The following is a 132,412-nucleotide window of genomic DNA, read 5'->3' as shown; positions in this document are numbered from 1 at the left end:
ACCATCACAGATGGCAAACTGCATGTTCCCACAGGGAGTCCTCCTGTGACCCCTGTAACTACTAGCGCATGCCACCATCACTTCTTTGTTGTTTTTTACACCTGTAAAAAAATTTAGCATCTTAACTGTTTTTTAAGTCTATGGTTCAGGGTGTTAAATACATTCACATTGCAATGAGACAGCTCTCCAGAACTTCTTCATCTCGCAAAACTGAAACACGATACCCATTAAACAACAGCTTCCTTTCCCCACCCCTTCCTCAATTCCGAGGCCACCACTCTGTTTCTCAGGGTCTGACTATGTTAGTTGCCTCACATAAGGGAAATCAGACAGTATTTGTCCTTTTGTGACTGGATTATTTCACTCAACACCCTCCAGTTTCATCCATGTTGTAGCATGTGACAGGATTTTCTTCCTGTTTAAGGTTGAATAATATTCCATTGTACCTATACCACATCTTTATCTGTTCATCGATTAGTGAGTATTTAGGTTGTTTCCACCTCTTAGCTATTGTGAATATACTGCTGTGAACATGGGTGTGCAAATATCTCCCAAGACCCTGCTTTCAGTTCTTTGGGATAAGTATCCAGAGGTGGCGTTGCTGGACCACGTGGTCTAGCATCACTTTTTTACCTGGGCTATTGCAGTGGCCTCCTTGCTGCTCTGTCTCCCTGCTTTCACTCTCGTCCCCACCCCCAGGTTCATTGTTTTTTTCATGAGTGTTAAAATTATTTTTTAAATATTTAAAACAGATCATGTCATTTTTCTGTTTCGACTTCTCTAATAGAGACTTCCAGTTTCTTCTTGGGAGGTACAGGACTAGAGAGTCACTCCCGCCCTTACAGCAATAAGTAAAACTAAACCTCAAGTTCATGACTTTTCTCAAATTCATCAGGGAGCTGAAGTCTTAAGGCAACCAACTAACCAAATCTGAGGAGAGACGGGTGTCTTCTGGCAGAAACAAGATGCAAGCACTTGCTTACCTGGGGCAGATAACAGCTGCCACGAAGAATCGCACACTTTTTATCTTATAATGTCTTATTATTAATTTGACTGCGCCGGGTCTTAGTTGCGGCACACAGGATCTTCGTTGCAGCATGTGGGATCATTTAGTTGCAGCATGCATGCGGCATCTAGTTCCCCGACCAGAGATCGAACCCAGGACCCCTGCAGTGGGAGCGCGGAGTCTTACCCACTGGACCACCAGGGAAGTCCCCTTTCATCCTTTATAATTTCTGTGTTTCAGAAATACCTCAATTAGAGAATGTTGCATTCAGAAAAATAATTTTACAGATAAAGTTTAATCCTTTAATTTCCAGAGCTTTTCTTTTATTCATTCATTCTTGTGGAACTCTTCTAAAATGTGCTATACTTTCCCCTGCTTTATTAAATAGAATATATCAATTGTTTAGGCGGACCACTGTGTACCTCAGGTGCTAGGAGACCATCTGTCCACCACGAGGGGCTCTTGAATTCACTTAAAGAGATGCTGCTCTAGCTGTTCTTCTCTTCTTTCGGGAGAGCTCCTCAAGGCTGTCTTTCCAGTGGCACAATGCCTACTGGAAAAGCTACTCTTTGGAAAGAATAAAGCCGAAGTTTAATTGGCCTAGCTCTCAGATGGAAGGTACCAGTAGGCTGAGTAGGAATGGACAGGAACCCATCGAGGTCTCTGGTCGGTCTTGTACCCATATGATTGTATCACCTGCCCTTCCAAGGCTTTGAGAGCATATATGAGGTGCTATGCACCCACTAAACTCCAGAGAGTGTGCCCGCCCATCTAGGTCTGGTTATGAGGCTCTCCTGGAGTTCTGCGTGATGCTGCCCCGTGAGCTCTTACTTGACAGAGAGCTCTTTGCTGAGGAGCTTTGGGTCTCTAGGCGTCTGTGGACGGGCTCCAGTGGATTCAGTTTGAAGTTACGGACAGAAGTTTGCGTGTGCTCGTGCCTGGCCTTTCTGGAAAGAAGATCCAACAGTTTCATCAGATTCTCAGAAGGAATGAGATGGGCTGAGATGTTACCCCTCTTACTCCGAAGAAAAGGAAGTGATGAAGTGAGGTAATTAGTCTTCTGGACAGGCTCAGTCTGAGATGAGCATCTGGTATAAACAAGCCAATAGAATAAATTGCCAGGGTTATTACCTCTGTAGAATGAGCCCCTGAGGCACCCAAGTATGTACATCACACTCAAGCTACAGTGCTCTCTGTGCCAGGTCCTGCACCTGGCTTTCCTTCACTTATGTATCATAGACATCATTCTATTTTTGCTTATAGAACTATTCTAATATTTAAAAAATAACCACATAAGATTCCATTGTATGGCTATACCACAATTGATTATCTGGCACCCCACCAATAGATATTTAGATTTGTTACTCTAGTTATTCTGGGTCATAAACTGCTGCCCTGCATATCTTTGTACATATAATTTTGCATAACGTACAGCTGTGCCTTTTTGCTCATTCCCTTCCAGTGCAGGATATTATGCTTATCTTTTTTTTTTTTTAATAAACGTATTTATTTTTGGCTGAGTTGGGTCTTTGTTGCTGTGCGTGGGCTTCTCATTGCGGTGGCTTCTCTTGTTGCGGAGCATGGGCTCTAGGCACGCGGGCTTCAGTAGCTGTGGCTCGAGGGCTCAGTAGTTGTGGCGCACGGGCTTAGTTGCTCCGTGGCATGTGGGATCTTCCCGGACAAGGGCTCGAACCCACGTCCCCTGCATTGGCAGGCAGATTCTTAACCGCTGCGCCACCAGGGAAGCCCCTATGATTATCTTTTGAACATTTTCCTGAATGATAGGTGAAGGCTGTGTCTTTTACTTTTGCTATTTATTTATTCCCTTAAAGGTTTTCATATATTTATGGATTATCTGTACTTGTTTCTCCATGAAATGTATGTTAACATTTGCCGCAATAAATGCAGTCTCTCTATAGTGTTAAGTGTTATAAGTGCAAAGCCCAGAGTGTGAGGGGAATGGCCCCCATTCACCAATGGATGTGTCATTCGATCCTGCTCTAGAACAAATCATCCATGTCTCTGCTTTCTCTTTTCGATTATTTTTTGCAGGATCTGTTAAGGACAGCTGGAAATCTGATAGAAAAGTTAACCGCCAAAAGAGTAACAATGCACTGATGCACTAAGTAAAGATTTATTAATATCCAAAGTGATATTACAGGATATAATAGGAACGGAGCAGATTAGAAGGTAAACAATTCCATAACATGACCCCAACTGGAGCTGACTATGAACCTTCTTAAGGAAATGCTCATAGCAGTCGTCATATTACTGGTTTTTTAAAGGTAATGCCTTGTTGTAACCATAGATCTCATTAGTATCTATAGAAAAATAATTTTATGTCCTATAATGAAAACTTATAAAACTTCAAAAGGGTTGTGATTTTTAAATGCAAACTTTGAAGTTTTATTCCTCGAGTAATCTCCCTGCAGGTTTTTGGAAGTTGGTCTGTTTCTTTTAATGCAGACTTGCTTCTTCAAGAGTATGTTAAGACTTTGGTTCCCTATGAGGAAGAGGCCTGAGCTCTGTGCCGACGGCGATGCTTGGTAAATCCTGTGCTTTTCTGTCAATCTCAGTGTGGCTTTGATAAAATCGTGGTTTCAATTCAGTAAGTATTTGTTTTATTACCTGCACAGCTCAAAGCTAGATGTTTCACCTGTTCAGATTTTAGAGTTTGCCAGGAGCCTCTTAGCATGTGAAATAAACGTCAGAATAAATTAGATTGTAGATAGGGGCAGCAGGTAGGGGGAGTGGGGGAAGTGCCACGGAGGAGGAAGAAAATAGGTGAAGGAATGTTTCAGGCAGAAGGACCAGCTCACAGCTGAGAAAGAGCATAAGGCGTGGTGAAGGGACCGAGAGAAGTTAGGTGTGGATGAAATATCTAGTCTGGGGTTCATGTGAGAAGAGAGGTAAGGCTGGCGAGGGAAGAAAAGTCAGGTCGTGCAGGGGCTTTACTCTGTGCTAAGGGATGTAGACTTCATTTTCCAGCAAAGGGTAGAACGTTGGAGGGTTTGGTCAGAGGTGTAAGGTGATGAAGTACACTGTTAAGGGTGAGAGGGAGAGAGAGAAGCCTGAAGGCTGGCAGACCGTTCCAGGTGCCCAGCCAAGGCACAAATGCAGCTTGAACTAAAGTGGAGGGACTGGGACTGGAGAAAGTTCTATTACTATGAGGATTTTCAGAAGGAAGACTCTCCTGTAGTTGTGAACAGGTTGACTAGGAGGAAGGGTAAATCAAGCGTGAGGCAGTGTCCTGAGCATTGAAGAGCTGACAGAGTGCTTACAGAGAACACTGAAGGAGGATCTGACATGGGCTGGATCTGACATGCTGAAGTGGCCATGTGACATCCATGTGCAGATACTTGGTAGATAGCTGGGATCTAAAGATTAGGAGAGGGGTCTGAGATGGAGAGGCAGACGTGGGAACTTCAGCACGAAGACGGTAGTTGCAACTATAGAGATAGGTGAGATGGTCCAGGGAGCACGAGTCAAGTGAGACAAGAGGGACTGGAGGGGGCCCTGGAGAAGACAAGTCCTGAGAGGAGGGGAACCCATGAGCACGGTCAGGAAAACTAAAGGACCATGATGAGGGAAGCCAAAAAAAATCATTTCAGGAATGAGGGAGGTGTCAACTGGACCAAATAAGACACAAACCAAATAAGATGAGTCCATTAGATTTAGCAAAAATATATAAACGATAGCTTCACAGATGTATGGGGATGTGAGGCAGATTATAGAAGGATGAAGAGGGAGAGGAGTGTGAGAGAATGGAGACAGTGAGCACAGACAAATCTGGAAAGTTTGGCTCTAAAGGAGATAAAACAGAAAGAGCAAGAGGACAGCAGTGGTAGTTGAGAGTGGACTGTTGTGTTTTTTCAGAAGAACTTAAGGTATGTTTAAAGGCTGCTGGGAAGGAGGCAGTAGAGAGGCAAGACCTGAACACATGGGATGAGAGATGCTGGATGACATCATGGGAGGAGGAGATGATGGATGACATCATCACGGGAGGAGGAGATGGTGGGTGACATCATGGGAGGAGGAGGTGATGGGTGACATCATCGTGGGAGGAGGAGATGGTGGGTGACATCATGGGGGAGGAGATGATGGGTGACATCATCATGGGAGGAGGAGATAATGGAATGATGGTCCTGAGAAGGTGGGTGAGAGGGAATTCAGAGACAGGTAGAGGGATTCGAAGAAGAGGGGGGACACCTTACCCCTTTTCTATTGTAAGTAGAAGGAAAGAGGTAAGGACATGGTTTATTGGCAGGTAAGTTCATTTGTTTAGTCCTGAAGTTCAGTAATTTCTCAAACGTTAATTCCCACTGTCTCTGTGACTTGGAGAAAGAATCATGAACACATGAGTAAGGAGGGAACTGATGGGATTCAAGACTGGAAGGGAAGAGAAAGTGAAAAAGCTTGAGGGAGACTAGGAGAGAGAGAGAGCTGACCAGAAAACAAAGGATTACTAGGGTAGTAGGACCTTGATTTTATAATGGCACCAATCTGAGTCATTTTATTACTTTTTCTCTAGTTGCCCTTGGTGATCAAGATTTAAAAATGGGGAAAGCAAATGGTTATGTTGATTCAGGATTGGGGTTTGTCAGGTCATGACAATGGTGGAAGACATGACAAGGGAGTGGAGAATAATAATCAAGAATATCACCAATAGAAAAAACCCTGATAACGCAATTTGAAAATAAGCAAAGAACTTGAGTAGGCACTTTTTTCCCAATGAAAACATGTAAATGGTTAACAGCCATGTGAAAAGTTGCTCAATATCACTAATCGTCTGGGAAATGTGATTCAAAACCACAGTGAGATACCACCTCACACCTGTTAGGATGGCCATCATCAAAGAAACCAAAAGACAGCAAGTGTGGGTGCGGGTGTGGAGAGAAGGCCACCCTTGTACACTGTTGGTGGGGATGAAAATTGGTGCAGCCGCTGCGGGAAACAGTATGGAGATTCCTCAAAAAATTAAAAATGGAACTACTGTAGATCCAGCAATTTCACTTCTGGGTGTTTATCCAAAGGAAAAAAGAACACTAACTTGAAAAGATATCTGCACCCCTATGTTCATTGCAGCATTGTTTACACTAGCCAAGATACAGAAGCAACCTAAGTGTCCATCAATGGATGTGTGGATAAAGAAGACATTATATATATTATACATTATATATATATACACACACACAGTATATTGATAGTATGTATATATGTACATACCATCAATCACATCTTCTTTACCCATACATACACACACACACACACACACACACACACAGGCACAATGGAATATTATTCAGTCAAAGAAAAAGAAGGGAATCCTGCCATTTGCAACAACATGGATGGACCTTGAGGGCATTACACTAAGTGAAATAAGTCAGAGAAACAAAAACACTGTGATCTCACTTGTATGTAGAATCTAAAAACAAAAAAAGTGAATTCATAGATAGAACAGATTGGTAGCTGCCAGAAGGTGGGGGTGGGGTTGGAGTAGACAAAATAGATGAAAGGGAAACAAAAGGTACAAACTTGCAGTCATGAAATAAGTCAGGGAGATGTAATGGATAGCATGGCAACTATAGTTCATATACTATATTTTATATTTAGAAGTTGCAAAGAGAGAAGATCTTAAAGTTCTCATCACAAGAAAAAATATTGGTAACTGTGAGGTGATGGATGTTAACTAGACTTACTGTGGCGATCATTTCACAATAGATACAAACATCGAATCATGATGTTTTATATCTGAAACTAATATACATTTCTATGTTAATCGTATCTCAATAAAAATCTGGTTCCGGCCCTCCTCTCCAGCCATCAGCTCTGGTCAAGTGACCTTCCCTGCTCCTGTATCCTATACTTACGTCTCTCTTTCCCATCTGAGTCTGTTATGATCTTATCACTTCTTCGAGGTTTGTCTCAAAGAACACCTTCTCTGTGGAGCCCTCCCTGATTGCCCAACTTTGCCCTGTTCTCACCCACCTCTGAATCCCCATAGCACTGCTTGCACCTCGCCCCTCCAGCCACAAGCACTTATGAAGCACTTGTTTCTGTGCCAGGCAAGGATGCACAGACATGGCCTTGAGGAGCTTGTGTCTGGAAGGGAGAGAGACACTTCAACAGGTGAATTGTATGACAACCTGATAACTGATGCGTCAGAACTGAAACGCTCTCTCACTGAACCCCTGATAGCACTCTTGGGTAAATGGCAAATTCAGTCTGGTCCTGAGTTAACTTGGGTATCTCCCACACCTCCTCCCGCCAGTGGACTGCAGCTGACTGCTTTCTCCGGGCATGTGTTTTACTCCATCTGACCCATGGCAGCAATTCACGCAGTGCCTGGCACACAGACATTTTTTGCATTCAAATGAGTTCCAGTTGGAATAGAAGGGACGGAAAGTCCTGTTCATCTCCAGTGCACATCCCGCTAGCATCCCCAGTGGCCTAGGAGACCCAGGTTCACCTCGTTCTGCAAGCAGTAGAAACGGTAGGGCTTGACCATTTCTAGGGGTACTGGATAGCCTCAACCACATCTACATCCCTGTCTGGATGTGAAAAGCTTCCCTCACAATATCACACTCTATACTAGAAACGATTTTCCCCAAGCCCCAATGCCTTCAAGGCCTTCAAAACAGGAACAAGTTGCAAAAAACAAAACACAGGAAACAAGGAACAAAACTAGATAATCACGTCAGAGACAGGACATAAAATATTTAAATTCCACAGTATTGGCATGAAGTAAAATCAGAATAAAAATAAAAACAAAACAGTCAAACGCAGGGGAGCAAAGAATAGAATTGTGGCTATTTGTGGATGTGGGGAGTGGGAAATGGAAGTTGCTAGTGAAACGTATAAAATGTCAGTTATGCAAGATGAATGCATTCTGGAGATCAACATTGTGCCGATAGATAATAATACTGCATCAGACACTTTAAAATCAGTTACGAGTGTAGATCTTATACAGAGTCTTTTTACTGTAATTAATATTACCAAGTGATAGACCAAGAAATCCACAAATGAAATGGAAGATGTCCAAAAAAGGAGGATTCTGGTCATTACATTCCAGGCAGCATGAAAGCCAGAGTCTGTGATGAGAATCTCACAGCAGTGGGCACACCGTGACTACGTATATGCAAACATGCACACACCGTGGAGCTGACAAGTGCACAGGACTTAGTATTGGGAGACGTGGGTTCCAGTTCTGCTCTTCCTTCTTGTTTGTCCTTGAGCAAGTGATTTGACCTCTCTGGGACTTAGATGCCTGGTATATAAAGGTTGAGACTAAGTGAGATCTCAGCTTTGAATTCTAGAATTCTATGATTATATTAAAGGGAAATAGTTTTTCCCTAATCCTAAATGGATGTGATGCTAGCTTCCTCCCATGACTATACAGCACCATTAGTAGGAATGGTGTTCTACTCCATAATTATAAGAGGACTCTCTATTGTCTTAATCCTGACTGAAGATCTGAGAATACTGGCATTGACAAGCTTGGAGAAGTGCCAGGATTTTTATTTGAAAGTGGCTACAGTAAAGAATCTAGTAACACTCAATAAAACAAGTTTTTTTTGTTAGAAAGCAGCTCTAGCAAATAACAGATGCTAACTTATTTTTCATCTTTAAATAAATGTACACAGTACTTAAAATCCAAGGAGATGCACGAATTTTCCCCGTGTAATTAATGAAACCGCTCCCTTTTACTCTCAAAAATGTCCGAGTTTGGATGCTAAATTACAAGGTCACCCTACTGTTAGGAGATTCCTTTCTGCTTTGCTTAATTCCAAATCCACTTCAAAGATATTCTTCATCTGGTTCTCAAATGTTTCTTCAGATGGGCCTTATGAAAATCAATTGCAACCAGAAGAGTAGATTTTCCTCTTTCTCTCTTTCTAATTTCCTAGCTGCGGCCTTAGTTAAGAGCTGTGTTTGCCAAGGTGATCCAGAATGCTGATGTGATTTCTGCTCTGACAGGTAAAGAGTTCAGAAGTCGTTATTCCCCTCCTATGACAAGAAAAAGCTGGACATGTGGCAAATCAAAGACTTTCCTTGCACCCATCTGAGACATGCAGCCACAGGGCAAACCGTCCGCCCCAAATCTGGAGAGTTGGTCACAACCAGAAAGATCCTTGGGGCAGAAGCTACGGGATGCCAAGGTGGCGGGAATATTTAAACCAGCCCTCAGGACCCTCTTTGCCCTCTCTCCCCACCCTGCTTCCTGGAGAATGTCCCTTCCGTTCTCCAGAAGGTTCCAGAACACACGGCACAATATATCTTTATGTGTTTTTATTAATCCCAGGGACTCAGGATAGGCATGAAACTTATTAGAGCGAATTTAAAGCATTGCAAAATTTTACTGCAACTTTGAAGAGATTCCTGAAGGTTTTTTTTTTTTTTTTACTTGAAAATTTAATAAAATAACCCCTTGGTCATGAATCTTTCCCCAGGGAAGTTGATGGGGAATTGTGTTCACACCTGCGGTGACGTGTACTCCAGACTCGATTCAATTATAAATCTCTGTGACCTCAACTCACCTACAGATGGCACTGAAAGGCATGAAAACGGTTCAAATCTACTCTAATTACGGTGACGTATACAATTCTACAAAATCAACGAACAATTCCTGAAGCTGCCACACAGCAAAATGGCGAGGAGTTGCATGAAAACCGAAATCCTACTTCATTCAATCAACAGGGAAATGTTTTTATTGTCTCTAATTTTCATTTATTTTAAAATCAACTTATAATCATTCTGAATGGACCTCTCTCAGAGAATATTCAACTAAACTCACCATCCCTTTTGCTGTTGGCAGTTTTAGGGAGGGGTGCACTCTCTCAGGAGAACACAGAGGGATGCATTCTGTCTTCCTAACTGAGGACCCACTATCCTGCGAGAGAACATCTTAGCGCGGCGAAAGGCTGTTCCTTCCCAGCACCACGAAGACTCCAGCCCGCTCCTGTTAAAGCCCCGGCCAGGGTCATTCTGTGTCTGTTTTTGCTGGAGGTGATCTTGGAGGCAGCCCCTCCTCCCGGTGCTTTGTCCCGGGAAAAGCTGCCTCTCCTCGGCCTGTCTGGGGCCTGTTTCCCACCCTCTCAAAGTCCCGAGACTCTCATGCTAGGAGACCCTTAAATCTGTGAAAAGCAACACAGTGCAGAGCATTCACGGTACAGACCCTGAAAGGAACGCACGGATTCCCAGCTTTTATTAGACAGGTAACAGCAGCTCCAGTGCTGTCTTTGTAACGTCCTAGAGTTGGAGGAGAAAACAGCAAAATCTTCAGAATCATAAAACCTGTGTTGCCATAAAATAAACGTCTGTCCATCTTAGATCATCGTTAAGACCCAGGCTCTATTCTTCCTCTAGAGCCTGGGTGTCAAAGGTGTTTTCCTTCGTGTAACAGGGGCCGGTCTTGTCTCCCGGCTGACCTTGTCCCACTTCAGCCATGCACCCAATGTGACGGTTGTTCTGATCCGTTCCTGTCGTGAAAGGAAGACGTGTCCGAAGGACTTCAGGTAACTGCCCAGAGCGTGCTGGCAGGAGGAAGCACCTGGCTCCTTGGGCCAGAGCTTCTGGGGCCTTCTGCCCGCCACCCTGTCGCGGCTCACCTGTTGGTCCTGGGTCTCCTCTTTAGCCAAATCCCCTCTGTTTGTTTAGAGCCCGGTGGGCAGGTGCCCAGCCCAGGCCAGAGCGGCTGTGGGATCAGGCCTCTGACTCTGTTCCTAACTCCTGGTTTCTGCTCCAGACTCATCCCTGGGTGAGGCAGCTTCGCGTTCTGTTCATTTCTCTCGCCAGGAAAAGCGTTCTGGACCAGGGGGAGACCGCCTCTGTTTCATCTCCTGAGTGTCACCGGGTTAGATGCAGCCCAGGGAACATGGTGTGGGCTCAGGGCATGGGGAGGCTCCGGCTGGGCCTTTGCAGCCGGATCCCAGGTGAGGGCCCCGCACAGGAGCCATGGTGCCTGGCGGGGCACACATGCTTCCCGGGAAGAGGGGGGCAGTTCCCAGCAATCACAGGGCCGACTGAGCCTCAGGGTTTTGCCCGAATCCTTGTGCTGTGCTGTATTAGCATGCAGGCTGAAATCTCTCTTCAGGAGAAAATAACCCACGCCTCTCTGCTCTGTGTTTTGCATTTCACTGTTGGGTTTTGTTTGTTTGTTTGGTAGCTGGTTAGTTATAATATTCCCAGGGGAAAAGACATCAGCTATTACGATGGGGTAAACTACCAGCTGTCGCATCACACCTCAGGTGCCATCCTTTAAGGTGGACAGTCAGTGACTTGGTGTCAGGAAAATGATTAAGCCCCAAAGCTCAGGGAAATTTCTGTGTGAAAAAACAAACGGAAAAAGCTAGAATCAATTATAACCTGGATAAATTGTTAACAGGCCCTTTAAGTTCTCTCTTAACTAAATCTTAGTGAAATCTGAAAAACAAAAGCAAAAACTAATCTTAACTGGAAGGTAACTTCTTTTTTATTTTTTAAATTGAAGTACAGCTGATTTACAATGTTCCAGGGTGTACAACAAAGTGACTCAGTTATATATACATATTCTTTTTCAGATTCTTTTCCATTATGGAAGATGACTTCTTAACCCAAGGACATACCTCTTAATCTAAGGTATGACAGACAGAAATAATCACTTCAGGGGCCTATCTTAACATCCCTTTGTGGTCAGAAGAGGGCAAAGAGTGTCAATCAAATTGATAAGTGAAGTGGAGTTTTTTCCATCTATTCTGCATGCGAAGCACATAGGAAATTAGGGTGGGGAATAAACTTTGGTCGTTTATATTCTAGGCAAACTGCTACTTCGGTTATTTGCAGGTGAAAGGTGCCAGTTATCTCAGCTGTGTTTGCTATGACACATTTTGAAAAAACATTAAGGTTTAAAACCAATATCTGTTAATTAACCATTTGAGGTTTTTTTCCCTTGAGACGTTTTAGACCATAATCGACCCCATTTTTCCTCTTTTACTATTTATTCTTAATAAAGGTATAACTTTGTGAATAACAATTTGATATTAATATAAGCATGGACTTACTAAACAAGGAAACTTTATGTAAGTGTTGGGTTCAATGACACAATATTAACATATACCTTTATGGTTTTTAGAACTGACACTTGGAATTGAGAGCTGCTATCTTATAAAGCTTAAGTTATTTTGTAACTTATAAAAGCAGCTATATTATTACACTTTTTCATCAGTTTGTATTTCTGATATGATCTCTTTCATGCTCATTATTAGTGGACTGAAGTTTTGAAAATCAGGCCTTTATCTTATAAAAAAAGATTCTAGGCTGAGGTTATAAATGAAACCAAGTTATTGCAGTTTTATTACTCAAGTCATTTGGTATTAAAAGGACTTATGGGAGGGATGGGGGAAATGTGCTTCCATTTCATTTATCTTTTCAGTTTTGAATTCGGATTTAAGGTAACGTACAGCCGACGGACGAAAGAGAAGTAACCAGAACCACCACTGGTTCATTCATGTGACAGAACACTAGGTGGCGCTGTCTTCCGCAGGAATTGGCTAGAATTGACCAAGCGTCTCTTTAAACCCATTTGTCAGGGATATGTGTGTTACTTTGTGTTTTCCAGAAGTCAGATAAAAATACTCCCTTCACTTTCTGTTCTTAATGAAGTGTTAACTTTATGAATAAGCACCTACACTTGTAACAAACTGGACTTCTTGAATAACGCAACTCTGAGTAAATGACAGGTTGGTGACTATGGCTTCCGGGTACCAAGACTCAAGGAACTTGTTTACCTTTCAGTTGTTGTTGCTAATAAACTTTAGAACAGTTTTAGATTTACAGAAACATGTCAAAGCTAGTACACCTTGCATCCAGTTCCTCAGTATTAACATCTCGTAACACTTGTCACAGCCGATGAACTGATGTTGATAACTTACTATTAACTCAAGTCCAGGTTTTATCCCGATTTCCTCAGTTTTTCCCTAATGTCCTTTTTCTGTACCAAGATCCCATGCAGGTGACCGCAGGACACGTGGCTGTCCTGTCTCCTCTAGTTGATCTTGATGACCTTGACGGTTCTGAGGCTACTGGCTGCGAATATTTTAAGATGCCCCTCGGTTTGCACGTGTCTGATGCTTTTCTGGTGATCGAGCCGGGTTATGGATTTGGTGGCGGAAGACCACAGAGGTGCCGGGCTGTTTCATCACCTGGTGTCACGCAGTTGATATGACCAATCACTGTGCATGTTGACCTTGGTCACCCGGCTGAAGGGGTGCTTGTCGGGTTTCCCCACCATCAAGGTACCTTTTCCCTCCCTTTCTATGCTGTTTCCTTGGAAGCAAGTCACTTTGCATAGTGAGCACTTAAGGGGTGTGTGTGATGCTTCACCTCTTGGAAGGCCAAGTATCTACGTTAATTGTCTGGAAATCTTCTGCATGGGAAAAATGTCTCTTCTCCTCCATTGATTTACGGAATTATTTATTGATACCAGTGTAGACTCGTGACTACTTATTTTACCCTCTGGTTTATAGCCCAGTACTACTTTATTTATTTTGTTACTCAATTTGTTCCAGCTTTGGCCCTTGGGAGATCTTTCAGTTGGCTTCTGTGTCCCTTTGACATATCCCCATCAGTGTGGTTTTTTTCTTTTAAGCAACTTTTAAACTTTTAAATAGATTCTGTTCAGTCTACAAATAGGATTTAGCTCCGTTATTCTGTGAGCATGTCTCTTTTCCATTATTGGAGTAATATGTTAATAATGAAAATTGAAAGATACATGAAAGTAGAAAGGAAAAAGCCCAATTCAATCTTTGTTATTCATGTGTTCCCTTAAAGTGTTTCTTTTCTCATTTTTATTATTTTGCATACTATTTTTTTGCGGTACGCGGGCCTCTCACTGTTGTGGCCTCTCCCGTTGCAGAGCACAGGCTCCGGACGCGCAGGCCCAGCGGCCATGGCTCACGGACCCAGCCGCTCCGCGGCATGTGGGATCTTCCCGGACCGGGGCACGAACCCGTGTCCCCTGCATCAACCACTGCGCCACCAGGGAAGCCCGCATACTTTTTGACATTTCCTCCTTAAAAAACGGCTCTACTCATTCTTTGTAAATACTTTCGTATTCTGATTATTTCTGCTTAACAATACATCATGGATATTTTTCTATCTTATTACGTACGTATCACTTTAAAAGTCCTCCATCGTTTGATTAACCTTGCCTTTAGCGTTGAATTGGCTCATAAATATCTTCAGTGCATAATTCTGGATGCAGAGCAGGCCTTTAACACATAGGGACTGAATAAGTTATCTATTGAAATGATCTGTTTCAATATTTTGCAATTATATATAGCGATGAAATGAGGACACTTGAGCCTATAAGGTCTTTAAGCACTTTTACATTATTCACATATTTAAGAATTCTAGAAGTTGAGCTAGGTCCGGTAAGACCAGCAATATTTTTGAAGCCCTTGATTCACAATTAGATTTTACAAAATTGGGCAAATTGTATGACGCTAACCCAGGGAAAGAAAGGGGAAGATATTGTCCAGACTATGCAAATAAGGCAGGGGTCATTGGTTGAGAATCTAAAAAAAATGAACCGATTATTAAGAAATAAAGCTTTTCGTAGCAATGACGTCTGATTCAGAGCCTGGGTGTCACCCTTCTCAGCATGAATTCTCACTGCTTTACTGAGAAATCAGGCAACCGACTTAATTCCACTTAATTCAAGAAAGGACGGGAGGCAGGGACTCCTCATCCTGAGTGGTACTCGTCACCTAAACCTCTCAAGAGCTCTCATAAGTGGGCAGAACAGTGAGAATTCATATTTTTCCCTAAGATCTCTGCCTGATTACACTACACTGCTATCCAAAATGTTCATTAAAAAGTTAACACAGGTACCTGAAAACACCAGAAGCTAGACTCCTACATTTGAAAGGAGGTTGTACATTAAAAGAATGAAAAGAAATCTCTTTCTGTCACTCTTTGTTTCAAAATTATTTTCCTCTCAAAGGAGAGCATCCAGCTGTTGTTTTGCATTACATGGTGTAATAAACATGGGAGTTTCATTATGGGGATTCACATTCAGATGTTAAGCCTCATGTACCTTGTCGATGGGGCCGTGTGTCTGGCGGGGAATCCTCACCCCTGATTCTCCTGTGAGGAGCCTGTGGGGTTTCCCCTTCTTCCTGCTTCAGTTTTGTCCTCCTGGAGAGGGAACCCTATTTTCTCATCCACAGCTCTTGTCCCAGAAATTTGTATATGTGTGAATTCACTCCTCAAAGGGCTTCTTTGGCACACTACTGACTAACAAGGAGAAAAATATTTATCCTGATGTGATTCTTTTTTTAATATAAATTTATTTATTTTTGGCTGCGTTGGGTCTTCGTTGCTGCGCGTGGGCTTTCTCTAGTTGTGGTGAGCGGGGGATACTCTTCAGTGCGGTGCGTGGGCTTCTCATTGCAGTGGCTTCTCTTGTTGCGGAGCACAGGCTCTAGGCGTGCGGGCTTCAGTAGTTGTGGCACGCAGGCTCAGTAGTTCTGGCTCCCGGGCTCTAGAGCGCAGGCTCAGTAGTTGTGACGCACGGGCTCAGTTGCTCTGCAGCATGTGGGATCTTCCCGGACCAGGGCTCGAACCTGAGTCCCCTGCATTGGCAGGCGGATTCTTAACCACTGCACCACAGGGAAGCTCCTGATTTGATTCTTTGGAGTTGAGAGTTTTCTTCTGATTTTTAAGTTTTTCACACTCTCTTTTTCTTTATTTCCTACTACAGGCCCGAGCAGCCCTTTGGAGTGTGGCTGGGACATTTTCAAAGCTGTTGACAGATGGGGAGCTGCTCTTCAGAGAGGTAAGTGACAGCGTAAATGACTGCGGGGTTGGGGGATGTTCTGGTGAGAGGGGTGGGGGGATGTTCTGGTGATCGGGGTTGGGGGATGTTCTAGTGGGCGGGGTGGGGTGATGTTCCAGTGAGTGGGGTGGGGGGATGCTCTGGTGAGCGGGGTGGGGGGATATTCTTTCTGGTGAGCGGGGTAGGGGGATGATCTGGTGAGTGGGGTGGGGGGATGTTCTGGTGAGTGGGGTGGGGGGATGTTCTGGTGAGCGGGGTGGGGGGAATGTTCTGGTGAGCGGGGTGGGGGGATGTTCCGGTGAGTGGGGTGGGGGGATGCTCTGGTGAGCGGGGTGGGGGGATATTCTTTCTGGTGAGCGGGGTGGGGGGATGTTCTGGTGAGCGGGGTGGGGGGAATGTTCTGGTGAGCGGGGTGGGGGGATGTTCTGGTCCGGGTGTCCTCAAAATGAAGTACATTCCAACGAGTCCAGCACCCAGCGTGGTGCCCGGCACAGGGCAGGTAATCGATAACTAGCGGTTGATTGAATACGTGAATGAGCAGCTGGTATTTTATTGGTATACGTTTCCCGTAGTGGAGATTAATTCATCCTATTTCCCATCCACGAGTTCTGGCTTCTTTAGGAAACGGAACTCATTTTAAATGATGACATCAACAACAAAATACTACAGTTTCTGAGGACTGTGGCAAAAAATAATAGGAAAGTGTTCTGTCTCCCAAAATAGCTATGTTTCAAAATAGAAAAAACAGCTTGGCATACTTACACGTCCCTTGGAGTAAAGATGCAGTGGAAGATGACGGCTTCCCACGATAACTGCTACCTGTGTGTGCGTGTGCACGTGACCGTGGACAGAAACCCACGTGCTCCTTGCGTTTTCCCATCACAAGAAGCAAAGATGCCCCGAGGTTATCACCTTGGCTGCAGGGCCCACTCTGTCCAGTTTGCTCCTCCCTCTGCGGCTGTTGGGCCCTGGGTGGGCTCAACGGGCACTCCCTCACCTGGGCTGTTCCTCTCCTGTCCTCTCCTGCCCTCTCCCGCCCTCTCCTGCCCTCTCCCGCCCTCTCCTGCCAAGCCCCACACACCGCGTCTTGGTAAACTTGGCTCACAGCGTGGTCTGTCTGTGCAGTGATTCTGGTGACAGCCTTTCCTGCTGACCCCAGCACACAGTCCACTGCGGACTGGGATGTGCTCACCTCCATGGCCCCGTGCTCCCGGCAGGGTAGGACTGGGGGAGCCAAGGCTCTGAGAGGCTTGGGCGTCCTGGGTTAGGTTGGATGGGCGGTGCCAGCCGCCAGGCCAGGCTGTGCGGGGTCCTCGGCCCCTTGGCAGCTGCAGGAAGGGCCCGCGTGGTGAGCCAGCTTTGACGTGTCCCAGGGAAGCCTGGGTTCATAACCTGCCTCCGCACTGGGTGCAGCTGGGTGTCATCTGTTCTCCTTTCTAGCTCATGTTCTCTATTTCCCAAGACTGAGTGTTATGGCTGGTTTGTGTCCCCCGAAATTTCATATGGTGAAGTCCTAACCCTCAGTAACTCAGTGTGTTTGGAGATGGGGTCTTTACAGAGGTAATGAAGTTAAAATGAGTCTGTGAGGGTGGGTCCTCATCTGATGTGACTGTTGTCCTTATAAGGAGAGGTGATTAGGACACAGATGTGCACGGAGGGAAGCCGAAGTGAGGACACAGGGAGAAGGCGGCCGTCTGCCAGCCCAGGAGAGAGGCCTCAGGAGGAGCCCACCCTGCCGGCACCTTGATCTTAGACTCCCAGCCTCCAGAACTCTGAGAGGTGAATGATTGTTGTTTAAGCTGCCCGTGTGTGGTGCTTGTTACAGCAGCCCTGGCAAACTAACCACTGGCTTTGATAGAGGTCCCAGAAGATTCCGGGCCAGGGCAGGAGCGTCCCCAGAGGTGACCAGGGCACAGCTTCCGGTGTCAGCAGGTGACCAGCGCAGGCAGCTCTGGGTGATGCTGTCTCCTCCCAGGGTACCAGGAGGACCTCCTGAGGCCATGAGAAAAGCTCTGAGCAGCCTCTCCTTGGCTTGCAGATGCCGTGTTCCTGGGTGTCTTCACGTGGCCCTCCCTCTGTGTGTGCTCTGTTTCCTCCCACGATGGTCTGGTATTAGGGCCCTACCCGGGACACCATCTAAGCTTAACTGAATACATCTGCAATGACCCTGTTTCCAAACAAGGTCCCATTCTGAGGTCCTGGAGGTTGCGACTTCAACATACCATTCTGGGATGACGCAAGTCAACCCATAACCGTTGCCAACCCCCAAATCTAATTCCCTAGTTTAGTTTCTCAGGGTTATAATTTGAATATTTAAATCAATATCACAGATGGGAGAGGTTGCTAAAAATTAGAAAAAACCCACCCAATCTAGAGAAACCCAATCTCTGGGTGCCGGGCAAGGGCCAGGGGGGTGGTCTGCGTCCACAGTGCCCCCAGAGCAGCCCTGGGGAGTCTGGGAGCTTAGCCTTTCTCCACTTTCCTGCCGTAACAGCCTCCTCGTGGGCTTTCCTGTCCATCCATCCCTCACACTGCTGGCCGACTGGACTTTATCACGTCTTTATTTCACGAACACACTGACTTCACTGTGTGCCTGACTCATAATGAGATGTTACTGCATTCATTTCTTGTAGCAACCACAGGAAGTGAGTTCTGATCTTACACCTATTTGGCAGCTGAGCTCAGTGAGCAGAGCTGGGCCAGGAGGGAGGCGGTGTGGCCCCGCCGGCCACGGGCACCGGCCACGGGCACCGGCCGCAGGCATCAGCTCGGAGCTGGGCCCCGCCCCCGCCCCCAGGCTGTCAAATGCATAGTGCAGCCAGCATGGCTTACCTGGGCCTCCACCTTCTCTCCTCATGGGGCCTCATCCCCGTTGACTGCGCCACCCGCCCCCCCACCGCCTGCAGAGCGAAGGTGGCCCAGGGCCAGGCGTATCAGCTGCCGTTCTCGGGCCCCTCCCCAGACCTCCAGCCCAGAACCGGAAGCTCAGCGGGGGATGAGAAGGCAGGGATTTGTGATAAGGAGGTGATTCGGAGACACTCTCAAGTTTGAAATTCGTGCCCAAGCTCCACCCATCTGGGGGGCTCTGTCCTTGAAGCCCCCCGACGTCCCTGCCCCACCTCCCCCTTCGCTGCAGCCTTTCTCTGAAACTCCCTGCGGCCTCTTCTTCCGCTACCGGCGCTCGGCCCCTCTTCAGAGCCAGTCCCGAATGTCACTTCTTTATGAAGGCTTTTGCTTTATCTCCATGCCTGTTCTTGTAACCAGCCCTGTGGTCTCTCCTCAGAAGGACCTTCTTCACCTTCTGTACCTACTTTTTTCTTTATGATAGTTTTCTTGCACCTGCACTTGTCCCCTTAAAGCCAGCCATCTGAGACTGTGTTCAGGACTGTGTTCAACAAAGCACTGTGTTGAATGACTACTATTAACACATGGAAACCTTCTTTAAAACTAAGTACATGGACAAAAAAGAGATTAGGAGTGATGATTCACTTTGGGAAAAAAATGTCTTACAAAGAAGGATTCAAAAGATAATCCTTTAACAGGGCAATTGTTTGAAAATGATTTCTCTCTCCCATCAAAACATCTGGGCTCTGGCTCCCACCGACAGTCTGAAGGCTTCCGTGTCTGATGTGTTCCCAGTTCTGTCACATGTACCCGCCTGCCCACATCAGAGAGACTCTCTCAGGGCACTTAGATTTGGGAGTCTGCCATCTAGTGCTCAGAGTTGAATGGAACGCTCCCGCGTGGTCTGACTTTCGTGAAAGCGCATCTCTTTTTGTTCATGGTCCTTTGCCAGCTACTTCACTCTTTATTTCAGCAACCACAGCTCACTGGCGGCTCTGTGGGCAACTAAAACCACCAGACGCCTCTCCTCACTTGAACTGCGAAGTCTCAGACTGCCCTGACGTGCGTCTGATCAGAGAGTATGTTAATGACTCTGTTGTTTCAAACAGATGCATAAATACTTTGCATCCTGGAACATGGCTGCATCAAATGAGTTTTGAGTAACCACAACCCCCACGTCGTCTATTTGAACTGGACTCACCACTGACGCTGAAAGGTCTTGAAAGGTCTTGCCTGCCCTCCAAGCCCTCTGGCCCGTCCCCTTCGCCACAAAAGCCCCAAATATTCCAAACCACGTTTTTAAAGAACTCATTTGGTGGTAAAACCTGATCCAGAGCTATTTATAGGCTATATTCATCCCACTTCCTATGAGTTCAGGCATTTTTCCCTGCAGAAATATTTTATTTGATTAATGGTTTCTTCTCTAGTGTTCACTGAGGGTTTGCCACCAAATAGTCATTGTATTAACCTCTTAAATAAAAACAAAAACAAAAAACAAACCTTAAATCAAAAACACATCTGACCCTGAGGGTAGCAGATGAGGGCTTAAGGACTTGTCTGAGCCCCAGCATAAGCGTAATTTAAAAAAATTCACAGATTGTTTTCTTGCTTTGTGGCACGGTATTGACTTTTGCTGCTGTAAATAGAGCCACCTTTGGTTCTAGAAGTTCTGTATTAACATCGCACATTGGCCAATCCAGATTGTATCTGACAAATCTCTCCAACGGCCTAGAGATGGAAGCCCCCAAGACTGCCCCCATCATTTCCAGATTTAAGGGAATATTCACTCTCACTCGGTGACCATCTTGGGAGCCTTGGGACATTTGGGGCACTGGCTCCTACTCAAAGAATTTAGATTCTTTAGAACACAGGAAATTAAATCGGAAGGCTTGCCTCCTACACATTTACCATATTAGAACTTTCTGGGATACAATTTTATCAGTTTAATACAGCTTCATGATATGAAATGGAGCACAAATGTTATCAAAGCATTTTATTCAAAAGCGTACTCTCTGTAAGTTGTCTTTTTAAAAAGTGTGAATGGTGAGTTAAATTATTGCGTGACTTTCCTCCCCAAATTAAAATTTTTAGAAGGAATTTCCTCACATCTGTGTGGACTCCAGTGGGGCATTTTTAAAGTAATTCCTTTGCCCACTTAGATTATCCAACTGAGTCAGGATTATTCCACGGTAAAGGTATTTCACTTGTTTTATTTTGCAAGAAAACATGAAGAGAAGCCAATCTATTCCTTTTGTGGCCCTGAATGCCTCTGATTTCTCAGCCATGCAATAGTGACAGTACCATTCAGAACTTCAGGAGTGATTGTGTGAGTTCAAGGTAACTTTTTTAAGAGCCAAAGCACAGAAGAGAACAAGGAGAGAATGGTGGGTGTATGGGTATCTTTGTGTATTTGTAGTCATCATTCCCATCAGGAAGAATGGCCAGGTGTCCTCAGTTCATCAGGTAGTCAAAGTGTAGAGATAGAGAACCGAAGTCTCATTCAACCAGCAGAAATAGAAATGAAGATACAGAGAGGAAAGGTGGGTGGTGTGAGCTCATCTGAGAGATGCTCTGGGCAGAGAACACAGGAAGCTTGGATGTGGAACATGGCAGTTAAAATCATAAGGGTAGGGGGCTGAGCAATTGTTTTAATTCAGTGAAGCCTGTCAGATGCTGGTGTTTTGCTACTGAGTACCTTTCAGCAGCTACTGCCCAGGATGTAGTTTGTTTGGGCAAAGGGAAAGCCTTCACCACAGGCAAAATGAGAAATGAGCTTATACTTGTGTTTCAGTGCCCTTGATCTATCCCACTGTGTAAGCAAGTAAATATGGCTCCTCCTTTAACTGACCCCCTTCTACACTCTTGGGACAGGAGTCAAGGCGTCTGTGGTGTACGTAGAGTGTCCCCTAAAAGAAGGCCTGGACATGCTTTCCCAGTGGGATTCTGACAGCACCTCGGGAGGCCTTCTTGGAGGGGCTACAGAAGTACCAAGTGTCCCCTCCTCCTCGGGACACGTGTCAGGCCTCCGAGCTTTACTTTAGGTTCTGTGAGCTTCCCGTACCTAAGGAAGGAAAAAGGCACATTTCCTCCTCCTTCTTCCTCCTTTTTGACTACATCGTCCTCAGGGAAACCGAACTATCTGGGGAAATAGAAGGTTCTTTTGAGCAGATCACTTTGCAATATGGGTCAAAGCTGGGGGGTGGCTCTCAAGCCTGGGCATCCATTATACTAACCTTAAATTCACTGGGAAGCTTTTCAAGTACACTGACACATCCCCTCCCCGCTCCCCCAGGGCAGAACAACAGAGTCAGTGTCTAGGGGTGGGGGGAGGGTTCCGGTTTTCAAGTTCTCAGTGACCTGGGACGTGAAGATGTAAGCCAGCCTGCACGCCTCTGCACACCGAGATTAAACAAACACCTACCCAGCCCCTGATTCTGCCTGCCAGGAACCCTAACGGTGCGTGCTGTCCACCGAGCACCCTGTGTATGGGCACAGGCTGAGAGTAAGCCAGGAGGCCCGAGGTGACGGAGGAGATGCTGGAAGCAAAGGAGCACAGACTTGACCGAGGGGGACAGTGGAAAGTAAAATGGCCAAAGGAAGCAGAATTGTGAGGAGAAAAACACGGTGAAGGTGAATTTAGTAATTTCTTAGAGACTTCTTTTTGCTTTAGGGATTCCTTACACTTTCTCTCCACGCTGGGTCACGTGTGTGATTCTGAACTAAAGCGTGAACAGGTGGGTGTTTGTAGAAGATGCGCCATTGGCGAATCAGGTGACCAGCTATGCCGGCATTAGATGATAATAGTTCACCTGTGTGGAGATGGCTCTTGTGAGTTGAGAATTTTAGACTGTTTTAGAAAGGACCGTTTTTTTGTTTTTTTAAAAAAAGATCACACGGGAAAAGAAGTTAAAATTTAGGGAAAGCAAAATATTCCATCCCTTTCCCCAGGCACCCAACACCTAGGCAACACAAAGTGAAATTGTAACGGTGCTTGCTGAGCCTGTTTGAAAACAAATCCTGTTGGGCCCCCATAAAGGGATAAACAGCTGTCCAGCCCAGCAACTCCTCCGTTCTCCAATCTGAAAACACTCAAAAGATGGAGGTAGAACTTGTACACAATTTTTTAAAGGATGTGTCCAATGGAATCACCTCTCATCCCACCCCCACCACCTGGTACTCATTTTTATATTGATGACAGTAGGAGATGTTAAACACCAGGGAAAAGCTTCACGTTACTGGGCCGGGTGTATTAAAATAAAATCAAAAATTGAAATATTAGGTATATACACAACAGCATAAGTGAAATGTGATGTGATATAGCATTTTCCAGTCAAAGCTTTTACAGTAGAAAAATTGAATAAACAAAACCTCTCGTCTCTCTCGCTCCAGTGGCTCAGTTGAGCCCCCTGACTCATTTATTTCCCATCGTATCTTCATATAAATAGTCTCACACAGACCTTACACAGTTTAGAAAAGATTGCTGAATCACAAAAACAGCCCCCAAATATGGCATTGTTACTTTCTAGAGTATGACTAAAATGAATACTTGATCATTAAAACAATATTCAAAATCACTTGAAGCAATAAAGAAAATTCTGATGTTTTGTAAGGCCCTAGAAGTTTCTGCAGAGATCGGAATCTTACTGTTCTTCCAAACTACATTGTCCAAAAAAGTCTGGATACAGGAGATTGTGGAGTTGAAAAGCTGAACCGTTGAAAAGTACTCCTTCTTCTGGCAGAGCAGTTTCTAAAGCTCCTTTCCAGGGTGGTCTGGGCAAACCCCGGCTGCTGCGGGGGGCGGTCCATGTCGCTTAACACGGCTGCCCTGTCTGTTTGCAGGTGACACTTTCAAGGAAAGAGACCCCCTTTTCCCAGCTGGGGTTCTGAGCGGCCTCCACCAAAGGAAACTGAACAGTCTCAGATTGCGGGAGGTGGGAGATCACTGAAATCTGGGAACCACACTGAAGCTTCTGACTTCACCTGCAAAGTCTAACAGGTTGGATTAGTAAATTTTTTTTTTTTAAACAAAGAAGCTAAAGCATAGAGAAAATACAAAGAAGCGTCGTGAAAGGCATATGGTTATTTTACTTTCATAAATGAGTTTAGCTGTGCTCCTGTCTGGGATTTACTGAAATGGCCTCTGAACCTCTGAGTCACACACCCCCTTGTAAACACGAGGCCGATATGGGTGCACTTTTGGTGGGACAGGTGTTGTCTTCTCAGAAGCCCGTGTCCAGGGGTTGGTCTAGCCAGGCCAGACTGCCCACGGGGAGCAGGCCAGGCCACGCACTGGTGGGCAGTGGCCCTTGCGAGCAGAATCCTTTCCCATGGGGGGTGTTCTTCCTGAGTGTTAGCCTTGTGTGTGGGAAGCAGGGGTGGCCGGTGACCCCAGCCCAGGAAATAACTAGTGAGCAGGGATTGTTACGTTTTCCTTCCTAAGGAGGCAGCCGTCCCGTGAGTGGCCTGAGTCCCTTGCGCCCTAAGGCTGCTGCTGGTACTGGCCCTCCGTGGCTGTGTAGAAGTCGTCCAGGACGCTCTGCAGGTAGTCGAACGTGGGCCTCTCCTCAGCCTTTTCTTTCCAGCACATTTTCATGATGTCGTAGAGCTCGTCTGGGCAGTTCTCCATGCGGGGCATCCTGTAGCCCTGCGACAGGGCGGTCATCACGTCGGCGTTAGTTCTCCCTGAGGCCGAGAAACCACAGGTACCATTTAGAAGCCTGACCCAGGCTCACGCGCTGCAGTGGTACCCACCTCCTGCATCTGTGGTTGAAGCAAAGCTTCGGAGGCTGCCATGGGCTGAACTGTGTTCCCACCATACCCTCCCCTGCAAACTCCTATGTTGCACTCCTAGCCTCCAGGACCTCAGAATGTGACTGCATTTAGAGCTAAGGCCTTTAAAGGGGCGATCAAGTCAAAATGAACCCTTTAGGGTGGTCCCTAACTGCCTCTGACTGGTGTCCTTGTAAGAAGAGGAGATTAGGAAAGGTCGGGGGAGACACGTGGAGAAGACGGCCGTCTCAAGCCAAGGACAAGCCTCAAGAGAAAGCAAGCCTGCCGACACCTTGATCTTGGACTTGCGGCCTCCAGAACCAGGAGAAAATAAATTTCTGTCGTTTGAGCCACTCAGTTTGTGGTATTTTGTGCTGGCAGCTCTGAAAACTGGTACAGAGGCTAAGGACATTTCTGTAAGCGACGAAATAAATGTTAGTACGAAGGCGATCAAGGTACCATTCAGTTGCCAAAGTGAAAACAGGCAACCGTGGTAAATGGAAGACAAAGTGAGTTCTAATGACAAAAGGACACTGGACTTGACAGACCTCGTGAATGAACAGCCCAGTCCTAACACTTCATCTCACTTTCTTTTGTAGTATTTTCTTCCCAGCTTCTACCTGTAATACCAAAAAGATCATTTTCCCGTACAGTATCTCCTACCGATACTTTTTCAAAATTAGCTTTTCATCGTAAGTGTACTTAAAGAAGTCAGGATCCTTAAGTCAGCAGGACCAATTGTTTAATCCCCACTCCTCAAATGGTCCCGGCCTTCAGTACTGTAAGAGGCAGAGTCCGCCAGGCTGTGGGAAAGAGCACATCTCAACAGCCGGCGAGGGAAGCAGGCTGCCCGCTCTTCCTACGGGGCTCTGCAAGAGAGCTGACCACGGAGGATGGCTTTTACTGTGGTCACATGTCTCAGGGCAGTTCAGATGCTGAACTGTCCATCTTTGATACTGAGAATCGCTTTAAGGCAAAAAAGGTCATTTTAATAACATTTTCCTCCAGTGCTAAAGTGGGATATCGAGACATGCTCATTTGGCAGTTCTAGCAGGACTTATCCACAGCTGGGTGTTTGGCCTATTTTGTGGCTACCTCATTCTGTAGGGACATGGGCTCCTCTAGTGAGGAGCTGTACCTCTTGTGGAATATTTTCACGCGTAGAATACATATAATATCTGGCACACGGGGAGCTCCATTCACCCCAACCATTCCCTTTCCATAGTTATCTCCTTTCCATAGCCATAGATTTTACCACTAGTGGTCACTGGAAAGATCCTAAAAGATAACTAGACAGTTTAGGGGAAACGTCTTTGACTTGATTGGAAACAGACCCTTCTTTTGAATTTATTCTCAAATCCGTGTTTTTCAAATTGTACGTCACCACCCATTTGGGATCACTAAATTGATTTTGGGGGAGCTACCAGTATTTAAAACTATAGATTACCAATATAACAGAGTGAAATAGAAAAGATCAGAGTGCACTGTACATGGCAAAAGTCAGTGTGGTGTTGTGAAACTTTTGTTTTATATATGGAACGGGTTTCTGTCTGTTTCTTACTGTGGGTCATAATCAGTGACCTCTGAACTCCTTTGCCCTTAACTAACCTTTCTTCTTCTAAGGACACAGTGACTGAAGGGCCCTGCCTGGATTTAAACCCCTGAAAAGAGACACGATTATTTCTGTCTTGGAAGAGCCCTTGTTTTTGAAATGGGAAGATCCAAGCCAACCTTATAACTGTTAAGATCTCTTGAAAGTTGTTTACACGGTGAATTAATTTTGCTCAAGGCTACTTCTGCAACATCATCTTCAAATATTTGCGTAACGGGAATGTTCTAACTGGAACACTTCATTTGCTTCTCATTGCTTGAAGCCAAGGGGCTGATTTGCATCGCTTTCTTTAATTGGGCTCCTGGTCTCCATACATTATGTGGCTTCAGCATTGCTCTGGCTTCTGTAACTAGCCAAGCTCACTTGGATAAATTTCTGAAGAAATATCCGTGTTTACTTCTACATGGGCGTTGGGGAAAGTTCTGGGGTCCTGGCAGGAGGATTAATATCCAGGATAAAGGAAACATCAGCTGGACCTGCAAGGCTGGGTAGGAATACCTCTTTCACCTCCTTCCTGGAGAAGCCCCAGTTGCATAAAAGGTCAGAACGTGCCCACAGAAGATAAATAAACCTTTCTAGGGCCCACGCTGCTGCACTGCAGATTTTTTTCTTCCTTGTTCTTATATGTTCTCCTAACTCCGAAGAACTCTCTCAATGATGCAGAGGAAGGCCAGGCACGCTGGGGAATCTGACTTGATAAGAGGAATAAAAAGAAGGAAATCTGAAGTCTGTCTTTTTATGTACAAGTAAATCTACCAACAAAATACGGCTATCAATGGACAAGTCTGTTGGAAGAAAGAAAGAGAGGAGAGAGACCTTGACCGAACCCTAAGATTAAACCCGGTGCTGGTCTGTTGTGAGGTTGAAGAAAGCAAACACCCACTGGCTGGTGATCTTTAAAGGTAAGCAACTTCATATTCCATCCTCCCTCCTTTCGACAAGCGTGTAGTGAGTACCTCCTACGGGTCATGAGCTGGCACTAAGCTCTGAGAGGTACAAAGATGACTAAGGCAGAGTCCTGTCCTCAAATGGCACACAGCCCAGTGGGGAAGCCAGCTCAGGAGACGGAGCTGGGGGGTGGGCAGGAGGTGACATCTGGAGTCGGTAGGAATTGGCAGAGACTACAAGTTGGTGAGGGAGCAAGGGAGGGAGAAGAACGCAGTAGAGCAGAGATGAGAAAAGGGACGGGGGTTAGCGACAGGAGACAGAAGCCTGGGCGCTCCAGGAACCAGGACAATCTTTAACGACAGAGCGAGCCTGTATGTGTGAGCAAAGGAAGTACAGCCGGCCCGGGACCGCAGGCTCCCGCCCAGTGGCAAATTGTTTTTTTCTGAGCGTTGCTTGTGATGGAGCGTTGGCAGCACGGTGAGTTTCCTGATTCTGGTTCACATACAGCTTAACATGCTACAGATACACCTGGCAAGAAGCAGCCAGAAAAGACACAATGCTTCCGAAAGCTTCGTCTTTTTCAAACCTCCTTTCTCTTTATAAGAGCGAAGCAAAACAAACCCCCAACCACAAAGATCCCCTCTAGTTTCTTTAGAAAATTGCTACACAAATATGACTACAGTGTTGCTTTTAAGATAGTGACGGATCTTTTTGCCCCACCTCCCTTTTTCCCTTTAATTCATCCCCAAACAAAAAGAGAACACGAAAGAGAAGAACGGCGTCTCTGATGTAATCGGGAGACACCTGTCAGCCAGAGGCAGAAGTGGTCTGAGCCCAGAGGAGGAACGTGACCCGAGCGCCCGCCAGAGAGGAGTCAGCAGTGGATGTCTGGTCACCACGTCTTGGGACGGGGCACTCTCGGGCTGAGGTCGGTGCTGCAGGCAGGCCTGGACCTGGAACCCGCCTCGCAGGTGCCCAGGATAACGCCGGAGGGATGGAAGGAGAGAAGCTCCAGGCCCAGTGGACGGGGTGCAGGGGTCGCGGAGGACACTGGGAGCAAGGAGAGTGAGGTGCACCTGGCCCGGGCCACAGCCGGGCTGCACCTGAGTGAAATGAACCCGGCACAAAAGGACACATACAGTACGATTCCACTTACAGGAGCGCCGAGAGCAGTGCAATTCCTAGAGACGGAAGGTAGAACAGAGGTGACCAGGGGCTGGGGGGGCAGGCGGAATGGGGACTTAGTGTCTGATGACCCTAAGGACCACAGTATCAGTTTGGGAAGATGAAAAAGTTCTGGAAATGAATAGTGGTGATGGTCGCACAGCACTGTGAATGTACTTAATGCCACTAAACCATACACTTAACAATGGTTACGATGGTAAATGTTATTCTGTGTTTCTTTTACCACAATAAGAAAACCCACAACAACAGCAAAGAAAGACGCTGACGTCCGCTCCCCAGGGCACCTCCGGAACGCTGATGGCCAGGCGGTGCTCCCACCGGCAGGGCCTGGAAGATCCTCTTCAGAAGGAACTAAATAGTGCCAGAGAACAGACCTGAAGATACTGCCGGGTGAGGATGCTGGCAGTGAGCCCGGTGGTCCAGAGGCCCTTGTTCCCACAAGACGTCTCACCGAAGCAAGGGGGAGAAGGTAAGCCTCAGAGGAGGACAGAGGACAGGATGACAGGGACAGAAGCATAGACAGGGGGCTCTGACGATCACCCCAGGAGGTCTACTGTCCTACCAGTGAGTGATTTGGAAAGAGGCAAGGAGCGAATTTTCAAAGCAGCAATATACGAAAACTTCCCAAAATCTACGGCTACAAGTTTCCAAATCAAAAGAATAAAACAGGTACCGAGCATGACATAAAAATGACAGAAGTGTCACACCAAGGTACATGGCCATAAATCTCAGGGACAAAGAAGGATCTCGAATGCTTCCATAGAGGAAACGGGATCCTAGGGAGGAGATAGGTACAGAAGCCATCAGCCTTCAGGGCAGCCACTCGGAAAGCTGAGGTCAGTGGAAGACGTTGCTTAAAATTCTAGGTGAGGACGTTTGGTGAACTAGCATTCGTAATATAAACAAATTTGGTAACTGGACTTATTTAGCTGTTTAAGTATATTTAGGGCACGAGTCTCTCCAGAAGAAGTCCTATTTGGAGCGGAGTCTATCTTCTAGGTATGAACTAGAAGAATATTATCTTTGATGCCTCCAATTTTCACGAGACAATCTCCAAAGTCGAGCATGCAACAATCGTGATCTATTTACTCACTCTATGTCCCCACCCATGAGGAGAGAGAGCGCTTCACGGCAAGAGCTTTCGGTCTAGGGGCTGCACATTTAAATTCATAGCTAGGGGCTACACATTTAAAAACATAACAGTAAAATGCGGTTGAAATGGACTAACAGTAAACGAAGACAAAGGAGTTTTGAGATTTGCCCCAAATACAACGACTAGGTGCAAAGCCCTTTCCTAAAAAGCAGGTGACAGAAAAGCCCTTTTCTGCATTACATCCCATGTGCACAGAAGTTCGTGGTGCCAGCTGTGCCAGTTCAGAGCGTCTATTCAACAAGTAGGACTGCAAATGGGAAACGACACTCTCGTGCTCCACTAGCACTTACTTCGTATTTGACGACCAGAGTTTTGATGAGTTTATTAACAGCATTGTACATTTTATTCTCACACTCCCAGGGTCTGTTTTCTGTGGCTGCTATCCGTTTGGGCATCCAGTCACTCTGTGTACTTGGTACAGCTCTAGTTATATACGCCTTGATATTCCTGGGATGTCTCTGACGGATGCACCAGAAGTTGAGAACAGTGGCTGCCTTGGGAGCAGGGGTTGCGTGGCTGCAGACAGACGCACCTGTCACCTTACACCTCTTTGTACCTCTTGGACTTAGAACCGTGTGACCATATTCTTATTTAATAATAACTAAAATGGAGGAAAATCTTGCCTTAGGAAATAACAGTCTGCGTATAATATTTAGAACTATGAACAGCAAATGTTAGGATAAATAGCCAAGATTCCTGAAAGCCAGTGCGTCTCAGGAGCCGACAAGAGTGAGGCCCCGGGGGCAAGTTTCCATCAGAAGCCTTTTGCACTACCTGATTTTTTAAATATATTTTTTAGACAAGAAGTAAAATATTTAATAAAAACATACTTGTAAAAAGTTAGCCGCTTCAGGAATTTATCAAGAAAACAATAATGTAACCTGTTATTTCATTACTCAAGGATAGTAACATTTTGATATACTACACCTTTTAGTCTTCTGTTTTCCTCTGTTCATTTTAGAGGAGACTTTCTTATTTCTTTTCTGTTTTTATTCCCCTTTTCTTTCTCTTAGCGCCTTTTTATTTTGCAAAGCTAGGCATATAGCTTCTAAACCACAAAAAAAAGAGACATATCCAGCACTTTTCCGGGTAAAGAAAGTATTCTCCGATAAGTTGTCAGTGGGCCTGTCGTAAGCAGTTTTATAACAGTGATGGAACTGGCATGTACTGTCTATGTTCACCAGTTTCCATGCTCTCTATGGATCGAGTCCTCTGATAATTAAGTAAGTAGGACTGTCCGCTCTGTTCACATGTCCTAATGCTAGAGGCTCTCATAACACACAACGCTTGTGACTGGGAAACCTCATCAACCCAGAACTCCCGAAAGGATGACATATCCCTGGTCCTATCAGAGGACAAGAGACTGCAGAATAGACCAATTGATGCTCTCTGGTTGGTCCTATCAGGTTTGTGTGTGTGTGTGTGTGTGTGTGTGTGTGTTTGTGTGATCCTCACTGCTTTTCTCCTGGTTATTTTATAATTTTTATGGTTTTTCACCCCAAGCATTTTCTAATCGTGGGCATTGAGCACAGCAGGTCAGACTGAGAAGGCCGGGATTCCGCAGCGGCTCTGCCAGGAGCTCGTGATGCAGTTCTGGGCAAGAGTCCCCTTCTCAGAGCCTCAGGGCCTCGTCTAGCACCTCATTATGGAGCATGCAGTACATACCACACACCATGTGTGAGGCTGTATGTTTATCTGATCAGATGTCATATATATATATATATATATAAAATCTTTCTCTATAGGTTATAGATTATAGATATATAATGTCAGATATCCGGGCTGATCAGGAAATACTGTCCCCATTTTGCAGGGGTGCTATTCACGAACTTCAGTGTCTAGAACAGAGCGGCCGTCAGAATATGAAATGCGGGCACCAGAGGGGTTTCACGGTACAGTCAGCCCACTGCGCAGGCACCACTGAAGGCCTTCCCCTCCGGCTGGCCCCCCGGGCCCCAGCTTCTCTACGGCTCAACCCCGAAGGGCAGTGAGGGTGACGAGGAGTGCAAAGACCCTGCGACTGCTCTGTCCCAAAGCTTCCGGTCTCCTGGAGTCGGGGCCGAAGCCCCTGCGTGGCCCCTGAGGCTCGCATCCGCTCCCGCCCAGCTCCGTGCCTCCAGCCCCTGATCGGGACCCCGTGGGCCACCCAGGCCCTTCTGTCAAGTCCCCGAGTTCCCTGCTGCTGCCGGGATCACTGTTTAGAACCTGCAGCCCTGCCCCATCCCCCGATCCCTACACCACCGTGCCCCCTCCATGGCGCCCCTCCCATCCTACGCACTGGCCCTATTACCAGTGATTATTATTAGTGATTGTTATCGGTCTCTCCCTCCTCAAGTATTAGCTCTCAAGGGCAAACGCTGGGACTGCTCCATCCGGGCACCTCGTGAGTGCCTGGGCTCCCTCAGATATTTTTTGAACGAGGGAATGACTTAAACATTAAAGATTTAATTTAAAATTGGCCGTATCCATTAATTTTGTTAAAAGCCAAACATTAACAAGAATGTGACAGCTTGGGGAAAAATCCCTCTTCTTGCACATTCCAGCATGGATCCTGGAAAAAGGGAGAGCTGGGAGAATCTGGCTCCGAGGAGGTTAGGAATCCGGAAATACTGAACGATGTCCCCACGTCCAGTAAGTCAAAGATCTGAAGAATCTTTCACTCCCACACAGAGGTGGTTATTTCCTGATGAGGCAGAGACTCCGAAGTCCCTTGTGTGAACTTCTGTTTCAAAACTGACCGAGAAAGAATTGTAAAAGCCTTATCTTGGGAGGGGCACCTGTGTCTAATCCTCTAATGCATCCTTGTGATGGTGCCAGGCACGTTCTAGGCAGCAAGGGGTGGAATTGATTAGCGAAGCAAAAGAATATGCACTCAATCAGGCAAGATGGCAGAGAAGTTTCTAAGCATATCTTAGGACACCTTCCAGTAACGACAGTCAAAATAAAGTTCTAGCACCGTGGGCTTACTTTACTTTTGGATATAAGTTTATCTTTTTATGACTCGTGCCACTTGGCTTTTTTCTCATATATACCAAGTGAATGGAAATAGGTAAGTAACTGATACCTGGGTAGGGAATTTTCCCATAGGTGACGATTTCGTACAGGAGAATTCCAAAGGACCACACGTCAGACTTAATAGTGAAACATCCAAAGTTGATTGCTTCCGGAGCTGTCCACTTAATGGGGAACTTAGCACCTAGAGCAGAAGACACAGGTGTTTTACTTGGGTCTCTGAGCTGAAACAAAAGAGTCATGGGCGTGTGACCCTCACACTTTCCTTTGCGGGGAAAATGTTAATGAATTATTTTGAACAGGTTAACACATACACACAGTAGAAAATAGAGATGGTACAAAATGTCATACTAAGAATGTTTGCCTCCCTCTGTTTCCCTCGCGGGCATTCCCCTCTTAAGAAGCAAAGTTTCTTAGCGAAACTTAGCGAAATCACAACTAGCACACTTGAAACATGAGAACATGACACCGAATGGAAAGGCATCTATTCTTAGCCTGTACACCTGTCCCAACACATCAGCCTTCTAGAGCGTGTATCCTTCGTGTTCACATTTTCTCTAATGACCCAGAGCATGTTTAGACGGAATATATGTATCTCGATGTGTATATTCTTGTGGATAAATCTCTTGAAGCCTGTACCAACGGGGATTTTAGATGCTACTCCAAGCTTTCGTTTGACGGGACCAAACATTACTACTCTTCTAGGAATTGCGTAGGTTGATGATCTGCCCAGAGTGAGACGACGATGAAACTAGGTTTCTCACGAGAAGCTGGTGAGGCTCAGGTCGACTTAGCCGCCGGGTCACATTGGGAGGCAAGCCTGGCCCCGGGGAGCTCGCAGGGTCACCTCAAGGGAAGCAGGGGACTCGGGCACTTCTGCACCCTGGAAAGGCAAGGGCTTTCCACCAACTACTATAGAATTTTAAAAATACATTTGCCTTCACTATGTCTTTGCTTTAGACTTTTCTGTGACGTCCAGACCTAGTGCACAGGGCAGGGCCAGGAAGGGCGGGGCTGTGGTTGGGGCGGGGCCTATGCGTGGGGCGTGGCTGGGTGGAGCCTGGGGTCCAGCAGGGCTTGCGGGGGCTTGACTCCCGGTTCTGCTGTTTCCAGCCAGGTATGACCCCGGCAAGACACTTACTGTTTCTGCACTTTCTTGGCACTTCCATCCATGAAATGAGTAAACAGCAGAACCTCCCCTGTTGCCGTCAGGGTTAAGTGGGTGGGTCTGCATGCTTGGCACAGAGGAAATACCAGTGAGGGTAAATATCCTTACTTTTGCCCTGAGGTGACCTACTGTTTCGTTCTAGGACCCGAGCTCTCTGCATTAGGCCACGTGTTTCTCGTGAGAATGGTTATTTCTGTGAGACCCTAGGCCTGTCAAATTCTACAAAACCGATGTAATAAATTCTGACTCATGCACTTTGAGGCCACATCTCCTGGGTTGGAGTCCTGGCTCTGAGTCCTGGCTCTAGCACTTACTATGGGTCCTCAGAAACTTCTGAACCTCTCCTTTTTTCTCATCTATAAGGTGGAAACAATAATACTACTTATCACATAGGGTTATTGCAAAGATAAATGAGATGATGTATGGAAAGCACTTAGAATAGCGCTTTTAGCTACTTCTCCTCAGACTATTTTCCTTGACCTGCCACTTTGCTGAAGATAATTAAGGCCAAGGATAAATTATAATCCACCTAAGAGAATGCAAACTCGAGGCAGGAGAACTACCGTAAGTATGACGAATGCAGGAGATGCTAGACAAATCGAATCAATCAAGTTTCAATTTGTTTGTCACCTCTATAAATTCTGTGGGTACCTTCCAGAAATAACACACATGTAGTTCAAATAATCCTTGTTTAACAATTCTTAGGAATGTCAAGAAAGTGCCTGGCTCTTTCAGAAGAGAGAAAGCACTGCAAAAAAACCCACTCAACTTTCACGAGTGAGACCATCAGAATCCTCAGATCATAAGCAACAGAGAAGAATCTGCAACAGGAAAGGTCAGTGCAGCCCCAGACAGGGCTGGGCCCAGAATGACAGGCCAGGAGCTCGAAGATTTACTCTGTGCGTTTTTCGGTTTACATATATAATATGGAAGGTGGGAAAATAAAGGAGTGTATTGTTGTAGTGTTATATTTACTTCTGTGTGTGTGATAATTTCCATGGTTTAATTTGTAGTTAAAAGGCCAGAATATAGAGTATAGACTTATTGTTACAAATATTTTCTCGATAGTTAAGGAAAGTATACTTCACTGTTCTGGTGAAAAGCTCTAACAAGTAACATGAACAAAGAATCATGATCCTGTCAAATCTCATTTTGTTTTGCCTTGCTTAATCGAAATACAAACGACAGCATTTGTAAATTTTATACAAGTACCTTGCAGAACTAATCAAGAGAGTAATTTTTCAAAACAATTATTAGAATAAACCGCAAACAGCAGCTATGGTACATTTTGAATATTGTACCGAGTGAATTCTTTTTCTAATGATGCCTATTGTAATTACTTTGTTAAAAACAGGCAAAAACGGGCTTCCCTGGTGGCGCAGTGGTTGGGAGTCCGCCTGCCGATGCAGGGGAGGCCGGTTCGTGCCCCGGTCCAATTACCAAACACCTAAGGGTCGTTCCAGGAACGTACCTTCCCTGGCTGTGTACTCGTTATCCTCAATCACTCGAGCAAGGCCAAAATCTGCGATTTTGCACATGAGGGCCTCGGAGACCAGGACGTTAGCGGCTCGTAGGTCCCTGTGGATGTAGTTCTTCCTCTCAATGTACGCCATTCCCTCCGCGATCTGGAAACAGAAGAAGGCTCTCCTTTAGATGTTCCATTTAGGCCCATATAGGGACATATGGAGGAAAACCAGAAAACTTCTGAGTTCCTGAAATCCTTTCATGTACGATATTCCGATCATTCAAAAATTTCAAACAGTGGGTAAATTAAAATCGCCATTTTGAGTCCTTTCTAAAATAGCTGCCCCCAAACCTCCAACGATGGTAATCACTCTCAACATGGTTATTTAAATAGCTATATGTCTCATCCTTTTTTAAATGCGTGGAGACTTTTTTTCAGATCCTACTAAACTCCTGCATGTAGATACACAGATGTTTGTATCCCAGTTTTTCAAACGAGGAAAGAGAGCCAGGGAAGTGCCGTACCAACACAAATACATTATTGCGGTGTCAAGAACAGGCTGTCCCCGGTCAGCAGCATCCTTGCTGTCGGGTCAGTCGACTGCCCACAGGACCCGGGCTCTAAGCTCTCTCTGCACAGTCCCTCCAGGAAGAGCAGAGTCACCCGGACATAAAGCTGCCAGCAGGAGAGAAGCAGGGATAAAATGATAAAACAGGGGAGGTGAAACTGCTACCCCTCGCTTGCTAGGAAATCGGGTTTTTAAGGAATCAAATTAGGATTATTAAGGAAAACATTACCAAATTATAAAGATAAGAATCAAGGGGGAAGGAGGAAAGGTAGGAAGGAAGGAAGGAAAGAAGGGAAGGAGGGAGGGAGGGAGGAACCAAGTAGCTGTGTCTGGTGAGCAGTTAGAGGGAAAGCTAATTAGGACTGCGTCACGCAGGAATGAATGTATTCTGCGGATTCTACCCTGAATTCCAGGTGGCTCAGCGTGGAGGACCTGAGTACCCCCACACCCCATCCTCAACAGCATCCTCCTGGCTCAGTCAAACGCCACTGTTTCAGCCAGGCCCTGTAGCTCAGCAAAAGCTTTTTAGCTCCTTGCTATGGGGGGTGCTTCTCCTGACCTCCGCCTGGAACGCCTTGCTTCCCCTCTCGGCCAATCACTAGGCTTCCTTCTGGCCAGAGGGCCTTCCCTGAACTCCTCTCGGATAATTTCACTCTACACCCACCATCAATGGTCAATTTGTACAAAAACCATTTGCACCTACTGACCACAGCTTTGCCATTATTTTGAAGCTGGTTAAGGTGCTTACTGCTGTCCTGCCATCCAGACAGCAAACACCACCAGGGAGAAGCCACCTTACATCTTTTCTGTTCTCACGTGTATCTACTGGAAGCTTCAGCCATGTCACTCCTCTCCTCTCAGAGCCGAAGAAAGTTCTTTGGTAAGCGTGCTGGGTTTTTAATATTACCAGGATGCTACGCTGTTTGCTCTCTGCCACAGGAATTTGCCAGCTGCTAGTTCTGTGGCCAGAAAATCTGCCATATAATAATCAGAATACAGCAGCTCAGTCCCAAAGTCCTGGCAGCCCAGGGGCTCGCCTGTGACTCGCCCCAAAGAGTCTTGAACAGGTAACATCATAAATCTGAAAGCATGGAAGAGGTCTGAGCATCTTCTTTAGTAGAAACGACAATGTGACAACGTACACCTTGACTATGACCAAGAATAACGTGTGTGGCACGCAGGCTGGGCTGGTAGGGTGGAGAAGACCCAGGCCACGTGACACCTGCTGAGTGGACTCGGGGTCCAGCCCCTGCCTGGATGGCTGGGCCAGCCTCACACAGCATCCCTCGAAAGGAATACCTTAATCCTTTGTGCAAGACCACCCAGGTCACTCCCTGCATAAAACTAGCCTCCAGATAACGTCTGAACCCCTTAGCGCTGCTTCCAAGGCCCTGGGTGACTGGTCCATTATCCTCCACCTTCCACCACTGCCTCCCTCCAGGGTCCTGGCTCCTGCAGCCCCTGTCGCAGGGCAGTTCATCCCGCAGGTCTCAGGGGAGACGGCCCTTCCGCTGAGAGGTCTTCCCTGACCCTCCTTCTCCTCCAGTGTGTGTGGTCCCAGGGCCCCCTGCTTACCTGGGCATTGCAGGAATGTAAACCCCTTAGGGCACGCTCCTGTTCTTGAGCCCTCATGTAACATCCCAATGATTCTAGACAAATGGGCCAGGAACCGGGAAGAGCCGAAGCTGGCTGCAATCCCAACACGTCCACGTGTCGCAACTACTGAGCCCACGAGCCGCAACTACTGAAGCCCGTGCGCCTAGAGCCCGTGCTCCGCAACAAGAGAAGCCACCACAATGGGAAGCCCGCGCACCGCAACGAAGACCCAGTGCAGCCACAAATAAATAAATAAATTAATTAATTAAAAATAAATAAATAAATAAAAGTGTCCTGGGAACTTGTGGGTAAGGCTTTTATCACACTCACCCGAGTTCTGCATTTACACAAACCCGAATGCATTTTTGAACGTGATTCTCTGAGACAATAACAGACTTGCGGCAAGCCCAGCTTAGCTTGGCTTTCTTTTCCACGTCACAGTGCTTTGAGGGGCTCGTATGCCAAACAATAATAACAGCGTTCACCAAGAGCAAGTTTCTAAACAACAGTGCTTGCCAAGTGGAATAAACAATAGATATGAGAGCAAAACAAAAGCTTTCGGAGAGGGCTGGTTTTGAGGTCACAAAAGACTACAATTCTCTTCTTACATAAAAAGTATTATTTCCCTGGTCTATATGCATTTTTCTTTCTTGGTTTCTTTCTTTCTTTTTAAAACCTTAATCTTTTTTTTTTTTTGGTTGTTGTATTTACTTTGGCTAAAGTAAATCCAACTCTGTTTCTCTATTTCGCAACAGCAGGAAGAAATCATAGGCCACTTCGGCTAACGGGATCTAGGATCAACTTCGCTTGCACGAATACGTTCTTGCTTCTCCAGGCCACTTAGTCTAACCGCTGTCAGCACTGCAGAAAGAGCTGTTGCATAAATGCATCCCCCCAGGCTTAGCCATCCTCGGGCACCCGGGGAGAGGGGAGCGCTCACCTCCTACTTTCTTTTTAACTAAATTATGGTTGACTTACAATGTTTCAGGTGTAGAGCAAAGTGATTCAGTTATACATAGGTATATATGTATTCTTTTTCAGGTTCTTTTCCATCACAGGTTATTACAAGATACTGAGTATAGCTCCTTGTGCTCTACAGTCGGTCCTTGTTCTTTGTCTACTTTATATATAGTAGTGTGTATCCGTTAATCCCATTAGCTCAGAAAGGCTGATCTGAGGGCTCCCCTGGTGGCGCAGTGGTTGAGAATCTGCCTGCCGATGCAGGGGATGCGGGTTCGAGCCCTGGTCTGGGAGGATCCCACATACCGCGGAGCAACTAGGCCCGTGAGCCACAACTACCAAGCCTGCGCGTCTGGAGCCTGTGCTCCGCAACAAGAGAGGTCGCGACAGTGAGAGGCCCGCGTACCGCGATAGAGAGTGGCCCCCGCTCACCGCAACTAGAGAAAGCCCTCGCACAGAAACGAAGACCCAACACAGCAAAAATAAAAATAAAATAAAAAAAGAAAGGCTGATCTGTGAAGGAGTTATGTGGAGTCGCTCCAGTGTGGTGAGGACACAGTCTGTTTCGGGAGATTGCTTTGTGCCCACAGATATTTCACTTAGATGATGATGGTAACAGGTAGGTGGCTGATTGATAGGTAGGTAGGTAGATATATAGATGGATAGTTAGACATTAATAACCACTACTTCTCCCACCACTAATGGAGCACTTTTTACGTACCAGATACTGTTCTACATCCATTACACCCAATTCACGTTTCATCTGAATAACAACTCCATCGGGTAAGTTTTATTTCCATTGTACGCATGCAAATGAAGCTTAGAGAGGTACAAGAACCTGATGCAAGCCAGGAGGGAAGGAGAGAGCCAGGACTGACACCCAGGAGTGTCTGACCACCAGGTCACATTCCAGAATGTTCCATCGGCAAGAGAGCTCATAACTAGATGCTTCTGGAACTCAGATTTTTCATCGAGAGAATATTAGTTTACTGAGAAGAGAAAAAAATGCTTTTGAAGTTTCCTCCTGGAATTCATTGTTGTTAAACCCAAATTTCACCTCTCAGAAAAGCTACCACAAACCTTCCCCAGGCAGAGCTCAGGATATCCATCTCAGGAAGGACATACAAGCTTGGTTTGGATTGTCTTTGTCTAGAACAGGGTTTCTCAACCTTTTTCCATTATCATCTCCTAAGGAGAAAGTTTTAATTAAATAAAAATTTTTAAATTAAATACAAAGAAATAGGATTTTGTCAGGTAGGCCTGAGCTCTGGAGGGCCACAAACTATCGTAATATCTAAGATTTTCCCATCTGCCAAGAACCAATTTTCACTCCCTTGGGGGCAACTTGCCCCATTTTGATTTCTTGGTCTAGAAGAAGCTAAACTGAGCAAAGAAGGTGTAAAGCCCATTTTGCCCTATGACTCAAAAGAGAGAAATAAGATGGATGATGATCTATTCTGGGCTTGAATGAGGTTAAGGCTCTGTCAGAATGAAAATAACCAGGCTAAAATTAAGCAGGACAATATTCTTTCATTCAAATAGCCCTATATATATTGCAAGAAAAAAGCAATAAATATCTTTCCCTTTGGAAATTTGATGGGGCTAAAAGGAAATTACTTTCCTAGGGTCACACCACAGGTTAGGGCAATGGTTTGGAAGTGACTTCAATTTCCCTTCTGTGTATTTAGCCATTAAATGAAGTTTAAACCCTTACACCAGTGTTTCTTAACTCTGGCTGTGTACCGGGCACCTTATCTTAACCCGGGTCTCATCCTAAATCACCTAAACATGGATCTCTAGGAATGAGGCCTCCCTAGGTGGCTGTGACCTGCAGTCTGGGTGGAGAATGGCCCTTGTCCCTCATCACCTTCCGGGAGCTTGATTCTGACCCTGATTTATTCGATCAGAACCCGGATTTTAACAAGCTCTCTGGGTGATCTGTATGCACACCGAACTTGGAGAAGAACTGTGGTAGATCCAATGCTTTTCAACTTCAGCTATTTTAGGATTTAAAGTTCTAGACAGATTGGAATGAAATCTCGGTCTCAACACCACGAGTAGATGGACTGTTGTCCTCCTAACGCTGGGGAAAGGAATTCCCCAACAACTCAGCTGAAGAAAAAGAAGGAGCAAAGATGGGCAGAGCCAGCAGGAAAAAGCCCAGGTGGGGAGAGGCGGGTGCCATGCTGAAGCTGGGGAGGTGATGGGCCAGATAACGGGGATGCGGGCTAGTCCTCGTACATCAGCAGCTCAGAACGTGTGTCCTGAGCTTTTGTTTTTCTTGTAACTAAGGGAGAAGGACTCCAACCTTACAGCTCAGAGGCAGGGAATCCGGAAGCGCTTTCTCCACATCGTGGTTCTGGGGCCGGGCCGCTGCTTAGGGGGCTTAGGAAACTGGATTGAATCTTTCAGCTTTAAATAATCTGAGGGGATTCTCTACCTCTTGGGCCACGCCAGCATCATGCCAGCATCAGGCTCAGTGATGCACAAACACGAGAAAACCTTGACTTTCTAAACCACCTGCCAGCACTAAAGAAGAACTAAAAATGTCTCGTCTCCATGTGCTAATTTCCAACTCTGTATTAGAGAGTCTGTGTGTGAAGCTACTGGGCATTTGAAGTAGAAAAGCAGCCCTATTACCTAAAATGAGAATAATCATACAAGGAGATAACTTTAGTGAAGTGTCTGTACTCCTGGTTTAAAGCTACCTGATTTAGGGTTACATGTGCTTGTCGTTTCTTGAGCTCTTCAGCCCAAATAGCGTGGCGGGCGTACATTTCCTAGTTCCTCTTTTTGTACCTTCAGTGGAAACATATGGTGACATATTCTCTGTTTGATGTTTCTACGTGCATGTGTGTGTGTGCATGTGTGCGTGTACACGCATGCACTGCTGTCCTGGGAGGACAGACAGGAACTACTAGGTAAGTGAGTGACCCACTGGGATCCCAACCTGAGCCAGTAACACAGCAGCTTCTGGTGAAATCCCAGGCATCTAGTACCCAGTGAAAGTTCTAGGCACAGAGGATATATTAAAAATGATGCTTCCTGGGCTTCCCCGGTGGCGCAGTGGTTGAGAACCTGCCTGCCAATGCAGGGGACACGGGTTCGAGCCCTGGTCCGGGAAGATCCCACATGCCGCGGAGCAACTAAGCCTGTGCGCCGCAACTACTAAGCCTGCACTCTAGAGCCCGTGAGCCACAACTACTGAGCCCACGAGCCACAACTACTGAGCCCATGTGCCACAATTACTGAAGCCCGCATGCCTAGAGCCCGTGCTCCACAACAAGAGAAGCCACCACAATCAGAAGCCCGCACACCGCAACCAAGAGTAGCCCCTGCTGGCCGCAACTAGAGAAAGCCTGCACGCAGCAACGAAGACCCAACACAGCCAAAAATAAATAAATATATATATTTTTTTAAATGATGCTTTCTGAGTTAGAGGCCAACCTCATCTTGTCAGGTGCGAAATAAGCCACCCCCCAGCCTCATGGCCATCCTCCAGGGAGGTCTTTCAAATGTGCTGTGAGAAGGAAAGGCATGACCATCGGGCGCCCACCAATCAGCTTCCCAGCCGGGGACCTGAAGGGCTGGAAACACACGTGTGACCACTCTGACCCCAAATACTGGGGATTCTGCCTCTCCCACTGCTGGGGTGAAGGCGACGCGCCAACCTTCCCACGGACGCACCCTCAGGGGCCCACAGGCACTGCCTCCTCCAAGGGGAAGAGACCCAGCCTCACCGGTTGGTGGGTGCACGGCATCTGTCCCCGGCATCTGAGACTCCCAGCTGGTGGGGCACCTCGGAGGATCACCACGGACACTCCCTCTCTGTGGCAGCGTTGCCAGTGTGTGTCTATTGTTCAGTACGTCAGTATCCACACACGTGACTTTACACCCACCCACATGCATGCACACCACGCAGATGCATACAAACTTCTGGGAAGTTTTCAGAGCCCAGCATTCATAAAGCATTATCCTTCTGCTTCCTCTGCCTATCATTTTCTACCCAACCCCCCAACACGCACACTTACATACGCACACACTTATGATGGGCAGGGTGGAGACAGAACGCAAAATGCTTTGCAGATGGCTATTTCCTGGGGTATGAGGTCAGAAACGTTAAAGCAGAACAAAGTTTCCAGAAGCATCTGAGGTGAGCATACTCCTTTAAATTCCCTCTCCAATATCGACGTTTAAGTAGAAAGTCTGTGTTCCTGTTCCCCAGGTGAGGACTTGGGAGCGGCCTCCACAGACATCTACGCGCACCCCTGCCGCACTGCCCTGAGGAAGGCAACCCAGGACCCTCCTCTCTGGTCATCAAATACGTTTACTGAGAAGGGAGTTGCCAGGGACCATCTGGGGCTCGCAGGATGGCGATGCTTGGGGCAGGAAATACCTAACACCAACGCCCGTTGGGTATATACAAGACAGACTTCTTTTATGTGGAATACGATGCTGGAGAAGAAATCTCAGTCAAGTTTTACAGACCAAGGCGGACTCAAATAATCCTCCTTGCAAGTGACTTTCCCTGCTAGCAATGGCCACAGAGGTCACGCATCTTTTTCTGTTTTTCCCAGAAGCCCAATTAAAGCTGTGAGCCCGGCATTCCACCCAGCCTGCCCCAGCCTCCAGCAGGCTCCCTCCATCCGGGGCTGAGGCTATGAGCAACAAGCCTGTTCCCACGCACGCGCTCAGTGCACGGACCCCACAGGTGTCACCAAGGACCACGAAGGATGCTCTGGACACACCACGGAGTGTTTGCATGGATGACCTTGCCATGTGAATCTTGCTTTAGCGTTCTGTGTTCACCTGAATTCCTACCGCTGTTCTGAGAAACGGGCAAGTAACAGGCTATCTTGCTTAGTGAGTGATTTTTAAAATTTTAATGAGAAGAACCCACATGTGAGTCAGACGACGGAGGGAATAAAGGCATAAAGGAACCTAATTGAGGGACTCGATGTGATCTCTCAAGCAAAGCTAAAATCTGCCCCAGGAAATTCCAGCCTGAATGAGAAACTGGAACCGAAAACCCAATCTGTCTTAGAATTGGCCAGCTGGAAAACATTCGTCACTTAGACAAGCAGTGAGAGAGATTGAACAAGAAACCTGCCAGAAAGCAGGAAAGACTAAATTTTGTTTTTCTTGTGGTTCTACGTGTTCCATTAGGCATTGTTTGCCTCACTCTCTAGATACGTATTTCCTTCCTACACTTGGGGAAAGTAGAATTCAAATAATTAATTACTTTCAAAAGCCTTAGGAAGCTTACAAAATAATAATAATGCTAATATTAATAAGTTGGAACCAAACAAATGGGTTAAACCTACAGTGTCTCTGATGGGGTCTCAAGCCTCTCTGAAAGGTCCTCTCTATCACCCCTGGGGTCAATCCCAAACTGACCGAAAAAGACCATTTAATTACAACACAAAAATAAAATGTAAAAAAAACCAGGGAGTTTAAAGTAAGAACACACCTCCTCGGTATTCCAAATACGATAGCATTTGTTTTGTAGTACTTGGTAGTTTCTATAGATGTACTTTTCTATCTATTAATATTCATTGATCCTCCATACTGGATCCCTACACTCTTTAATCCATAATTTGGATAGAGGAAGGGGTGGCATAGAGCTCATTCCTTGCTATGTTTGGAGGTCAAATTTCCTAGTATGTTTTAGCTTTATTGGGTTATTAAAATATTCTTCTTTATTCCTCTTTTCAAAGCAAAACTTCTAAGAAATAATGGAGTTTATTGCTTTGATGATGATGGTGGTGGTGATGGTGATAGTGACGATGACGATGATGATGACAGCCCCCACGTATTGGCTGCCTACCCTGCCCAGGCATCTTGCCAGGCAATTATAAGCCCTAAAACAAGCCTATGAAAGTAGCCAATATTCATAGTAAAGATGAGAAAGCTGAGTCTTGGAGAAGTAAAAACTTTTCCTAGATAGACTTGGATTTGAATCAAATCTGGCTGGTCCCACCTCCTGTGCTCTTAACTATTTATCTATACTAGCTTCTCCCTTTAAAAAGAGCTACAAACATGGGCTTCCCTAGTGGCGCAGTGGTTGAGAGTCCGCCTGCCGATGCGGGGGACGCGGGTTCGTGCCCCGGTCCGGGAGGATCCCACATGCTGCGGAGCGGCTGGGCCCGTGAGCCATGGCCGCTGGACCTACGCGTCCAGAACCTGTGCTCCGCAACGGGAGAGGCCACAGCAGTGAGAAGCCCGCATACCGCAAAATAAATAAATAAAAAAAAAGAGCTACAAACAGTAGAATGTTTGCAAGCTGACATCAGGAAAAAGGAGAGAAAGGAGAAATAATAACTAGATCATTTAAAAAGTGGCCATGTTAAAGCCTGCAATCTGTAATACCTTCATAGCTGAAAGATGAGGGCAGAGCTTGACACGTACAAACTTAGGGCTGGTGAGGTTTTTGTGACGGATCAAAATTCAATCAATCCAAAAGCATGCAAGGACCCACAGAGCCTCGGGGAGACATGATTTCTACATAGAAAACTGCACTGAATAATCATATTTAAACCAGTAAGTTTCCATGAAAGAGGTTTACCTTCATTAGCGGCAAAGGAAGAACCATTTGTCAACAAATTCTCATAGACTTTCTCTTGCAAAAACTTATTGGACCAGTTCACATCCATTAGGATGGCTGTTATAGAAACAAACAAACAAACAAAGCAAAAAACCAGAAAATAAACAGTGTTGTTGAGGAAGTGGAGAAATTAGCACCCTCGTGCACTGCTGGTGGGAATGTAAACTGGTGCAGCCACTGTGGAGACCAGAATGAGTGATTCTCAAAAAATTCAACATCGGATTACCATGTGACCCATCAATTCCACCCCTGGGTGCATACCGCAGACAACCAAAAGTACACACGTGTACACTCTCTAACAGATATTTGCACACCCCTGTTCATACGAGCATTCTTCACAAAAGCAGAAAGTGGAAAGAACTCAAGTGTCCATCAATGGATGAATAAAAAAAACAAAATGTGGTCTCTGCAAGCAATGGAATATTATTCAGCCATAAAAAGGAATGGAATTCTAACATAGGCTACAACATCGATGAACTTTAAGGACAATATGCTAAGAGAAATAAACCAGTCGCAAAAGGGCAAATACTGTATGACTGCACTCACACGAGGTACTTGGAGTATCAGATTCACAGAGACAGACAGTAGAAGGGTGGTTGCCAAGGGCTGGTGGGAGGGAGGATGGGGACCTAACGGGTACACAGTGTCAGTTCTGCAAGATGAAAAGGGTTCTGGAGATGCTGGTGGTGATGACCGCACAACATGAATGTCCTTCATGCCACCGAACCGTGCACTAAAAAATGGATGCAATGTATGTTATGTGTATTTCATCACCATTGAAAAATAAAACTGGGCGCTTCCAGTTGTAGGATAGCAGGAGCAGAGGTGGTAAAGGATGCTGGCCACAGGGAGAGCGGGCGACGCCCATCACCCGCCCCTGCGCGGCGTGCTGACGACCAAGGAAACGCTTCGGGCACCCTGCGTGGGGACGCCCAGGCACACCTGGGGGACCAAACCACACTAGGCAGTGGTCAAGGCCTCCTCCCGCATCACTTCCACCCCGGGCCACTCCTCAGTCCACCCTCAAATAAACCCGGCCTTGACGTGAACACACAAGTAGGGATTAGAAGGAAGTAGACCAATGATGGCTCAGAAGACAGTTGGACAGTTGTGACTGTGGATCAGAGACTTACGATGAGTCATCTTGGATTTTATATAAAACGGGGGCAAGTTTGTTCTCAACATCTCAAGTTTTCCACTCTGCAAAGTGGCGATAAGAATAGCATCAACCTGGTAGAGTCCAGATGAGACTGAAAAGGAGAATGCAAGGCTGCTCAGTGCATGATGGAGATGAACGATCACTATGACTAATATTAATACCGCTACTATTCATAACAAGACGACCCACACCCAGACCTGGTTCATCATGGTGAACTGACAGAAGGGCTGCTCTCTTAGAGCCGAGGGGCTGTAGGTGGGAGGCTGCCCACAGGTGTCCGAATGCAGCCTCAGGCACACTGCTTCCCCTCTGCTGAGTGGCTGCCGCCACCCTTAGGAGAAGCTGGATCCAGACTCTGCATCCGCTGACGGGGCTCCCTGATACCAGCTGCCTGAGGCTGTACAGGGATGCCCGCCACCAGTCAGGGAGGGGACTCCCCACTCTGTAGCCCCAGGACAGGGCAGTCAAGAACCTACACTAAGATTAGAAATCCCCTTTGCTTATTCTCCCCTCTTCGGCATCAATTTCACTGCTACTACTGTCATCTAGATGACCTACCCCTGGATATCCCTGGTGGTCCAGCGGCTAAGACTAAGTGCTCCTGATGAAGGGGTCCCAGGTATGATCCCTGGTCAGGGAACTAGACCCCGCATGCATGCTGCAACTAAGAGTTCGTATGCTGCAACTAAAGATCTGTGTGCCGCAACAAAGACCCAGTGCAGCCAAACATATAAATAAATAAATATTTAGATGACCTACCCCTGATCTGCAGCTAACGAACCATGCTTATCACCCTGGAAGGAGAAGAAGGAAGCAGAACGTTCTCAACTTCTGCCAGGGATGGAGAAACAAGAGGAAAGCCATTGGCACTTCTGTCCAGTCTTTTGCAGGAGAGAGGATGTGTGATGGCCGGATCAGTGCTGCCTCTGAGGAGGAATGTGGCCTGACTGGGTATGCCCCACACACCTCCAGCTGAGGAACAAGTCACTGGGCACACACGTGCAATTCTGCTCAGTGAAAACAAGCTGTGACTGTCAAGTGACTCAGAAGCATTCCTACTCTGACCTTTTATCTGGCTACTGGGGCCTAAGGACATACATGCAGAAAGTAAAGTTTTGTCCACAGAAATGTTTTGTATTGTTACTTACATTAGTGAAAAAGTAGAGATTCTCCAAATGTTCATCTACCAGGGAATGGTAAGGAAATCACGATACAGTCACAGGAATAGAATATTATATTGTAATAGGTACATACATGTTTATGGAGAGTTTTCGATAAAATGAAAAGCTGTAATATTCAGTTCAATACGTACAAAACAGCACATACGGTACAAACCTAACGTGTAATGAAAAGAATAATTAGAAGGGATGGATAATGACGAACTAATAACAAAAAATGGGTAAAAAGCTTAAAGAAACAGTTCCCAGAAAAATAAACTGCAAACAAAGAAGGAATATAGGAAAAGATGCATGACCTCATCTATATTAAATAAACACAAATTACAACAAGGAAATATGAAGTTTGACCGATCAGACTGTATTAGAGAGTTAAGACTTATGTCTTAGGGGTTCCCCTGGTGACGCAGTGGTTAAGAATCCACCTGCCAGTGCGGGGGAGATGGGTTCAAGCCCTGTTCCAAGAAGATCCCACATGCCGTGGAGCACCGAAGCCCGTGCGCCACAACTACTGAGCCTGCTCTCCAGAGCCCACAAGCTACAACTACTGAGCCTGCGAGCCACAACTACTGAAGCCCATGAGCCACAACTACTGAGTCTGCGCTCTAGAGTCCGTGAGCCACAAACACTGAAGCCCGCGAGCCACAACTACTGAAGCCTGTGAGCCACAACCACTGAAGCCCATGAGCCACAACTACTGAGCCTGCACTCTAGAGCCCACAAGCCACAAGTACTGAAGCCCGTGAGCCACAACTACTGAAGCCTGTGAGCCACAACCACTGAAGCCCGTGAGCCACAACTACTGAGTCTGCACTCTAGAGCCCGTGAACCACAACTATTGAAGCCCACGAGCCACAACTACTGAGCCTGCGCTCTAGAGCCCACAAGCCACAAGTACTGAAGCCCGTGAGCCACAACTACTGAAGCCTGCGTGCCACAACTACTGAGCCTGTGCTCTAGAGCCCACGAGCCACAAGTACTGAAGGCCGCAAGCCACAGCTACTGAAGACTGCAGGCCACAACTATTGAAGCCCATATGCCACAACTACTGAGCCTGTGCTTTAGAGCCCACGAGCCACAACTACTGAAGCCGCGCGCCTAGAGCCCGTGCTCCGCAGCAAGAGAAGCCACCGCAGTAAGAAGCCCACGCACCGCAACGAAGAGTAGCCCCGCTCACCGCAACTAGAGAAAGCCCGTGCGCAGCAACGAAGACCCAACACGGCCAAAACTAAATAAATAAAATTAAAAAAAAAAAAAGAGGTCTTAGAGCAGCTCTCTGGCTGCTGTGTGACAGACGGGCTCTGGAAGAAGCAGAGCTGAAGCCCAAGGCTAGTTCGGCAGCTACAAGGTCATTCGTCTTGAGACAGTGTTCGACTTGGGTCAGAGTGACAGCGGGGAAGGACTTGGGGCCTCTCAGCTCGCGCCGCGCTTCCAAGCCCAGGCACCGCAGTGAAGTCCCTGGCCCACTGGGACATGTCCAGCTGGGTGTCCCACACTTCAATCCCCACAGCAAAACCGACCCCCGCGGCCCCCAATCCCGGCGTCCACGGGGCCAGGCGCTCGGCTGCCCATCCAGACACCGGGCGTCGCCTTCGCTTTCCGCTCCTGCACACCTGAGATGGGCGGGGCTCCGTCCGGCCCACCCCCCGCCCGGGACCCCGGGCTCCAGCCGCGGTCCCTCCTCTAAACTGCTGTGCCTGGGGCAACGCAGGGCGTCCGGATCTCTTCGCATCGCCTTCCTGCTTAGACGTTCACGGGCCCCCATCGCTCCCAGGATGAGAAGCAAGCTGCCCGCCTTCGCAGCTGGGCTCCCACAGCCGCCTCCTGGGCAACGCGGGGCAGCCTCCGGGTGGGGGGGTCAGTTCTCTCCGGACTCAGCCTCTTCAGGTTTCAGGCTCCCAGGCCAAAGTGCTCTTTGGTTGGGGACACGGGGGTGGGGAGGAGGCCGGGGTGCTGAGAAATCTAGCTCTGCTGGAAAAGCTTCAGGATGGTTCCTGCCCACGACACGGTGTTGCCTTTAAAGATGAGCTTGGTTGGAGCACAGACACGCCCCCGCCCCCTCCTTCCACCTTTCCCGGTCTCAGGTTTACGAAACACAGCGGACCAAACCAAAGCCAGCAACCAAAGAGTATCTTCGGAGCAGAGCACCCTGTGGTTTCTACAGCGAGCACGGGGTCGGGGGTCGGGGGTCGGGGGATCGGTCAGAGGCCAGCGGGGAGGCCCAAGTGCACGTTACGGTAGATGCAAACAGCACCCACGGACTCCTCAAAGGTAAAGTATAACTCCCGAGAGGCCATCTGCTGAGTATCATCAGTTTTCGCTTTTCTCCAATACGGACATCTCTTCGGTCACCTACCAAGCACTTCGCTGCCCCTCCCACAGAACCCAGGGCTTGGCAGTGCTTCCGCTTTTCCTTAACGTCCGCGTCTAGCTCTCAGGGCCCCACTCTCCGTCACCCCTCTCCTGCGCCCTTAGCGCCAAGTTCCCTGAGCCACAGGCGCCTCCCCACATCCGCCCCTGCCCGGCCTGGCAGGGCTGGCCCTGTCTCCGAGGCTCACCGCCCAGGAGGCCTGCCCTCCTGCCGCCCCCGCCCCGCTTGGCTTCCACCCTGCGCCTCGGGCTCCGAAGGCAGCCGGCAGCGCGGCTCGCTTCGCCCCGGCCATGTCCGCAGCGCGCTGCCCGCTGCCTCCCCGCTACTTCTCCTCCTGCACCAAGCCAGAAGCTCCCTGAGTCAGGCATGCGCCTTGCTCATCCCGTCCCTGGCACACGCCTGGCTGTGCGCAGCACGCGTTGTGGTGAAAAGGGAGGGGGGGCGGCGGTACCGAGAGGGTGAGGGGAGCACGGAGAGTGCGAGCCAGGCGCTGAAGACAAAGAGCAACTGAATTGACTCTGCATCCCCCACCCCGGTGCGTTCACGTCCACGTTTAAAAACGAGCAGCTGGTGGGGCTGGGCTTCCCTGGTGGCGCAGTGGTTGAGAGTCCGCCTGCCAATGCAGGGGACGTGGGTTCGTGCCCCGGTCCGGGAAGATCCCACATGCAGTAGAACGGCTGGGCCCGTGAGCCATGGCCGCTGAGCCTGCGCATCCGGAGCCTGTGCTCCACAACGGGAGTAGGCCACAACAGTGAGAGGCCCGCGAACCGCAAAAAAAAAAAAGAGCATCTGGTAATGAGCCCTGCCCGCTCCTAAACGACTTTGGTTCTAGCCTTGCAGGCTTCCAAGATGAGTATTTGAAGAGGAAATTATTTTGTGACTTATAGTCATGCTGACCAGAAATCGCCGCGCCTGGATAAAATCATTCCCAGATAAGAGGCGGGGCTGGCACGTAGACCAGAAGTTCCATCACCTCCCCCTGGACATGAGCTGAAAGCTTCCTATTGGTGCTAGAAAGGTTTCCAGTCAAAATTAAAGCAAGAATAACTTCTTCTGCCTTTTCTGCTATGTTAAACAACCAGTCGTGGTTCCTCTATTTAAATATGCCAGACACCCCAACTGCCTAACAGAAAAAAAAAACTGTTCCTGTTTTACGCTATTTTATTTTATTTTTACATTAATTACTTAATTTTTGGCTGCGTTGTGTCTTCATTGCTGCGTGTGAGCTTTCTCTAGTTGTGGCGAGCGGGGGCTACTCTTCCTTGCAGTGCACAGGCTTCTCATCGTGGTGGCTTCTCTTGTTGTGGAGCATGGGCTCTAGGCTTGCGGGCTTCAGTAGTTGTAGCTCAAGGGCTCTAGAGCACAGGCTCAGTAGTTGTGGCGCACAGGCTCAGTAGCTGTGGCTCGTGGGCTCTAGAGCGCAGGCTCAGTAGTTGTGGCGCACGGGCTTAGTTGCTCCGCGGCATGTAGGATCTTCCTGGACCAGGGCTCGAACCCATGTCCCCTGCATTGGCAAGCGGATTCTTAACCGCTGCGCCACCAGGGAAGCCCTTTATGCTATTTTAAAACGACAGTTCCTATTCTTCCAACTTTTTCAGAAGGCAGCTGCATATGATCAGTTTTGCAATGCTGACAGTAACTCCACTTTCATTTGTCCATCTTGTAAGTTTTCATGGCTGAAGTTTAAGTCTTAGACATAAAATTCATTATTCAGAAAAGATAATAGAGGATTTACATGCCTGTCACCCGGGTACTACATTCGTATGATGCATTCATATTCTTTTATTTAGAGCAATGTCAAAATCTTATATCAGCATCCTCTGAACATACTCAGAAGCATTCATTTTAACTTTTAGGTGATAATTGACACAGATATTTTAAGTAGGAGGAGATTTTCTTAGTCGTAGAACATCAGAGCCGAGGCAACAGGGAAGTTGAGTGGTAACCCCCTATCACAGAGGAGGACCCCAGGGCCAAAGGGATGATTCTCCCCAGGCTGGAGCAAGTTTTCCAACTCTCAGCTCAATGCTTTCTCCACCATTAACATCATCAATAGCTCCATTCACAAAATGACTCTGATACTTCTCATATTGTGTAGAAAGAGAGAACCACCGTGTCTATAAGACAGTTTACACTGGGAATGGCTTCCAAGCAGTGGTTCCTCAATGATACGCAGAGAGGGACCACCGTGTCCCGATGGCCGTGTGACCCCTCAGCAGGGTGCACCCGGCTCAGGCGATTTTGTGGAATCAACTGTCTCTGCAGTGCTGGCCGCTTCCCCTGGAGGAGGGTCTTGTGGTTGAAAGAAGAGCTGAGTACGTGGCCTCCCTAGAGTCACGTATGAGAATTCCCGTGTAGAGAGGGGCGATCAAGTATGAGGTGGAGAGGGGACCCAGCCTCCCGGATGAGACGCAAACCAAGTCTGTCACCTGAGTTTCCACATGCCACTGAACCTGATCCAGCGCTTTGATGTGATTCTTCCTCCAGCTTAGCCAGATTAAATGTGATGACACTATTAATTAGAGGTTAATACCAATAAAGGTTTTGAAAATAACGTAGTTGCTTCATTATGACATTGTTTGTGGGTGGGTGGAGGTATGGAGGGGAGCCTTGAGCTGGCCAACGAGATCCTAACTTATCTCTTAGATTCTTTACAAACAGACAGAATGAGGAGACCCACTCATTGGCGAGTACTCCAGAAACTTCCCCAGGACAGCCCCCTCCAGACACTTCAGACCCCATTTACCGCCAACAGACTGGTGGGTTCCAACTTAGAGTTATTACAAGGGATCCCCAGGCTATATGCCGTTTTCTTCGTCAGTGGATACCGTAATGAGGGCGGACCCAGAAGCTCTGATGTCAAAGGCCTTTGTACTAAACTGGCCGAGAATCACATGATGGTAGACTGAGGTATCCTACCTGCCTTGCTTTCCCAATTTCCAACTTAAATGTGGCTTAAACTTTAACACTAAGGGGCAAACTGTATCTTGAGCGTGACCACTTTGTGATAGAAAAATCTACATCTTGGTAATAGAGATTTTTGGGGAAAAAAATGCTAAAGACGTTATTAATTCTGATAATCAAAATCCATAAAAGGGGAAAATGCATATCAGCATAGTGTCAGGTGCAAAATCATCATAGGGGCAACTCTGCTCACGGAATGACAGTGGGGTGCAGAGGAAAGAAGCAGTTATTTACAGTCAGAGGAACCAGGATGGAGCCCAGCAATTCTACCCACTTTTCTGTAACCTTGGGCAAGTCCAAGGTAAAATGTATTAAAATGTATCCTCATCTGTAAAATGTATTAAATAACAACATAAATGCTTTCAAGGTTGTTGGGCTCAAATTTAATGATGGAAGCAGAAGTGTTTTATTATCTAGAAAGAGTTAAAGAAATGTTACTTGCTGCCATGATTATAACAACAACTTTGATTCTCCCGTTTTTATTACGGTTTTACTCACACCTAATTGTTCATTTCGTTTTTGGTACTTTTTATACGTCAGGGATGTTGCCTCCAGAGACCAAGAAATGCTTTGATTCCCTGGCCTGAATTACAACATCATTAATCTGACTTCCATATTGCAACTGCGAATTTCCCACTTTTCTTCCTCTGCGTTTGACAAGTCTACGATTCCATTTCTGCCTCTGCTGAAGGGAATTCCCACAGATTTCACCCCCTCCTCTTTCCAGGTTCATTTTTCTTTTCTCACATGAGGCAAGGGCTGGAAGGGAATTAGGCAAAGTCTCTCTGCTCTGAAGTTATCAAACTTGCTTTGCAAAGGGGTCATTTTCCTACTTGAGCGCAAAAAGGCCAAGATGGCTTCATTTAATACAGGAAGGAAGGCACTGGATAGGGCTGATGTAGTTGGGATTTCTTAATCTCCATTAAGTGGAGAGGAAGGTGGGTGTGGCCTGACACATGGCTTGGGGAGTGTGGATTATACTGGGGCTCCGAAGAGCCTTTCAGAACTCATCCTGAGACAGGAAGTGATGAAATCTGCTCTCACGTGAACGATCACGTGCCCTCACCTCCTTCCTGTCTCGATGGGCCCTCAGGGAGAATAGGGAGGGGAAAGGAGCATGGGGAAATAGGTGGTGGCCAGAGGGAAGAAGAGGCCAGAGGAGAGTCTGGGAAAAGTCCCAGCGCTGCCCCTCACATACTCCTCCCCCCTCCCATCTCCCCCATTTCCTTATTCTTCTGGAGCTGGGAGTCAGTCAACTGGTTTATTTCTACTCTCAGTCTCCCATTGGGAAAACCTGCTGCATTGAACTACAGTTTCTTGTGAACACTCAGTTTCCCAAATCTCTGATGCTACCGACAATGCAAATGGAAAAAGGAAAGTGTAAACGTATTTTACACTTTGTTAGAGTTCAAACACCACATGGACTCAGCAATTCTTCTGCTTTACCCTACTTCCACTCTAAATAGTCAAGTGGAGAAAAGGGGTAGGAAAGGCTGGATTATTAGGTATCTGGGTGTCCTGTGTCACCTTCTTATTTATTTTTTTGCCACACCACGCACGTGGAATCTTAGTTCCCCCACCAGGGATCGAACCCACGCTCCCTGCATTGGAAGCACGGAGACTTAACCACTGGACCGCCAGGGAAGTCCCTGTCCTGTATCACCTTGGGCCAGCTTTATTCACGTTTACTATTCTTGAGGTATTCACTATGGGAAAGCTACAATGTTAATTACCGGCACAGGACGGAGAGGAAAAGGAGAAAAAATTCAGAGATGACTTTCTTTGTATAGAGATCATTTCAGAAAGGCACATGAAGACGGAGGAGTGTTGGTTACTGCCAGTCATAAAGGGAACAGGTAGTATCCCAGTGGGATGGGGCAGCGGGCATGGTGAACGGGCAGCAGATGTGTGTGGTATATGATCTCAGACTGAGACCGGGCGCACAGGTCCCGCCCTCGTTGCCAAGGTGCAGGACCCTCCAATATTATAATAAGAAAAGCCACAAGCAGATGAAACAGATGATAATTAAGGGGCAGCAGGTCTCACGCGCTCCCCCTTGAGGGAAGGGCTGGGGAAGAGTCTGGGCAAGGTTTGCACCGTGAACAAAGACGGACTCGAAAGGACACGGATTCTGTTGTACAGACCGTGAGTTTCGTGCTGACCCCACCTGCCAGGGCCTTTCTGAGTGCAGCTGCCTCTCCATGGACACTCAACACTCCTGCACTTAAAACTAGATGTTGTACCCGGCAGTCACCCGGCCCTTCCTGGAACCTACAACCTGAAAGTCACGGTCAGTGCCAGGCTCTGTGATGACTGACTTCGCGAGTTACAAAGGTTTAAAAAGCAACTTTCCCCCCCACCTCGTTTCTGTTAGAAAAAGTTAACCTTTGTAGTAATAGAAGTAATTTAAAAGTTAAAGACTAGAGACGGAGGCCTTGACTTGGACCTTAAAACCTCCAAAGATGTCAAGGTTTTATGAGATAAGCGATACAAAATCAAATACAAAATGCTCACATGACAAGATGAAGTCCTACTCAGGTGTAGCACATGCCCCGACATGCTGATTTTCACCCTACAGAACGGTAGGCACAGATCAGACCCTTAGGACTGGGGCGGGGATGACCACTCAGGCCTCCAGGCCACGGGCCCCGCTCCTGCACACCCCTGTCAGCCCCTTTCCCTTTCTGGGGAGCCTTTACCACACCCTCTCAACGCCCGCATCCAACAGGGCGAGCGGAGGGCCTCGTTCATCGGTGCCAAGAGTGACCCAAGCTTTGACTTTAACCCTCAGCACATCCCCTTGAAGCAGCAACGAGCGTGCCCCTCGGACAAGCGAATACACTAACGCAAGGAGGCGAAGGTCTTCCTGACAGTGGCTACCAGGTGGCCGAGCCTCGGCACCAGCTCCAGTCCAGGACGCTGGGCTCCGGCTCTGCCCCTGATACTCTGCCACACAGCATGTGTTCTGGGTCTTCCTCAAAGTGCTTTACCCGTGGACTAACTCATTCCTTCAAACTCATCTCCCCAAGAAGGCCTTATCAGTTTCCCAAGTTTTAAAAGAGGGTCTGAGGAAGAAATGGGCACAAGAAATGTATACCATAACGACCCCCCTTTCCCAGAACTTCTAGAAAAACCTCTCATATGCTCCTTTGGGCTTTATGGTACGTGGTGTTCCCAGCATGAACCACCCATGACCAATACCAAGAGACAAGCAAATCGCTGAACATGACTGACGGACACAACGAAACCCTGCAAAGTCAGTAGCTGGCAACATGCAAATGTGCATTTCCTTGCGACGCCAGGCACAGGGCTGGGTTTCTGGGTAACTTCCCTCTCCTCTTAAATACACTTCAGAAAACATCATGTGATTCTAAACTAAACAAATCTGCAACTTTTAGGCTAGTACTAGAAATGCTATAAATGAGTATTTCTCAGAATCCTAAAGACACACCCAACAAGAAGGAGTGAAAGGGGGTAGAGAGGGAAGGAAGACAGTTCCTCTGTTGTCAGGAACACTGAGGACTTAAAAGCGTCAGTACTTTAGATCAGTAACTTAAACACCACAGATGCAGCACTTGGAAGGTGCTGTGCTTCCACCCTGTGGAGTTCTTCTCCAAAATGCCCGCAAAGCGATCAGCTCAGTCGTGCTGTTCGTATCTCTCGTGCAGAAATGAATACAAGTATAAAGAGGTGGACCTGGGTCGGAGACAAGGGCCTCCAAGTCAACACTCGACACGTGCGCACACACATTCCAAGAGAAACACCCATCGCCGCCTCCAAAGACACATCCTTTGGGCGATCTTTTTGTTATCACCGCTACTGGGAAACACGACGCAAAGGCCTTCTCCCTGGAAGTCCAATTCCATCCCGAGTCTGAAATAGGGAGGTTTTGCAAACTTACAGCATGCCGGCTTTTTCATACTTCACCTGAGCAGAAAAGTCGATCAGCTTTGGAAGCAGTACTTTGCCCCCTTCGTCGCTCTTCAGGAAATCCAGCAAACTGCCTGTTGGTAGAGGAAGGTCGTTAGTGTAGTTCAAACACACAAGAAAAAAATCCAAACAAAATTCAAAAGATCATTCCTACCGGCAGGGCAGGGTGGGGCGAGGGGATCACGCAAAACGACTGCTTTGTAAATCTGTGTGGTCACAGGCGCCTTTTCCTGACGTGGGTCAAACCCAGTCCCCTTTAACCTGTCTCCTTTGACCTGATGTGAAATGTACCTGAGCTCCAGGTAAGAAAAGGTGACGGTGGACGCTGCTTTCTTGCTACTGAGCACTTCGTACCTGCCAGCATGCTACACATCCTGCAGCACCTGACCTCCAGAGCTTCCCTGGGACAGAAACCAGGCGGCCTGCCTGTGTCCACAGCAGCCACTCAGCTGGCCTACTGCCCTCCGTGTCCAGCACGGATCTCAGCCATGCCCCAGGTGCCCAATGAGTATTTGATGAACCAACTGCGCTTTGGAGGAAAGAGACCTTACTTAAAGGGGCGCGTCTCCTTTAAGTCTCCTGCTTCCTGGGGCTTTATCTCTAAAACACGACCTCCTTCTTCTGGAACTTATAGTGCCAACCTGAGGGTAGGCTTGGGCAAGTTCTGTACCTCATCTGAGTCCCTGTCAAGAGGGTAGGTCCCAGGAGCTCCATCAAAGTCCGTGGGAGGACAGGTTTAAAGCACATGCCAGGGGGCTGGCAGGTAGCAAGCGCTCAATTAATCCACAACGAACACTGCTATATTTAAAATGGATAACCTACTGTCCAAGGTTACAATGGATACAAGGACCTACTGTATAGCCCAGGGAACTTTGCTCCATATTATGTAACTACCTAAATGGGAAAAGAATTTGAAAAAGAATAGATACGTGTATATGTACGATATAGCTGAATCACTTTGCTGTACGCCTGAAGCTAACACAACACTGATAATCAACTATCCTCCAATCTAAAATGAAAAGTTAAAAAAAATCCACAACTCAGAACAGTGGTACTTAGCCCTCAGACTGCTGGGAAGATTGAGTGAGATCCCCCAGGGAAGACACCAAGAGCAGTCTGACATATAGTAATCGCTCAATACGAGGTAGGCACTGTTATCCGGAGAAACTCATGTTTACATTTATGATTAAGAAATATTATTAATTAATGAATCCAACACGTATCTACTGAACTCCTGCTTAAATGTCTGATCCTGAGCCTGGTTTCTGGGTTGTAGCAACTTAAGCCACAGGCAACTGGGCTTTTTTAAAAACAATGTTCTTTATTGGAAGGACTCTGAGGGACTAATATTCTGAAATATTAACATATATTAGGTAAGAAAATGTAATAATCACCTATCTAACCTATTCAGCTACGACATACACTGCCCTCTCCATTCTGCAGGAGAACATTGCTAATTCTGGATTATGGCCTATGTGTCTCTTCTTCCTTCATTCCTTCTGAAGATTCTTTAGAAATCACTTGGCAGTTTGTTAGTATTTCTACTGAACCGGAGGAAGAAGGATGGTGACTCAAGATCCTTCATCCGAAGGTGACAACAATGGGAGTGAAGACGGTAGCTTGAAACCTCTTCCCCGGGGATTCTGTGAGGACACAGGAATTTGACCTTGACAAGCTTTAAAAATATCCACATTTTGAAGTGACATCCTGAACACTTAGATGACGCTAAAGAGGAAATGGAACTGCTTTTGAAATTTTGAGAACTCACGTTTTGAACCTATAACAATAATACTCTTACTTGATATCCATATTTACTTATCCTGGGGGCTGACTAGGTATGGGGTACGACTCTTGGAGCTAATATGTATGTGGAGACAAGTGCAGAGAAACTAGAAAGACGACAGATCCATTCTGTAACGGATGACTTCCAGTGCGGTGGTCTATGAAAAGGCTTCATTTTCCTATACGTGCTGATGCTTTGGGAGTGAGCCTGCTGTTTTACAATTGGAAGTATCTGCGTCTTCTTGGAACGTTTAGGTGTTTTCCTTTTTGAGGGTCTGGCCTTCACAAGCATGGGTGCCGGAGGGTGGCGCTCACCCTTGGCCATGTACTCGGTGATGATGTAGATGGGCTCCTCCTTGGTGACCACGGCGTACAGCCGCACCAGCTTGTCATGCTGCAGGGTCTTCATGAGGTTGGCCTCTTCCAGGAATGCTTGCACAGACATTGTGCCTGGCTTCAGGGTTTTTACAGCCACTTTGGTACTGTTGTTATAGTAACCTAGGGAGAGAAAAGAAGGGAGGCCGTGATTTATCAAAAACTTCATGCAGACTTCGAAGAATATTTAGTTATAGACAGAAGAAACTTCTATGAACTCTACAGTGTTAACATTATCTAAAACCTGTATATGTAACATTAGGGGCGGCTGAGTAAAGGGTAGATGGGATTCTCTGTACTATCTTTACCAAAAAGTCCCTAGGATGGTTCTGAAATCAAAAGGTTTTTTATAAAACAATGGTAAAATAAAGCTCCATATATGCACTGCACCATTTTCTCTAATTAATAAAATGTTCTTTATCCAAAAAAACCACACACACCAAAGCTCTATATACTCCTACGTACACACAAACCCTGACAGTGGTCTGGAAGAAAATACACCAAAATACACCGAGGACTGGCTTAATTATGGGTGATTTAAATTTTGTTCACCATACCTTTAACTCTTTACCAAATTTACTGCAATGAATATGTATTATTTTTATAATCAGAAAAGAAAAAGCTTTGCACTTGAAAAAAATGTACTAACTTTAAAGTACAAACAATACACTAGAGTCAAATAAACATTTCCCAAAGTTTTCAAAGAGAACTGGATTCTGCGTGAACGAAGGGCTCTGGGCTGAACTGTCTGGGGACCACGGCCCGCCCCACCCGCTGTGCCAGGAGATGCAGCGCGAGTGTGACAGTCCATCAGGGAAGATGCCTGTCTGAGTCGATTCACTGCAGCATTCCCCACAGTTGCTGACCCCGGAACACTTCTTCGTGTACCTTTTCACACCCTACAGAATGTACTTCGGGAAATACTGCCTAGTTAACCTAGTTCCCCCAAGGCACCGCTTTTCTGGGACCTGCCTCAATGATGTGCTTACGTTCAAGCTTGATTTTCTCCTGGGAAAGCTTTTTCTCAGTGGTTGGGAAAGTTTTTTCTCGGTTTGGAATGCAGAAGTAGAGATAATCACATGCCCCTTTCCTTTCCTTTCTGTTTCCATAGTTCTCTTAGAAGTACAAAAAAGGGTGAGGAGGGAGGAAGTGGCAGCTGGTCACCACCACGAGTCATCCTGCAGTTCACCTCTACTTGGTGGCTTACAGCCTGATAGCACCTGCCCCAAGAAAGACACAAGTCTAAGGAACGGTGATGTGAAAATGTCCAGTCCCTTTTCAGGTCACACGATTATTAGCAAATACACAGCTTACGCTCAGTGAAAATCAACAATGGTGGTTGGTCTTCGGGTGGCAGAATTTGGGGCGGCTTTGACTTTCTTTTGTTCTCTTTTATTTTGATTAAATTTGTGAATGAGTAGATATCTTCCTTTTTTTTTTTCTGTTTTTACAAAAGGAATTATTTTTAAAAAGAAAAGGAAGTACGTTTCTATTTCCACACCTTCCAATGGGTAAAAAAAAGTATTAGTTTACAGCTAACCGTCAACTCTAGTTAGTGATTTTTCTTCTTATCATTAATACGGCTTTTTCTGCTAAAACTTTTCCTTTTATATTCTCCTTTGATTTGTACTTAGTAGTAGCTTTCCATGCCTTACAGAAAAATGAAGAATGCAGTATATAAAATAAAGTAAGCGTGCGAACATGTGGATAAGACGGTAATATAAAGCTGACAAAATACTGTTCTAGTTCATTACCACCAGCCACAACCCACACAAAATAATGGAATTATGAATATATTAAACTGATTTCCATCTCAATGCATAATTACAAACAGTACGACCTTTCATGGCTGTAAAGAGTAAATTTAAAGTAAATCCCACCAACTAAAGTCCTTTTAGGGGCTTCCCTGGTGGCGCAGTGGTTGAGAGTCCGCCTGCCGATGCAGGGGACGCAGGTTTGTGCCCCGATCTGGGAAGATCCCACATGCTGCGGAGCGGCTGGGCCCGTGAGCCATGGCCGCTGAGCCTGTGCGTCCGGAGCCTGTGCTCCGCAATGGGAGAGGCCACGACAGTGAGAGGCCCGCATACCGCAGAAAAGCCCAAAAAGTCCTTTTAATGTTACATTTGAATCAAAAAGTTTCCATTATAATTTGTTTAAGAGTTCATAAATAGGTCTTCACTTACATCGATATATCCATGGTAAAGTACAGCAAGGCGTAACAAGAAAATATACCCTCTTTGACATATGAAACTGACAAAGGACTAGTGTCCAGAATATATAAAGAATTCCTATAAATCAATAAGAAAAATAGGCAAAAGCTTGGATGGGCATTTTAAAAAGAAGAAATTCTAATGACTAACAAACTTGTGAAAGAAACTCAATCTAATCCGTAATCAGCGAAATGCAAATAAAGCCACAGGGAGAAACCACCACCCAGCAAGACAAAAATGACCAAGTCTGACAATCTTGAGTGCTGGTAAGTGCCGGTCCCTTGGCAGGGGAGCTGGGGCAGTTCCTGTAGCTCCTTTCCTGGGCTCTTTTCTGAGCATCAGTGAAATTCAGTTGTAAAGCTCCTGTCTCCAACAATACCCTCAAGGTCCCTCGGAGGATGTAGACAGAGCAGACTCCTTTCTAGTGCAGTTGTGTTGAGTGACCACCCACCCGGGCTGTGCCGACCTGGGGCCCACATCTACCCAGTACCACTGTGCTGTCAGGAAATGGAACACTGCCGACCCTTGTACGTTGCTGGTGAGAGTCTAACCCGGACGAGAGCTTTGGAAATTAAGTCGGCAGCATTTCGTGGAGTTGAAGATTCATACACCTGTGATCCAGCAAAGCCACTCCTGGTCACATCTAGAGAAACTCACGTACCCTCCCACCAATCAGCACAAAAACGTTCCCAGTAGACTTGTTCATAGTGGCCAAAATGTGGAAGCGACTCCAATGCCATCAATAAATAGGGAGAAACAGGTAGGATTCCTTTACATAAAGTGCAAAACCTGGCAAAACTGAACTATACTGTGGACACACACCCCGATATTCAAAAATAGCAGAACTACAAAGAAAAGTCAGGAAATTATCGCAAAGTCAGAAGAGCAGCTGCCTTCGGGGGACAGGCGGGGTTGTGAGTGGCAGGGGGTGAGTGGGCGCCTCGGGCCGCGACCTCAGTGGTCACCACACAGGTTTTCATGTTGCCATTAGCTACGAAATCCAGCACTTGTGTGCTATGCACCTTTCTGTCTGCTTGTTACATTACATGGCAACCAAAGAGAAAGGAACAGAACTACTCTCCCTTCGTTGTCATAAAAGCCATGGGACTCATTCAGACTCTCACATAAAATAAAATGATGGGTAAAGGATGAAGAGAAAAATGCTTTCCAAGCGTAGGGGGAAAAGTTAGCAGGAAATCCTGCAGCTGCTAAAGATGTTAAAAATGCTGATAAAGAGTTTGAGATGAACAGTGAATAAAAGAGCCGTGTCAAACGCAGCTCCAGGATGGCAACAGCTTCCGCCCTGCGGCCTCTTAGGGCTGTGACATTTGCACGATACGGCAGGTTTCCACCTGCACTAAAGGCATGACTTTTATTCAGCGCTAAGGATCAAATTGTACTTTACCGAGATATTCCCTGGCAGTGGCAGGTTCACACCAGTCACAGAGATTTGGATTGTCACTACAGATGGAAACATACCCATTACTATGTATAAAATAGACAACAGGGACCTACTGTATCGCACACGGAACTCTGCTCAATGGTTTGTAATAACCTAGAAGAGAAAAGCACCTGAAAAAGATTCTTATATGTAACTGAATCGCTTTGCTGTATACCTGAAACTAACACAACATTGCAAATCAACTATACTTCAATAAAAAAGAAATAAATCTTTAAATAAGTAAATAAATAAAAAGGAAGTTGCAGAGCGATTTTTTTTTTTTTTTTTTTTTTTTTTTTTTTTTGCGGTATGCGGGCCTCTCACTGCTGTGGCCTCTCCCGTTGCGGAGCACAGGCTCCGGACGCGCAGGCCCAGCGGCCATGGCTCACGGGCCCAGCCGCTCCGCGGCACGTGGGATCCTCCCGGACCGGGGCACGAACCCGTGTCCCCTGCATCGGCAGGCGGACTCTCAACCACTGCGCCACCAGGGAAGCCCAGAGCGATTTTTAAAAATCTGTTGAAGGTAGTAAATAATTTCGTGTGGGTACTGCTCTCTGCCACAGGTAAGGAAAGCCGAGAAAGCTCCAACTCAGAGCCAAACGACCACAAAATGGATGGTGGTTTTACAAGATGCATGGAGTTGATTTTAGAAGGTGGCTGGTGATTCATTTCAATGCAGCTGGCTCCTATGAAAATTGATCAAGCAAATTTCAACTCAAAATCAGCTTCCTTTCTTTCCCAGAGTCTCTTCAGAGACCAAGTGGCAACAGGAAACATCACCCTTCGTGTCACAGAAGGGTCAGTTCCCTGGGAATCCAACAGCCCACTGAGGAAAACGTGTCTCCAAGCTAGATGTCAGAGGATCACCGGGCCGAGAGGAAACAGCTTGAGGGAGAAACTCCTTTCTTTTATTCCCCACCCCCTGCTTCCCCCCCGCCCCCCAACAGACCACTTCCTCGTATTTGTCTACGGTGCTTCGGACCAAAAAACCCACACAATAAAGTGTGCCTGGGAGTCTATGAGCCACTTCTCACGCTTGACGGAAATATTCACTTACTTAGTTAACAGGGTTACAATTTTTAATTTGTTGTCCTTTTTATATCAATGAGCAAAGCGAGCCAGCTTATTCCTTGAGAAGTAAAAACTAAATGCTGGCAGCTCAAAGCGCTGCACAGATCTTGCTCTTAATGGGTCCCTCGGTCAGAATGAGACGCGCGGACACACACGGGAGAGGGGCATCCTGGGACCTGCTCCGCAGCACAGCACCCACCAATATTCTTCTGGTTTACTCCCCAGCATTCCTCTGCTAAATGCATTCAACAAACTGACGTAATTTCAGTGGCTAAGGAAGAGCTCCCTGGCTGGCTGCCAGAATCACAGACCCATGCTTGCACGAGATCCCAGATCAAAATTTTCTACTGTTTTCCTTTTCTCCTCTTTCTTTTCCTTCCTTCCCTCCCTTTCTTCTTTTCTTTCTTTAATACAAAACTAGAAGGAGAGACGCACAATTAAAAAACAAACAACTTTCGAGCGCAATATCCTGGCAGTGATATTATGCCATAGTTTTGCAAGATGCTACTATCGGTGGAAACTGAGTAAAGGCTACATGGGATATACGATAGCTTTATTGAAATATAGTTCATATACCATATCATTTTCCCATTTAAAATATACAATTCGGGGCTTCCCTGGTGGCGCAGTGGTTGAGAATCTGCCTGCTAATGCAGGGGACACGGGTTCGAGCCCTGGTCCGGGAAGACCCCACATGCCACGGAGCAACTAAGCCTGTGCACCACAACTACTGAGCCTGTGCTCTAGAGCCCACGAGCCACAACTACTGAGCCCGCGTGCCACAACTACTGAAGCCCGCGTGCCTAGAGCCCGTGCTCCGCAACGAGAAGCCACCGCAATGCGGAGCCCACGCACCACAACGAAGAGTAGCCCCAGCTGGCTGCAACTAGAGAAAGCCCTCATGCAGCAACAAAGACCCAACACAGCCAAAAATAAATAAATAAATAAATTAAAAATATACAATTCAGGACTTCCCTGGTGGCCCAGTGGTTAAGACTCTGCACTTCCACTGCAGGGGGCACGGGTTCAATCTCTGGTTGGGGAACTAGAATCCCACATACCGCATGGCATGGCCAAAAATAATATTAATATAATAAAATTAATTTAAATAATTTATTTTAAATAAACAAAATTTAAATAAATATAAATAATGACTTAAAAATAAAATATACAACTCACTGGCTTTCGTATATTCAGGTTGTGGTACCATCACCACAATCAATTACTAGGACATTTTCCTGGCCCCAAAAGAAACCCCGTACCCATTAACAATCACGTCTCCATCCTCCTATCCCCCCACCTGAGGCAATCACTCATCTACTTTGTCTCTACAGATCTGCCTATTCCAGACATGTCACATAAATAGAATCACATGATACATGGTCCTTTGTATCTGGTTTCTTTCCTTTATCATCATGTTTTCAAGGGTCGTCCATGTTGTAACATGTATCAGGACTTTATTTCTTTTTATTGCCAAATAATATTCCATTGCATGGATACACCACATTTTGTTTATCCATTCATCAGCTGATGGACATTTGGGTTGTTTACACTCTTTGGCTATTATGAATAATGCTCTTACTTATGAACATTTGTGTAAAAGTGTGTGAACAGATGTTTTCATTTCTGTATTATTTCTGACAACTGCATGTGACTCTACAGTTATCTCAAAAAGTTTAATTAAAAAACAAACAAACAGGGCTTCCCTGGTGGCGCAGTGGTTGAGAGTCCGCCTGCCGATGCAGGGGACACGGGTTCGTGCCCCGGTCCGGGAAGACCCCACATGCCGCGGAGCGGCTGGGCCCGTGAGCCATGGCCGCTGAGCCTGCGCGTCCGGAGCCTGTGCTCCGCAACGGGAGAGGCCACAACAGTGAGAGGCCCGCATACCGCAAAAAAAAAAAAAAAACCAGCAAGAAACAGCTTGTGTTGAGGGGGGAATCCTGGGTAATTTCTCGTCTCTATTTCATAGCCTTTGCTCTAATTTATCATACTATCTTCATAATAAAATTAAGTATTTAATAATAACAACAGTTCTTAAATGCTGTCAACTGTATTAAATGCTTACCTGCATCGTCTCATTCAATTTTTATACCATCCCTACAGGCTAGGTTCTATTATAACCCCCATTTCAAGTGAGCCTCTGCTATCTCTCCCTTTTCAAACATTATTAGCAAATCAAACAAACAACCTAATTTTAAAAATGGGCAAAGAACCTGAACAGACGTTTTCCCGAAGAAGATATATATACACGTCACCAATAAACACATGAAGAGATATTCAACATTACCAACCATTAGGGAAATGCAAATCAAAACCACAATGAGACACCACCTCACATCCACTAGGAGGGCTACTAACAAACGAACAGACAAACAAAAAATCCACCAGAAAATGACAAGTGCCGGGGAAGATGTGGAGAAACGTTGGTGGGAGCGTAAATTGATGCAGTCACCAAGGAAAACAGTGTGGAGGTTCCTCAAAAAATAAACATAGAGCTACCATATTATGTGGCAATTCCACTCCTGGGTGTGTACCCCACCAAAAGTGGCAGCAAGGTCTCAGAGAGATATTTTTGCACTCACGTTCACGGCGGCATTATTCACAACAGCCAAAACAGTGTCCATCAGTGGATGAACGGGTAACCGAAATCCATTGTTTATGGATTACTATATGGTAATCTATATTACTGCATAATTAATACGCAATGGAATATTGTTTGGCCTTAAAAATGGAAGGAAATTCTTACATACACCTACAGTAGGGATGAACCCGGAGGACGTTATGCTCCAAATGAAATAAGCTGGTCTCACACACACACACACACACACACACACACACACACACGCACAACTGTATGATTTTACTTATTCGGGGTCCCTAGAGTAGTCACGCTCTTAGAAAGCAGAGTGGTGGGGTTACCTGGGGCTGGGAGGAGGGGAGAAGGAGAGTTGTGTTTAACGAGGTTAGAGCCCCAGTTCTGCAAGGTGAAAGTTCTGAAGATTGGTTTTACAGTGTGAATGTCCATACCAGTCCTGAACTATACACTTAAAAATGGCTACGGTGATAAATTTTAACACACACACACACACATGATCAACAAACCTATCCAAATGCTGAATCTTCCCAAGATTTTTAGCCTCTTTCAAACAGTCTAAATAAAAAGTAGCACTCTGGAGAGACCAATTATATCTTTTCCATGGTCCCATTCTCCCCTCCTCTAAACCACAGTTTCTCCCAGGCACCACCTGGGTACACGTTAAATAAAACTCCTCTAAAATCAGCATCGACATTGAGCACGTGGAAGCCCATGAATGGGAGAGGGTGGATGGGCAGGAGGATTTAGCTCATCTGGAATCGGAAGCAAAGAGGTTTTCTCCATCCCAGAAAGGACCAGTGGCTTGAGCTCCAGGTGACAGTTTCAGCACAGCCTCAAGCCGCTGAACAGAAATTGGCTCAGGGGCTCAGAACCGGGCCGAGAGCAGGTCTTCTCAGGCGTGGGCCCTCCCTGATGCCTTGCTGTGAGGGCCTGTGAGCTCACACCCTCAGCGTCTTTGGACTGTACGAGCTGGGCTGGCACGTGGCACCGGTGGGCACCCCCATGGTGGAGCTGGTAAAGAGCTTACCATTCCCCTTGCTAGTAGCCCTTGGGAAAATTTTAAGAAAACACAAGAAGGCTATCACAATCTCTTCCCCCTGAAACTGGCAACATCTCAGACCAGCCGATCTGATCTCTCAGGTACACAGAGCGTGTAGTTCAATGCCTTTATACCACTTCACAGCTGAACGCAAGGAGGGTGGAACAGACCTCCACACGACCACTCCGTACGCAGGGTTCCTGTTTCAGAGCAGACAAGGACACCCCAGCAAGCTCCCTCTACTTTATCCTCAAGACAGATATGCAATTCCTTCGTCACCAAATCTCCATAGGAAGGTCTAACTGGATTATTTATAGTTCGAACTCATAATTAAAACTGGGGGAAAATCCACTGAAATATAGCTTCTAGTGACTATAGTCAAACATGGTAAGATGAAAATAATAATAAAAATAGAGCATACATAGAGCCAGACTCTACAGCAAACACGTCAGGTACATAATCTCATTCTTCCTTGCAGCAACTGATGAGATAGTTGTTTGCTCATTTTCCTGATGAGGAAACTGAGGCCAGGGAGGTCCAACTAACTTGTAGGTAGCTTAGCAAGTGAGCGAGTCCGAGTCTCTGGGAGGCCGCAGCAGCGGGCTTCTTCCCCGCCTTGAGTGACTCTGGGTGAGCTGCTTCCCTGCTTCTCAGGGCCCTCATTCATCGATGGTGACGGTGACTCCTCTCTTCCAGCCCTACTGCTGCGAGTGTGTGAGACAGTGGAGGAAAATGCACTTGGAATGTGTAGCTGGGACATTCTTTTCTCCCGCCTCCCCCTGGACACTCATCTCCTCCCCAGTCACGTGCAGAGAGGAAGGATGGACTTGGAGACCTAGAGGGCAGTGAAATGTAATCACGAATGTGTATTTTCCTGCCAATAAGCTCACTAAAGACACAAGTCTGGAAAGGGGAGGCGAGGGACGGAAGGCAGAGTCCCTGGTTCCTGGCCTGAGCCGGAGGTTGGAGTCGCCGTGTTTAGGGGAGGGTGGTCAGAGGACAGACGCCTGCAGCTTTCAGAGAAGTTATGGCCTCTAAGAGGGATGAGAATCCAAACGAGCAAGTAATGCTGAAAGCGTCTGGGGAAAGCGCTTTTGGATATTTACACAGTGTTAAAGACTCTCCCTACAGATGATTCATTAGTTACAACAGGGAATTAAAAAGTAACATTCATAATGGAGAAATCTGGTGGTCCTCCTTAAAATGAAACAGAACATTGGCAATGATGGGACCAACCCTCATTCTGCGCCGCAATGGACGCAGGAAGACACGGCATCGCTTAACTCTTAGATGCTATTCGTGCCCAAGGGCGTAACCTGGACCAAATTACGGGAAAAATCAGAAAATCCAAACGAGGGGCAATTCTTCAAAGTGACTGACCTGTCATGAACGATGGAGGTGGGCTGGGGGACCGTTCCAGATTCAAGGAGACTACAGACAGGTCAACTAAATGCAAACACACGATCCCGACAGCCATGAGCACACCAGTGGGACAATGGGGGGAATTCGGATGTAGACTCTACACTAGACAGTGTGGACCAAGGTGGAGCTTCCCGAACGTGAGCACTGTGCAGTGGGAGTTGATGGCTTTCTTAGGAGACACCTGTGTAAGTACTTAGGGGTGAAAGTCATCACCTCTGCAACTTACCCTCACGTGGCTCCACAATAACAATAAAATACGTGTGTGTGTGTGTGTGTGTGTGTGTGTGTGTGTGTGTGTGTGTGTAGAGGATACAGCAAAATATTAAGTGGTGAATCTAGGTGAAGAATATACAGTGTTTATTATACCTGCCCCTATTCTGTGGATTTGGAAAAAATATATTAAGAAGTAACTTGCGAATACCTCGGGGGAAAAGTTGCAATTAAAAAAAAAAAAAAAAGAGCAGATACCAATTTGACAGTTCCTTCAAAAGTTAAACATAGAATTACCATGTGACCCAGCAATTCCACTCCTAGGAGGATGTATATAACCAAGAGAAATGAAAACATTTGTCCACACAGTAATTTGCACACGAATGTTCAAAGAAGCATTATGCATAACAGCCCAAAGTAGAAACAACCCAAATGTTCATCAACGGATAAATAGATAAGCTGTGGTATATCCATACAATGGAATATTGTTCAACCATAAAAGACGAAAGAAATTCTGACACAGGCTGCAACGTGAGTGAACCCTGACGACACCATGCTGAGTGAGATAAGCCAGACATAAAAAGACGAACGTCTGTATGATTCCACTTACATGAGGTTCCTAGGGTATCACAGCCATAGAGAAAGGAAGCAGAAGGGTGGGTGTCCAGGGGCCGGGGTCGGGGGGGAAGGGGAGTGTCTAGTGTTTCCTTCTGGAGTCATGGAAGTATTTTGGTACTAGATAGAGGCGGTGGCTGCACAGCCATGTGAAGGTAGTAAATGTCACTGAGTTGTCCACTTTAAAATGATTGATCTTATGTTACATGAATTTTACTTCAATTAAAAAAAAAAGGTGGACAGAGCAAGGAGGGGCAGGAGGTGACGATCTGGGCCGCAGAGGGTGGGCAAAGACACACCTAGAGCGAGATCACGCCCCCAGACCTGCGGGCCCGACCGGAAACAGAGCGCCAGGTACACACGCAGACCCCAGTGAGCAAGGTGAGGTTATGTACTCATAATTTACCTGAATTCCGTTATCATGCTCCCAGAGACTTACAGCGCAGTAAGAATGCAGAGGCATATTTAAACGATACTTTGGCTAAAGCAGTGACAACAGGAGAAAATGGGCAAAGCTGTGATCCCAGGGGCTGAGATTTTAGAGGGAAGCCTCTTCCTCGCAGACCGGCTGGGCTGGGGCTGGATGGGTTTTAAAAGCTGTCTGCCCCTTCTCTTTAGAAATCATGTTTGCTCTCACTCACACAAAGCTGGCGTGGAAGCCATGATGCAGTACAAAATCGTTTTAAAAAATTCTTTTTACAAAAGAACAAGGAATTCACAGTCATTATAAAAGCTTTAGAAAAGACAGGTGGGCAAAAAGTATCTGCTGGAGAAAGCCACTGTTATCATTTTGGTGCTTTTCTTGCCAGCCTGAGAAGGCAGTACTTAACAGTAAGGAACGATTCTCTAACAGTGGAATTTTGAGTTATCTTTAGAAAGTTTCTTGATGAGAAACAGCAATAGCTGTGAGGCTTCCTATTAAGCCCATTAGTAAGGATGGTCCTAACCCAAGTGTACCCTTCCCTGAGATGCAAGCACATTCCTGTACTTAACTTGTGTCCAGAGAATCTGGTGATGAGAGAATCACGGAAGAGTAGACAGAACCACCAGGATAAATGCCCACTGTCCCCTTCCTTATAAACATTCAGCCTTGGGACTTCCCTGGTGGTGCAGTGGTTAAAGGTCCGCCTGCCAATGCAGGGGACACAGGTTCGAGCCCTGGTCCGGGAAGATCCCACATGCCGCGGAGCAACTAAGCCCGTGAGCCACAACTACTCAGTCCGTGCACCACAACTACTGAAGCCTGCATGCCTAGAGCCCATGTTCCACAACAAGAGAAGCCGTCACAATGAGAAGCTCACGCACCACAATGAAGAGGAGCCCCGCTTGCTGCAACTAGAGAAAGCCCACGCACAGCAACGAAGACCCAACGCAGCCAAAAATAGATAAATAAATAAATTTATGAAAAAAAATTCATCCTGACAGAGAACTACTAAGTTACGAGGAAGAGGAAGAGTCTAATCATGTAGGTTGTGTAGGCTAGTTCTTGGCACAAGTGGACAGAGGAAAACAAAAGCACCGATGCTTCTGAGAAAACTGATAGAAATCGGCCGGAGCTCCTTATTTCTCCTGCTGTTGCCCCCAGGAGGGACTCTGGCTCCAGAGCCGCACACTCACCCATCCAGACTTCCCCGAACTGCCCAGCGCCGAGCTTCTTCACCAGCTTAATGGATTCCCGGGGGATCTCCCAGGCATCTTTGTCCCACGGCTTCTGTGGTTTGGGACTAATGCATGCCTTCTCCAATCTTCTGCACAAGCCATCTGACTGCTCTAATTTGAAAGAGAAAATAAACGTGGAAAAAGTCATCCCTTGTATTTTACCAGTATCTATAGGGAAGTTTGGACTATGAGTCTTATATTTTCAACTTGCCAAGGTCTACGAACCTAAAATGCTTATAGGGTTATCTTCTGCGTAATCATGACTTCTGAAATTCTTAAATGAAAGACAATTTAAGACAGACTTGATTTTATGCATTAGTAAAGCTAACCTATAAAAATAAAAACAACAAAATGAACAGATAAACAAAGGCTGACATGTTGTCATACTTAATAGAATATAATTTTAATTACAGAGCCCATGTAAGCTCTCCAGGGCACAATGGCGGGAACTCGGTCACGTCACCATGGGGGCCCAGTGCCAGAACACGCCCTCAACACATGTGCCAGATGGATAAATGGATGGGGGTAACAGAGAGGGAAGGAGGACTCCACAAAATCTGGGGTACTTGCTCTCTCCATATTTTGGGACCTAAGCAAATTTTATGTGTAATCCCTTGGAGCAGGTTGAAGAAATAAGCAGTAACAAGAGTTACCCACTACAACTGGCCTCAAACACACAGTCATGGGTTCAGCTTAGCCAGGCTGTAGAGCAGATTGGCGACAGAGGACCACTGACAGGCCACTTCTAAATATTTTGGTGTTATTGTTATTTCTGTTTTCTTTTGCCAAGAGTAATACACACTCATGGTATGTACTTTACACACACATAGACACGTATACACTAGGACACAGTTCTACAAATTTGCATTCCTATTCCAGATATTTAAAGATGCGTTGTAAAAATATGTACTATGCGAAAATAATATCCATTTTTCTCTTTGCAATTCTGGAATATTAACTGTTAAACAGCACAAACTAGGTGGGAAGGACTAGGATAATTATTCACAAAGATCAAATCTGACCTTGAATGTATACTTATAGATTAATTTAGAACCAATTATAGAATATCATCCTCCAACTTTATCCAAAAGAAATATAATACATAAAACATTTTATTCAACATAGTATTGGAAGTCCTAGCCACAGCAATCAGACAAGAAAAAGAAATAAAATGACTCCAAATTGAAAAGGAAGTAAAACTGTCACTGTTTGCAGATGACATGATAGTATACATAGAAAATCCTAAAGATGCGACTAGAAAACTACTAGAGTTCATCAATGAACTCAATAAAGTTTCAAGATACAAAAAGATTTAATATAAATGTTTGACACCATACATTTATCATAATAGATGTCTCTTTTCTTGTCTGACCTTGCATTTTCACTTACTTTGGTAATGCTTAATCATGTCACTGATACAAGGAAAAGTGATTCGTGGGGAGATGTAATAACCCCCATTGTCCAGGCTTCTGATTTTGTAGTGCTTAATAACGTCACCATGCACGGGGTCATAATCTCTGACAGACAGAGAGTAACTTCCTGTGGGGGAAGAAGTACAAGCGAAGATTACACTTACATTTTGTAAGTAAGATTGGCGTTACGGGGGAGGGGAGGATTGGGAGTTTGGGATTAGCAGATGCAAACTAGTATGTATAGGATGGATAAACAACAAGGTCCTACTGTAGAGCACAGGGAACTATATTCCATATCCTGTGATAAACCATAATGGAAAAGAATATGAAAAAGAATATATATATATATGTATAATGGAATCATTTTGCTGTATAGCGGAAATTAACATAACATTGTAAATCAACTGTACTTCAATAAAATCTTTTTTAAAAGGTTGGTATTATACACACCATGGACACATTTTGCCATAAAAATATGCAAAATATAAACTGAGCATGTATATAGTGCATAATTTTAAAGTCTTATAAAAAGTCTACTTGACAAAGCTAGTGTTCTGTTTGCTGTGAAGCTTACCAACACACTTTTTCTTCTTTGTGATGGGTTTTTCAAAAAATTATTTTGCTGAATTGAAAAGTTATTGTGATTTTCTTTCTCTTAAAATTTCAAGTTTTATACTAAATAATAATTTAAGAGGCTCAGTAAACATAAAGCATGGTAAAAAAAATAGCCATCATTATGTCTGCTTTTATGTTACTTTTAGTAGCAAAACTAATAATTTGAGCTTGTTATTTGTTATCAAACTATAAAACTTTCACTACCAGAACATAGTACAGGCATATCTCAGAGATAATGTGGGCTCAGTTCCAAACCACCTCAAGAAAGCAAATACCCTAATAAAGGAAATCACACAAACGTTTTGGTTTCCCAGTGCATTAAAGACGTTATGTTTACACTGTACTGTAGTCTATTAAGTGTTCAATAGCATAAGTTTAAAAAAACAACATATATACTTTAATTAAAAAAAACACTTTATTGCTAAAACTTGCTAACCATCATCTGATCCTTCAGTGAGTCATAACAGTAACATCAAAGATCACTGATCACAGATCACTCATAACAAATATAATAATAAAGAAAAAGAGTGAAATACTGCAAGAATTACCAAAATGTGCATAGAGACACATTTGCTCATGAAGTGAACAAATGCTCTTGGAAAAATGGCACCAACAGACTTGCTCGATGCAGCGTTGCCACAAACCTTCAGTTTGTAAAAAACTGCAGTATTTGCAAAGTGTAGTACAGTGAAGCCAATAAAACGAGGTCTGCCAGTAATTGACTTATTTTCCAAAAAAAATTCTTTTTCTTTTTTTTTTCAGGATTCTAGAATCGTTTCTAAGAATGATTTCCTAAACAGTGTTTTATAAGAGGCCTTAGGTCACTTCTTACCTTTTAATGTTTCACTTTCTCTGATAAGAAAAGCTCCAGCGCTGTTCCCTGGTGCCAGAAGCTGCCTTTCTGCATCTTTCCTGGTTATATCCTTGAAAAACCACCTGAGAAGACATATTAACATTTCATGGGTGTTTTAATCCCGGGAAGGAAAAAGACGAAAATAAACAAGAAACCCAGAGCCACAAACAGAACTGTCCCAGATGACACGGGAAAGGACTCACTCTTCCGTTTCCAAGGTGTTGACTTTGGCTACGTAGTTGCTGGGGATGAAGCCTTCTCTCTTCGTCGAAAGGGATTTAGCTTTCCACCATTCTCCATGCCTGGAATAGAAACACACATCCAAAAGGGTTTGTTTTCAATGACTCAAGAACTACAAGAGCAATTGTCTTAATGTGTCTGTCTTGCAGGGTGAGGGAGGGCGGGGAAGACCCCTGGAAACCCAGAATCCAGGGAGAAAGTTCATACTTCTTGCTAAAACATAAATACGTTTAGTGATGGAAGCAAAAGAAAACAGTCTCACGACTGAAGTGTGGGTCGCTGTGCTCAGAGCTGCCAAACGGGGGTTGGTGAAAATGGTTCCCATCTTGCAGAAACAAAAAGTTCACATCTAAGAAACGCTTTAGGGTCCTTACAGAAATGGGAGTCAAGGGAATAAAGGGCCATAGTTCCTATGTCATAAACGCCTTTGTTAAAACATCTCATTTCCATAGACACAAGCCGTGGGAAAAAGAAATAGAAAACCATAAAATAATCCCAAGCAGCTATAGGCCTCGTCACCATACCCTCATCTTCTGTGGGAGGCGTGGAGCTGGGGAAGGGGCTGGGGAGGGAGGAACGGACGGGTCCCTGTGAGAGCCTCAACTATGTTCCCCATCAGATTCCCACACCCAGACGGGACCCTCGTCTGCAAGACGTGAAGGACAATTACAGCTGCCACTAGGCTGTGGTCCACTACATGCCTGTGCCATGTTTGTATATATGTACACACATAACCTTCACATCAACCCCATGACAGAGGTATTGCTGTTCCCGGTTCATAAGTGAAGACACTAAGGTGTAGAGCTGAAGTGACTCGTCAGGGTCACACAGCTATCAGGTGGCAGGGCCAGGATCTGGCTCAAGTTCACACTCAGCCAGGAACTGACAACTGCTCTCAGCCACTCAACACCATAAACTTAATCAGGGTCTCCCTCCTCCAACCAACCAAGGGTGTCCCAGTTGGCAGGCCGAGGTGATACCATATGAAAGATTACTAGAATTCTTGGAGTTCATCATTCCCAGCACAGGGCTGAGCCCTGTGGTCTGAGCAGGGCCACAGGTGTGTGAGCCAGCCTGGAGGGGTCAAGGAAATGATGTCCAAGCATCTTCACAGAAACGCCAAATGCTGAGTGGGGGCTCTCCCGGGACGACCACTGCTTCAGCACCACGCCCTGAAGAGTCACACCCAGTTGGACCCATACACCCAGTCTTAATGTGAGTAAAATAACGAAATAAAAATGGTAAGGGGCTTCCCTGTTGGTGCAGTGGTTGAGAATCCGCCTGCCAATGCAGGGGACACGGGTTCGAGCCCTGTTCTGGGAAGATCCCACATGCCGTGGAGCAACTAAGCCCATGCGCCACAACTACTGAGCCCGTGTTCTAGAGCCCGCGTGCCACAACTACTGAAGCCCGCGCGCCTAGAGCCCGTGCTCCGCAACAAGAGAAGCCACCACAACGAGAAGCCCGCGCACCGCAACGAAGAGTAGCCCCCGCTCACCGCAACTAGAGAAAGCCTTCGCACAGCAACGAGGACCCAACACAGCCAAGTAAGTAAATAAATAAGTAAAAATTGTTTAGAAATGGAATTAAAATAACATGCAAACTCCACATAGACCTAAACCTCTTAAGACAGCACTGATGGATAAGGAAAGAAAGGGAAAACCCTTGGGAAGTGCTCACAGCAAAGCCTAAGAGGAAAATCTCTCTAGCCCTGCTCCTTCGGGCAGCAAGGAGGCTGGGGGCCCCATGTCCACCCCAGAGGGGTGTCTGCTGCATTGTGCTGCTGGCGGCCAAGCCAGGGCAGCAGGCGGGGGTGGGGGATGCCTGGGCGCACTTACTCCTCCAGGACTTTCATCTTCTCTCCTTTCTTGAAGGACAAGTCGTCTGGGTGGATGCCATCATAGGGGTACAATGCGACCACGATGTCTCCTTGCTCCTCTGGGTCTGAAAATGAAGAATGCAGGCAAAGACCTTTGAGAATCCACAGCAGAAATGTTGTAACAAATTCACGTGTCATGGGGCACAAAGGATGCAGTGAGGCACCGAGAGACGGGCAGCTGGAATAAAGACCTGCTTCCTTCCTAGTGGGGCTCGGGGCCCACACGGTCCATGGTCGGTCATACACTGCACACACCGGTACAGTGTTTGTTATCTCAAATCACATAGACCTACGACCACAATAACTTCCCAACTCTAGGTTTACGAAGTGATACACCCATGCTCATAGCAGAGTTATTTACAAAAGCTAAAAGGAGGAAACAATCCAAACACACTCTGATGAATGGATAAACAAAATCTGGTCTATACATACAACAGAATATTATTCAGCCTTAAAAAGGAGGAAAATTCTGACGGATGCCACAACATGGATGAACCTTGAAGGCATGACGCTAAGTGACAAAAGCCAGCCACTAAAGGACAAATACTGCTTGATTCCACTTAGGCGAGATTCCTGGAGTCGTCCAACTCATAGAGACAGAATGCAGAATGGTGACTACCAGAAGCTGGGAGGAGGAGGGACGGGAGTTCCACGTTTGATGGGCACAGAGTTTCAGTTTGGGATGAAGGAAAGTTCTGGAAATGGATGGAGGTGATGGTTGCCAACAGTGTGGAGGTACTTAGTGCTACTGAACTGAACACTTGGATGGTTAAGATGATAAATTCTAGGCTGTGTATATGTTTTCACAATAAAAAAAAAATCAACAGAAACACCCAGGACAACTACTTTACAGAGGCTCTAACAGTAAAGAAATGTCCAAGATGCCGTGAAAACATACCTTTATTTTGAAACCTCTGTCCTGGTAAAAGCTGAGAGTCTGCAACCTACGAGAGAATATTTGTTAGAAAAATACATTTTTATGTTTAGCTTTTGACACTTACATTCGTGTTGAATGTTGCATCATTTTCTAACAGAAGCGAATGGGGTTTAGATTAATTCATTAAGCCAGAAAGGAGTACCGACGAGCAGTCCTGTGGAGCTGCGTCCTGACCTCCGCAGCCCAGGGAACGGCTTTTCCTTCTCCAGCGGCCACGGGCCTGGCGGCAGGAAATGACCAGGGCTCTGGCCAGTGGCTGCGAGCTGCTGACCCAATCAGCACCCTCTCTCTGATTTGGTACCAGACCCCTAATATTATTGGGGGAGGCAATGTGCCCAGCTAAATGGTGATGCTTTCTGATTCTCTAGCATTCTATGCAGATGTGGAAGGAGTTTATCTGCAAGCAGGTCGTGTGGGGCTTGGGGCCTGACTCTCGTATCCCCTGGCCCTCTTCTTTCTGCCTAGAAGAAGGTGACGAACGGGGGTCTCAGCAATATGGAAACCAGTCACCAGAGACAGCAGAGAAAAAGATAGAGAGGGGCCCTGGGGGGTCACCTGGGGCCCTGGTGACCTTGTGGAAGTGCCACCGGCCCAGGACTGCGGATCTTCACAACTCCCAGACTTGTCTTAAAAACTGCAGTCAGGGCTCGGTCTCTAGCAGCTGAGAACAAGTGCTAACAGATCCAGGCTTCCTGTGGCCGACCCTGATTCTGTTATGGGGACAGATGGCATCCCTGTTATTTTAGTTGAGAGATGAATTATCAGGAAGGGTCTGGTGGCACAAAGCCCACCTCAATCACCTTTTAAATCAAATCCCTTTTTCCCTCAGTGACCGTGGGGAGGATGTGTAAAGATCTCTTGAGCTTCTTTTAGAGAAGGTACTGTCAGAGGCTTACACCCACAAATCATGTTTCTCCTTGATTAAAGTGATCTGGTGGAATGTGGACCAAAACAGTTTGTACTGAAACTTAAATTTCTGATGAAAGTCAGTCCATAATATCTCCGGGGGTGGGGGGCATTACTTTCTTCTGGTATCAGAAAATCTTGGGTCCATATTATCCTTCGATGCTGATTTCAAGAAGCTTTACACCGATTTTTAAACTTATTTAGATGTGCAAAATTAGGATGCATGATCAGCTTTAAATGAGTTATTAGAGGAAACAAGATGAGAAACTGATTAAATCATTTTGAAAGCAGCAAGCTGATTCAGAAACATGTCAGATTAGAGAAACTATGAAAACTCTTAATGAAGGCATTTGGGCTAACGTGGAATAAGCTACTTCCAGCTTAAATGCTGAGGAATTCCATAAAAACCAGGCAATGGGAGATATACATACATACATATAGTGAGTGAATAGATGGAGAGGATACAAAATCTGAAATAAAGTGCATTTAAGGTTGTAATTATCCAAAACTCTGTTCCTCTCTCCCATGAAATGCGGCATTAGTCCTTCATTTGCCAAGCATTTCTTAGATGCATCAAACAGCACATCACTCATATAAAAATGTTGGTACAGACATCTGTGTGAGGTTAGAAGGCAGAATTAGATGTGCGTTTTTAAAAAAAAGTCTTTTAATCCTTTGTAATAAGTCATGACAACTTCAGTGTTTGTACTATTTTGAATTAATTAAAGAACAACGAGATGGGATAAAGTATGATACACCAAAGGGCCTGTTTTGGCTTCTGACTTGAATCCAGCATTTCCTTCTAGTCTCACTACCTATCCTAAGTCACACCAGCTCAGATACATATCTTTATATATAAAGAATGGGTCTTCACACCAGGGATAGGAAAGGTGATTATCTCCACACATAAGAAGGTGACCAAAGCCCCCTTTATTGTACATTAAGTGGCCCGGTTATCCTGAAAATATTTATAAGCTCTTTAAAGGATTAAGTTACAAAGCATATCAAAAATTATTGGAGGCCCAAGTAATTGACATGATTTCTTTTTTTTTTTTTTTTTGCATGCACATGGTACAGATTTGGTGTTTAAATTAGGCAGCCATGCTTTGATCCTGCTGTGGGAATGCTCCCCTGAGGCTATCTACTTACTGGCCTTTGCTGTTTATTGGACGTTGGATCTCTCACATAAATAGTTCGGTCAGTATTACGTACTGGTTGAGTCTTCAAATCTATTCCATCGTCTTTCAGATTGTCTTTCCTTTTTGATTTTATACATCCCATAGTTCCTGTTGGAATACAAAAGCCATGGCATTGTTTTACCATTCCAGAACTGGCTTCAAGACACCAAAATCTCTCCATTAACGAAGAGTTAAAAAAATACGCTTTTATTCTTCATTGCGGATGGTTTAACAAACTCAAAGGTGGATACTGTTCACAAACTGGCTGCTTGTTCATACATTTGTTCATTCATTCATTCAAAAACTATTTATTGAGCATCAGTTTTATGTCAGCAAGATATAATTCCTGCCCTAAAGACACTCATATTCTTGCGGCAAAGATGGGTGAATTAAAATTACAATACAATGTGGCAAGTCAATGACAGAGGCTGCACAGGACATAGGAAAAGACATCGCACTCAGGCAAGAGGAAAAGGATGTGGGCAGGGAAGTGTCATGAAGGAAATGCTCTGTGAGTCAAAATGGGAGTGATGTCAGCCAGGTGGCAAAGTCAGTAAAGGGATTCCAGGAAGAAGGAACTTCACATGCAAAGTATTGGCCCTGAGATAACAAGGTCCCTTCAGGGAACTAGTTCAAGCTGACCGCTTAAGGGAACTTGTTCAAGTTGAGCCCTTCAGAGAACTAGTTCAAGCTGACCCCTTAAGGGAACTAGTTCAGGTTGAGCCCTTCAGGGAACTAGTTCAAGCTGACCCCTTCAGGGAACTAGTTCAAGCTGACCCCTTCAGGGAACTAGTTCAAGCTGACCCCTTCAGGGAACAAGGAGGGAAGTCCGCGAGTTGGGCTGGAGAGGGAGGCAAAGCTGAAGACAAATGTCGCTGGGCAAGGTGAAGTAAGGGGACCTGGGGCTTCAGAGGCAAGCGTGAGTAAGAGGCAGAGGGCATGGAATCTGGCTCTAACCAAAAGCGGCTTGGGGCCTGGGGCAATGGAGGTGGCCTTCACCAAGACTGGAAATAAGAGGAGGCACAGGTACGGAGAAAAGATGCTTGCAGGAACACCCAAACCATCACATCCTGTACACCTCTCAGTGAGACTAGTGAGCCTGGAAACCAGGAGAGACGTCCGAGCCAGAGGCACAAAAGGGGGCCATCAGCAAGCCTAAGGCTTCAGGGAAGAACCCGACAGGGTTGGGGTTGGGGGGGGGGCTTGTGCGGGCAACCAGACAGGCGGAGCCACCCCTCTAAATGCTACACTCTTATTCGTCTATTCAGTTAACACTAGGATGTGTAGAGCGCCACCCAAAGCACTCTGGGGACTCCAAAGATGATTTTAAAACTGAAATCGGATATGAATATTGCCGTACAGTACAGCCTCATGGTCAAATTTATACATTGAAAACAAAACAAAATCTGTTATGAGCTCCATTAGGAGGTCTTAGAGGGCAGCGTTCCCAAACCTGAAGGCACACCAGAATCGTCTAGGGTCACAGAACAGATTCCCTGGACACAGTCCAGGAAGTTCTCCTGGGCCCGGGGAGGGGGGCGAGGGGCGGGTGCTCCCCAGTGATCTGTGCCATTCTGAAACACTGCCAAGGCGGACCCCTGCCTAGAACTTTAGAGGACGATAGATGGATGGTTCCGCGTGGGGAAGGCGGGCGGTGGGAATTCGGAATACCTCCTGTTGTACAGAGAAACCTCAGGGGCTCTTCTCTGAACTGTCATCCTCTCTGCATTGTCGCCCTAGCTCATCCTGCGTTTGGTCCTGCAGGCTTCCAGGAGGTCTGCGAACTTCACCTTATCATTTCATTGGTTGACGTAGGAAGCCTCTAAGGACAGTCACACCCCTTTCTGAAACTAGCGAGCTGTAGTTCCCAAAATAAAGGGGAAGCAAGTACTCCTCTGACTCAAAATAGGACGGTTTTTTTTTTCATTTGCTAAAGCTTCTGAAATGGAGATGGGTTTTCTAGTTGATCTGTAAATAAACAGGGGAGTTCTCTTCGGACTAGTCCCACCCTCATCCTCCAAAGAAGCTGTGTTTAAATCATCCACATTAAAACGGTGATGCCTGAAAGAGGGAACTCGGTAGCGGAAAAGGCCACCCCGCGCGGACCCCCGATTGCGCCCCGAGCTGCGAGAGGAGGAGTCCGGCGGGTCCCCGGGAGGCACGCGCACCCGGCCCAGGCAGCCCGGCTTTCCCCGAGCCCGCTTTTCCACTCTCTTTTTTCCAGATCTGGACCCAAATGTTACCTCCCCAACAGGTCTTCCCAGCCACCCTACTGAAAAGGTCACCCCTCTGCCCACTCCTCACGCTTTACTGCCATGTGCCTGCTCAGAGCAGGTGCTCCGAGGGTTCACGGAAGGAATGGAGGGACCAACAAGCACTCGGGGCTTCCAGCATGTTCATCCCAACCACTCCTGCTCAAGGAGGCCGAGGAAAAGGAAAGGAGACGCCCCCGCCCTGGCCGTTGTGTTTTTATTAGAGACAGAGGGACAGAGACCTCTAGCACTAACTTCTAGTTTATAGGAAACACAGAGGTTAGAGGAACAAAACGATCAGACAAATCCACGATGTGCCAGAAGCTGGGCGCCTCAAAAAGGACAGGGGAGGGATTCCCCGGTGGCGCAGTGGTTGAGAGTCCGCCTGCCGATGCAGGGGACACGGGTTCGTGCCCCGGTCCGGGAAGATCCCACATGCCGCGGAGCGGCTGGGCCCGTGAGCCATGGCCACTGGGCCTGCGCGTCCGGAGCCTGTGCTCCGCAACGGGAGAGGCCCCGACAGTGAGAGGCCCGCGTACCGCAAAAAAAAAAAAAAAGGACAAGGGAGGAGAAGGGGCGGAGCTCTATCTTGAATGAGCTTTGAATGAATGGGGGGGGAGGGGGGAGGACGCGTGGCTGGATCCTTGGGGAAACCTGAATACGCGTGAACGTGATCGTGGGCAACTGCGCGCTTTAAAGGCGTGATGACGGTACTGCGGTCACGCAGGAGAAGGTCCACATCAGAGGAGAAGCGCGCAAGGCGGGTAGGGATGCAAGCTCAGGGTATCTGCAACTTTCAACACTTCCGCCACAATGAAAAAGAGAAAGGGGGCCAGGGGAACAAGAGGAGGGGACAGATGTGGCAAAACAGTAAAAAAAAAAATTAGTGAATCTAGGTGAGGGTATTCTTTCTTTTCTGTAGATTCGAAATTTTCAAACTAAAAAGTCGGGTAAGGGAGAAAATAGGAGGATGGTACGAACAACTTTATGAAAAAAAATTTTTTTCCAAAATATTAGGAACCCCTGTAGTGTGTATGTGTGCGCGCACGCGTTTGCGTGTGAAGGCAGGAGATGAGATTAGAAAAGCGCTTTGTGGGTCTTCGTTACAGGGCGCAGAGCGAGGAATCGGTGACCCAGACCTCTGAAGGGGTGACGGCGATTGTCCGAGGGCCCGCTCCGTGGGAAGGAAGACGGAGAATGAAAATAAAAAGCAGGTGGATGTGTGAGGAGGTGATATAATCTGCAGATTATCGTTTATTTACGTTTATGTCATGATTTCCCCTCCCCCATCACATGGATAATTGAGAACCAAAAGTACATACTGTAGAGGAAGACCCTAACCCACTAGCACTGAGCTTTGAGTTTGGGTCCCTGCAATTCAAACACTCCAGCAAAAAAGCTCAGAGAGCATCTTGCTGCGTCAGGGGATAAACACCACCAGCTCACACCAGGTCCTCAATTCTTTTCACTGTACGAAGGTACCAGAAAAGCACGAAACACATGCACCCCCAACAAAAACTGAGAGCACAGTTATGTGTTTGCAAGTGACAGGAGCTACGCTTTACAATGATTCACACCTTAGGATTTTTCAATTAAACATTTGTAATTTTCTGAGCATCTCATTTAATCCTCAAAGAAACCCAGGTATTATTAACCCCACTTTACAGAGGAGTAAACTGAGCCTTGCAGAGATTAAATGGCTGGCCTAAAGCCATTGCACAAGTGAATGATGGACTCACATAGTTTTAGCCTAAAGTCTGTGCTTTTTCTTTTTTTTTTTAAATTACCATGTTGCCAAACAATGGCTATTTTGAAACAGGCATTTTATCTCCTTATTAATAATACTAAAGAGATTGTTTTTATAGCCTCTTCTTTCTCAAAAGGATCTGAAATGCTTTTACAAAAAGTAAGTTTAATAAACTGGAAACAGAAAACTCGAGGCAAGGAGAAGAGGAGGATGCAAATGTGGAAGCAGGTGGGCACCAGCTTTGCGGGGTAGCAGGCTTCCTGGCAGGAGGAGCCAGAGGAAAGCCCGCAGCATCACGCTTGCACCAGGGAAAGGGGAAGCTGACCTGCCTCACCAGACAGGGTGGCCCCGGCGTGAGAATTCTGAAGTTATGTATGAGGGGCTTTACATAAAGTGCTGTGGACGATGTAGATGACAACATCTTCAAATTTTTTGTTTGTTTGTTTAACAGTAAATGAAGGCACATTTTACATGTGGAGACTTTGAGTTACTCATAATAATACCTGAGTGTCTGACATGCAAATACAACCCTGGGATGTTCACACATAAGCCCGAGTAGGTGATCTAATGAGACAGAGACAGTGGGCAACCCTCTGTCACAAAGGGAATATAAACGAATGTTCATATCAGTCTTATTTATACTACAGACAGAGACGAGGTGTCCATCAATAGGGGAGAGTCCATTAAATGAGACCAAACTGACATATTATGAGACTGAAGTGGGGTAAAAAGAGAGATTTGTATAATTTGGATGTTCTTGACCACCAATCATTATTGACTGAAAAAAAATCATATCTATCAATCAATTTATATAACCAATCAGTATATACACACATATACGCACACACACATACCCATATATATTGAATGTCCACAGAAAAAAGCCTGAAAGGATACCCACTACCGTGTTGGTTGGGTTCTGAAGTCCACTTGTAAGGTGCCCGATCGTATACAGAAATTTTCTCTTAAAAATTCCTAAGGGAAGACACCACAGTTTGCAAAATATTTTGGAGTAAAGGACTGTGAAGTTGGATTGCTAAACTCAGATCCTGGGTCCCTCAATTATTAACTGTGTGAACCTGGGCAAGTGGCCTAACCGCTATGCTTCAGTTTCCTTCTGAAAAAATGGAGATAACTTCATCGAGCTCATTAGGTTGTTATGAGGAGTAGATGAGTTAAATCAGTTAATACTTGTAAAGTGCTTAGAAGTATACTTAAAGCAGCACACAGTAAGAGCTAGATAGATCTTTGTTAACTACATAAATAAATGTGGTCCACATGCCAGTTTTCCCTCCAACATTGGAAGAGAAACAATCCCATGATGAGAAGCACAAGGAAACCCCACCTCACCCCAAACAGGGAACAGCAGAAGCACATCTCCCATCTCAGCCTCAGGCTGACACATGGGCCACTTGCATTTTCTCCCTCTCTGCCCCCTCCCCTCTTCGGGGCAAGGCACCCTATATGCCATGTTACTCTGCTGTCCACTTTTATAACATGATGACCTGAATGTAAATGTGTGTATTACTCTGTCATTAAGGAAGAAGCGAAGGAATTGTGTAGTGAAAGAGGTTCCTGAGTTTGGATTTGTATAATATACATTTTGGGTAATATTTTGTTATTCATCGTAAGTTTCACAAGTTCAAAAGATATTCCATCATGTCTATTTCAACCTGAAGTCCATATAAATTCACCTCCCTCTCGGCTATACAAAGATTTTTAAATCACCAATTTCTCATATTCTGAGAGCTTAAAGAAATCAAAAACAGGAAATCGGATGCCACTTCCCCTATAAAATCTGAATCCACGTTTTAACAGCTATTTCACACAATCCTAGACCTTAAAATTTAAAAACAAAGGTACTAGAATATAACCCCCGAGAACCTAAATTTCTTGCCTTTACAAAGTGCTACAAAAGAAAGTGTTTTTGTTTTTATTACAACTCACGCATTTTGTTTTTTTGACAACTGATGCATTTTCTGCCTTTATCCTAGCAGCCAAAAAGAAATTTAAAACATTTTTTTCCCACTTCACTGCAACTTCCCAAGCTGAGTTCATAAATTTGCATTGCGTTTTCCCAGCAGCAAGTGAATGACTCATCCACAGGCTCTGAAGTATCCATCCTGTCACCGCCCTTCTCTTGCCTGACCTTGCAACATCAAGTGGTCGTGTTCTGGAGTAACCAGAAACATCTCTAGGGTAGGAGACAGGCGGCGCGTGGGAAAAAAAGAGAAGGAGGTGGAATTGCTTGCTCTGAGCCTGGCACAGCGCATACCAGGATGCTACTCCGACAGATGGACCTGTGCCTGGTGATCAAAGGTCCCCGTTAAAGTGGACCTTGGCCCATCGGTCTTGAAGCTGCACTTCTATCCACCCAAGCCTCCTGCATGACTGTGGAGGGAGCTCATCTCCAAAAGAGTTTTGAGTTAGGGGGCCTAGAAAGAGACAGGAAACCCCAAGGCCGTGGAGATGGGTGGTAACAATCCCCCAGACAAAAGTGGCCTTGAGCTTCCAAGTTGAGTTGGTTCAAGGGTCATACACAGGGACTCGTCCTAAAACAATTCTCATCCATGCAGTCTGCAACCAGTTGCATAACTCAAGAGACGTACTTTGCCCACCCAAAAAGAAACCTTTTAGACACACTTTGATTGTTTTCCTTCTTACTTTACTTTCAAGGATGAGACTTTGGAGGCTTTTTTAGAGAAGCAAAGTCCACGGAGGAGTTGCGATGTTTTCTCCAAACTACTTATCAGAAAGAAAAGGGGTCAGAAAAGACTCACAGGTGTCCGTGGGAGGGCAGAAGAGGAGAGAGTGCCAGAATTAACTCCACGACCAATGCCATCAACTCCAACCTAAGTAGTTGTCTTTTTTTTTGGTCAATTTTCCTAAATTCCTTTTGCAAGAGATAGAATTGAAAAGGGTATAGCCAGACTCTCTTTACTTAGGCAACTAAGGTTTTTGTTTCTTATACACCATGGTATTCATTTTCATACATTCTTGATATTTTTCCTCAATAAAATCACCCAGAAAGCCATTATCAACACAGTTGGAAAGCTGGTAACCCAGGTCCACCTGGCTCCAGAGCCTGGCTTTCTTTTTTTTTTTTTTTTAAAGGAATTTTGCCTTTTTTAAAAAAAATTTTATTTATTTATTTTTGGCTGTGTTGGGTCTCGTTTCTGTGTGAGGGCTTTCTCCAGTTGCGGCGAGCAGGGGCCACTCTTCATCACGGTGCGCGGGCCTCTCACTATCGCGCCCTCTCTTGTTGCGGAGCACGGGCTCCAGGGGCGCAGAGCCTGGCTCTCTTACTTGACCAGCCTCTACTATAAAGCCCTCCCTAAGGTCTAAATACCTTATGAAACAAGAACACTGTCTTGGGGCAACTAAGTCAATGTCATTTCGGTACTTGGCAATCCCCAGCTCCCAGTTCTCCTTGAGGTTCCATACCAAGAGCAAGGCTTTGACCACTTGGCCCACAAAGCAGCTCCTGCGGCATGAATTTCACCCCCAGTCCGTGACTAAGTTTGAGCCATCGGGCTCCCCCTTGAAGGAAGGGCGACGTGATTTAAAAGAAGTACTCTTGATTTACAAGAATGAGAAACAGGAGTCTGAAGAGGAGAGCACCGGAAAGACCAGGACTGGTATTGAATCAGTGTCCAAGGGGGCAGCCATCCCCCATCCACGTTTTTTTTTTTAACTGAGCATCTCTGGCTTTCTTGCTTCTATGTCATTTCTTTATTACTATTTTTTTTTTTTTTTTTTTTTTGCGGTACGCGGGCCTCTCACTGTTGTGACCTCTCCCGCTGTGGAGCACAGGCTCCGGACGCACAGGCCCAGCGGCCATGGCTCATGGGCCCCGCCACTCCGCGGCATGTGGGATCTTCCCGGACCGGGGCACGAACCCGTGTCCCCCGCATCGGCAGGCGGACTCTCAACCACTGCGCCACCAGGAAAGCCCTCTTTATTACTATTATTATTAATTAATTTTTATTGGAGTATAGCTGGTTTACAATGTTGCGTTAGTTTCAGGGGTACAGCAAAGTGAATCAGTTATTCATATACATATATTCACTCTTTTTAAAATTCTTTTCCCATATGGGTCGTCACAGAGTATTGAGTAGAGTTCCCTGTGCTCTACAGTAGGTCCTTATTAGCTGTCTGTTTTATATATAGTAGTGTGTATACGTCAATCCCAATCTCCTAGTTTATCCCTCCCCCCTTACTCCCTGGTAACTGTAAGTTTGTTTTCTATGTAGGAAACACCCACTTTTGCTATTAAGAACCAGCTGAGTAAGGGGGTGGGGTGGGAAGTGGCTTTAAGACTATCTAGATGGTTCCAGGTCCCCTCCCTGCTTTGGGTCTCCCATACGGTGGAGCATGAAGGAAAGGAGATGTCAAGACAAGCCCCCCCTCGCTCAGCCTGTTGAAGGTTTGAAGGAGATCCAGGTGTTTCCCACTGTCCTAATGTGATCCATTTGCTTGGGGGGCGGGTGTCAGTGTAACATTCCCCCCGGTCAGCAGTGCCGGTCCTATTAGCAGGCACACCAAGAACATGGAAAGAATCTGTGGCTTCTCTCTCCCCAAGTAACACAAGAGAAACCTGCATCTTGGAAAGGAGCAGAAGAAATGTGAAGGACCAAGCTCTTCTCTTAAAGGAATAGAGTCGTGATGGAAAAGAGACTATTTAAAATGGAAAAGATCTGAATCCACTTGGCAAACTGAAGGCCATTTTTCCACCTGCTGCTACCCAGAGCCCTGGAGACAGAAGAGTTAGACAATGTGAAGCTTGCTTTCTTTGCACAGCTGAGTTGTAATTGTAAAGTCTGCATGCCTGCTGCATGCAAGATGCAGTAGGTTCTGGAATTAGATAGTGGTGATGGTTTTACAACTCATGGATACACTAAAGACCACTCAATGGCACACCTTAAAAGGGTAAATGGATGGTATCTGAAGTGGATCAATAAAAAATTAATTTAAAAAAGTTCCCCCCCAACCAGAAATGAGAGATCCACTGCAGTACGGCTGATTTCTTCTTCATTAACTTTTCTTTATGCCTTTGTGATCAAAATCTGATACATTTTAATTTATCTCGTGTTTGCTGATGTCTTTATCTGGTTTGAAACCATTTCTTTATTATGTGCTTTAAGACACAGGCACGGCTTCAGGAAGACCCAGGGGTTAGGAGTGAACTATAACACGAATGTGTAGCGTAAAATGTAAAGCTAACCTGACACGAAGATATCTTGAAATAATGATGCGTAAATACAGCAACTTGACTGCGTTTATTAGAACTTTAATAAACCAGTACAGTTTTAATCACTACATGTATTAGAGTAAGTCCAGAAAAGAGGTGCAAGGCAACTCCAGAGATAGATGAGGTTCAAACACCTGGAGGTTTGGTGTCCAGGACAGAGAAAGTGGAAGAGTAACTCAGCTCTTGCCTGGAAGAGAGAGTGGAGAGGTCACGAGAAGTGCAGGGAAGTTAGGAGTTGGGACACCTGACTGCTGGGTCCAGCCTGGACTGTCCTATAATGATTGACAAAACCACTCCCGTCTCTGGCCTCTAATCTCCTCACCATGAATTGAAATTGCTGGGCTTGGCGGGAGAGAGTAAGTGACAGTCTTCACCTTGACAACACTTACCAAGGTCTTTAAAATGTATCCACAAATAAGTGATTTGTAAGAAAATAAGTGGGCAGTTACACAAAGCTCTGTAGAAAAGGATTTTTATTGTGAGACTGTTTGTAATACCGTCCAATTAGAAATAGACTTGCTTGACGTGGAAGCGACCTAAATGTCCATCGACAGACAAATGGATAAAGAAGATGTGGTACGTGTAAACAATGGGATACTACTCAGCCTTAAAAAAGAAGGCAATAATGTCACTTGCAGTATGGAGAGATTATCATACTAAGTGAAGTAAGTCAGACAGAGAAAGACAAATAGCATATGACATCGCTTATATGTGGAATCTTAAAAATGATACAAATGAACTTATTTACAAAACAGAAACAGACTCACAGACTTAGAAAACAAACTTATGGTCACCAAAGGGGAAAGGTTGGGGGAAGATAAATTAGGAGTTTGGAAGTAACATATACACACTACTATTTATAAAATAGATAACCAACAAGGACCTACTGTATAGCACAGGGAACTATACTCAGTATTTTTTAATAAGCTATAATGGAAGAGAATGTAAAAAAAAAGAATATATGTATATATATATATATATATATATATATATGTATACCTGAAACTAACACAACATTGTAAATCAACTGTACTTCAATTAAAAAAAATAAATTAAAAACAGAAAAAATAGACTTGTTTGCCAAATAATAGGTCATTGGTTAAATAAATGTAGAACAGTTCTCGAAATTCATTTCACCCAAAGCCAGTTTTCTGAGGATTTTCATTTTACAAGATGATCAGTTTATCAAAATTTGTATCTTTTAACTCTTTGTGAGGTGTATATAATTTCATATTTGATGGGATGTTTTAACAGCTTAGTTTACTGACGGTTTGTGTTAGTTTTCATCAGCTTAAGGGTATAACAATTCTTATCAAATGTAATTGTTTTAAAAGCTTTTGAAGATTTCTATGATGCTTTTTTTTTAACATCTTTATTGGAGTATAATTGCTTTACAATGGTGTGTTAGTTTCTGCTTTATAACAAAGTGAATCAGCTATACATATACATACATCCCCATATCCCCTCCCTCTTGCGTCTCCCTCCCACCCTCCCTATCCCATCCCTCTAGGTGGTCACAAAGCACCGAGCTGATCTCCCTGTGCTATGCGGCTGCTTCCCACTAGCTACCTATTTTACATTTGGTGGTGTGTATATGTCAATGCTACTCTCTCACTTCGTCCCAGCTTACCTTCCCCCCCCCCGCCCTGCCGTGTCCTCAAGTCTGTTCTCTTTGTCTGCATCTTTATTACTGTCCTGCCCCTAGGTTCATCAGAGCCTTTTTTTTTTTTTTTTTTTAGATTCCATACATATGTGTTAGCGTACGGTATTGGTTTGTCTCTTTCTGACTTACTTCACTCTGTATGACAGACTCTAGGTCCATCTATGATGCGTTTTTAAGGAATGCTCTATTTTTAGAAACTAAGGATAGTTGAGTCTTCTTAGAACTATATTAGCCTTAGTTATTAGTAATTAGTAGCCTAATTATTAAGAATAATTATGAGATAACCGGAGAAATTTGATCATTTACTGAATATTTGATAACAGTAGGAATTATTGTTACGTTTAATAATGGTATTAAATTTATGTTGAAAAATGATTCTCTGTCTTTTAGAAATGAAATTAAAATGTTTATGAATGTAATTTTAGAAATAGTAACTAGTAGCTTAAATGTAATATGAGATATGTTTGTTTCTGTAGTTTCCTAGTTCATTTCTTAACTTTATCTTTACGTTTTTAGGATTTTAAGCTAATTTCTAAAAATTCTTTGACCCTAGTAACATGTTTTTGGTTATGTTTGAGGCTCAAGTCTTCCGCTTCTTTCTAGAAATTCCTCTACACACCTTCACTTCCTTTCCACATCTCAAAGCTGTTCCGTCCTTTCGTATCAAATGATTTTACAAACAGCTGACAGATCAACACAGCTTCATTTCTCTGTAGAATCCAGAGTTTTAGCATGCTATATGTGTTGGGAATGTTTGATCACTTCCAATTTCTTTCTGATGCTTCTAAATTTAAATCTAAACTTAAATTAAAATTTTAGGGCTTCCCTGGTGGCGCAGTGGTTGAGAGTCCGCCTGCCGACGCAGAAGACGCGGGTTCGTGCCCCGGTCCGGGAAGATCCCACGTGCCGCGCAGCGGCTGGGCCCGTGAGCCATGGCCGCTGGGCCTGCGCGTCCGGAGCCTGTGCTCCGCAGCGGGAGAGGCCACAACTGTGAGAGGCCCCCGTACCACAAAAAAAAAAAAAAAAAAAATTAGTTTTCTAATTGCACAACCCTCATACTTGATATGCCATTTGAAGAACTAGCAGGAGAACATTAAAAATGCATAAAGTTTCTTTAAAAAATAGAAATAATATTCAAGTAGTTAAAAAAAACACATCTTCTGGTAAATTGAAACATTTGATAAATTCATCAAATTGGCCTTTAGGCAACTGGCCTTTGTAAAATTGATCTAGAAGATGATACCTCAACACGAAAGAGTACTATTGGTCACTAAAATACTGTACATTATATTTGTTGACATAAAAAGATATTCACAATACATTTAAGCTAAGAAACAATACATATAACATAATACCATTTTTGTGAGGGGAAAAGAAATAAATAGGCAGGAAAAGAGTCTAGGAGGAAAAATCCTAAAATATCACAATGTTCATCTACAGGTGATGGGGCTGCAGGTATTTTGGGGTTTGCCCTTTTTATCTTCCTATCATATATATATCTGTGAATAGGAAATTATATATATATACGTTATACATATTTAGATATATACAATTATATATATATACACATTTTATATACATATATATAATTTCTTATTCACGGATATATATATAGGTATACACACACATATCAGAGTCGGAAGGACCTTAGGTCACATTATTATATAAGGGTAATTAACTACCCTTATTCTAAAATTTTAAAAGATGTTTTTCATTTTGTGTAAATTATATATATGTATGTATAACACACACATATATACGTGTCTTTATTATATATATGTAGATATATAAAACATGTAATATACACACACATACATAAACTTGTACAAAAATGGATAAAAATTTTAAGACAAGAGAATCTGAACCCATGGCCTAAGGTCCTTCAAGCCCTGTTAATCTGTGAGAGTAAAGAATCTGGGGAGGATGTAGCTGGAGCCGTCGCCTTTGCTAAGATTGCTAGGAAAAGAAATGTCAATCATGACGACGGTTACAGACCTCAGGAAAACGGCTCAGTGTCCAGGAGATGCAGCCAAGTGCGCTCTGGATGGACAGCAAGGGCCTGCTGGCTGACTCAGGAGATAACAAGCACTCAGGTCCCCAGGTGTACACAAGAGGCAGGTTCAGTTGATACCTACAAGCCCCCTTCTCTTTGACTCCAAGAAAGTTGGAAGGTCGTGCCCAGATCCATGATGGGAATGAGGTGAGGGGCAGGGAAGGAGCTGGTGAGGCTGGGGGAAGGCTAGGGGCTGAACTGTAAGAGAGGAGGCCAGGGTCCTGACGCTCTCATGACAACAAATACACCGAAGATGCAGTGACACCCCCGGAATCAATGTGCACAAAGCCGATCCCCATTTGCATAACTTAGTTGAGCAACTTCACACAGAGGAAGACACGGGGGATTGATGAAACAAGCAGGGGATTTTTGGTTTTGTTTCTCTTAAAAATAAAAGGGAACACTATGAAAACAAGATGAGCTCATGGAAACTTAGGTATCACAGGGAAATGTATCATTTAAAGGACCAGAAGAGGAAATTCAAAGCAGAGTCTGAATTATGTACTACAACCCAAGCAGTGGAAGAAACATCAGCCCTGTTTCTAGCCTCAGATTTTTATGATCAATGATCCAGCCACCTATCTTTAGAAGTATATACAATGATATATTTAAATTTTACTTTAAGAGGTCAGTCAGGTTTACATAAATAGATTTAACAAAAAATAGAAATGATTATGAAATTGAGAAAAAGTGAAACTAAGCCCAAGACAGCGAAAAAAAGCTGAAGGTTATATCTTACCATAAGTTTCTGCACAATCGTCAGATACAGACCACAAATCTCCAAAAGTTTAGGTTTTCTAGAGGCTAAACCAAAGATGAAAACATGCCGTGGATAAATCTGCTTCTCTGCAACAGGCTTCCTCAGCCTCAGTACTATTGACATTTTGAGCCAAAAAATGATTTGTTGTGAGGTTTGTCCAGTGCACTGTGGGGTAGTTAGCAGTATCCTTGGCTTCTACCCACAAGATACCGGGTATGACAACAGAAATGTCTCCAGACATCGCCAAATGTCCCCGATGAAAGCTGCGTGGCAGGAAGCCTGATGTTTCAATTACTGGTAATGATCCTAAGTATAGATATGTTCTGTTACAGAGTGGGGCAGAACAATATGCTTTGTCACTCACCAGTGAAAGGTAGGTTTACTATTCCATTATAAAATGTAAAGGGCATAGCCAGAAATCTTGTTCAATAGATGTCTGCCACTCTGCTCACACACACAGAAAGATACAGACTCACAAAGACACACGCACACAGACCTGGTGTTTGTTGGACTAGACCCAGAAACTTTCTATGAGAAAATCATCGCCCTGACGCTATACTTAAATACAGACAAACTAGTCTCATGAGATAAAGCTAGAAGAGACAGTAAGAATGATCTATTCTACCCACCCCCTCTTATGAAGAAACTAAGACTCAAGGAAGTCAAACCAAGATTAGTTACTAATAGATTTTATTTTCACTGAAGGGAACAAAAATAAACCTCATTTAAAAGGATAGTAAACAGAATAAAGAGTCCAGAAATATAGCCAGTTGATCTTTCACAAAGCAGAAAGGCAATTCAACAGAGAAATGACAGCCTTTTCAACAAGTACTGGCTAGAAAAACTGGACATCCACATGCAAAAAGAAAAATTAATCTAGACCCAGATCTTACATCTTTTACAAAAGTTAACTCAAAATGCATAACAGAACTAAATGTACAAATGCAAAACTATAAAACTCCTAGAAGATAACATAGGAGAAAATCTAGATGACCTTGGGCTTGGCGATGACTTTTTAGATACAAAACCAAACGCATGAGCCATAGAAGAAAAAAATTGATAAATTGGACTTCATTAAAATTAAAAACTTCTGCTCTGCAAAAGACACTGTTAAGAAAATTAAAAGACAAGCCACAGACTGGGAGAAGATCTTTTCAAAACACAAAGGACTAGTGTCCAAAAATACACAAAGAATTCTTAAAACTCAAAAATACAAAAACAAACAACCCAATCAAAAAATGAGCATGAGATCTGAAAAGACACCTCGCCAAAGACAGAGAAATGGCAAATAAGCCTATGAAAGATGCTCCACATCATATGTCACGAGGGGGATGCAGATTAAAACAATGAGATACCACCACACACCTATGAGAGTGACAAAAATCCAAAACACTGACACCACCCAAGGCTGGGGAAGAGGCAGAACGAAAGGAACAAAAAATGGTGCAGCCACTTCAGAAAACAGCTTGGTAGTTTCTTACAAAACTAAATATACTCTTAACATATGACTCAGTAATTCTACTACTTGGTATTTACCCAAATGAACTGAAAACTTCGGTTCGCACCAAAACCTGCCCACAGGTGCTTACGGCAGCTTTATTCACAATTGCCAAAACTTGGAAGCTACCAAAACATCCTTTGGTGTGACTGGAGAAACAAACTGTGGTCCATCCAGACGATAGGACAGTATTTATCAATGAAAAGGAGTGAGCTATCAAGCCATAAAAAGACATGGAGAAAACTTAAATGCATATTGCTAAATGAAAGAAGCCAATGTGAAAAAGCTACATACTGCATGGTTCCAACTCTATGACATTCTGGAAAAGGCAAAACTATGGAAACAGTTAAAAGTTCAGTGGTTTCCAGCAGTTGAGGGAGAGGGAGAGCTGAATGGGTGGAGCACAGGGGATTTTGGGGGTACTGAACCATTCTATATGACACCATAATAGTGGACACATGTCATTATACATTTGCCAAAACCCACAGAATGTACAGCCCCGAGAGTGAACCCAATGAAAACAGTGGACTTTTGTTCAGCATAATGTATTAATACCGGCTCATCAAATGTAACAAATGTATCACACTATGCAAGATGTTAATAATTAAGGGAAACCAAGGGGGTGGTGAGTACTACATGGAAAACCCTCTGTACTTTCCACTCAGTGTTTCTGGAAACCTAAAGCTGCCCTACGAAATAAAGTCTGTTAATTTTTTTAAAGTATATTGTGATAGAATAGGCATCAAGCCACATACTTTTCAGGGAGTATTTCAGAAAAACGTATCCTCAATTTTGAAAAGGCTATTGCCTTAAAATATTTCTGCTGAGAAAAGTTGTACACAGCTTCCGATGTGCCCCTTCCAGGCACCCAATATTCTCTACAACGATCAAGGGGAGGCTGTTACCTGCTCTGCCTTAATCATTGTGATGTAAAACACAATCGAATTTCATTCCATCTTCTTGACTGAATTCCCAAACTTCTACAATTTTAGCTTGGAGAAATAACTGGCAAGAGGTAGAAGTTCTATTAATGTTTAATAATAAAGTGGTATTCCTAACAATATGCCTGTAGCCATTTACGATAAATGCAAGATACGACTGATTTAGACATAAAAAACGGCAGGCAGAGACCATCTGATAATGCAGCGCTGAGTATGCATACATATTTGCATAGTGAACAGGATTTTATCAGAAACTAGTAATCCTGCAGAAGCACCACTGTCAACCAGTAGTTCAGTAAGTCGATTAAGTAAAAGTAGGATGGGTGGCAGATGCGTAAACTACATGGTACCATTCAAGGGACTATTGTAGAGCCACTGAAATTGAGGACAAGAAAGTGGTTGGATCTGGTGAGTAAAACTGGATCAGGGATGCTAGGAAGGAGGGGCAGGTGTCTGATGTTTCACGTTAGAGCTTTTTAGTTGTTTTGCTTTTTAAATTACGTGCAAGTATCACCTTGAAAGTGATACGCACTCATTTTTAAGGACGGCTAAAAGAATTCTGTGACTAAATTTTAAAAAAATGTTTATAATGTCATTTTTTAACAAAGAGAGGTTAAAATTTAACCTACACTGTGATCACATATGTAGAAAAGAGTTTAAAAAGGAATATGGAAATCAAATTAAATCAAAATGGGGGGAGAATCAGTACAGTGTTATGATATGTGATGGGTTTTTAAATTACAAATTAAAAACAGTTGCTTATTACAATAAAAGAAACTAATTTTTAGAAATTAAAAGAAAAATTATATCAAAGGTAAAATAAAAACACTTTCACACTTCTATGGTCAGTTTTTATTTTTCTCCCTCTCCATTGCCAGCAGTGTAGCTATGACAAGCTACACTGTTTTACTTCCATAAAAATATAGTGGTTGAAAAGAAAAAAAGGGACTTCCCTGGGGGTCCAGTGGTTAGGACTCTGTGCTTCCACTGCAGGGGGCAAGCGTTCAGTCCCTGGTGAGGGAACTAAGATCCCACATGCCGCATGGTGTGGCCACACATTAATTAACTAATTAATTAATTAAAAACACAGTGGTTGAATTAAACACGAAACACAGAGAGCCACTTACTTACGCCAGCCATCTCAATGCAGTATGGCCTCGTAGACTGCATGAACTGGGAGGCCAGCGGCCCCAAAGGTGCAGTTTCTGTCCTGCTGCCTGGATGGCAGGGCCGCCTCACTTTCCTCCGATGCAGTGCGGGAGGCATCGCATCATCCCCACGGGGCTGGGCTGGAGTTCAGGGGCGTCCAGGGAGACAAAGGCACAGAAGGCCCTTCCTTCCCGTGGCCTGGCTCCCACTCTCACGCCCCGAGCTTGTGGTAAAGTGTGATGGCTAAAAGCCCGGCAACGACTCTAACCTGGGAGACCAGAGGTCACAGGCGCCAAGACTTCTTTAAACAGAAGAAGTAAGGAAGAGAGAGGACTGGAAACCATTCCCTGGACTAATAAGCTTGAGGACAAAGCCCTGACTTACCCAGAGTAGCGTAGGATCCCAGATGCCGGCAGAGAGGATCACTGCACGCTCACTCCAGCGGTTTAAAAGTGCAAAAGAGGAAACTGAGGCCAGGGCTGGGTCCACAGTTACTTTCTTAAAATAGGTGTGGCCCAGAAGTGTCATAAGCTGGAGGAGAAGAAAGAGAAGGCGGAGAACAGGTCTACACCGTGGTTCCCAAACGGTGTGCCGAGGCAGCACCCCAGGGTGCCGCGGCGAACCCCCCCCCCCCCCCGCCCCCGCGTTCCTGGGGGATAGTTCACATTTTCAAGGGAATCACAAGGACCTCTGCTGGACACTGTGAGAACTACTAGCTCTACCTTAGATTGTGCTACACCCCCTTCACCCACTCACATCTGCCTGAAAGCGGATTCTCTGTGGTTGCTGTGATAAAAAGCAGCCATCCCAGCTAGTGGGAAGCAGCCGCATAGCACAGGGAGATCAGCTCGGTGCTTTGTGACCGCCTGGAGGGGTGGGATAGGGAGGGGGGGAGGGAGGGAGACGCAAGAGGGAGGGGATATGGGGACATATGTATATGTATAACTGATTCACTTTGTTATAAAGCAGAAACTAACACCATTGTAAAGCAATTATACCCCAATAAAGATGTTTAAAAAAAAAAAAAAAAAAGCAGCTATCCCATGAAGATAAACCTGGGTCAGAAAGCGAGGATGGTGGGATCCAACTAAGATGCCAAGAGTTGAGAGGGCGTGTGGCACAGGTACACCCCCTCCCCCCAGTCATGTCCATGTGGGAGAACAGACAACTGTTCTGTCTTTGCTTTCGGTGGGTGTGTATCATTTTTGCAAACGGTACTACGTTGTTACAACAAATGCAGGTGAAGTGGTTTGGACCCACCTCCCTAGTCACTGGAACTCTTTGGTGCCTCTTCTGCTCTAGGATTGCTGTGAGAAAGTTACTGCGAATGTAATTTTCATTGGCTGTGAACCAAGGGGCTTTGGGAACCTATGAGCCTGCGCCTTTAAAAAGGGTTTAGCACCAGGAGAGCACAGAGCAGGTGGGTGCTGTCAGCTGCAGCTGCCAGGCTGAAAGAACAGAGGGTGCGGCCCCTGCAGGTGCGCTTGGGAGGCAGGGGGGTGTGGCGGTCTGCCTCTCACGTTGCCTACCCTGCTCCGAGGAGAAACCACTGATTCCCAGGAAGTGCTGACGCCGGAGAGGATGCCCCTGGTCACTTTCGGAAAATTTTACACCACTTGGACAGCACGATGGCTCTTCTGTTGAATTTCCATTATTCTTAGTGCAAATTTCACATTTTTCTCACCACCCTCATCACCCAGGCTCAAAAGCTCTGTCATCTCTGTGACATCCAGGTCCCATCTTATCCTCTGGAGTCAGGTCTCCATGAAGCCCTGTCATCTTCACAATGTAACCATGCTGGGTTTCTAGACTTAGGGAAAGGCATGGACCAGATAAACAGTGTCATTCTGACAGTTTTCCCCTACCTTAGTCTTCTTTCTCTACGTTATGATATAATTGACTCAAAGGTCCACTTTAAGTATAACTGTCCTGGGTGGTGTGGTCACCTCCTAGCCGGTCTCTGTGGCATCGGTCTTTTCCCCACTCTTTGCTCGTTTGTGAATTATCATTTCATCATATCATTGAGATTCAAAATCCTTCAGACTGCCTTCTACTATTTACCTGATTAAATGAATGAATACATACATATACTCAGAGCCAAGCTTCAACATTGATTTGTGCTCTCACTCACTGCCTCCCTGCCCACCTCTCTATATTTACATGACATGAATGTAGATTACAAGATCTATTTTATCATCTGTCTGTCTCTCCTTGCGGGACTGCAAGCCCCATGAAAGTAGAGATTTTTGACAGGTCTGTACCCTGTTGTATTGCCAGCCCGGAGAACAGGGCTTGGCGCTTGGAAATGCGCTATACATGTTCATCATCACATGGAATGCCCAGTAGAATAAATGCTCAAGAAGTGTTAGGCATTATTATCACTACTATACCACCACCTCGAATTCTGCTACCAACACCTCTCCTATTGCCAACAGGATAAAAATCTCAAATATTCAACTTGCCCCTCACAGCCCGGCTCCAGTCCACCTCGACACCGACTGTGTCCAGGACAGAAACTTGTATTTATTGACATGGCGGCACCACACTGCCTTCCCCGTATAGGCAAATCCAACTGATCCTCCAAAGCCGCATTCAAACCAAGTCTTGTCTACATCCTTCTCTCCCAGACTACTTCTCTCCATAATCGATTCGGGACATAGCCGCAAGCCCCGGGATGCCTCTGACGGTCCTGTTTCACGTGGTTCTGTAACTCTTGCATTGGACCCAGTTAATGTGTAGGTGGCTCTCTCCTCCATGGAGACTGTAAACTCCTTGAGATACTATATCTGCTCTGCCTCTCACCCTGCTTCCACCACCGAGACACACGCAGTCCCCCTACCTGGTCACCATGATGCAGCAACACACCTTTGTCGAATTAAAGTTGAACTTGGAAACCCCATGGACTACAGTTTGCGGTCAGAAGCAGTTCTGTACACAGATCCCATTCTTTTTATTAGCCACCTCTCTGGTTTATAACAGATGATCAAAAAATGTTAGTGCCCCAAACTGTTTTTAGTTTCAGACATATCTAGACCATGACAGCCACCAAGATGCCCCCATTCACTGAGAGTCTGCGACCATTTAAAGAATTTGGGCTGAAATCTCTACTTAATAATTTTGCCCAAAATGAAGGAGCCCAGGGCTTTAGGATGAGGAAATTTGGGTCCAATCTGGTTCCTGCATTTATTAAGAGCCATATAAACATCAGCAAGTTACTTAATTAAACTTCATTCTACTTGGGACTTCCCTGGTGGCGCAGTGGTTACGAATCCACCTGCCAACGCATGGTCACGGGTTCGAGCCCTGGTCTGGGAAGATCCCACATGCCACAGAGCAACTAAGTCTGTGGGCCACAACTACTGAAGCCCACGTGCCTAGAACCCGTGCTCCGCAACAGAGAAGCCACCGCAGTGAGAAGCCCGCACACCGCAACGAAGACCCAACGCAGCCAAAAATAAATTTTAAAAAAACAACACGAAATCTAGCACCAATGGGACAATCTGTTTTTTAAAAAAAAGCCTTCATTCTACTCATCTGTACAATGTAGATAACACTCCTCTTTCAAGGGTTATTGTGAGGATGAAACGCAGGAGCCTAAGTTAAATGCCCCGCCTCAAAAAAGGGAACAAGCGGTTACTTCCCGTTTTCCCTCCCTGTCCCCCAAAACAGCGAGAGCCAGATTATAGTGACAATATCGCATGTAAGTGAAGAAAGGCTCATGTGACTTTTGGCACACAAAAAATTGCTAAATAAAAATTGCTAAGGAGGCTTTAGCTCTATACATGTAGCTGAGGAGCGTGGGTTCCGCTGACAACCAAAGCACTGCAGTTTCCTCAGCACGGCAGCCGACCTCTAAGGAACCCCACCTCCAACTCCGACCCAGCCCTCTGTTCCCGTTACTGAAATGGAAGTGGTCCAGATTTCAGACCTCTCCCCATCTCACCCCGGGCTCCCCTCAATGAGTCCGCTCAGTTCTCTGACTGTCTTTACAGCCTCACTCACCTCCTTGGCAGGCAAACGCGTTCCGTATCTGCAGATCTTTCTTTTTCAGTTGGCTTTGAGTCTTTTCTCGGGTTTTGTCACCGACAGAGTAAAAACCTGAAGGATTCTATTTTGGGCTTCAAGGCGGTTAGGCTGAAGGACCAAGGGGAACAAAGGAGCAAAGAGCGGGAACGCAACTCAGTCCTGGGTCCTCCACTCCCCAGGTTTACACCAAAGGATAAAGCCACCTCTACCCAGCTTCGGTGCCCTCAGAGCAGAGGCCCAAGCCTGTCAGTGCAAGCCACCGTGTCCCGAGTTCCTCCAGCAAAGTGGCCGTTCTCCGCCCATCACCCCTCCGCCTCCGGGATGCCCTCCAGCCAGTCTCACGCTGAGCGGGAGAGTCAGGACGGGCACATTCGCCCTTTCAAGCAGCCCCAGGAGGAGGAAGTTTCTTGTTCCCACGGGCCTGGGTTTTTCTCTTTTGGGTGTGTTTTCTCTTTCTGAAACCAGGAAGCTTGATTTGCCTAATGGTCAAACCCAAAAGGATTACAGATTCTTTCTGCAAGAACCCACAGTCCCGTGGTCCATCCCCCACTGTTAAAAGCAGCCTGTTTCCAAACCACCCCGACCCAGGGGGGGCTTTCTGTTCTCCCCAGTGAAGCCTGTTCTACGCCATTATTTTGATGAAAAATACCATATTAACAGATCACTCATGTTTCTGTTTGCCCCCTCTCACCAAAACACTAAAAGTGCAAACACTAAATTATATCTCAATTCCCTAAAGAGACAAAAATCACACTTTCTTTTCCCTCTGCCTCTCAGTGCACTCACTTGGAAACTGAGGCCACTGCCCCCTACCCCCAGGGCCACAGTAGGGTGAGCTGGTCCCCAGGGCACCCACTCTGGGAGGGCTCTCGTCAGCATCACTTATGTGCGGTTACCCACAACTGCCTGATTTTTCCCAAAGAATCCTTTCTGCATTTGTCACTCTTAATTCTTTTAAACGTATTTTCAGTTGCGCCGGCGAGAGCAGGATGTCCTGTATTTGGTCCTCAATGTCTTAATTAGGCCACGATTCCTAACGTGAGCTAAGCATTAGAACACCATGGGGGCTTTTAGGGGAAAGGCCCCGGCTCTACCCCAGACCATTTAAATTAGGATCTCTGGGGGTCAGGCCTGGGAGGCAGCATTTTAAAGTCTCCACAGGTGAACAAGTAACTCTAAGACTTTTAGGTAGTGGTGAGCGCACTGCAGAAAAAGCAGGGTAGCAGAAGAGGGAGGGACGGATGGTGGGTGAGCAGGTCTGTGTGAGAACATGCTTGAGCCGAGGACCCCGTGCAAGGAAACGGCCCCGCGGAGTCCCGCATGCGGATCAGAGACGGAATGGGCGGTCGGCTGGGCTGACACAGCATCAGAGGCGGGAAGTCGGCGAGGCGCCATGTCCCCCGAGCACCCTGGCTGCTTCCCACTGCAGACCTGCTTACTCAGCCCTTCCTTCAACTCGGGGCAACTTTTGTGCAATCCCTCAGCTTCCTTCCAGTATTTCCCCCTTTCTGCTTACTATAGCCAGAGGAGGTTTCCATGGAAACGCAAAGAATTTCTACTAATGCCACAGGTTATTCAGTTTAAATTCATCTTACATATGGAGTCATAGTTGACAAACATGGAACTTCACATCAGGAAATCTGGGGGAATGTGTTACAGCCTAGACCACCGAGTGTCCCAAATGTATTCCTCTACCTTGTCTGGACCTCCGTCTTCTCCTCCCTTGTATATCACGTGGGTCAAACTAAACACCCATCTCTTCCAGCTCAAATTCTGTGCATCTGGGGTCATTGTCACTTGTTGAATCTAATGTAGGAAAGACATAGGAGGCACAAATACCTGCAAGACACGGGCCTCTCCCCAAGGAACCGAGGGGATTAGTCCTGGGGTACGTGGAGGCTAATTTCCCAGGATGCATATACTCGGGGAACTCTTTTCTTCCCTTCTTTCTTCAGTTCCTGTCACCAGCTCATTCACACCATCTCCCCCTCCCACACTCCCTCAACTTCACAAGTCTGATAAAATATTATTAGAGTGGGGCTTCCCTGGTGGCGCAGTGGTTGAGAGTCCGCCTGCCGATGCAGGGGACGCGGGTTCGTGCCCCGGTCCGGGAAGACCCCACATGCCGCGGAGCGGCTGGACCCGTGAGCCACGGCCGCTGAGCCTGCGCGTCCGGAGCCTGTGCTCCGCAACGGGAGAGGCCACGACAGTGAGAGGCCCGCGCACCGCGATGAAGAGTGGCCCCCGCTCGCCACAACTAGAGAAAGCCCTCGCACAGAAAGGAAGACCCAACACAGCAAAAATAAATAAATACATAAATAAACTCCTACCCCCATCATCTTCTTTAAAAAAAAAAAAATATTAGTGTATGCACTGTGTAGAAACATTTAAAGAGCAGTTTCAAAGCATGACTCTCCCTGATCTCAGTCATCACCCCAAATTACCAAAACCTGGTCTTTTATTTTTCTGTCTGTACACACACACACACACACACACAGTGTTACCATCCCCACAGCTCTAGTTTAGAGCCAGACAGAGGTCAGTGTGTGCTCGTTTCTCAGGGGTGGGGCATCGTGACACTCAGCACACCATGAGGGATTTATGTCTTCCTTCACATCTGGTGCTCAGGAATCACATCAAAGGCAGGACACGCATTTGGAACCATTGTTCCAGTGTAAGTGTCTACACTGCTGCCCTCTGATGTAAACGCACGGCTCCATTGCTCTATGATCTACACTCTGCCCACGCCTTCCTGAGTGGTGTCATGTTTGGAAATCAGGCATAAATCTTTCAAAATCACCCAAAGTAATCTGATAATGTCCAGAAGCAGCAGAAAGTTTCTCCTGAGAAGCACGATTTTTAAATGAGAAAAGAGCATCCGATGGGAAACACAACCTCATCAGTTCTAATCTACTGGTTTTAAATAGCTAACGTCTATTTAACTCTTACTGTGTACCTGGTACTGTGTCAAGCGCTTTACGTGGACTGTTTCATTCAGTACTTAGGACAATCCTTCATATACTACTATCATCTCCATTTAACAGGTGAGAAAGTTGAGGCTTAGGCAGGTAAAGTAACTTTTCCAAGGTGACAGAGGCAGTAAACAATGGAGCCAGAGTTGACCTGCTCGCTTTCTGGTAAGCACCATTTGCCCAAGAAATCCCAAGAGTCCACATTTGAGCACACGCAGTGAAAGCGAGGACCACCGTGCCCCACTGCCCACCCAGAATGGCTGCCCTCTGGGAGTGCGTGAGACCGGCTGTCGGATACTGGCAGGTAGAGGGATCCTTAGTGGGTGGGGTGAGGCTGGCAGAGGACAGGAGCAGGAAAGAGCGATTACAGAATACACCTGTTCAGGGCAGAAATGGGTGGATACAAACATCTACTCAAGAAATGTTACAAGTCCCCTCCTGATGCTTTACAGAAGAAGACAGAGTCAACATTTCTGAGCTGGAGAGGACTGAAGAAGTCATCTAGGCCAGCAACCTCAGCATCTCCTGGCAACGGCTTAGAATGGCCAACTCCCAGCTAGACCTCGGGCATCACTCTCGTCTATAAAACAAGGAGGCTGGACTAGTGAATCAGTGATTCTGGAACTTCAGCAGGTGTAAGAATTGCTGGAGGGTTTTCTCGACCTCAGGTCGCTGGTTCCACCCACAGAGGGTCTGATTATGCAGATCTGGGGTGGGGGCGGGGAATTGGCGTTTCTAACCAGAGGCTTGAGGATGTCTGGAACGGCAGAACGAAATCGTAAAAGATCAGGCAAAGAATGGTAAGAGTTGCAGTGGAAAGCAGGCTGCGTCCAGTTCTAGAATTCAGAGAGCTCGGACAGCCGCAATGCACTGTGATGGAAACACATTTCCACAAGGAAGAACAGATAACAGACTAGGCTTTAAGTCAAGGTACAGCCTCAGTCAACCCATGTTTAATATACGAATTATAAAATGGATCTTTTCATCTAATTAACAAACCCATCTCTACTCCCTGTCTATTTGGATGCCATTCAATTATCGCAATTCAAAGCAGGAGAAACCTCAGGCACACAGAGGGCTGAGAGCCCCTCCAAGTCCAGTGGCCCTGGATCCCCTGACACGAATCCACTGCCATTGTTCACCTTCTCTGCATCTGTTTGAAACAGCTCCTCTGTTACAAACAAAACGAACAAGGTCAGGGGGTGAAACAAACAAAACAGCAGCTGCCTTGATCTTTCTTCCTTCACCAAGTAGGTACATCTTCGGGATTTTGTTCTGAGATGGTGTTTTCTCATGTCTGGGAGGTGAGAGGGAGGCTGGCGGGAAAGAGGTACAAACAGCACAACCACCACGGAGACTGTTGTCTGGATTCCCAGTAAAATTCTGGAACGGAGGCCCCAGGGCCCCAGGGCTTGGGCTGGTGGCTGGATGCCTGCAGATGGTCTCGGCAGGGCCCAGTCAAGGCTGCTGGTCGGCCTGACCCATGCACATGGTCCCTCCCTCTCTGAGCCCCAAAGAGGCCTGACACTCTCACACGTGGAAACAGGGGCACTCTCGCTTTTTCTTCTCCACTGTCACTTGAAGGGAACATCCGCTCCCTAAGGTATGGGCTCATCCCAGCAGGTTTCAAGTTAATACATAAAACACAGGGAGCAGAGGGCTGGTCTCCTGAGGACACACTCAGTGTTCCCCGAGCCCCTGAGAATTAGGGCCTGGACCCCCCGACTTACCTCAGAACCCTACACTACCAACAGAGCTGAACTGAAAACTCTCCAGGGGCTTCTCTGGCGGTCCAGTGGTTAGGACTCCACGCTTCCACTGCAGGGGACACAGGTTCGATCCCTGGTTGGGGAACTAAGCTCCCGCATGCTGTGTGGTACGGCCGAAAATAAAGAAAAAAATTAAAATAAAAAAACCTCTCCAACCTGGCTTTCCTTCCTCTTGCTTTCCCTTTACCATTCTCCCGCCACCCCCTGACACACACACACACACACACACACACACACACACACACACACACACACACTCACACAGACTCACACTCAAGTACACACACACTCGCACTCACACACACACCATCCGCCATGCTGCACGCTGCTATTTCCAGTTACCTTTCCAAGAACGACAGCTCTCTCCCCCGTTTCCTCATTCCTCACAGGACAGAGCTTGGCAAGAATCACCCTTCACGAGAACCTACATCCTGGGCTTCATAAGCCGCTTGCATCACCCCGACACACCCTGTGGACCAGCCCCATGGAAACCCAATCCTGAGGCCTCCATCCTCCTCTGAACCATCGCACCTGCTTCTTCCTGGAATAACACCCGCCCTCCCCCGCTCCGCCCGCCCCATAAGGAGCCTCCTTCTTCTTGTTTCACATGAAGCATTTCAAATCCCACGTCCTGTGTGTAAAGCTGTCCTGAGCTGCCAGGCAGAACTGCCCATCCCTCCAGCCTCATCTCTTATCCACGTAGCACCCTCAGTGCCCAGGATGCTGCCAAGCCCATCAGCAAACACTCAACAAACTTTGATGAACTATTTAACTAATACAATCATTTATGTCCAATTATTTCCCCTTCAGCCTCTCAAAAGGCTCTTTCACTCACACCTTCAAGATAGTTGCAATTCAACAATTATTATTTTTTTTATAATCAATTAATTTATTTTTGGCTGTGTTGGGTCTTCGTTGCTGCACGCAGGCTTTCTCTAGTTGCAGCGAGTGGGGGCTACTCTTCGTTGCAGAGCACGGGCTCTAGGCATGCGGGCTCAGTAGATGTGGCTCGCGGGCTCTAGAGCACAGGCTCAGTAGTTGTGGCACACAGGCTTAGTTGCTCTGCAGCATGTGGGATCTTCCCGGACCAGGGCTTGAACCCGTGTCCCCTGCACTGGCAGGAGGATTCTTAACCACTGCACCACCAGGGAAGTCCCAACGATTATGTTTTAATTCTTTCACTAAAGCCAGTGTTTTCCCGATTTGCTAGTTCACAAGAACGACTGAGATTATTTTAAAAATACAGATTCTTGGGCCCTGCTCTAGGCAGACCCCTGAATCCGAATCCACATGGAGAGTGTGGGCATTTGTAGCAAACAGTACAGGTAATTCTTATACTGATTTTGACTAAGGGCACATTTTGCCCCCCCACTAAAATGTGAGCCGCTTTGGAAAGAGAGGAACATAGTAAACTCTATTGACTATTCATACCTTAATGTGAATTTCTGGTAAAATGCTTTATTAAAAGATTTAAATAGAAGGGATGGAGAAAAAGAAAAAGTCATGGGATAGGCCCGGTTTTGATTTTTGCAAAACATTCTCTGGATATGAGGCCACTTTACAGCCAAACCCTCTGTAATCAAAATACTTATCTAGTCAAGTGGCCTCTTCCTATATAAGAATAAAGTCAAGGTGAATGAACTTTTTACAGGGGCTGCTTTAAAAGAAATTATAATACTTGTAGCCTGTTTTTTTTAAAGATGTATCTTTTTTAATCAAGAAATGCAATATCACAGCTCGTGTACTCTTGTTTTCCCCTCATAATGATAGAATTCCATATTTAGGCTAAAATTTCAGAAAATACTTAAGTGCAGCCATGCACTTCATTGTAATGTTGGATCTTATCATTGTAATGTTGGGTCTAATTGTAATGTTGGGTTTTATAAAAGTTGCGACTAAGACACTTTTGTGTCCGGTTTACCTCGGCTGTCCTTGGTCACCCACATAACCACTTCATTGCAAAACCTGTCTTGTTTCATTATGCCTATCGATGGATCCTTAAAGACACATTGCAAAAGAGGCACACAGAAGTCTGTTACATAATGAAATAGAAATATTCTTTAGTCCGATTCCTAGGAAGTACATTTCTTTCTTCCACTGTTTCTCTTAGCAGCAGCTTAGCTGGGGTCTAAATATTCATCTAGAAAATAGCTTGTCCCAGTCACACTGTGTCCTGAATTGCCTATATCTCTCTTCTATTGGAGCAGAGAACGGGGGGGGGGGGGGGGGGGGGAGGGGAGACGGCCGGAGGGGTGGGCCTGGACGGGGCACCAAGAAACGTCCACGTCTTCCTGTTTACACGCCCTTAAATAAGGCTTGTCAGCCTCACAACGCACATGCTTCCCTCCCTCATCTTCTCCAGCCCAGTAAAGGGCCCCCCCAGGTGCTGAGGTTGGAAACCCAGAAGTCACCCGAGGTTCCTCTTTGTCTCCCCAGATCCAGCTCATCAGCAAAGTCTCCCCATGGACATTCATCACCCGTCCCCGGTCTCCCCACCTTCTGCTCCGCCACCATGGCCTCTCACTGCCAGAGGAAATGCAGGACATCCAGTTACACTGGCATTTCACGGAAATGGCTAATCATTTTTTAATATAAGTATGTCCCCAATATTGCATGAGATATACTAAAACTTCATTCATTGCATACCTGAAATTTAAGTTTAATCTGGCACTCTGTATTTTTATTTGCTAAATCTGGTGACCCTATCTGCCCCCACATTCCCTACAGGGCCAGATCTTTACCTGTTGATTAAAGTCCTTCCACAGTTTTGTTCAGAAATAAGATTTAAGTTCTTTATCGAGGGCTTTAGGGCCCCTGGCTGGAGAAGGCGGGAGAGGTTGGACACACCCTCTGTCTGCCTGTTTACCCTCTCACCCTTATGCTTTGGCCATCAGAAACTTCGTTCTTCTCTGCAGACACCCAAGATCATCTCCACCTCAGGTCCTTTGCACTTGCTGTCTCCTCAGCCTAGAGCCCTCCCCCGCTGGGTGTCTCCCACTCTCTTCATCACAGCCCAGAAACCCCACGCTCCCCTGGCAACCTAGCCAAAGCAGCACCCCTGACCCCCATGCGCCCTCCATCGCAGTACTTAAACTTTCTGCAAAGCCCTTCATCCAACCTGGAAGCAGTTACTGGTGTCTGGTCTCTTTGTCCTGACTGGCAATGCCTGCACCTCAAGAGCAGAGCCTGTCTCTTGTTCCCTGTCTCCAGAGCACCTGACCTGAACCTGGCATTGAATCGTCCCTCTAAGACCTATTGCTGATGAATGAACGAATGAGTTTCCCGCCTGTGAAATGAGATTTCCTTACATTCTAAGCAGTCTTCACGTTGGCGTGTTCAACTTTCATAATAATATGCTGACATCCCTAAACAACCTTTCCTGCCCCAGACTCAGACTTTTCTCCATCAAAAAGCGAAGGCACAGTTGCATGGTGTGGCTGCTTTGCCCCTCCAAGTTCAGTCACCAGGAGCCCTGTCTCAGTCAGTACCCGGTGCAGTGCGTCACTTGAGTGTTTCATTGTATTTTAAACCGGTAATTAAAAAAAAATTTAGCGGAAAGCCAGAAAACCGAGGTGCTGATATGAATGCTATAAAAAGCAACAAGATGAAAATTACAAGATAGGTTGAAAGCAGGGACTCTTCAGCCTTAAGCAAAACCTTCTTTTTGGTGCAAGCTCGTCGCCTTATCGTGAAGAACATGCACGCAACTTGAGACCATGGGTGAAATGCTGAACGTATATTGATAACTGAGTCTAAACAGGACTATGTAATTTCGAAATGGTACAAATTGTTCAGCTGTCCGGGAATGGAAGCCCTTATCACATACGACTCTATTTCTGGCTTTCGGGCTTAGGAGAGGGCAAAGGATCTGCTGTGGACCGTCTGCGGCACAGCTGAAAAGCAAGGCAGAGGGTCCTCACGCTGCGGCGTACGACGACCCCTCCTGTTACTTTGTAATCCTCTTGATTCCTGGCAATTGTTGGAGTCTCTGAAGAAGAAAAACCTGAAGTTTTTGTTTGGACTCTTCCGGGCTGCTAGAGGAGTAGAATGTTGGCAGTGGTCATCCAGGCCCTCTGGGCTGTTTTGTTTGGCAATTTGAAGGCGGGCCAGGAAACCACAGGACACAGGAGGCAGGGAAGTGCCTAAGGCCCCGTGTTGGGTGGCAGAACCCGTGAGCTGACTCCAGCAAGAAGTAAGAAGACACACAAACACACACGCTAACCAGAAGCAATCGTTCCGGGAAGTTGTGCAAAATGCTCCCCATTTCAAGATTCTGAATGCTCACAGGGTTTCTTTAACCATCTAACAGAGTTGTGAGAGATACAGGCACCTGTTTTCTTTGAGAAAAGCTTGGAAATGGACCAGGCCGAGTCCTCACATGGGGACCACTTGGCGTTCAGCACACGTGCACGAAAGCCTTCCTCCCATGGATGCTGGGGGAGGGCGATGAGTAAGACCGTCTCCATCCTCGGGAGCTCGGGGCCAGTGGGAGAAGCAGGCAAATCGACACTGACTCTGACGGGGCAGGTGCCCAGCCGAGGTGTGTGCCGTGCGCCTCGGGGCCGCAGAGGGAAGCAGACGGTCCTGCGCATCCAGGCTGGCTTCCCGCATGCATGAGGCCAACGCCTCAGTTCCAGCTGAACTGACCTCACCATATGACAGTGTTTTTCGTTTGCTTTTCTTTCTGAGGCAAAATGCATACAGAATGTTCTGGAGATGAATGGTGATGATGGTTGCAGAACACTGTGAATGTTCTTAATGCCACAGAACACTTAACAATGGCTAAGAGGGAATTCCCTGGTGGCCCAGTGGTTAGGACTCTGCGCTTTCACTGCCGAGGGCCCGGGTTTGATCCCTGGTCAGGGAACTGAGATCTTAACACACCGCATGGAGCGGCCAAAAAAATAAAAATTAAAACATTTTTAAAAAATTAAAAAGATAAATATGGTTAAGATGGTAAATGTTGTGTTAGGTCTATTTCACCACAATAAAAACAAACAAGAAAAATAAAGTTTAATTATTACCCCCCCAAAATGTGTACACAGTGAAATGCACAGATCTTAAGTACTGTACGAGATGGGTTTTGGTAAATGTCTCCACCCACATTCCCGCCTTCCAAAACAAGACACAAGACAGCACTATCACCTCAGTCCCCTTGTGTCCCTTTCCAAGTCACACATTCCCCACGATCACTGTTTTTGACCCTCACGGAAAGGAAGTCAGACAGTACACATTTCTTTCTGTCTGACTTATTTCACTTAATATAGTGTTTTGGAGATTCAACCAGTTGCTGTATGGAGAAATATCTTTTTCTGGTTCAAGTAGTCCCATTTTATGAATATATCATCCAGATTTATTGAACCACTCTTCTGATAATGAATATTTGAGGATTTCTAGGGCTTTTGTTTTTATATATATATTATGAAAAGAGCTGCTATATACATCCCTGTACACATCTTTTTGTGGACATCTGCTTTCATTTCTCTTGCATAAATACCTAGAAGTGGAAAGGCTTGGCTGTGAGGCATCGGTATGTTGAATTTTATAAGAAATCGCCTAAGGGCTTCTTGCAGTGGCTGGACCATTTCCACTCCAGTCTCCCCACAATCTCGCCAGCACGCTGGGATTGTCAGCATTTTTTTTTTAACGGACCGTGATGGCTCACTGAACCAGCATGGATGATGCCGAGAGAAGGGTAACGGCCCTCAGACAGGGCTACTGGTTTCCCGGAGGGCTGCTCCTCCCACCCAGGCCAGAGGGCTACCACCCCCGGCTCAGCTGGAGTTCAAATGGGGTTCATTTATTTTCTTTCCTTTTCTTTTTTTTAACAAACCACTTTCGCCTACTCTTTCACAACCAATCCTGATAAGAATTCTAACAGATGGCGAAAGAGCAGCTCAAAGACGGGGTAATTGACCCAGGGTTCACAGGGAAGACCTCGCCATCCCAGCCCTCTGCCTGAACAGGTGCCCCATCTCTGAGACTTTGGCCGATCTGGAGGTAAAAAGAAAAAGAACAACAACAACTGAACGAGTTATGACGGCACTATGCTACTTCCCGGGTCCTACCACGTACTACCTTCTCACTCGTGAGTGGCTTTGATGGACCCTCAGCTCTGCAGAGGTCACGAGCGACCCTTGAAACCTCCTCTGTGTCCCGGCGAGAGGTAAGTGGTCCCCCAGCACAAGGGAGATGCTCCGGGCCTGAGTATGAGGTCCCCCACCGGAGCAGGAGGGGCTCTGTGTACCGACACAGCTCACAACACAGCCAAGACATGCTGTTTCGGAGGGTGAGGCTCTCCCAACAGGTAGGGCGTCCCGCCCAGATGCTTCTCAAGTGTGGGAGGAGACTGGGGTTAGCAGGCCCTCTAACCCCAGGAGATTCGCCACCCTCCTAACTGGTACCCAGTGTGGTCGCCTCTCCTCAAGGGACGGGGAGCTATTCTGGGCACATATCGGCCCTTGGGACATCTGACGTTCTGAGATGACCATCCAAATTCACTGATCTGAACATTATCCCCTAAGAGCCCACAAACTCCACAACGGCTGGATCTGGTCAAACGGTTCAACCTTGGTACACAAGCGGGGTGTCAGGAGAGCTCTAAAAAGCAGTGATGCCTGGGTCCCCCACTGTCCGCATTTCATTGGTTGGGGTGCAGCTTGGGCCTGGGGAGGATTAAAGGCTCCCACATTGACTCTAGTGAGCAGCCAGGGCTGAGGACCACTAGAAAAGCCCTGCTCTGAAAAAGAATTCACAGTCCAATAGTGTTGGGACCCTTTTATCAAATACTGAACTCCTCGCCAGAACTGAAATCATAGCAATGGACGTGTCATAGATGGTTTAACTTCAGATGCCCTGTTGGCTAGCTGTGACACAAGCTATCCCGTATGTAATTACAATTCCATGCCCTTATGCCAGAGTGGCGTTGGAGTTTATCCACTGCCAGCCTAACCCCATACCCAACTCAAACCAGAAAAAAATGCCCTGGAGGGGAAAAAAAAAGGCTCTGGCTGATGAATGGAACCCACTATTGAAAATTTGCTAGTGCAGTAAAGTTGACCTTCCTATCATAATTAGGCTTCTGTGAACATTATTTTTGTTCTATAAACCTGATGGCCCCAAATGGAAAGTTATTTAGTCCTGGATTTGGTTACACTCTAGCCATAAAGAAAATGGTAGTATTTACAAAGTATTAGCTTTGGGGTACATTTTATGAAAAATATAATTCACTTATACTTATCTCAGGTTTATCTATTACAAAACTATCACTATTTATTCCTCTATTTCAAGACTCATTCTGCCTTATTGTTTATAATCAGCACTCAGAGAACAAATGTTCATGACTGATAAAGCAATACGACTTCAAGTTTCAAACCCCAAGATCTACATAAAGGATAAAACACTATAAATTCTACATAAACAAACAATAGTCAGGCTAATCATCACTTACAAGTGTGAACGTCTCAATAAACCCAATGAATTCCGATTAGACTATCAACACAGAAACACAAAGAACAGAGAGTAAAGAACAGCTTCCTAGGAAATAATGTATCCCCTGATCTTAAAAGTAAAACTTAGAACAGCAGAAAACTTTTAACCGGTTTATTTCATGAAACACTGGCGATCAAAAACATATGTACAGTTGACCCTTGAACAATGTGGAGTTAGGGCTGTTGACTGCCTCACAGTGGAAAATCCACGGTAACTTTACAGTCAGACCCCATATCCGTGTTTCTGCATCCTCGGATTCAAGCAAGGCAGATGGCATAGTACTGCAGTATCTACTGCTGAAGGTAGTCCAGGTATAAGTGGAGCCATGCTGTTCCAACCCATGTTGTTCAAGGCTCAACTGTAATTCATTATTCTTCTCTTGTTGAGGTTTAGTACATCTTGTTCAACTTCACCCCACAAGTCTGGCACACAGGAGGCTTAGTAATTTTCCCTGTTCCCCACGAGCTCACGTTGTTCTCTTGAAGATATTAAAGAAACAGGCAAAGAGGGGCTCCATCTAACATCTGCTCTTCTGTTCGTACAAACGTGATGAGACATTTTCTAAAATGATGACACATCATCACTCACTCATTTGGCTTTTCTCACCCCAGATTCATTCCTGTGTCTGTCTAGGGATGAGTCCATTACGAGCCTGGGGTAGTTTATTACCTAAATCATGGTCCTAATGCCCTTTTTGGCTTAGGTTCTTCTCATCTGTTTATCTCTGGTTGAGCCAGGAAGTGCAATTAGACAAAGACTTAGCACGAGCTACTCAGCTAGGAGTTCTCTCCTGCTGCATCCAGCCCAGCCTCTGAAAGATCTCAAGTTCGTGGCTGGTCCTGGATGGAGCAGTGGTTCTACGGCCTGAAGGTTCTTACAAGACTAGCAACGGGTCCAAACTGTCAAGCAACGGGGTTTATTTCAGTGTATGGCCCATGTTCCTTCTGGATCGGCATGGAAAATATGGATACAAGACTCTGCCGGCTCCACCCTCATCCCCACAGAAAGCAACAATGACACACCACATCTGCCAACGCCCAGCCTTCAGGTACCATATTTGGGGACTTCTGGGAAATCCCCAGAAGTGTCTCTAGCCAGGCCCAAGAATGAGCACAGGACTGACGGAGAGATTAAACAGCAACGTTTATGCTAAAGTCAACGTCAAAACACTTCTGCTTATACCAACTTCATCGAGACCAGAGAAAACTGGGGTTTTACTTAAAGAGTCACCTGACACCCCAGGAATGAAAGGAAATAGAGGGATCCTAATACATTTTCCCTTCTAAAGAAAAAGTTAAAGTCTTATCCACTTTTCACTTCTTTTTGGAGAGCTATCATTCAGAAATGGGAATAGTCATTCAGGAGCCATGCAGGAGACATCGGGCAAGGGGTACCGAAGCGCCGAGTGAAAACACTGGCTGGATAGTTGACATTCTTCCCAGGGAATAAACCGGTTTAGCCCCAGCTTAACCATCGATGATCTTAAACTCATTGCTGCAAATGCCACAAAGAACAGAGGAAGGGAATGGGCCGAGGACAGCTGTATGACTCACCTGATCCGTACATTCTTTGCCTATTATCCGACCCTTTGCCATTAGCAATCTATTAAGTACAATCTAAATAACCTTTCAAACACAGCTTTGAAGCTGTTTTTTAGAGAGTTATGAGAATGTAAGACAATGCTTAATAGGAAGAAAAACACAAGCTGGATAAGTATTGAGCAAAAGAAAAATGTGGGGTAACTTCTGGAGAAAAGGCTAATCCAATCATGATTCAAACTTAGCTATAAAACAAATGATTTGCTTTGCTTTGACAGCAGAGGAAAATCATTCTTTCCCAACAAATGGCGACCAGGAAAATAGGGAGAAATCGAGTCGCCAGCTGAAGTTAATGCACATAAATCCAGCTGGCTTAATCCTGATCATGCTTTAAACTCTTAATGGTTAGATTTTCAGTGCGATTTCAAAGAATTTTTTTCTTTGTCTTTGCAAGCAGTGATGATAGTAAGAATGACACCAAGTTGTCAGAACTGGGGTGGAGTCTTTCTAGCTTTGGCTCTACTACTGGTTTTGAGTGTCAGGCCTTTTTTCTCCCGCAAGTCAGAGAGGTTGCACCTTGGATTCATGTACTAGTAGAGCTGGGCTTGAGAGCCAGACCTCCTGAGCTCAAGTTGGAGCTCCACCCCACAGAGACATGATATTGGGCAAGTTAATTAACCTTTATTTACCTGAAAAAAGGGATAGTAACTGTATCGATTTCATAAGGTTGTTGTGAGGATTAAGTGAATAAAAACTTAGCAAGTGTTTAGAATAATAAATGACGCACAGCCTGTGCCCAGTAAACGTCTCTGCCCCATATTTATTATTAGCCTCCCAGGAGGAATCACATTCCTGTGTTTACATTTAAGTTAACGTATAAAGTCAACGTGATAAACTATCAAGGATATTACCGCTCTTAGATAGCCTCATCCACCAGAGGGCAGAGAGCAGAAGAACTACAATCCTGCAGCCTGTGGAACAAAAACCACATTCACAGAAAGACAGACAAGATGAAAAGGCAGAGGGCTATGTACCAGATGATGGAACAAGATAAAACCCCAGAAAAACAACCAAATGAAGTGGAGATAGGCAACCTTCCAGAAAAAGAATTCAGAATAATGATAGTGAAGATGATCCAGGACCTCGGAAAAAGAATGGAGGCAAAGATCGAGAAGGTGCAAGAAATGTTTAACAAAGACCTAGAAGAATTAAAGAACAAACACCTAGAAGAATTAAAGAACAAACAAACAGAGATGAACAACACAGTAACTGAAATGAAAAATACACTGGAAGGAATCAATAGCAGAATAACTGAGGCAGAAGAACGGATAAGTGACGTGGAAGACAGAATGGTGGAATTCACTGCTGTGGAACAGAACAAAGAAAAAAGAATGAAAAGAAATGAAGACAGCCTAAGAGACCTCTGGGACTACATTAAACACAACAACATTCGCATTATAGGGGTCCCAGAAGGAGAGGAGAGAGAGAAAGGACCAGAGAAAATATTTAAAGAGATTATGGTTGAAAACTTCCCTAACATGGGAAAGGAAATAGCCACCCAAGTCCAGGAAGCACAGAGAGTCCCAATCAGGATAAACTCAAGGCCAAAAATGCCGAGACACATAGTAATCAAATTGACAAAAATTAAAAACAAATAAAAATTATTGAAAGCAACAAGGAGAAAATAACAAATAATATACAAGGGAACTCCCATAAGGTTAACAGCTGATTTCTCAGCAGAAACTCCACAAGTCAGAAGGGAGTGGCATGATATATTCAAAGTGATGAAAGGGAATAACCTATAACCAAGATTACTCTACCCGGCAAGGATCTCATTCAGATTCAATGGAGAAATCAAAAGCTTTACAGACAAGCAAAAGCTAAGAGAATTCAACACCACAAAACCAGCTCTACAACAAATGCTAAAGGAACTTCTCTAAGTGGGAAACACAAGAGAAGAAAAGGACCTACAAAAACAAACCCATTTACAGTTAAGAAAATGGCAATAGGAACATACATATTGATAATTACCTTAAACGTGAATGGATTAAATGCTCCAACCGAAAGACACAGGCTCGCTGTATGGATACAAAAACAAGACCCATATATATGCTATCTACAGAGACCCACTTCAGACCTAGGGACACATACAGACTGAAAGTGAAGGGATGGAAAAAGATATTCCATGCAAATGGAAATCAAAAGAAAGCTGGAGTAGCATTACTCATATCAGATAAAATAAACTTTAAAATAAAGAATGTTACAAGAGACAAGGAAGGACACTACATAATGATCAAGGGATCAATCCAAGAAGAAGATATAACAATTATAAATATATACGCACCCAACATAGGAGCACCTCAATACATAAGACAACTGCTAACAGCTATAAAAGAGGAAATCGACACTAACACAATAATAGTGGGGGATTTGAACACCTCACTTACACCAATGGGCAGATCATCCAAACAGAAAATTAATAAGGAAACACAAGCTTTAAATGATACTACAGACCAGATAGATTTAATTGATATTTATAGGACATTCCATCCAAAAACAGCAGATTACACTTCCTTCTCAAGTGCACATGGAACATTTTCCAGGATAGATCACATCTTGGGTCACAAATCAAGCCTCAGTAAACTTAAGAAAATTGAAATCATATCAAGCATCTTTTCTGACCACAATGCTGTGAGATTAGAAATCAATTACAGGGACAAAAACGTAAAAAACACAAACACATGGAGGCTAAACAATACATTACTAAATAACCAAGAGATCAAAGAGGAAATCAAGAAATACCTAGAGACAAATGACAACGAAAACACGGTGATCGAAAACACATGGGATGAAGCAAAAGCAGTTCTAAGAGGGAAGTTTACAGCAATACAAGCCTACCTCAAGAAACAAGAAAAATCCCAAATAAACAATCTAACCTTACACCTAAAGGAACTAGAGAAAGAAGAAGAAACAAAACCCAAAGGTAGTAGAAGGAAAGAAATCATAAAGATCAGAGCAGAAATATATGAAATAGAAACAAAGAAAACAATAGCAAAGATCAATAAAACTAAAAGCTGGTACTTTGAGAAGATAAACAGAGTTGATAAACCATTAGCCAGACTCATCAAGAAAAAGAAGGAGAGGACTCAAATCAATAAAATTAGAAATGAAAAAGGAGAAGTTACAACAGACACCACAGAAATACAAAGCATCCTAAGAGACTACTACAATCAACTCTATGCCAATAAAATGGACAACCTGGAAGAAACAGACAAATTCTTAGAAAGGGATAACCTTCCAAGACTAAACCAGGAAGAAATAGAAAATATGAACAGACCAATCACAAGTAATGAAATTGAAACTGTGATTAAAAATCTTCCAACAAACAAAAGTCCAGGACCAGATGGCTTCACAGGTGAATTCTATTAAACATTTAGAGAAGAGCTAACACCCATCCTTCTCAAACTCTTCCAAAAAGTTGCAGAGGAAGGAACACACCCAAACTCATTCTATGAGGCCACCATCACCCTGATGCCAAAACCAGAAAAAGATACTACAAGAAAAGAAAATTACAGACCAATATCACTGATGAATATAGATGCAAAAATCCTCCACAAAATACTAGCAAACAGAATCCAACAACACGTTAAAAGGATCATATACCATGATCAATTGGGATTTATCCCAGGGATGCAAGGATTCTTCAATATATGCAAATCAATGAATGTGATAAACCATATTAACAACTTGAAAAATAAAAACCAAATGATCATCTCAATAGATGCAGAAAAAGCTTTTGACAAAATTCTACACCCATTTATGATAAAAACTCTCCAGAAAGTGGGCATAGAGGGAACCTACCTCACCATAATAAAGGTTGTATACAACAAACCCACAGCAAACATCATTCTCAATGGTGAAAGCATTTCCTCTAAGATCAGGAACGAGACAAGGATGTCCACTCTCGCCACTATTATTCAACATAGTTTTGGAAGTCCTAGCCATGGCAATCAGAGAAGAAAAAGGAATAAAAGGAATACAAACTGGAAAAGAAGAAGTAAAACTGTCACTGTTTGCAGATGACATGATCCTATACGTGAAGAATCCTAAAGATGCCACCAGAAAATTACTAGAGCTAATCAATGAATTTGGTAAAGTTGCAGGATACAAAATTAATGCTCAGAAATCTCTTGCATTCTGATGAAAAATCTGAAAGAGAAATTAAGGAAACACTCCCATTTACCACTGCAACAAAAAGAATAAAATACCTAGGAATAAACCTACCTAGGGAGACAAAAGACCTGTATGCAGAAAACTGCAAGACACTGAAGAAAGAAATTAAAGATGATATAAACAGATGGAGAGATATACCACGTTCTTGGATTGGAAGAATCAATATTGTGAAAATGATTATACCACCCAAAGCAATCGACAGATTCAATGCAATCCCTATCAAACTACCACTGGCATTTTTTACAGAACTACAACAAAAAAATCTTAAAATTTGTATGGAGACACAAAAGACCCCAAAAAGCCAAAGCAGTCTTGAGGGAAAAAAAACGGAGCTGGAGGAATCAGACTCCCTGACTTCAGACTATACTACAAAGCTACAGTAATCAAGACAAAACGGTACTGGCACAAAAACAGAAACATAGATCAATGGAACAGGATAGAAAGCCCAGAGGTAAACCCACACACCTATGGTCAACTAATCTATGACAAAGGAGGCAAGGATATACAATGGAGAAAAGACAGCCTCTTCAATAAGTGGTGCTGGGAAAACTGGACAGCTACATGTAAAAGAATGAAATTAGAACATTCCCTAACACCATACACAAAAATAAACTCAAATGGATTTGAGACCTAAATGTAAGATGGGACACTATAAAACTCTCAGAGGAAAACATAGGAAGAACACTCTTTGATATAAATCACAGCAAGATCTTTTTTGATCCACCTCCTGGAGTAATGGAAATAAAAACAAAAATAAACAAATAGGACCTAATGAAACTTAAAAGCTTTTGCAAAGCAAAGGAAACTACAAACAAGACGAAAAGACAACCCTCAGAGTGGGAGAAAATATTTGCAGATGAATCAACGGACAAAGGATTAATCTCCAAAATATATAAACAGCTCATGCAGCTCAATATTAAAAAAACAAACAACCCCATCAAAAAATGGGGAGAAGACCTAAATAGACATTTCTCCAAAGAAGACATACAGATGGCCAAGAAGCGCATGAAAAGCTGCTCAACATCACTATTTATTAGAGAAATGCAAATCAAAACTACAGTGAGGTATCACCTCACACCAGTTAGAATGGGCATCATCAGAAAATCTACAAACAACAAATGCTGGAGAGGGTGTGGAGAAAAGGGAACCCTCTTGCACTGTTGGTGAGAATGCAAATTGATACAGCCACTATGGAGAACAGTATGGAGGTTCCTTAAAAAACTACAAATAGAACTACCATACAACCCAGCAATGCCACTACTGGGCATATACCCTGAGAAAACCATAATTCACAAAGACACGTGCACCCCAATGTTCATTGCAGCATTATTTACAATAGCCAGGTCATGGAAGCAACCTAAATGCCCACTGACAGACGAATGGATAAAGAAGATGTGGTACATATATACAATGGAATATTACTCAGCCATAAAAAGGAACGAAATTGGTTCCTTTGTAGAGACGTGGATGGACTGTCACACAGAGTGAAGTAAGTCAGAAAGAGAAAAACAAATATCGTATATTAACGCATATATGTGGAACCTAGAAAAATGGTACAGATGAACTGGATTGCAGGGCAGAAATAGAGACACAGATGTAGAGAACAAACATATGGACGCCAAGGGGGGAAAGTGGCTGGGGGTGGTGGTGTGATGAATTGGGAGATTGGGATTGATGTGTATACAGTGATGTGTATAAAGTAGATGACTAATAAGAACCTGCTGTATAAAAAAATAAATAAAATTCAAAACAAAATGGAAATTACCTTCCACATGCTATAATCATGATTTTTTAAAAAATAACCTTTCAAGGTTAAATAAAACACATCAACCTGGGAGTCAAGCTGGCTTGCATCGCATTTACTTAGTAGCTAAAAGAGCAAAGTATTATCTCTAAGCCTTGGTTTCCTTATCAACACCAAGAATATCAATAACACACCTTGTAAGGAATTGGTCACCTAACAGAGGACACACACTCAATAAATGAATGCTATTTCTATTATGTTTTCTGTAAAAGGTAATTAGTGCCTGGTACGAAGGTCAAGCAAGTAATAACTGTGCAGGCGTCATTATAAGATCCTTCCGGGCATTCCCTGGTGGTCCAGTGGTTAGGACTCGGAGTTTTCACTGCCATGGCCCAGGTTCAATCCCTGGTTGGGGAACTAAGATCCTACAAGCCACGCAGCCAAAAATAAAAAGGAAAGAAAGGAAGGAAGGGAGGAAGGAAGACGTTATGGAAAAACCCAAATGAACTTTTTCGCCAACCCAATACGATTCTTCCAATTATGAAAGAAATTGGGGACTTCCCTGGTGGCGTAGTGGTTAAGAATCGGCCTGCCGGGATACAGGGAACACAGTTTCGAGCCCTGGTCCAGGAAGATCCCACATGCCGCGGAGCAACTAAGCCCGAGTGCCACAACTACTGACCCTGCACTCTAGAGTTCGCGCGAGCTAAAACTACTGAGCCCACGTGCCACAACTACTGAAGCCCGCTCGCCTACAGCCTGTGCTCCGCAACAAAAGAAGCCACCGCAATGAGAAGCCCGCGTACGGCAACAAAGAGTAGCCCCCGCAATGAGAAGCCCGCGTACGGCAACAAAGAGTAGCCCCCGCTCGCCGCAACTAGAGAAAGCCCGCGTGCAGCAACGAAGACCCAACGCAGACATAAATGAATAGACAAACAAATAAATAAAATTAAAAAAAAAAAAGAAAGAAAAGAAAGACATTGGCTTTCCCTTCTGTGACAAACTAACCACTCCTAGCTCCTTTTCTCCTTGAGCCTCAGACATCAGTCTCTGGTCTGAAGAAAGTGAGTTCGGTCTGAATTGTGAGGCTCTTCATTATCCAGTCTTCAGTAAGTAAGACAGTCTAGATTTGGGGGCCTATGAGCCCTGCAGAGCCCAGGCAGCATGGAAAAGTTAAGTCATCCTGGTGTGGTCCCTCCTTCGTCCATCGTTCATCCAAACATTCTTTCCCTTAGCAACACACGGTGCTTCTGAGCTTGGACAAACATTTCAAAATGCACTTAGGGCTCAAGTCCAAGTGCGCATCTAGGTTCAGATGACCACAGCCTTTGCAAAATCTTTTCAGTCATTTCCATATCGTTGGACAGAATAAGCTCCCTAAAGACGATGATGGCCAAAAACTGATTACTTGGGCAAAAAGAAAAGCAAATAGGAAATGTTTGTTAGGCCTCTATTATATTTCAAGTACATCCACATAAATAATCACAGATGAACTTCAAAAGACCTCCTGTTATGAATCTTCACACGACACATGGCCACAGGGAGATGTCGAGAGGTCAAGTGACTTGCCCAGATTATAACTCCAACTGTGAGAATTCATACCTGCGAAGGTGGAGCCAGGTCATGTGACCAGGTCCGCTGTCTGTCAAATGATCCCATTTCACTTGAGGCCTGTGAGAGCCTACAAGAGGCTATGGTCATGACTGTTCTCCAGGTGGGGAGCTGGGGCTCACAGACACTGCTCCCGCAAGGTAAACCTGGGGGTTAAGAGCAGTGTCATCACCCCGGGGCAGCAGGGGCGGGGCAGGCGGGGAGGCAGCAGAATGCAGCAGGACAAATGCCCACAGTTCACCCTCAGAATTTAAAACTCTGCCTCCCAGTATTCCCTCCCTAGTAACTTCCATCCAGGCTTAATAACACCACCCTTTCCTACCATCTTGGAAGATGCTGCTGGAGAGAACCTTTATTTATTTTTTTAAGTAGAAGAGCTAAAAGAGAATAACTACTACGCGCATCCTGTTCCTCAGGCATCTCCAGGTAACCGTGGAGCAACAGTTACACAAGCTGCTAGACTGTCACCAACACACACCTCACCATCTCCAGCAGACGGGTAAGGAAGCCGGCTAAATTGTTTCCCCATCTTTTCTTTTTCTATTCACAGCTGAGGAACACACTTCTTCACTGGAAACCTGCCCTGCTCTGGCCAGTCCCCTTGCTAATCCGCCCCCCACCTCCATCCCCAGCTTTCCCCCCCGCCCCCCCCGCCCCCCCCGGTTCCAATCTTCCAGGTCATCCAACGGTGAAAACGCAGACAGCAAGCATCAGCACCTGTGGCCAGAGGAAGATGAACCTGGGGCCGGAACTGCAGGCAGTCAAACCATGGGCTCAGTGACCACCCCCCCCGGGGTGGGGTCATTCCCAGCCTTGGCCTCTGGATCACAACTGCGACTCCTTTGCAGGAAGATGGGCACCTCCGTACTCTGCTGCCTGTGTGCGTTCTTCATATTTCACATGAAATAGAAAGTTATACTCCTCGTCCTACTTTAAAAAATATTTTAACTTCCTGAGCATATTGGAACAATTCGACCATTCAGAATAATGGATGGGAGGGCAAGTCAAATGCATGCATATTCATGACCGGCAAGCATCCAAGAAACGTTTTCTGAATCATGAATAGATGAAGCATTACTTCATGGGCTAATGCATTCCGCAGGTCAAACGACAGCGCTCTCTCACCCCCAACAAAAATAAATGTCAAAACTACGAGAAGCAGAACAAACAGTCAGTCATAAGGGTACTGCGTTTCTTCACACCAAAAAAGAGAGTCCCATTTTATGAAGACCATTATAACTGAATTCACAAAGCCAGTTGGTGCTTTTAAATGTCTGTGTGCACACTGGCTCTGTGTCACACAGCAGGATGTTTGATTACTTGTGGGTCACTGGAAACCACCCTTATCACACCCAGGTTTCTAAACTTGCATTTATACATTTACTGAGCTATGCAGAGATGGGGAGAAAAACAAGCTATGTATGGCGAGCGCCATCTAATTTTACTAACGAATGGTTGAATAAACAGGTATGTAAATAAGGCTCCGATCAAACCCAGTGTGAGAATTTTAGCAACTGAATAGCCAGGGTATAAAACCAGACCAGGACTTGTCCTCCTCCCACTGAACTGCAGTCATTCAACACAGAGATGCCGATGCCAGCCAAACCCACAGCTTGAAAAGCTGTTCATCTGCCAAACCAAATGGCTTTGTACTGCTTTTCAGTTTCTAACGCTTTATTGTGAAAACGCCAACACGGGAAACTCGACTAAAGCTTGACACAGGAACGTAGATGCCTTTGAGGAGAGAGAGTGAGGGGAGGTGCAACCGGAGATGCTGTGTGTGAGCTCCGCTCTGCTTCTCCATCTGGGGGGCGTTACATGAGGGTTTGCTTGGAGCTAGGCTTACCTCTGGGTTTGTATTTTGCTACATGTACGTTACACTTAAATTAAAAGAAAAAAACCACCTCTACACTGGGAAAGCGTAAGAACTGTCCTCCTCTTCACACCTATGAAGAAGAACTCCATTAGAAATATCCTTTCCTATTATGTGATTTGGAATTGGGGGTCCGTGGCTAGAAATAACAGAATTAGCCAATCAGAAAGCACCTTTCAGAGCCATCTAGTTCACCTTTTCTGAAAAGTCCTGCAAGAGAGTCACTTAGCCTGCGCTTACAAACTTCTGACTTGTAATGGAGAAGGACCACTTCACACCCCAGCTGGGTCCCCTGCAGGCAGCTCTGATTGTTAGAAAGTTCCTCCTTACTCTCCAATCCCAATCCCTGCCTTGGTAAAATTCTCCATTATAAACTCACACCAGAGCCATTACAAAATCTTGTCAGCCATCAATCCACTTGGCCCTGGATTAACACAGAGTTAGAGACCCTGTCCCCTTCCCTGCGAACCACTGAGCACCAGTCAGCTAGCTAGGTGCCCCAGTCAGAATAAGGGCAACTCAGCAAACTCAATGAAATGTCCTCCAGACCACCCTCATCTATTTGTACACATTTCTTTTATCGAGCAACTTCTTAAAACTCATTTTTAAAACTGTAATAAAATACACATAATGAGGGCTTCCCTGGTAGCGCAGTGGTTGAGAGTCCGCCTGCCGATGCAGGGGACGCGGGTTCGTGCCCCGGTCCGGGAAGATCCCACATGCCGCAGAGCGGCTGGGCCCGTGAGCCATGGCCGCTGAGCCTGCGTGTCCGGAGCCTGTGCTTCGCAACGGGAGAGGCCACAGCAGTGAGAGGCCCGTGTACCGCAAAAAAAAAAAAAAAAAAAAAAAAAAATACACATAATGAAATTTATATCTTAACCATATTTAAGTGTACAATTAAGTACATTCATAACCTCATGCAACCATCACCATCCATCTCCAGAGCTCTTTTCATCTTGCAGCACTGAAATTCCAGATCCATCGAACTACCATTCCCCTTCCCCCCGCCCCTGGCAACCACCATTCTACTTCCTGTCTCTATGAATTTGATTTCTCCAAGTACCTCATATGGATGGAATCATACAATATTTGTCCTTTTATTTCTCTTAACATACTGTTTTCAAGGTTCATCCGTATTGTAGCTTGTGTCAGAATCTCCTTCCTTTTCAAGGCTGAATGATACTCTCTTGCATGTATAGACCACATTTTGTTTATCCGTTCGTCTGTTGATGGATACTTGAGTTAGCTATTGTGAATAATGTTGCTATGAACATGGGTGTACAAATATCTCTTCAGGACCCACTTTCAATTTTGGGAGGTCTATACGCAGAAGAGGAATTGCTGAATCAAAAGGAAATTCTGTGTTTAATTTTCGGAGGAACTGCCAGACTGTTTTCCACAGCACCTGCACCATTTTATCAATCCCACCAGCAGTGCACAAGGGCTCCAATTTCTCCGCAGCTTCACCAACATTTGTTATTTTCTGGGTTTTGTTTCTGTGTTTGGCTTTCTGGTTAATTCCATATTCTCCCTATCCTGTGCTCTAACCACTTACACACTGCCTTCCTTCTTACCAGAACTACTTGTTTCTGTGCACTGATTCAGATGCCCAGGGATTTCCCGAGCAAGGTGATGGTTACACCCAGGACCACAGCAAGTTAGCTTGTCAGCCTCCAGTGTGTGAACAGCCCAGAGAGAATAGAGCACGATCAACTCTTTAGGACAGGAAGTTCACACTTATTAAGGTTTATACCCACCACAATGACTAACACACAGCACTCAATAAATATACATTTCAAAAATCCATTGTGATTACAGAAGCCCAGTTATCAGCATTAATGCCACACCGGTCTGTGTGACTAGGAGAAACAAAGAGCAGACAACCACCTACTGTGTACGTCACAAATTAGTAATCAGGATAACCTATACTATCTTCCTTCCCATTTCCTGACTTTCACATAAGGCTTTTTCTTACTTTATCCTTTATCCATGTCTCACTTCCCTTCTGTCCTCCCTCCCCCACTCCTTTTCTGTTTGTATCTTAGGACCATCTATGAAGCATTATTTTTTTTACTGATTACCGTCCAACCCAAAGTACACCATTCATGAACCAATCACTTGCAAGAATAAGAGGCTTTGACCAATCAGGGCCACCCTGTAGATGGGGACGCAGAAAACGTCTGCAGAAACTTCAGTGGAGATGATGGATCCTGATGTGATCTGGATTCTGTTGGGAAGACAGGCAGAGTAATAGTGCTGGGTGGACAGGCCAACAGTCGTGTCCCTACACATCCTGTACTTACAGAGGATGGATATTCAGTCAATCTGACAGCGGCTGGCTTCAACTGTGCAAAAACAGTGCAGAACTAGAACTGACAAGCAGAAACTATGGAAATAAAACATTGTAGCATGAGAGAAAAGCTTTCTAATATCCACAGCTGGACAAAAATGAAACGGGCTGCTTTGGGCAACAGGAATATCCCTGTCACGGTGCTTTTCACAATGTGACCTCCTTACCTGCGTTGGAATCACCTGGGACAGACCCTAACTTTTGAGACCCAGTGTTCAAGGGAAAGTGACTATGTGTGAGACACACTGACAAAAATCTCTTTCTTCTCTCAGAGTCTGTGCTTCTCATGCTTGATACTAAGGTAGATGGGTGATGTCAACAGCCCCGTGGTTGACACTTGACGCCAGGGGGAACACATCATTTGTTAAATTGGGCTGTACTAGGCCGCCTTAGTTGAAGACATTAACTACAGCAATAAGGTAATGTTTGAGTCATTTACCAAAACGTCCAGAAATTTTTTTTCTACTAGACTCTTGAAAGGTTATCCACTGGTAAAGGAATTTATGGCAAATGACAATTAAATCCTCATTTAGTGGTTATCTTCATTTATTTAAAGCTTTTAAAATAACTGAAAACCATAAAGTGAAATATACGTAGGCAGCTATGAAATTCAACTTGTTGAATTTTCTTTTTAAAATAGATTCGGCATCGTTAAATTTGAAACAACTAGAAAAGTCAATGTGGTCCAGAGAGACAAAAACTAACTCGTTCGGTGCTTGTTTGATTATCCTGATGACCATGAACTGTATATTAGAAATTTCTTTGAAGCAGGGGCTGCATCCACTACCCCATGTCGCTCCTCGGATGATGAAGTCTCTTGTTCTTTAAAGATGCCTCCCTTTAAAGCCTCCGACTGGTGAATTCCTTCTCCCCCTATCCTACACGGCTCAGGCATCGTCCCCTCACTGTCACCAAGAGCCCTGTCCTTCTGTTTGCAGAGCATTCTGTACATACACGTCTAGGGCAGCACTGAGCAGACTCTGAAAACCACATTTATGCCCCCGTGTCCCACTCCTGAGGGCATCTTTGAATGCAGAGGCCATCCAGCTCACCCCTGTAGCCTCCGGCAATTCCTGGTACCTCAGGCAGATCAGAAGTTCAGCTGACCCGTGACAGCGGAGGCTCCAGCCCAGGGCAAACACCGTGCTGGGAAGGATGGCCTATGACAGACTCCCCCGCTAGACTCTGAACTTTACAGACGCTGAGACAGCGTCTAAGCCTTGTACTATTATGTGCCGGCTGTGTACCAGAAACTGTCAGAGATGACGGATTCACTCTGCTAATCCCCACCACACACCTGAGAAGCAGGTGTGGTGCTGTTATCATCATTTTATAAATGAAGAAATGGTGAGAATAAGTCACAAGTGTTGGAGCGCAGACTGGGCTCCGGTTTGTCTAACTTGGAAGTCCGTCTTCTTTCCACCATATGACATACCATCTTTTCTCAAGGTTAAAATGAATAATCCCTCGTGGGCACTGAATACATCAGCTATTCAACATGCTGTGTCTGATTACGCAAGGGCGTTCCTCGCATAATTGCCAAATTACGCCATTTTGTCCAACCGTCGCCATTCCTAACTATGGTGATGCTTTTAATACAGGAATTTGTACGTGGTAAGAACAATGCCACAACCGAGCTGCCGCAGTACAATAAATAGTCTCCATTTAAATCAAATGGAAAATACCGATAACCCCACAGAAACTTAGACCTCAACTCCGAACTGATTTCTTCAGCAGTGTTGCCTCTTCAGGAAGATTCAGATAAATGTCTGGACAAGCTCATCACCATCCGGGACAGTCATCAAGTTCCTCCTCGCTACTGACTACAAATGATGTAGTCTGATGTCATGTAACGTAGCAATAAATGTTACTTTCTGGCCCCAGATTAACCTCTGTGGAAGTCCCCGTTCCTCCCCCGGGTTAATCGTCCTCCTATTCAGAGCACACAAGGAGTGTCTCAGTGTCTCTTCATGTTTTGGCGACATCACCAATACTTTACTACGGAAGAGTCTAGGCAAGAAGTTGATTGTGATGGGGAAAAAATGGCTGCCCCCAAAAAGGCTCCACCATTCACCTCCGTCTACACAGTGCAATCCAACACTGAGTCCTGGGGACAACGGTCCTCGGCGCCTGCGCGAACAGCCCCACCCCTGCCTGGCCGCCCAGCGATGCTGCAGGAACCAGTCTCCTCCCCCGGCCCCCCCGCGGCTCCTTCTCCCCTGCGGGGTTTCCTCCCGATGCTGGGCCTGACTCATGGTAGGTTCTCAAGAAACTCAGCCCTAAATGTAAGTGGACGCTTCTTTAGGAAAATATCCTGGCTGCTTACAAAGTCTGCAACGCATGAGCTCCTCCAGGGTCGGGTCTGCCTGAAATGATATCCACACAGCCATCATAAGGGCTACTTTTGCCCCGAAGTTTCCTGATCGCTCCAACTCCCCTCTGCCGCCACGCTGGCTTATTACACGTCATCGCCCATTACACCGCTGTCCTAAAATCATATACGTCACGCTCTTTGTAACGAAATAGAGATCTACAAAAAAAAAAATCAGCGTTCGCCCATCACCCAGAAATAATCAGTACTGAAGACTTTAGTATAAAATAATTACCGACGTGCATGGCTTATAATTATGAATCACACAGAAATATTTTAGTTCAGAAATGGTCACATATATTACGTCTCAGCTTGTGTTCAGCTTTTTAAAAGCATCTTTCATATCGGTAAGTATAATTTAATTCTCTTTTTAAAGAAATTTGCAAGGTATACCATTCATTGTATGGATGTATCTTAATTTATGTTTGTGTAATAAACCCCCTCACTGGACTGGTGCTTGTGGAATTGCTGGGACCACCTCTGAGCATTTTAGTTTACTTATTTATTTACTTTTGGCCACCCCACTTGTGGGGTCGTAGTTCCCCAACCAGGGATTGAACCCGGGCCACAGCAGTGAGAGCCAAGCCCTAACCACTGGACCACCAGGGAAGTCCCACCTCTGTACATTTTAAACTCTGCCCCATCTCACCAAGCTGGCCTCAGAGGACTGCCTGGGGTCAGACTCCCCCAACAAGCTGGGAGGAGGGGCTTTTCACCAAATGTTCTTTCTTTCTTTTCTTTTTCTTTTTTTTTTTTGGCATACAGATGGGTGCGCATTTGGGCCCAAGGTAAAGTATGATGTTTCTTGCTACGGATCAAGGTGAAGAAGTGTGAAAGTCACTATCTATCCCAAATGTTTAACAAGAGGCTATAGCTTGAGGAATTTTAAAAATAGCACCGAACACTGTAGTTAGGATCAAGAAATTATTACAATGCCTGAACATTAAAAGATTTCAAAACGTCCACTCAGAGTTTTGTAAGAGTTTCCATGATGCAGAATTTCAAAACGTCCATCTTTCTGTGGCTGACAACTCCAGCATGGCCGCCGCGGGGTTCTGCCCGAAGAGGCTCCACCCTGAGGGCTAGGCTCATTCTTTTTTCCCCTCCCCTCCCCTCCCCATACCCCCCCACCCCCCCAAGGACAAACTGAAAAGGAACAGAGCAGAAGGTGGTAGAAAGAGCCCGAACCCGCAAGCAAAAGCAGCGCGGGGTGGTGCCGAAGGCCAGGGCATCGCTTCCGGCGGCCTCCTCCTCCCGCGGGCCTCCCGCCACACTTCTGCTCTCCGTGCCACAGCTTCCCCGTGGAAAGCAGAAGTGGGCCTCCCTCTCCAGATGGCCTCTCTGGACCAGCTTCCCCCCACCGCGCCTCCCCGCCCCCGGGGGTTAACATTCACCAGGCGACCGGAGCCACCCCGAAGGCCCGAGGGGGTGGGGGGCGCCCCTGACCCGGCTGGAGGCTGATCGTGTCCACACCCATCTCGCCCGCCTCACCGTGGACTCTCACCAGCTCCGAAGAGTCACTACGGCTCCCCGCCCGTGCACGACACGGCGGAGCCACACTGGGCCCACAGAGCGACGGCGGAGAACCGGGGAGAGGGGGCGAAGAGCTTCTAACCAGCATGACTCGGGGTCAGTAAAGAGCGTGCCCTTAGGTGCTCACAGAAACGGGGGCGTGTGCGCAGGCCCAGCAAGGACCTGACTTTGTCTCGAGTGTGAAGTGTGAATCGGAAATGAGACACACTTAAAGACCCCCTGGGCCTCATGCTGAAGACTTCTTCCCTGTGTCCTAAAGCTCACCAGGAGGAGACAGAGCTCCCAGCCTTGAGGAACGCCCACTCCGATGGACTCTATTAATGTATCCCCGTTCGTAGTCATTGTATGGAACATCACTTATACATCTTAGTGTGATGAAGAATGAGCAGTTACACCGAGATCAACCAATAACGGGCAACTCCTACCAACTCGTGACTTGAAGGCTCTGTACAATAGTGGGGAAAGAGTTGAAGAGAGGAGTCAGAGAAGAGAGACTGGAAATACACTGAAGTTAATAAAATGCAAATAAAGCACAGTGAAATAACCAACACTTTGGAGGAGTTCTTTACAAATGGAAACTGTATCTTGATTATAAATACAACTTTCACGAAATAGCTTGGGAGCAAATAAGAAATGTTGATGCTCAGTCAGTACTAAGGGAAAGTAAAGTTCAGGACAAGATTGAAGAAGAAGCCCAAGAATTAAGAACCGAGGCTGTTAACGGGACCCTTCAACCTGTTAGCATGGATGAGCCTTTTAAACACATCGTCCCCAGTAATTCCTGAAACTTGCTGTTCTAAATTACAAGGGAGCCCTTCCAGCTAACGGAAGCCAAGGATATCTAAAATAAGGTTCAAGTCTTTAAACTGACCTGTTCCAAAAATTCGAATCCCTCAATGGGCAGATTTCCCTACTATGTTCTACACTTGGGCTTCTCCCCCAAATGAGAACTTACTCAAAATAAATGTCAGAAATGATGAGAGAGTGAGCTCAAAGTTTCACAACTTAAGTATCAGGAAAGCAGACAGCTGTAAGAAACCTTTCAGTACTTCTGACCAACTTCCTCTTCCCTGTCCGGCTCTTAATCAACCTTAAAAGATGGGAGGGGATGTCTATCTAGTGTAGCAGTGTGGGCGTAGGACGAGCCTTGTTTATAGCAGGTACCCCGGAAACAGGCAGCGTGTCTCCATGTGCATCCCGCGGGCCCTCTCTCTTTACTTTATATTTTGCCCACGATTGACAACTCTCTCTATTATAACAACCACACAAGGAGGCTCGTAGGGTTTATAAAGAGGCTGAAGGGAATCCCTTTACAAAGTATTACTTGGGTACTTCTATAGTGACCAGTAAGCACTGGAGAGCCCCCAAGGCAGTCACTAGAGCTGCTCTGACAGCAGCCAGGATAGGTGTCACCTAGGCAGCTATCAGAGCTCCCCCAGCCCCAAGCAGGAAGCCAAGCTGAAAGGCACAGAAACTCAGCTCCCCAGTAGAGCCTAAGTACCCTGCGTGCCAGGACACCCGCTCATCTGCTCTGACGGCCCCTTAGTTCAGACAATTTCCGAGTGATAGAAGAAAAGTACCTCGTGATTCTGTCTTAAACATGTTTATTAGATGATACGTTAATTACTTCTAAGTTGAGTACCTACTACAGGTCCAAAGGCAGAAAAGGGGGAAAACTCTAGAGGTGGAGCCAGAAAACATACCTACTATGCCCAGCGATGCCACTTAACCAGGCTTGTGACCTTGGATATGCCTAAACTCTTTTTTTTTTTTTTTTGGTATCTGTCCCTGCCTACCCTGGGGGGTCATGAGAGGCTCAAATGAAATCACAGTTCAGAAGGCTTCAGAGCCCTGGATAAGCAAGACGTATCAGCACCATCATTGCCAGAAAGAGCCCAGGAAAGGTCCGAGGCTGTCTCTGCCATCAATGTGTCATTGATCAATGCCCCAACTAATGACTGTGATGACCTTTCCATGTCAACACTGTCCATGCCTGAGGACACAGAGGTCACTGAGATCAGCAGTGTGATGGGCTGTAACAGTGTTTCATGATGGGGACATATATTCCTATTTATACAGATTTTAAATTAATATGGGTTTGTTTATGGATAATATGGTCCCACATTTTTGTGTATTTTTAAATTTATTTATTTATTTTTATTTTTGGCTGTGTTGGGTCTTCGTTGCTGTGCGCGGGCTTTCTCTGGTTGCTGTGAGCGGGGGCTACTCTTTGTTGCATTGTGCGGGCTTCTCATTGCAAAGCACGGGCTCTAGGCACATGGGCTTCAGTAGTTGTGGCTCGCGGGCTCTAGAGCGCAGGCTCAGTAGTTGTGGCGCACGGGCTTAGTTGCTCCGCGGCATGTGGGATCTTCCCGGGCCAGGGCTCGAACCCGTGTCCCTTGCATTGGCAGGCGGATTCTTAACCACTGCACCACCAGGGAAGCCCGATAACATGGTTTAATGTTGTAAGTTACTAGTCCATATATTCATTTGAACCAGCTGGCCTCTCAAATGTTTCAGTGGTTTATTTTTGAATACAAATATAATGGAACTAAAAGGCTTTGGAAGTCATTGAATCACAACCCCACTGGATCACTTTTCTGCTAAGAGAATGCCATGGGTGGGGATGGGACACAGATATCACAAGTTCTCTACAAAAGTGTCCAATACCGAAGATTGTAAGACAAAGTGCATCTTTTTGGGCAACATCTTACCCAGATGTGGTCTTTGCAGGCTACCTCTTACCACTCCAAATCAAGACTTCTCTCCCAGTGATACACCACAGAAACCAGTCCTGAGTGGAAATGCCCACTTACAACACTAGCGCTGGGATAACTTGACAGTCAAAAAAGTTCCTCAAATCCCCATTTTAGAATCCAGGACAGAGAGGACCAGTGAGCTAC

The 132,412-nt window shown here is 45.5% G+C and overlaps 1 protein-coding gene across 4 annotated transcripts; it reads right to left on the bottom strand.

The window, feature by feature from the left end:
* Positions 1–23,688: 23,688 nt before the first annotated feature.
* On the bottom strand, positions 23,689–100,458 carry LYN (LYN proto-oncogene, Src family tyrosine kinase). Of its 4 annotated transcripts, none has more exons than XM_065895107.1 (13): positions 100,033–100,458; positions 78,656–78,792; positions 76,562–76,607; positions 75,623–75,728; positions 73,748–73,846; positions 73,524–73,627; positions 72,054–72,203; positions 70,623–70,775; positions 58,342–58,524; positions 56,242–56,318; positions 34,924–35,077; positions 32,337–32,468; positions 23,689–24,347 (listed from the first exon to the last, which is right to left on the bottom strand). In XM_065895107.1, the coding sequence occupies exons 2-13, from the start codon at positions 78,785–78,787 to the stop codon at positions 24,145–24,147; spliced, it is 1,539 nt and encodes a 512-aa protein (XP_065751179.1). In that variant the 5' UTR covers positions 78,788–78,792; positions 100,033–100,458; the 3' UTR covers positions 23,689–24,144. The 4 variants fall into 4 exon arrangements, with proteins under 4 accessions (XP_065751179.1, XP_065751180.1, XP_065751182.1 ...); XM_065895108.1 differs by lacking the exon at positions 100,033–100,458 and adding an exon at positions 78,199–78,200 and having other exon boundaries at positions 24,145–24,347; positions 78,715–78,787; XM_065895110.1 differs by lacking the exon at positions 100,033–100,458 and adding an exon at positions 77,483–77,491 and having other exon boundaries at positions 24,145–24,347; positions 75,623–75,722; positions 76,562–76,600; positions 78,652–78,715.
* Positions 100,459–132,412: the final 31,954 nt, after the last annotated feature.

The sequence above is a fragment of the Phocoena phocoena genome, chromosome 17 (assembly GCF_963924675.1).
Source record: "Phocoena phocoena chromosome 17, mPhoPho1.1, whole genome shotgun sequence".
NCBI classification, from domain to species: Eukaryota; Metazoa; Chordata; class Mammalia; order Artiodactyla; family Phocoenidae; genus Phocoena; species Phocoena phocoena.
The sequence above is the reverse complement of the archived record's forward strand: the minus strand, read 5'-3'. Positions and strand labels throughout refer to the sequence as shown.

Excerpts from the sequence above, each read along its gene's own strand:
- LYN (XM_065895107.1), bottom strand. The coding sequence starts at position 78,787 with ATGGGATGTATAAAATCAAAAAGGAAAGACAATCTGAAAGACGATGGA. Across the intron at positions 73,847-75,622 it reads AAGATGAAAGTCCTGGAGGA|GCATGGAGAATGGTGGAAAG; the intron begins GTAAGTGCGCCC and ends TTTCTATTCCAG. Across the intron at positions 72,204-73,523 it reads AGAAAGTGAAACATTAAAAG|GAAGTTACTCTCTGTCTGTC; the intron begins GTAAGAAGTGAC and ends CTTCCCCCACAG.